The 139,602-nt window shown below is 39.8% G+C and overlaps 3 protein-coding genes and 1 pseudogene across 7 annotated transcripts; 3 read left to right on the top strand and 1 right to left on the bottom strand.

Moving 5' to 3' along the window:
• LOC135242658 (uncharacterized) overlaps positions 1-5,288 on the top strand; it is a 7,774-nt pseudogene extending 2,486 nt beyond the window's left edge.
• Positions 5,289-32,412: 27,124 nt separating this feature from the next.
• Positions 32,413-67,727, top strand: LOC135249144 (chitin synthase chs-2-like). 2 transcript variants are annotated; one of them, XM_064324454.1, is made up of 19 exons: positions 32,413-32,542; positions 36,016-36,151; positions 36,914-37,096; positions 37,897-38,945; positions 39,363-39,458; positions 39,589-39,753; positions 42,126-42,273; positions 43,019-43,084; positions 48,256-48,490; positions 48,931-49,131; positions 54,138-54,422; positions 54,961-55,140; positions 56,390-56,957; positions 58,414-58,517; positions 58,872-59,215; positions 62,710-62,820; positions 66,186-66,400; positions 66,735-66,804; positions 67,309-67,727. In XM_064324454.1, the coding sequence occupies exons 1-19, from the start codon at positions 32,496-32,498 to the stop codon at positions 67,384-67,386; spliced, it is 4,281 nt and encodes a 1,426-aa protein (XP_064180524.1). In that variant the 5' UTR covers positions 32,413-32,495; the 3' UTR covers positions 67,387-67,727. The 2 variants fall into 2 exon arrangements, with proteins under 2 accessions (XP_064180524.1, XP_064180523.1); XM_064324453.1 differs by having other exon boundaries at positions 58,411-58,517.
• Positions 67,728-68,582: 855 nt separating this feature from the next.
• Positions 68,583-78,239, bottom strand: LOC135249169 (mitochondrial pyruvate carrier 1-like). Of its 2 annotated transcripts, none has more exons than XM_064324519.1 (4): positions 77,269-77,329; positions 77,002-77,098; positions 75,914-76,046; positions 68,583-68,997 (listed from the first exon to the last, which is right to left on the bottom strand). In XM_064324519.1, the coding sequence occupies exons 1-4, from the start codon at positions 77,317-77,319 to the stop codon at positions 68,976-68,978; spliced, it is 303 nt and encodes a 100-aa protein (XP_064180589.1). In that variant the 5' UTR covers positions 77,320-77,329; the 3' UTR covers positions 68,583-68,975. The 2 variants fall into 2 exon arrangements, with proteins under 2 accessions (XP_064180589.1, XP_064180590.1); XM_064324520.1 differs by lacking the exon at positions 68,583-68,997 and adding an exon at positions 78,017-78,239 and having other exon boundaries at positions 75,910-76,046.
• A 10,113-nt stretch (positions 78,240-88,352) lies between these two features.
• zbtb45 (zinc finger and BTB domain containing 45) lies at positions 88,353-129,054 on the top strand. 3 transcript variants are annotated; one of them, XM_064321452.1, is made up of 6 exons: positions 88,356-88,521; positions 104,120-105,361; positions 111,248-111,379; positions 120,751-120,918; positions 124,513-124,780; positions 127,352-129,054. In XM_064321452.1, the coding sequence occupies exons 2-6, from the start codon at positions 104,375-104,377 to the stop codon at positions 127,702-127,704; spliced, it is 1,908 nt and encodes a 635-aa protein (XP_064177522.1). In that variant the 5' UTR covers positions 88,356-88,521; positions 104,120-104,374; the 3' UTR covers positions 127,705-129,054. The 3 variants fall into 3 exon arrangements, with proteins under 3 accessions (XP_064177523.1, XP_064177522.1, XP_064177521.1); XM_064321451.1 differs by having other exon boundaries at positions 88,356-88,684; XM_064321453.1 differs by lacking the exon at positions 111,248-111,379 and having other exon boundaries at positions 88,353-88,684.
• Positions 129,055-139,602: the final 10,548 nt, after the last annotated feature.

Genomic DNA, 139,602 nt, shown 5'->3' with positions numbered 1-139,602 from the left:
CACATCATTCACTAGCACCTGAAAAACAGCCGTCTTCCACTCATCTCCCTCACGTATATGCACTAAATTATAAGCATTACGGAGGAGTTTGGTGAAAACGGAGGCACCAAAACTGCTTTTGAACCCACCAGAGGGTTCAAAAGCAGAGTTCATGAGTGGCAGTGGGTAACGGTTCTTTATGGTGATGTTGTTCAACCCTCTATAATCAATGCAGAGTCTCAGCCCGCCATCTTTTTTCTCTACAAAAAAGAACCCAGCCCCAGCTGGCGATGTGGAGGGTCTAATAAAACCATTAACCAATGCCTCTTTGATGTATTCTTTCATAGCTGCGCTTTCAGGAGCTGATAATGAATACAGGGAACATCTAGGAGGTACTGTGCCAGGATACAAGTCAATGGCACAATCATACGGTCTGTGAGGTGGCAGGGTGGTAGCTCTTTGTTTACTAAACACCTCAGCAAGATCTGTGTAATCGGCCGGTACCTTAGACGGTAAGGGAAAATCGCACCCACCACACTAGTATTTTCCGAACTAGGGGGGAGAGTGAGGCATGGATTCAGATACTGTTTCTGGATCGGTGAACTCCCCTATGGACAAATCATCAAACGGAGGATCCCAGTCAAACAGTGAATCCCAAGCCAAACTCTCCTCCCTGTCCTCGGTTGGAGATGGTGCAATTTGGTTGGACGAAACCCCCACCTCTTCATCGTTGTGGGCTGAACTCATTTCGGTTCTCACACAATGAATGTTGGGAGTGGGTGAGGGTATTTACTGACAATGACAGATGCACTTGGGACCCCACTGAATGATCGTGTTTTTATTGTTGCCCCAGTAGTGGTTTATGTTTGATTAACCAAGAATGACCCAAGATGAGAGGGTAGGCTAGTGAATCAACCAGGAAGAGCCTGACTAGTTCAGAATGACTACCATAAGAAACACGCATGCAGACAAAATCAGTCATTTCCTTAACTAATCCGGTGCCCAACGGGCGACCGTCAAGAGCCATAATGTGGCGAGGCCGTGGCACAGGCATTTTAAGCTCTTTAGCCAAATTAGAATCCACGAAACAATCGACCGCTCCTGAATCCAAAAAAGCGTCAGTTTTAACTGATTGTTTATTCCACGACAATTAGACTGGTAAAAAGGTACAAAAGACTGATTTATTACGTCTCACTGGTGTCTTTCGTTCCACTAGCGAGACCCCGTTTCCCACAAGCTTAGGGCACTCAGCCTTAGAGTGTCCTTTCTGCCTGCAGTAACGACACCATGCTCCGCGCTGCTTAGGTTCATTCGCATCACGTAGGGAGGAGCTGTCAACCTGCATGGGTTCGTCCTTGCTCGGAGAGCCTCGTGAGGGAACGAGGGCTGCAGGCATACCCAGAAAATGGGAGACGTATGGCGTGGAACGGTTCTTTTTCTCATATCTCTCTCTCTCTCATTATTTTACTTGATTATCTATTCTAATGGCTGTTGTAACCAAGGCATCAAACGGTGCCGGTGGTTTGAGAGCAGCAAGTGCATCTCTCACTGAATCCGAAAGTGGTTTGGCAAATCAGACGCGACTGAACGGGAATCTAAAAGCTATCCACACATGGTGGAGTAACCACAAGGTCTCAAAAGACTAGAGGAAAGGGACAAGTAAACAAACAGAAAATTAAATACTCTTAAGGGAGAATATCCCAGGTATACTGGACTAAGAAGTCTACCCGTGAAAGGGTGATAAGAACTAAAGAACAAGGAGTATTCAAACTAGACAGAACAGAATAATACAGCCTACTCCTCTGGGCGGTAAGTCCTGCCGTGAAATACTAACGAAACTACCTAGTCAAATGGGCAAAACGAACAGAAAAAGGAGTATAATAAAGCTGTCTCATACAAAGAACTGAAAGTGTAAAGAAGGTGAAAACTAAATAAAACAGCCCTCGAAATGAGGATTGATAGGAAAAACACCCAAATTGTAGCACCGAGTAAGAGATTATTGTGCAATTATAGAAAATAATCCCAAATAATAGTCTCAGCCTTCAGTACAACAGAGATCTCTTCCAAAAATAGGAAGAAAGATTGTAACAGCACTGAAATGTTACAAACACACTCACAGAATACCGGCTTACGTGTAACCAAAGTTGACACAAAAGCACTGACTGCAGGCCAGCAATAGCTTAAATAGGAACTACCGCAGGTGATCCCAATTAGCCCAAACAGGGGAATTACAGCAGGTGAACCCAATTAGCTCAATTAGGGGAAAGAAGTGACAAGGATGCCCTCCAGTGGCCAAGGATAGCCACTACCACCCAGAACCATGACAATACAGACAGACAGCTGCTGCAGCCTATGTGCCTGCCATCAAATACAAGGGGACAGTGGGGAAAGTTGTAACATGCTCTCAATACTAAGACACTACATAAGCCCTGTCCGGACGGGATTAGTTTCACCAGGGGAGGTCAGGTAATGTTATTTTCACCAGGGTAATTCAGTAATTTTATTCACGTTCGTCACGCTGAATCAGCTGATGCTCAGCTGATTCATGTTCACCTATCACACTACATTCACATAACAGGGCAGTCTACTTAAACAGCCCCCTTCTACTCATTTGGCTGCTCTTCCTACATGCAGCTCAGCAGGTTGCGCTACAAATAGCTAATCCTTACCTGGCTTAAGTCTACAACGTCCATCGTTGACCAAGAAGAACATAGCTGGACAGAGGACACCACCACAGAAATGCACCCGCAGCCCGACGGTACGACCAGACACGTCCAGGATGAAAACTTCACCTCCGTTTGTAGGAGCTCTCGTCTGGCAAGTCAAAGCCCCTCTAACCGATGCGTGTCTAACTGGCCGGTGGATAAAATCCTGGAAGTCCTATTCCGACGTGGATTGCATCCTCCCCTTGGTGCCAGCCACAAAGGAAAGCCCCAGCTAAACGCAAAAACTGCGCCCGCGCCCCTGAGTTAACTGGCCACAGCCGCCGCCCCGCCAAAAGGGCTAGGACACAACTGCCGACCAATTTGAATAAGCAAAACGAAGACCCAGTCCTGGCTGCCCTGCACAACATTCAATCCTCCCTCTCCTAGATGGACGTTCAAATTAAAGTACTGGAAGCTTCCTCTTCTACCTTCGATCCCCACTCCGCTATCAACTTTCAAAAAAACAACAGACTCGACATCTCCCCGTGTGCCGTCAATGACGTCAGATACGCGCCCCCTCAATTCGTCACGGCACTGCGGAGCACGTTGGCAACTGCAGTTCTTGCGGCCCAGGCCAGGGTGCCCTTCATTCCCCCAGCAGCTGCCATATTTCCTCAGCTGCAAGCTTCCATTCTGGCAGGTAACGACATTAATTTAACTAAAATATTACTGTGCACAGAGCCTAGCGACAAATGCATAATAGACTGTGCGGACATTTCAGTGCTCCTCAAGGATAGTGACCCAAGGCTTACCAAAAGCCTGACTATGGCCGAATTTAATACAGCCTTCAGAGTGTACAGGGACACGTTATGCGAAATCAATCCCGAACGCAGGAAGGAACTGGATACTTATCTAGCTATTATTTCAGATTTAGCCATGTCGTACGAGGGGACTCTGTTTTATGAATATCATAAGTCCTTTTCCGCTAAAGTGGCAATGTACATCCAGCGTTTTAACCAGAGACTTGATTGGTCCGTGGTTGATTTGTCCTTAATCAGAAGGCATTTCACGGGGCATCACTCTCTCTCCTGCACGGTGTGTGGTTCATTTACCCACACTACCAGCTTCTGCCCCAAGGTGGTGTCCCCGCTCCAACCTGCTGGCCCTAACCTTAAACACGAGCCTAGCGGGGAAACCAAGGTGACGACCGCCCTTCATACGCCGCTGTGCTATAATTTCAACGAAGATTTCTGTGCATACCATAACTGTAAATATATACATGCTTGCAGCTACTGTGGAGACGGGTATCCCAAGTCCATGTGCCCCAGGCAAATTCGCCTTGTAACCAAGAAAAAACGTTAAAGGCATCTACGCCTGTTAATATCCCAGAGCTGGGGAAAGCTCTGAAGCAGCATCCCAACCGTTGTTTTGTCCATTATTTGATCGGTTTAATTCACGTTTTTTTTGCTGGTTTGTCTTTTCTCCCCAAAGTGTCCTGTGTTTGCCCTGATCTTCTGTCTGCTGTAAATGGACCGGAAATAGTAGACAAACTGCTCTCACGAGAGTCCGAGAAAGGTTACATGATTGGTCCATTCGATAGTTTGCCATTCCGCTTTTTCGTATAATTCCCATAGGCGTGGCCACAGGTAAACACTCCAGAAAAAAAAATTAATAATTGACTTGTCTGCCCCTTAGAACAACAACATCCCTTCTATTAATAGTCTCATTCCTCCGCGAAACATTTCACTATTTTATGATCACGCTATCGATTTTATCTCCTGGCTCGGTAAAGCCGACTTAACGGATGCTTTTAAAATCATACCTCTCCATCCTTCTCAGTGGCATTTATTCGGCGTAATACGGCGTCAAAAAATGTATTTTGCGGTTAGGCTCATCTTCGGTTATCGCAGCAGCCTGCATTATCGGAAGCACTTTGCTGGATACTCTTAAATAACTGTAAACTGCCTTTCGTTATACACCTACTAGACGATTTCCTAGTAGTAGATTTTCCCCATTCCCAGCCAGATCGCTGCATTACAGCATTAAAAGACACATTTGAGGAACTGGGCGTTCCTCTATCGGAAGAGAAAACTAAAGGCCCTTCAAAAGTTATCAAGTTTTTGGGCATTATCCTGGATAGTAACCTCATGCAGGCCTCCCTGCCATTGGAAAAACTGGTCCGCATTCGCAAAGCTATTAAATCTGTGGCGGACGCGGAATCTTTCAAAAAAGGAGGTGCTCTCATTATTGGGGCATTTTAATTTTGCAATGCGAATAATCCCTCAGGGACGTTCCTTTATATCCAGACTCCTCGACCTCTCAAAAACCGCTAATAACTTGCACGATCATATCACTCTGAACGCAGGTTGCAGATCCGACCTGTGATTTTGGTCAATGCTATGCGACAGTTGGAACGGCATCTCGTTCTTCTCTTCTCTAGAAATGTCAGCCACCCTTAAGTTTTTTACAGATGCAGCACTCTCCATTGGTTTTGGGGGATTCTACAATAATCAGTGGTTCGCAGATGTATGGCCCAAAGAGCTGCAATCGTTGACCTTAAATACCCACTCTACAGCACTGCTCGAATTATACCCCATCGTCATCGGCATGTATCCTTTGGGGAAGCCGCTGGCCAAGGAAACAAATTCTAGCTTATTGCGGTAATGAGGCAAAGGTAAAAATAATTAATAAAGGCCGTTCATTTGTTCCTTTTATTAACAGGCTAGTTTAGACGCCTCACTTGGATCTGTGTCACAAATAATTTCATGGTCCGCGCCGTCCATATACCCGGCCTCGATAATAGAATCGCTGACTTTTTGTCCCGGTTTAAATTCCAGGAATTCCGAATCCTGTGTCCAGATGCCGCAATTTCCAGCCTGCCTTGCCCAACCTTCGACCAAACGGTGCTAGACTAAATTCTGTCTTGCAGACATACTTGTTGTCTGCCTCCCAATACATGAGATCGGGACTGGCCAAATATGTATTAAAAATGTATGACTCTGCATGGTATTACTTCTCCTTCTGTGCCGCTTTTTCAGTAGCCATCTCGCCCATCAACACACCCTCGTCTGCGCCTTTATTTTGAATCGAGAAAAATGCAGCCTTCCTCCATTAAGACGCTCGTCGCTGGAATCCAATTCCATTTAAGATGTATGGATCCCTCGGCCGGGAGCCTGCTCGGGGATCCATCCGTTCGTCTGCTCTTCGATGGCCTGAAGAAGAGACGTCCCGAAAGGAAAGATAAACGTCTCCCCCTCACTATATCTTTAGTTCACAAACTGGTGTTGCACTTAAGACAAGGGTGTTTTAATCCTTACGTTGATTCACTTTTAGAGGTGGTATTTCTGACTGCCTTTTATGACTTTATTAGGTGTGGGGAATATACCACTTGTACTGAGATTTTCAATCCGTCCCTCAATCTCACATCCTCAAATTTATCCATGAGTTCACGGTATTTTATTATTCACCTCAAATGCTCCAAAACTGATAAAAATGCTAAAGGAACCCCCATCATTATTGCGCAAACTGGCACTGTTTTTTGTCCCTTCTCTTCCATGGCATGGTACCTGCAGTGGCACCCCCAAGTGAGCCCGGACGAGCCTCTCTTCACCACTGACAAAGGAAATGCTTTGACGAGATCTTTGTTTGCTGCCTACCTTCAATCCTGCGATCTCTCTCCAGAGCTATACACCGCCCACTCCTTCCGCAACGGGGCTGCGACGACAGCTGCTACACTCGCCCCGGTCTCCACATTGAAAGCCGTGGGGCATTGGTCTTCCGATTCTTACGAACGCTACATTCGACCGATGAAATAATTTCAATTCAAATAGCCATGAGCTCAGCTGTATAGAGCGTGGCGTTCTGTCTCCGTCTAATAAATGTCTGCAATTCTTGGCAACGAGTGAGGATTTACACTGATGCAGTTAGTAGTATATTTCCCCCGATTTAAATTTCGAGGGGAAATACCGACAAGCTTGTCGGTACACATAGCTTAATATTATATCACACATAGTATTTTCCCCTGGTTTGTTAATGAATAATTCACCTAATTATTGGCCTCAGGGGAAGGTCCAACATGCTAGTTGGTACACATAACTACTGATCCACGTAGCGCTAGACGGCCTCGAGCTGACTGGACAAGGGCTTCTTTCAGGTGGTCGTACACATAGTATCACATCAGCCGGAGACACCCATTAATAGCATGTTGGCATACGGTTGTTTGGGGTTTGGCTGTTGGCCTCCCGGCCGTATCCACGCGGGCTGCATGGTTGGCGGGAGAGCTCCCAGAACAGAGCCATACCGCCAAACATAACTGTATTGCCTTTATTGTTAATAAAGATCTTACTTTGATGACAGTGGTCCTGACAGAAATGGAGCATCGCGTTAGTTCTGGCAGGCCACGAGAGTCAAGCCGCTGCGGCTGAATCAGCTGATGCTCAGCTGAGTGATGTTCACCTATCACAGTACATTCACATAACAGGGCGGTCTACTTAAACAGCCCCTTTCTACTCATTCGGCTGTTCTTCCTGCATGCAGCTCTGCACGTTGCGCTATAAATACTCTCCACCACCCCAGCTCCATCCCTATGTGTTAAGAATTTGCTTTGCTGCTGGATCTGTTCTGTGTGTACCCCTCTAGGGGGGTTTGGCTGCTGGCCTCCCTGCCGTATCCATGCGGGTTGCGTGGTTGGCAGGAGAGCTCCCAGAACCGCCAAACATAACTGTATTGCCTTTATTGTTAATAAAGATCTTACTTTAATGACAGTGGTCCTGACAGAACCGTTATTTAGACAGGGAGGTCAATTGAGAGCAAGACCTCTATTTCAATGACATCCTGATACACAGAAAAAAAGAACTTAAATTAAGTCCAATAAAAAACTTAAATGATCCAGTGACACAAACAGTTGTAATCTCAATAACTCTTGTAGTTTGTTCCATTTATCTGGAGCCAAAATACTAAAAGATAATTTCCCAAGCTTATCCCTTCTATCACCGAGCGAAGACCATCCCACTTTCTGATAAAGTATGCAGTGATGAGTTTTGAAGCTATTCCTAGTTATTCCGACGACAGCCGTCAGAAGTGGTGACCTCTGTGACACTGGCTCTCTGCTGATCCCAGACATGAATACCTTTGTGCAAATGAGTGTGAGAGGATGACACAGCACCTGAAAACATTTTGTTTGGTGTTTGACTCAATTATTATGCAGGTACAGTGGGGTCACATTTTCTGATGACAGCTGTCAGAAATGGTGACCTCTGTGCTGCTGGCTCTCTGCTGATCCCAGACATGAATACTTCGGTGAAAATGAATGTGAAAGGATGACGCAGCACCTGAAAACATTTTGTTTGGTGTTTGACTGATTTATGTGAAGGTCCAGTGGGGTCACATATTCTGACGACTGCACATGGGTACCCAATGTGCTGGTTCATCAATCAGTGTTTATTTTTGTTTCCTTACAGTAAAATATGTAAAACTGTTATTTAATTAGTATATGCTAGTCTAGTTTACCAGTTAAAAAAACAAGTTAATGTAGGCCTATTCTAAAAGGGTTTTAAGATTAGGTAATGCAAATGTCACACTGTGCATGCAGGCACAAATAAACACATTTTTAGAAGCAGTTTATAGTTAATTTCATAAAATGTAGTAATAATAAAAATAAAACAGCTGTTTCTAAAACATTTTTTTAACTTAATTTATTTTATTTACTTTCTACTGGCAGATACCATGCCTGGGGTTGTTAATATGATCCACCAACGTTGCCTCTTTCTCCATAGGAAGCAATAACAACCAGCGATTACATGCACTGGACAGGGTACGATGGCAGTCCAATGTTTAGGAGTAGCTTACGCTGTCTATGTATACGCTCTTCTTCATGCCCGTTCTCGACAACACATGCAGAAAATGTGCAACAGCGGCCTCTGCGGTCACAGATTTCGGTGGGTCACAGATTTCGGTGTAACACCTGATCCCAGAGTTTCTGGCTTTCCCCTTACGACCAGTATTCTGATTCTAGCTTTCACCTCACGTCTAATGGCCTGAATCCACTCAGCTGTCAGGCTCGCATGTATGTCTTTTTGTATGTCTCCTCCCCTGGAGAGTTTAATTGTCTCTGAAGTGACACCTGAACACAAAGCTATTTATGGGGTGTCAGCGCCCAGCGTGGCCACAGATTACCATAAGTGTCATGGTTTCCTTTTTCAATTTTAAGTTTGAATGGCAATCTGTGACACTCCATTTAAATCATTAATTGAAAGTCTTAATGTCTATACAGAAATTATTGCTGAGGCCTGCCTGTTTAAATTTACAACTATTACCTGTTGTTAAATGCAGGAGAGAATTTCCATCTAGTAGCATTATTCAACAGCTGACCTCCTAACATGCTAATGTTTGGTCTCATTAGAAAGAGGCCACAACTATGAATCTTTTGATAATATTATCATGTTGGTTAGCCCTGCTTAGGACACTTATATTAATAAGGAAATTCTTAGCTTTCAGATATCCTTATCATAAATGAGCCTGAACCACTCCCCCCTTACAAATCTTAACTTGGCATTACCTAGTCAGTGCAAGCATCTTCAAGCCCTGCTGCTGAAGAGTCAGCCATTTAGGATGGCCGCAGGGATGTTTTGGGGTCTTGGAGAAATAGGTTATTTTTACTTTTTTTGTTCCTTGGTTGTGTGTATTTTGCTTGTTACCTTTTGTTCCTGTTATGCTGAAACTGAAGGAGGGTAATACTCTGGCAAGCTCCAAGGCTTGGTCTCTCTTTTCTGGTAATTTAAAATATGAAGAAAAACATGTTTTCAATGTACAAAAATGCTAAGTTACTCACACACACAAAGCACTGTCTATAAGTCATTCATGCAAGTTATTAAATCTAGACCTGCCTTTAAAAGTATCCATATCAAAATTACATCAATTTAAAAGAAACAATATTGGTTATCTTAGCTCACACAAATTAAACAAGCTGTATCCCAAAGCAATGTTACACAATGTTTTCTAAATCATTTCAAGTAACTTGGCCCTGCGTGTATAAGCATACAATAGATTAATGGGGCAAATATATCTCTACAAAAAAGTTTTTGTGTGGACGGGTGAAGTTGTTTGTGAATTATGTCTGTTGTGGTCAGAAGGTACAGAAATGAATGTTTTTAAGGGCTGAGAGTCTGTGGTCATTGTGGTTATTTTTGTACACTGTAAAAACTATGCTCTACTCAATTTCTTTGGTGAAACATTTTTACACTTCTAAATATTGAGTAAATTTTAAAGCTGTGAAATCATTAAATATACCTTGAATTGAGTAAATGTAAGTAATAAATTGAAGTAGATATGAATAACTACATTTAGTACCATGACATATAAAATTGAGTAGATATAATTAAAATTCTAAGTCAATGCAATAGTATCCTTAAGTCAAAACCACTAAAAAAATCAGTAGATATAATTGAAATGCTAGGTAGATGTAACTGAAAACGAGACTATTATTTAACAAAACAAATGTGCTACATTTACTAAATGATTTTAACTGAATTTAATTCATACTGGACTATCAATTATCAAAATAAATATGTTACATTTAGGCTACTTAATTTTTTTAAACTGTATTTACCCTTTACTCCAGGAGTACTTTACCTGAGGTCAATATATCTAATGAAACCAAATGATAACATGAAGCAATTGTACACACATTAACATTTTAATTAAACATTTATTCGTCAAATTTGACCAGTATAACACATTACATTAAAGTTACAATCTCAAAGATTTCCGTTTCGTTCTCTTTGGTGGTACCAATGGTGCAAAGCAGTAATTGCAGGTGTGTTTTTGGACCTCACTTCCCAGGGATCCAACCGGATCCAACCAGTGTCGCCTGTGTGACGTCAGTCAGTTGGCACCTGGGCCACGCCAACTATAACACTTACTATTTACTGAATAAAAAATGGTTGTTATAAAAGTAACGTTATGTTCATACTGATTCATTGTCTAACATTAGGCTAACTTAAGTGGTCTTTACACTGCCGAGCTGGGTTAAAATGCTGTAGCAGACCTGGGGTAGAATTAGTGATGATCAATTTCCACAGACGTTCTTTATCCACATTTTGCCCAGTATGAACATCTTTACACTGCAGAGAAGAATCCGCGGGATTCGCTGTGGCTTGTGCAATTATGCATCTCGTGCACAATAAACAGTCATTCTCGTGAATGATTGTTGTGTGATATTTTTGAAACAACTGCCTAGCAAAATGTTACCCCTGGTGTTTCTGGTTTTGCTAGCTAAACTGTTCGAGAATAAAGCTGAGCTGGGTGTTGAATTAGCAATCTGAACAAGAAGAATAAAACAAAAACAAAGGAGATTTCATCAAAAAAGGGCAAGGCTGAAGGAGCGTATGAGGAAGCGTAATAAAATAATAACAACGCTAATCCATACTGCTGTATTCTTTTATTTAGTTTTTTGACATCTTTACACAGAAATCAGACCCAGGTTAATGCTCTGTGTAAAGACGGCTTTATTCTGATCATTATATTGATGAACTTGATGGCGATGTAAATAACGGTAACGTTAAGGCCAATTCAGATCGATGATTCGCAATGAGACGAAACGGTTTTAGAAAGTTGCAGAGAGAATTGCAGCGGTGTGAACTGGTTAGCAGCAGAGCCGTTGCTTGCTCCTTTAGTTAGCTACACTGCAACGTTGCAACAAGGTAGAATTGCATTCGAGAGACGGTTGGTGAGGTCGGTACCGGTTGGTAGCGTTAGCTAGCGTTTTTTTCGAATTGTTAGTAGAGAGGACAATCGAAAAATTTATTTCTGGAAATTAACATAAGTATTGTGATTAAAATACCAGTTTAGCCTTAAATTAACGTATTGTGAACAGCGATCGTACATATATGGAATATTAATGTGATATATTGGCTGTTTTTGTGGCCTTTTAGCTCGCACTTTCCGAAAATTCCATCAATGATAAGATCGGGACTCCGACGGCACCGAAAACCGATAGATTTCACTGAACATTCGACTGTTTACATTTATGGGGTTCTGAACCAGTGACATCATAATAACTCTTACTGGTTGATTTTACGTGGTCATTTATGGCAGTTGGTTCTCTCAGAATTCTGACTGATAGCCAGGTCAGTATTTTCACTGGACACTTGATACATCCCGATTTATAACTTCAAAGTCCCAAGTCATTTGTGAATGGTTTAAATGGATTTTTAAAGTAGACACTTCATGCTACAAGCATGCTAAGGGATTTGAGTGTGCTGTGAAGTTTAGGTAGCAAACAACAAGGCTGAATCCTTCTGACGTAATTTACATAGCGACTATATGGTCAGATCGCCTAGTTTCACTCACTACGGGCAAGCGGAATCGATAAGGTTTCAGAAAATATATAACTTTTAAAGATTTAATTCAATCTTCTACTGAGACTTTTGCCGTTTATCGAGGGTGTGACAGAAAAGTTTGGTGCCGCTGACTATAATCGAATGTTTTTCACATTTACCATTCGATTGACCAAGTACCATTCAAAGTACATTTTTATGGGTTAGTACTTTCAGATTGTGCTAGCTACTTCACATTAACCTTGTACGGCGATCAATAAAGGCTAACAGCACAGTACCACTTAATTCTAGTAACTTCTATCACCACTGTAATGAACTAAATGAAGGTAACAAACGACCTTTTCTGTGAGAAATGTATTGTCAAGCTCACGCGCATACACTGCTGGCGACATTCTAAAGCTTTGTTTTGCTAAGTTAGCCTATTTTTAGCTGACATTAGATTGTGTTAATTACATTAGCTAGCTAGCTAATGCAACGTTACCTGATATGAGAGATGGGTACTGTGCGCAACGTTGTCTAAACTAATGTTGCCTTTCTTGACATGGTCCGGTAGCTAGCGTTAGCTGTGCAAATAGCTATGTAATTTAGTAACGTTACATCGTCATCAAATGTAATACGAAATCTACATCAACAAATAATATGACCTCTCATGTTACACAAAAACCTATTAGGGTTCCATAAGCCCCCTCCCCTCCCTTTATCTGTTATTGTAATGCCAACAGACACCAGAAAAAACAGTGCGCCGCTCACACACAAGTGAGTTGAAGACCGAGCCTGTTGCATTAACCCCACCTAGCCTCTCTGGCGGACCAACCACTGATGGGTGATGGAAAACGCGTCACTAACTATGCGCCGCTTGTGATTTTTCTCGGGAATGTCGCCACAGACACCCAGTTCTTTAATCATAAATTATAATAATAATAATAATATAAATTAATATAATAATAGGCTCAATCACCATTGTGTTACCTAATTCGGTGATAGATAGTGACTTAACAGACATTTATTTTAATGAAAATCTTCTAGATTATTACTTCAACCTGGTTTACTTTGCAAATGAATTATGTAAGCATGTCCATGCTATAAAAACAGTGAGCTGAATTGAACTCTGCATATTAGTAAGCAGTCTCTTAAATATGGGTGAAATGCACCAAGAACAATGGGCCCTTCAATCAATTTACATCACTACACAATAGCAAAAAATGCCAGTCAACAGAGGCTATTTGGCAAATAAAATATTTTTTATTATTTTTTGAAAAATCCAGTTTAAAGCTACTGGTGCTTCTGGGAGTCTGGGAAAACCTTTGTTGTCTTGGCGCCGGGCTTGAAAAGTGATGCAGAGCATGCTCTATTTCTGCTGGACATGTAAGATCACTCTTGCTCATTTTTCTGAAATTGCCTACCCCACCTTTAATGGAAATCTCAACTTGGATTATATAATAATAATAATAATAATAATAATAATAATAATAATAATAAAACTGTTAGGCATTTTATCTAGTTTAACTTTCAACCAGGTTCATTTTTGCCAATGAGCATGTGAAAATGTCCATGCTATGAGAGCAACGGACTGGACTGAACTCTGCATATGGCTGAAATGCACCAAGAACAGTGACACTTTACATTAAAGTTACACAACAGCAAACAATACCAGTCCAAAATGCAATTTTGTTATCAATGGAAATCTCAACTCTTATATAAGCATTAAAGGTATAGTTGTATGAAATACTTGCCAGTAGTGTAGTTGAAGCAAAGCTATCAGCTAAACTTTCAGACAGGTATACCTTGCCAATGACAAATTCCCATGTTATGAGAGCATCTTGCTGAACAGTAGTCGGAAACTACGTACACAGGTAATTTTTCAGTCTCTGAACCTTGTTTGAAAGGTTTCCAGAATCCAGCTCCAGCAGTACTTTTTGGAATACCTCAAAATTATATTGGAGATTCTTGGGCTCTCAGATCCAAGGCATAGGTTAGTCCCAACAGATAGCAGCAGGTTCTGCTAAGATCCCCAAGACTGCTGAGGACAGTGATGCCCTCAATCACAATCCCTACATCAGTAGGTTCATCGACTGGCCCATCATGGTTCCGCAGCAGGTAAATCTTCATCACCTCTTCTGCCAACTCCTCTTGTACAATGACAGGTGCATCAGCAGCATCCTGCAGACATTGTAAAGATAACTGGTTCAGCCTGCATGTTACAAGACAGGGACACAGCCACACAAAGGGCAATCCCTCACTGCTCACTCGCTATGCTCCTTTGCATGCTTGTGATCTTGTCTCCCAGTCATCCATGATTACAATAGTTAAAACTTCAAAACTAACACTGTTAAAAATCCTGAAAACTATTTATTGTACTAACCTCAAAGTCCTTGATCAAGGCACTTGCATCTTCTCCCAGATAGTCGATGAGACATCGGATGACGACGTCTCGTGTTCGTTGAATGGGGATTCCACTCTGCAGAACAGAAAGTCTTTCAACAACTAATAAAATGTATTACTCTGCACATTCAAGCAGAGTTTTGCTTTACTGTACCAACTTTAATGTCAAAACTGTTTCAATTGAATTAACATTAGAGAAATGAAACATTGGCAGTATAGAATGCTGGTTGTGGTGTGGGGATGGCTGGTTTAAGCAGCCACACCTGCCCTGGGTCAAGCTAATTAGACCTGGCCAATTGGATAATTGGTTAAGAATTAGATAATTGGCCAGGCTAATTGGACCCAGGAACAGGAGTGGCTGCACCTGTGCGTAGTGAGGTAATCACTGTGCACAGCTTAAATCTGCCATCCCCACCCACACAGGGGAGCCTTCTCTGTCATGACAGGGTTTTACATCTGCTCATTTGGCTGTACCATCTTGCCAAACCCTTGCAAATAAATGTGGACTGCTTGAACATCATCTCCCTGTGTCTCTGTGCTGGAGGGCTCCAAGAAAAGCCACTTCGGTGGCCTGTGGCAGGCGTGTTTGTCACACTGGTATTTGTGGAGGGATGCAAAGTAGACGCAAGAATAAAACAAAACATGGAAAAGTTGGCATATGGCGCAGAAGAACAGGAGGAAGCCAATGCAGATGGATGAATATAAATGGATGTGGTGGTGGGGTGTCTAAAAGATGTGAGAGATTTAAGGACAGAAAACCGACCTCTTCTTTGGCTCATGACCAACCTTTCCACAAAATCTTGTGCAAATCTGTGAATCTATTCAGGAGTTATGCGCCTTTTTCTTTTCAGGAGGCCACGCCCATTGCCACGCTCCCTCTTGGTCAATCGTCCTGAAAGTGACTGGCTGCTACAGGGTGGGACACTTTTTGTGGACCAACCAACCGACCAACAGACAGAGCTATAGAGCTGCCGGTCGCAGCTAAAAAGCAAGAACTGTTAAGGAAGGCAGGAGGACAGGAGGAATAATATGAGAAGTTTGCAAATAAGCAAGGAAGGAACAGGAGGGAAAGTCAAGGGGGATAAGGAGGAGTTGTCTGATTAGGATAAATGAATATCTAAAGTAATTAGTGATGGTAATTAACTTACACAAAGGAAAGAAATGTGAATGTGACAGGTAGAATTATGATTAAGGCAGTAAAGGAAGTAACTGAATAGGTGAGGGGTAAAATTTTAATACCTGAAGTAGAATACTCATTTGTGCCCGATGTCGCTCTCCTGCAGCACCCTTCTTCGCTTGGAACAGGGACAGCAGTTTGGGGGAATAGAAGTCCAACATTGACATGAATTTTGGCTCAAGATTCAGTGTGGTGACCCTCTGAAACTATGCACTGACCTGAAAGACAGAGAGATGAAGAGAAAAGAAAAAAATAACTGGTGACTCAATCTACTGTCATTATAATCCAGCAAAAACTGAAGTCCATATAGAGATGAATAGGATGCAAGACTGTTCCATATAGCTTTGAATAGTAAAACTGTGACACATGCAGGTTTTCTGTCTAACGTCTGTGTTGACCACTCTGCTACAAAAATCCCATTTACTCACTTGTGAGACATCAAACAAGGCAGGCCATCTGTCCTTGATGTCTTTGATGCTGATTTGTTGGTTGATGACTGTAGCAAGCCGAGTGCCACCGCTCGTTTAAGAGATGAGAGAGACGAGAGTTTATTTTTGGACGCGAATGCGTCTTTTTATTTTATAGCCGCCACGCGGCTTTCTATTCGGTATACACACACAATTCACTGCTGACTGTCCGTCAGCTCTTCCTCCGTCTCCAGTCCGTCCTCTTCTGTCTCTGTAGACCAGCTTTTAAGCGTCCAGGCTCACTGTCGAGGTAATCAGCACATTGTCCATCAATCAAACAATTAACCATCAGTGCTGATTAATAATCCCCAACAGCTGTGGCGCAGAGTTCCGAGAGCCCACTCTCTCTCTGCAGCCAACACAAAACCACGCCCACCCTACCACATACCCCCACCGCCCGACTTAGGCCGGGGAGCCATCCGGCCGATGACCGACCGCCCCCCCACCCCCTTCGGGGCGAGAGAGGAAGTCCGCCACCACCATCTGCGCCCCCGACCTATGAACCACCTTGAAATTAAAGGGCTGTAGAGCCAGATACCAACGGGTGATTCGCGGGTTGGTATCCTTCATGCGGTGGAGCCATTGGAGGGGAGCGTGGTCCGAACAGAGGGTGAATGGGCGACCCAGCAGGTAGTAGCGCAGGGACCCGACTGCCCACCGGATGGCGAGGCACTCCTTTTCTACCGTGCTGTACCTCGCCTCCCGCTGGGATAGTTTGTGGCTGAGGTACAGCACCGGGCGGTCAACTCCCTCCACCTGCTGGGTCAAAACAGCCCCCAGCCCTCTGTCTGATGCATCGGTCTGCAGGATAAAAGGAAGAGAGAAATTAGGGGTGAACAAGAGCGGCTCCCCGCAGAGGGCTTCCTTTACCCTCTCAAACACTCGCTGGCACGGCTCCGTCCACTGGACCGGATCTGAGGCACCTTTGCGAGTTAAATCAGTCAAGGGGCTGGTCAGCTGTGAAAACGCCGGAATAAACCGCCTATAGTAGCCGGCCAACCCCAAGAACCTCCTCACCTCTTTTTTCGTCTTGGGTCGTGGACAGGTCGCAATCGCCGCGATTTTATCCACCAGAGGTCGCACCTGTCCACTTCCCAAGTGGTACCCCAAATACCGTACCTCCGCTCGGCCAATCGCACACTTCTTTGGGTTAGCTGTGAGCCCCGCCTGCCTCAAGGACTCGAGCACCCCCCCCACATGCCGCATATGCTGTGCCCAGCTGCTACTGTGATAGGCAGCAGCATACGCAGCATGCGGATGCAGCAGCCGATCCATCAGGCGCTGGAAGGTGGCTGGGGCCCCGAACAACCCAAACGGAAGTGTTCGGAATTGGTACAAACCGTCCGGAGCGAAGAAAGCCGATTTCTCTTTGGACTTTGCAGACAAGGAAATCTGCCAATAGCCCTTAGTCAGATCCAGTGTCGAAAAAAAACGAGCCGTGCCCAGCCGATCCAGGAGTTCGTCGACCCTAGGCATAGGATAGGCATCAAAATGTGACACAGCATTTACTTTCCTATAGTCCACACAGAACCGAATAGAGCCATCTGGCTTACTATTCCAGGCACTGTGGGACTCCTCTATTACACCCAACTCCAGCATGGCCTTTATTTCTGCCTGCACCAATTTCTTTTTGTGCTCCGGCAGTCTATAGGGACGGGAACGTACCGTTACTCCCGGGGGGGTGTCGATATGGTGGTGTATGAGGTTCGTGCGTCCTGGTAGGGGAGAAAACACATCCGCAAACCGTTTTTGCAACAGGGCAAGGTCTGCTCTCTGACTTGGCGAGAGGTGGCTATCTGAAAGGGGTGGGGTCTAATTGAATTTGCTACCTCTGGCCCCAGCTCGTCCCTCTCCTGATCCACCGTGACCAGAGAAACAGCCACCACCTCTTTCCATGCTTTTAATAAATTGAGGTGATAAATCTGTTCCGCTCCCTCTCTATCAGCACGCTCCACCTCATAGTCAACCTCCCCAACTCGTCGTGTGACCACGAAGGGCCCTTGCCACTTGGCTAGTAATTTTGTACTGGAGGTTGGAAGTAATACCAGGACTTTATCTCCCGGCGAGAATTGTCGTAGTTTCGTCCCTCTATTGTAGTGCCTCTGCTGACGTTCCTGAGCCTCGAGCAAATTCTCCCGTGACAACTGACCCAGTGTATGGAGTTTTGCTCGCAGGTCCATGACGTATTGCACCTCATTTTTGCTGGGGCTTAGACCGTTCTCCCAGCTTTCTTTAACTAGGTCCAATATTCCCCGAGGTTTTCTACCGAATAATAGTTCAAAGGGAGAAAATCCCGTGGAGGCCTGGGGAACCTCCCGCACTGCAAATAATAGAGGGACTAACCATTTATCCCAATTTCGGCTATCGTTGTGAATGAACTTTCGAATCATGGACTTCAGAGTTCTATTAAACCGCTCCACAAGCCCATCTGTTTGGGGATGGTATACACTGGTTCTAATAGAGCGAACGCCCAGTAATCCGTATAGCTCATTTAGTGTACGTGACATAAACAAAGTGCCCTGGTCAGTCAGAATCTCTTTCGGGATTCCGACGCGGGAGATAATTTGAAACAGAGCTTGTGCAACACTCTTAGCTGAAATATTGCGCAACGGCACTGCTTCGGGATACCGGGTCGCATGATCCACCAAGACCAACACGAAACGGTATCCCTGGGTGCTTCGTTCAAATGGCCCGAAGGTCCATAGCAATTCTATCAAAGGGAACCTCTATTAAGGGTAGTGGGCGCAAAGGCGCTTTTGGGGTGGCCAGGGCGTTCACTAATTGACATTCGGGACAGGACGCACACCACCGACGTACGTCCGCCCAAATGCCCGGCCAGTAAAACCGAGCCATTATTCAGTGTAGTGACTAATCATACCCTAAGTGTCCCGCCATGGGGTTGTAATGAGCCGCCTGGAAAACCATTTCCCGGCGGTTTTTGGGTACCAACAACTGGGTTGTTTCTTCACCGGTCTGAGCGTCACGACACACTCGATACAACCTGTCCCTAATAATAGAAAAATAACGGTGCGAGAGTACTGCATCGGGGCGCACCTGCTGACCATCAATACGCATCACTTAGTCATAGGCAAAGCGTAAGGTGTCGTCCCGAGACTGCTCGAGTGGGAAATCCTCCGCGGGTTGGAATACAGGACCCCGGGGAGTCTCAACCGGAGGCTCGTCTGGGTCCCTCCCCACCCCAGCCGCGTCGGACGGCCCTGCGTCACCACCGTCAACAGCACACACGTCACACTTCCCTATCGGTCGTGATCGCACCCCCAGCATGTTTCTAGAAATCTCCCTAAACCTCGCCCAATCAGTACCCAAGATTAGGGGATGCGCAAGCCGGGAGCTAACCGCAGCCTTCACGATATGCGTTTTTCCCTGGTAACAAATTTCCACGGGTACTACCGGATACTTGTGCACATCTCCATGCACACACCGAATGGAAACCCAGGGTGCCTTTACCAATGCCTCGGTTCGAACCAGGTTTTGTTGGATCAGGGACTGCATAGCCCCCGAATCCAACAGCGCCCGGTGTTCACTCCCTTGCACCCTTACAGGGATGCAGTACGCTCCCTCCTGATCGGGAGCGGAAGTGGGCGGCCCGACCACCCGGACCACCTGCCCCACTTCCATAAGTGGACAATCGCGGCGCAGGTGACCCGGCTGTCCGCACCGCCAACACCCCAGTCCGAGCGTCTGAGGCGCCCTGTGCGAGCCGGAGCCCCCCGCCACTGAGCCTGGACCTGGAGAGGGAATCGGAAAAAAGGGGGGATTAGTTTGAGGGAAGGGAGAGGGCAGAGCCCTGGGGACAGAGGAGGGGCCAGTACGAGGAGGGGGTCTCCTCCTGGGCGCCGGTTCTGGCCGTGCTTGCTGCTGGGAGCTGGGTATAGCACTAGGTGGTCCTCCGCCAGGGTGACCGCCCCCTCTAGGTTGGTCGGGCGATGGCAGCGCACCCAATTGGCCGTTCCCTCCGGCAATCCTTCCAGGAACTGTTCCAGGATGACCTGCTCCACCACGCCCCCGGCGGACCGGATCTCCGGTTGCAGCCAACGCCGGGCCATGTGGGTTAGCCTTTGGGCGTATGCGAAGGGACGGTCATCCGCCACCAGGTTCGCCGTCCGGAACCGGCGCTGGTAATCCTCCGGGCTGCAGCCCAGTCGGTCCAGGATCGCCCTCTTCATGGTCTTGTAATCCGCCCGGGCTCCGGGCGGCAGTCCATGCGCCGCCTGTTGGGCTTCCCCAGTTAAGAGGGGCAGGAGGTGTACTACCCACTCCTCGTGGGGCCACTGGCACGCCTCCGCTGCCACCTCAAAACTCTCCACGAATGCCTGGATGTCATCGTCGGCGGTCATTTTGGGTAGGTGGATCCGGAGAGGGGATCGGGACGGCGGGTCCCGGGAGCTTGTTTCCCCGGCGGCAGCCAGCTGTCGCAGCGCCTGTGTCTGGAGGGAGGCTTGTGCACGCAGAACCTCCATCTGCTCTGCGTGTACGGCCGCCTGCCGCTCCTGCATTTGGGCCATCCCCTCCAGCATCCGCGCCAGCGCTACGAGAGGCTGCGCCGTCTCGCTCCGGTTTGGATCCATTTCTGACCTCCTCTCTCTCTCTCTCTCTCTCTCTCTTCCTGCCGTCCCCCCCGCACGGGCCACCACTGTAGCAAGCCGAGTGCCACCGCTCGTTTAAGAGATGAGAGAGACGAGAGTTTATTTTTGGACGCGAATGCGTCTTTTTATTTTACGGCCACCACGCGGCTTTCTATTCGGTATACACGGTATATTCGGTATTCCTCCGTCTCCAGTCCGTCCTCTTCTGTCTCTGTAGACCAGCTTTTAACTCTCTGGGGTCTAAGGGTAAAATGAGGCACACTGGTGATTGTGCGATGCTCTGACATTTGTGTAAATTTCATCAACTTTATATACAGTGATTCCAAAGTGTTTCATATCTTTGTTTTCAGCACAAACTCAGCTACAATAATATGGCAGCAGTAAGTAGGTCATAATCATGTGTGGATTGTAAACTGCTCTAAAAACACACAAACTGTAAACAGTAGTTTTGAACATGCACAGGAATGTTGTAATAAAACACTAAACAATTGTGACTAAGACTTTTGGTCACTGAAATGTGTTCATCAAGGTCTTGGGTATCAAAAGATGACAAAATATTTTAGCAAATCCAATGAGAAATATAAAATAAATTGCTAAAAGTTAGTGTTGTGACTACCTTTTTTCAACACCAGGTGAGAATGGGAGGGCAAATGGCCTTTCTCTAATGAATATGCATTGGGTAGGAATACCTGCCAGCTAAGTAGGCTATTCACACCTGGCCGCATGCCTCCCCACCACTAAGACAAAGACTCAGTGAGCCATTTAGAAGACAGAAACAAAGACAACTTTTGATTTTAGAACATTTATTGAAGTAAACTGCATGGAAGATGAGATGAGACTGGTGTACTCTTGCAACGTCTGCCTGGCCTCTTAGCTAGTGGTGAACTAGGCCGTGTTTCCTGATCAACATCTCTGCAAATATTATAAAAACAAAATTGTTAGGAAATGTGAAATCAAATCAAACTTTATTTATATAGCACATTTCCTTCAACAGGTGAAAATTAAATGTGCTTTACAAAAAAGGGACAAACCACTAACTAATGAAAACAAAATTTATGAAATGTGACATCATATACAAACAAAGAACCAAACAAACACAACCAGACGCAGAGAGGTAGCCTATAATTTTGAGAAGCAATGGTTAGAATCATTCGTAGTGTGGGAATTTACAAGCGCGCATATTAGTGAATATTCCTACAAACACACAGAGAATGTAATACAGTACACATTTACAAATAATGCAAGCTATCAATGAAAAAACATTAGCTTAACTAAATAAACACTGATATTCCAACTAAACTACACGCAACTCATCAATAACAATGCCTCAATCTGAACTAGGTTAGGTCTGTTTAGCTAAGTGGTTATTTTATTGCTATTTCCCGAACTTACTTAGAGTATACTAATATCGATTGTGCAAGGACATCAGTTTTAGAATCCTAGCCACGCCACTACACGCCAGGCATGAGCTATTTATTACGAATATGATCGAAAAACATACAGTCTACCTGATACTTCTAACACAACCAGACGCAGCGAGCCTAGCCTATAATTTTGAGATGCAATAGTTCGAATCGTTCGTAGTGTGGGAATTTACAAACGGGCACATTGCAGGATATTCCTACAAACACACAGCTACGTTGCAATACAGTACACATTTACCAATATGATCATAAGAAATATACTTACGCATGAAGTTGATCCTCAGCTGGATCAGTTCGCTGTTCGAAATGACACCGCTCTTCAACAGTGTCGGCTTCCGGACGGACCATTTTCCAAAATTAAACGAAATCACCTCAAAAGAAGTGAATTAGGCGACACTCTGTGACATTCTATCCCACTTTCGCAGACTTGGCATTTCTCACATGGATCTCGCATCGCCCCTCCTTTAGTCTCCTTCTATGGAGAGTAATTATAATGTTGTTAACATGTGAATGCGATTTGGGCGGACTTCCTGCTGAGCGAAATTCACATAGTAATGAGTAAAGTTTAGCGAAGCATACATGATCTAATTAATCAAATTTGGAACATTTAAAACAATTTATATTATTTGCCAGGGGCGCATTGGAAAGTCGCGATTCTAAGGTTTCTGTCAATGTTTTTGTTGCGTCTGTATGATAACAGCATGTGAAGTTAATCATTCAAATAAAAACAAAAGTTAATTTCATTTTGTCGAGCTCCGCCGGCGGAGCTCTCGACCCCAGAGGGTTAAGCGTCCAGGCTCACTGTCGAGGTAATCAGCACATTGTCCATCAATCAAACAATTAACCATCAGTGCTGATTAATAATCCCCAACAGCTGTGGCACAGAGTTCCGAGAGCCGCCCCGCCCACTCTCTCTCTGCAGCCAACGCAAAACCACGCCCACCCTACCACAATGACATCATGTCTTCTATGTGCAAAAGTTCTGCACATTAAGTCATTGATGGCTGTGCTGTCTTTCTTCTTTGATTCGGTGATTAGTTGGTGTCAGTCCAGCTCTTGTGGTTCCTTACTGTCTCCTGCAGGATAGTGTGGGAGAAACACCACTTCTCCTTTCCGTGCTTTCTTTATATTCTTTGCAGATGCCCTGTCATCAGGGCGCTTGTTCTTACGTGAGTTGCAGGTAACCTCAGGAAATCCAAGATTTCGGAGCTTCGACCTGTAATTTCCCATCTTGTAGTTAAGACTATCCTTCCATCCAATACAGCCATTACGACTGCCTGGTTCTGTTAGACATGGGTGCTTTTTGACTAAAGCCTCTGTCACCTCACCGATCTGAAGGCCTGTGGGGTAGGCTGTGTAGCTGTACATGTAGTCTGCTAATTTTTCCATGATTTCGGACTTGACCTGATTATTGTTCAGCACAGTACCATCTTTGACAAATTCTTCATTGGAATTCCTCAGTACTGCCTCTGTTGCCACAGAGAAAAGTGGAATAATAATTTCATCTGGCCATATTGTCGTATGAGGGCTTCCACGAGGGGATAGTATAAGTGTCTTGTGAAGACACTGATGAGCCATCCGTTTCGTAATCTGCCCTTGTATCAGTAGCAGAGCTTGAACTGTCATTCAAATTTCTTACATCTGTCTGGTTTTCAGTCTGAGTAGTCAATGTAAGCACTACTGACGGAATGATCACAACTTTGATTGTCCCCTTGTGTTTAATCTGGTTGGTAGAATGGAGTGTGAAGTAATCACCAAAGTCCTCATCCAAGTAATGCAGGGTAAAATCCTCAGTGAGTCCAAATGTCTCCTCCACAGTCTCATGTAACTGCTCCACAGTGCTGGGTATTCCTGAGGACAGTGTAAGCTTCTCACTCCGGTTTTCTATAATAACTTTCAAGGCAACCAAATCCATCTGGACAAAAATAGAAAAATCAACAACCTGAATGAAGGCAGGTGTTGGACATTTAAGAGTCTGAGTCTTTTCACCCAACACTGGCAAACAATGTGACGTTTCAATGTCACCATGTGTTTGCCTCCCACAAAATATGCTATCAAGGGATATGCGTCACCAAGTCCACTATGCTGTAGCAGGGTCATTTTACCAGAGAACACTTACAGTGTTAGAACAACACCATATTAAATAACAGACATAAAATCTTACATAACAGAAGACATGCTGAGTCTGAGGCATTACTTTTCTGTCTCTCTCTCGCTGGTCCTACTGAAGTGAACTGAGTCGAAGCTTGCTCTGTATCAACGAGCAGAATGCACAAGCGCACGTCACCTGACTCGGCTACCTTGGTTGCTACTGCCATCTAGCGAAGATTCAGACAAATTACACCTTTCATCCTCTCAATCAGTAATGTGGGAGACATTTCCCTGGCTTTTACATTTGACCTAAAGCATCTGAAAATTCTAATACTGAACCGTTTTTTTAAGTACCGAAAAAGTACCAAAGTTACGGTATACCGTACAACACTAACTATAATAAATGGATGACATTTACCTCCTCTGTTGTTTTGTTATCTTCGTTCAACTTCTCTCCCTTAGCGGTGTTGCTGCTGTGAAACAAATATTGAAAATATTTAACATGCTTGACAAAAAATTCAACTTTACTTGCTCTAGCTATCATCAAGTGTTCCCCCAAAAATATGACAACACATAAGTTTGGCAAGTAGGGCACTCTTAAAGGGCATATTGCAGTTTGGAGACCCCAGTGAATCAATGTGTAGGAAAATGGCATAGGAACTAGATTTTCATAAAAATATACTTATATGTACACTACAGTGACTTCTGGAGTCGTTTTTCTGAGAGAATTTTACTTCCGCATCTAAAAAACCGCCAAACCGGAAGTTACGTAACAAAAGGGAGAGCCTGTCAAGTTGAACAATAAAGAAGATTGGATTTCAATGGTAGTTTTGACACTGAAGAGGTTGTAAATGTTTATGCAAACACATATGACGGACCACAACCGTACAATTATGAGCCTGCTAGGCGTCCAAGAGATCAGGAGCAGACCAGGGTTAGAAGGAGTAATGGTCAGAGGAGAGATATTGAGTTGTGGTATGAGGAGAACCAGTCAATCCTCATTATCAAGCGAGCGAGCTAGCTAACATATTTGGTTCACTTTAGCAAGCTAGCTGGCTAGCAAGCCTTTATGAAGTGGCAGTGAGCACATAAGCAGCGTAGGATCTACATTTCCAGAGGACATCGCTCTATTCTCAAATAAATAACCAGCCAAAATAAAATGGTTATTGAATGCATCACACATTTGTTTTTTTTATCTGAGATAATGATATTAGCTACCATATGATGCTGTGTAAATAGCCAACGTGTGATTGTAAGCGAGTGTGTCATCTAGTCACGCGTCATCGTAGCAAGCTAACCAGACAGTAAAAACGCAGATAAAACACTTCTAACATGGATCATTTTAAGCCATGTTATCTAGCTTTGTCGCGATAACATGAGAGAAGGATTGCTGTTGGAGAAGTGAATCAACCAACAGTTAGCGCGGGTAACCTGCACGAAAGCGCATTGTAGTTTTTTTTCACGTATTTCATCCAGTCAATTTAATTTCATCTAACGTTACACTTGATTCACTCTTTACCTCCGCTAGATAACGTCTTACTCTTTGAGATCATGTAGTAGAAATAAAATAAGAAAATATAATTCATTTAACTTACTGAGAATATATAATAAGAAATAATGAGGCTGTGTCAATAGCTAATGCGTTATTGCGAGCAAGTGTGTCATCTAGTCACGCGTCAGAGCGCATTGTAGTTATTTTCACTGCCTAATTCTTATGGACAGGGAAGCTCGCTAGATAGTCTTACTCTTTGAGATCATGTAGTAGGAATAAAATAAGAAATATAATTAATGTACTGAGAATAGATACTAAGAAATAATAATAACAAATTAATAACAACAACAATAATAATAATATTCATAAAAATACATGTTTGAAACTGGAAAACTGATTTTTTTAAAATTAATTTTTTATAGATGGCTGGAAAAGAAAGGAGTAAAAGCAAGGTGTGGAGTTATTTTGATTTCACACACTTAAAGATGGTGTTAATATATATATTTAATTTAATATCATCTTTTACATTTTTTATCTAAAAAGTTCTTTGTGTGTTTATTTTTATTTGTTTGCTTATAAGTTAAATGTTCTTAAATATAGAAACTTTAATAAAATATAAGTTTTTCAAATTGATTTGAAAATGTTGCACTTTTTGACAAAATATTGGTCAAAACATCGGTAATCAGTGGGCTCGGACTCTCCAAAATCGGGATCGGCATCGGACCCAAAAATCTGGCATCGGTCGGGCTCTAGTTTTTTCCGTAGATAGAGACAGAGACAGTAAATCAATATCCGCTTGTCTCCCTCCAGAAAACGATGTCAGCTAGGTCTATCAGCAAACAAATGGCTTAGCTATGCACAAAAGTTCTCACTAATAATAATAATAGTATTTTCCAAGAAATTACGAAAAATCTTTGACAACGGTTTGTTAGGTGCAGCGTCTTTTTGCTACCACAGAGTAGCCTATGCGTAAGTGAATAAGATGATGAGAACAAATTTGGTTACGCTGACCTATAAAAAGCTATTCCAAAAGCAAAAATAGTCATGTTATACATCGTTAGAAAGCTTATACTCTCACCTACTGAATAAATTAATTGTCAATCAAGCCAGACCGTACTAAAAAGGGCGACAACGCTGTAATCAACACGTGTGGTATTAGGCACAGCTATTTTAAATTTTAGCTAATTTGGAAGGTACCCAGGCGTCACAAATGCGCGAATATTTCACAAATGGATTGTCCAAGACAATATATGACCACTCCGTTTCAAAAGCGGAGTGGTCATTTAACCGTTTTTAAATTGTTTATTTCGTTATTCAGTGAGCAAGGTTTTCACTGCTGTATTGGCTTATCTTAGGGCTATTGAGCTTGTAAGTCAAATTGCCTCCAGGGGGCGTCTGGTTCGTGACGTCACAGCCCAATGTTAAAATCCTATTAACTTTAAAAAAATCATTGATTGTAAAATATCTATAGCGATTAAAAATAAAAGATTTCTCACGTTTTTTTGGGACCGTCATTCTCTACCGTAGCATGTGCTTGGTTATGTTTATTTCAATCTCTGGAGGGAAACAAACGGATTTATGTAGACTTACGATGTGCTGGTGGTCCTGAACTACACTAAATCAATCAGTCGCACGGATACACGTCACAACCACGTGTGCTTGTAAGTCTACCCGCCAAGTGCGGTGCCTTGGCTGCCCCTAACTGCTGGTCTGGGATCAGATTTCCCTTCCCAGGTCCTAACTTTAACCATTAGTAGGAGAAGAAAATAACTGACTCTGGACCAGCAGATAGGGCCAACTGCACCCAACACCGGTGGCTAGCTAGCTATACCCACGACAATTGCGGTGTCACTGGTTAGCTTAATGCATTTTTTCAATGATCAGGACAATAATGTTAAGAAGGGAGAAAATCATTCCAAATCCAACCACGTAGAGCAGGTCATATACAGCCAGGGTAGATTAGCGGGTCTGTCAGCGCCAGCATGAAAGATATCGTTTATAAAGTTAGCTAATGTTAACGTTAGGAAGGGCTGGATCAGCAGGTAGCTAGCTAGCTGTCAAAGTCAGGTTTATTTGTCATTACAAACCATGTGATGTACAGTACACGATGTAACGAAACTTCGTTTCGCAAGGCTTCGGTGTAACATAGACATTCAGTCTGCTCACAGCACTTACAAAGGAATACACACATTGTGAAAATCAGAATCACAGTGCACTTAGACAAGACAGGTACAGTAGGCAAGAGATAGACAATTTCTAATAAATAGTTTTATTAAAACATAGTAAGTAGTAAATATATTGTCGGTAATTTATCGAAAACCATGCTGGCTAGCTATATTGTTGTGTTGTGATAAAAATATATATGACGTCATATTCCATTTGAAATTACGTCTTAAGTTAGTTAGGTTAGGTTGTACTCTTTTATACGGTCTATGGTTGTACTTTATAGATCCCTGAAAGGAAATCCTGTTGTCATCACGACCGTACAATTATGATGTGAAATAAACAATATAACTTAATAGTAACTGTGGCAAACACGCCGGCCACAGGCCACCGAAGTGGCTTTCCTAGGGGCCCTCCAGCACAGAGACACAGGGAGAAGATGTTCAAATAGTCCACATTTATTTACGAGGGTTTGACAAGATGGTACAGCCAAATGAGCAGATGTAATACACTGTCATGACAGAGAGGCTCCCTTGTGTGGGTGGGGATGGCAGAGTTAACCTGTGCGCAGTGATTACCTCACTACGCACAGGTGCAGCCACTCCTGTTCCTGGGTCCAATTAGCCTGGCCAATTGTCTAATTCTTAACCAATTATCCAACTGGCCAGGTCTAATTAGCTTGACCCAGGGCAGGTGTGGCTGCTTAAACCAGCCATCCCCACACCACATACCCCCAACGCCAAACTGAGGCCAGGGAGAATCCCTGGCCAAAGCCTACCCCCCCCAACAAAGCCAACAAAAAAAAAAAAAACACTCCACTAAAGAGTCAGGGTGGGTGGCCCCGGAACAGTCCAGTACATGCTGTGACCCTCCCCCGGACGACAAGGCAGCCCTTCTTCCTCCTCCCTCCCGGAGCACGGGAAGTCCTGGGCTGCTCTGCTGGCTGGTGGGGGCGTCACCGGGCTTGGGCTGTTCCAGGGGCTGTGGTGGGGTGGCTGGGCTGGTGGGCTGGCTTCCTTGTGGCGCTGGGGACCAGGAACCCTTGCAGGTGTGGTGGCCGCCAGTCGGCTCTGCTGGAAGGCTGGTGCAGGCTTTCCCCCTCACGGGCTCCGGGCAACCCAACCAGGCCAAAACAACGAACTAAAACAACCAACAGACAAGAAAGGAAGCAAAACGGCGCGGCCACCGCTTGTGCGCCGCCCGTAGCTGACTCGCCTTCCCGGCCAAGTCCAGCTCACGGCACGACCACCTCTCGTGCACCGCCCGTAGCTGACCTGCCTTCACGGCCAGGTCCAGCTCCCCAGCGTCCCAGCTGAGGATCGCTTCCTTCCCCTCCGTTGTCATCTCCCGCTCCCTGTTTCTGGCCTGGAGGATCCGCCCGAAGCCCTGTCGGGAACACCTCAGCTGCCCCTCCTCCAGTGTGCTTCCTGGCTGGCCCTCCTGTGCCTCTTTCCTGTGCCGGGGCAGCCCCACGTTGGGCGCCACTGTGACAAACACGCCTGCCACAGGCCACCGAAGTGGCTTTCCAAGGGCCCTCCAGCACAGAGACACAGGGAGAAGATGTTCAAATAGTCCACATTTATTTGCAAGGGTTTGGCAAGATGTTACTGCCAAGGAGCAGATGTTAAAACACTGTCATGACAGAGGCTCCCTTGTGTGGGTGGGGATGGCAGATTTAACCTGTGCGCACTGATTACCTCACTACGCACAGGTGCAGCCACCCCTGTTCCTGGGCCCAATTAGCCTGGCCAATTATCTAATTCATAACCAATTATCTAACTAGCCAGGTCTAATTAGCTTGACCCAGGGCAGGTGTGGCTGCTTAAACCAGCCATCCCCACACCACAGTAACAAATCTGTTATTTCCAGTCATTTTAAATTGAAATACGATATCAAAGTGACACTAGAAGTAGAAGGGCGCAAGCGTGTTCCAGCTGAGCCGTGGCGATATAAGCGTGTGTCATGAGCACAGTACCAGTATGTGTAGTTCCTAAGCGTACTAAACGTACACATCGTTGTGCCTTGTACTTCTCATGGGTCAATCGTGCTGCTGATATTATATTTCATGAGTCATATGTCATGAGTACCGCATACCAATAGCTAACTGGTTCCCGACTTGTAACTAAAAATATTGCTTATTGAAAATTGCCCCATTCATTTTCCCATTGACAAATTTGAAAACGAGGGGAGTGGCTTGGTGACGTTTACACTTACAAGCTCTATTGTCGGGTTTATCTTGTTGCTATGACGGAATACGATTTTTGAGTTGTGAAAGAAGAACCCAGGCACGAAAGCTAGCACCGTTCCTTTTCCTGTTAGGAAAATTGTGTAGGCTACTAGATGTCCTGACAGGCTGGAGTTTGTGCAATCTGCACAAACGCAATAATTTACCATGATGATACACGGTGAAATGCAATATAAAACTACTGAAAAAAGACCAACTTACTATATCACGACTGCTTAGACTCAATACTACTATACTGCACATTGGGCTAAGGCTAGCTAAGGCAGGCAGACTCCCTTTTGTTACGTAATATGACGCGATGTTGAAAAAAGCTTTGCTCAAAAAACGGCCACTATTTCCTCTGAATTTGTGCCGTTACATCTTTTAAAAATGATTGAATCCTGCATTAACTTTTCAAATGGTCATTTTCAGACAAGGTTAAGTATACATTTTGAAAAAAAGGTCACCCACCAAAGTGGCTAGTAAGAGTGACGCAGTTACAGGACACTGCCGAATTCTACCCGCATTTGGCGGACGTTAATTTCAAGCCCTGAAAACAAGAATACACCCAATTTTAGGTAGCTGTATTAACCGTGCGTTAGCTGACCAGTTTGGTGGTTGGAATAAATAGACAAAGTCACGATGATTCTAACATCAGGACTTGCCTATTGCAGAAAGTAGGCCTAGGCTAGTTAACCAGCCAACGTACGACAGCATGGCTGCGACAGTATTGAGAAAATTACACAATTTGTGTATGCATGAAGATAGGGTCAATATTTCATTAACTTTTGCTAGCTGGCTTACCAGGATTTGCAAGGAGTCTTCTAGACAGGTGGATCTTGCCACGGTGTTTCCGTGCTTGCTGCCACACTTTATGCAGATAGAGAGGCAGATTTCCCATGAGGCCTCTCTCTTTGCCCGCAATTGTTAATGGCTCCCACGTCATGATGTTTAGCGTAATTTACTCAATTTCTTAAATTGTTGTTAAAGATGAAGAATATGGATTTGGAATGAATAATAATTGTAGTTCTTGAAACTAATCAGTATAATTACTCCATTCTCAAATATTTTGACTGAAATTTACCTAAAATATCAAGGATATTTTAAAAATATTATTTGTTAGTCAAATGCTAATTTCTTTTCATGAAGTCAATTTAAAACAATATTAACTGTTGGAGTTTTAGGCAATTATTTTGGTATGTCCAACTCAAACAATCACGATGTTCAGAGACTTTATTAAGGTAGTATAGCTTTTTATTATTGTGATATTTACGAAGCCACTGAATAATTTTTTAGAGTGTAGGGAACTCTGAAATGTGCCAAACGCTCAATGCTATAGGTATGGGGCATGGGGTACAGATTTATTTTTTTTTTGTGCCCAGACACAAAATGTGAACTCTTTCAAAATGTGTAACAGTTACAATACAATTTAACAGGACAAACAACCCTCTGAACGCATACACAGATTTGACCATCACAAATAAATTCTTAACCTGTGAGAAACACTGCTGGAGTTATAAAGCCTTAAATAGAACACACTATAAATGGGTGAGGATCGCCCAGATTTGGCATCTGCATAAAGGGGTTAACTTTCTATCCATTCTGCCCGCCGCAAACCAGGCATCATGAACATTTCCTGGATAGTGTTGTATAGTCAGACCTTTGACTGGAACTAGATAAGTTAAAGATTCTTTTAAATGCATCAATAAAACAGTGCACAATGATGGTGACTCTATATCCACGGATGTTTATGGCAACAAAAAATGCATAGCCAATCATAAATTTGATTGTCTGTATTGTTTATCAGAGAAGATGAACATATAAACTGGTAGCTAAGAGACTGATGAAATCCCCCTATCCTATAAAGTCTCTTGGTTTTTCACTGAAAGTCTCATTCATCAAATTCAAGTGTTACATTTTTTTCTTCCCAAATGATTTGGAAAATGCATTTAAAGTCATAGCTGTCATTAGTCATCCATGTGGGATCCAATATTGGTAATATACCCTCATATAAGACATGCTTTAAAGGGACACACAAGTTTAGTGTAAAGCAGAACTCCTTCAAAGATACAGGGGGCTTTGACAAGCACACATATATATATGTATATATATATATATATATATATATATGTACATATATATATATATATATATATATATATATATATGCTAATTGTTTACAATTTGTTCACAATCCCCTTATCCTAATTTTTTTTATTTTTATCAAAAGGTGCATCAAGAAACTACAGAGTTTAGAACAGTGGGATTGCTGTCATTTTGAAAGAGTGACAAATTTGAAAATGGCTTCCTTGGTGATCTTTGAACAGTTTTGTAGGTTCCTCTGTTATTACATTCTTCCTCTGCATAGAGATGGACAGTAAAACCAGACTTTGAACATATTAAAAGGCAGAACTGCGCCCTCCCACCATCGGTGAATCAGAATGATGTGATGTTTCTGCAGTGTGTTAAGTCCATGGAATACAGTTGACCTCATACATCTTGGATAGACATGGAGGATCTGAAAAATAGAAGGAAAAAGAGGGAAGGAAGACACAGGTTAGTTGTGCCTGTTCTTTTCTGTGGCCATACATCAATACAATTTATGTTAGTTACAGTAATAAAATAAGTACAGAATGTGTGTATATATATATATATATATATATATATATATATATATATATACATTTATTTTAAGGGCAAACATTTAATACAAACGAAAAATTTACCAGACTATTTTCTTATTTAATTACAGTGATAAAATAAGTACAGAATATATATATATACTGTAATTAAATAAGAAAATTGTCTGGTAAATTTTTCCTTTGTGATAAATGCTTGACCTTAAAATAAAGATAAATTGTACATTAAAAGATAAACATATTAACAGTATTAAACTTCTTAATCTCAAAATCTTAAAAAACTCTAAATAGCTATAGGGTAATGTTATTGATTTTACAAAGTAATTATCTCATAAATTAATTTGCAAATAATATCATACAAATGAATTAAATTACATATTTCAATTATGAATGGTGATCACGACAATATGATGACTATTCTTCACTTTAACATCCATTAAATAACTGCACAACCTTTACTCTTGTACTTAAGTTTCTCAGTCACACACATATTTTACTCATTTACATCTAGCGATGATAATTTACTGGAATCATTTCTTCCTGGTTTTATATTAGCTGTAAATGGGTCTTTCAAGGTAATAAAATCTTATAAGTAACAATGTATACTGATGCGCATTAATGTGTCATAAACATGTTGGTATAAAGATAAGATTTAATTTAAAAATTTTGTCCCCGCAAATGGAAACCAAATGAACAGAATGAAGAGATGGCCCTGTGTTCTCCATAGTGATTAATATCTTTTAAAAAGACACGTTGTCAAAGTACAAACAGGCCAAGTTGCTCATGCATTCAAAGCACTGTTTATAAGTCATTATTTAAAACATACAAAATCAAGGCCAGCCATAAAATTATTGATATCAAAATGAGGGCACATTGGCTATATTACCTCACGCAAACCAGACAAGCTGTATTCCAAAGCAATGTTACCCAGCATTTCCTAAATTATTTAATGTAACTTGGCCCTGTGTTTTTTCATCTTACCAATGGAAGAGAATCTGGTCATTACAACTTTATGTCACATGGAAGTGTCAAATGCCAATCATTTATAGTGGAAATAATCTGAAATTCAGCTGTGTCAAAGGGTGTATGAATTCAGGCTATATGAAAAGCACGTCATGAATAAAAAAAAATCTTCTTCTTCTTCTTATTATTATTATTTTGTTTAGAAAATTGCATTCACAAATAAGATTTTTTATTATTTTGCATTATGTTATACTATTGTACTTATTTGACTGAACTTAATCTGGCCCACAAACATACAATACATTAATGGGGAAAACATGTCTGGATAGGTTTTTAAGATTTTATATTTATGTAATAGGCCAAAATATTTGCATCTGTATTTATTTATTCACCCCCTCAGGCTGTTAGGTAGGAGTTTGAAATCGCCTGTCAGAAGAAATCTGGGGGTTGGAGTTTCCAGAGCCGTTCCTGGGGGACACCCCCCCCCCCCCCCAATAGAAATTAATGCTCTACCATTTTGATCATATTTATAGGTAAAAAGGTGGCTTTTCAGGAAACATTTTCCCTTAATTTGTGGTATATATTTATGTATTTGGATGTAAAGGACTTAAAGTTGAAATATACGTATAATGCAATTGACCAAATATAGAGAACAAGCACAGGCACAGGCAGAAAGCATGCTGAAGTTGAAGTATATCATCGGGAACCTGTGCATGGGGAGACAAGGATTCGGAACCACCCACTTCCAGCAATAGGGGAAAGCAGACTCAAGGCAGAGGAGAGACATGATCCAAGCCGAGGTCCGACACCTGGAGGAGGAAGGGCGAAGGTCCAGGGCCGTGGAACTTGGATCACAAGGAGCCTGGACAAGTGGGTCCTGCCAAACGGAAGATCACATGGCCTGAACTTTGGAGACTGGAGCCCTTTTGCATCTCTTTCCTGCTCCGATCAGTGTACGACACTCTTCCAACACCAACAAACCTGCACAGGTGGGAAATGAGGGTGGACCCACTGTGCAAGTCGAGGGAGAGGCACGTTGGCGCACATACTGGCAGGGTGCAAGACTGCACCAGGGGAGATATAGATGCCATCATGACAAGGTCCTCAGAGCACTGGCTGACATCTTGGAGCAGGAGAGACGGAAAAAGCACCAGACCCACGTGAGATCTGCCCTATCCATCCAGTTCATCAGGGAGAGGGAGAAGCCACGCTCCTCCAAGAAGACCAGGAAGATCCTCCTGCAGGCGGCACAATCGTGGGAGATGAGGGTGGACCTGGGAAGAAAACTACACTTTCCCTAGGTCGTCCAAACATCCCTGAGGCCTGACATGGTCATATAATCTGAGGAGGCGAAGAGGATCATCCTGATTGAACTGACGGTCCCGTGGGAAGACGGCTGCGAAGAGGCCTCGGAGAGTACCAGGACCTGGTCCAACAATGCAGGGACAAAGGGTGGCAGGCCTGGCTATTTCCAGTTGAGGTTGGCTGCAGGGGTTTCCTGGCGCAGTCTGTGTGGAAGATGCTCACAGCTCTGGGAATAGCAGGAAGGGAGAGGAAGACAGCTGCTCACAGGTTGGGGGAGGCAGTGGAAAGAGCCTCTTGCTGGCTCTGGAACAGGCAGGAGGAGTTGACCTGGAAGCCAGGAGAAGTTGACCCGCCAACTGGAGGACATTGTCGTTCAGGGTCGAAACGTCTGAGGAAAGTTTGATGCCACCTGACGACATCTTCTCCTGGCCGAAAGCTACAGTCATAACAAAGTGAATGAAGGTGTTAGTATCTAGATGTATCTAATAGTAAATGCACTATCCAGTAGTATCAGACAGGAAGTTGAACTTTTGCTAGTTTTAAATTACAATTAAAATCTTGACTGAAATTTAGTAGTAATCTTAGTAAGAACTATTCAATACTTTCTGGGTATAAGTATTTTTTTGCTTACATGTTCTTGTATGTTGATGTGTTTTTATGGAATGTAATTGTTTGTTTTATTATTTGTCACATCATATGCTACATGGGTACCTTTTGCAATTCTGTTTTTTCCTTTTTGTTTACTTTTATGCCAGTGTGCACTGATGCACACTTAGCCTACTTTTTATTCTTATTGCAAATTTCTGCTTGTGCATGTTTTTAATAAATTTGCCTGCTCTTTACCTGCCAAGGGACTACAGCTACAGCTAATCATGAGGCAGTTACTAATGGTAATAATACTAAACTGCAACAGGCTGTCCCATTATTGGAAAATAAGGTACGATGGGGGTGGTGATGCTTAACCACACCCAAACCCATTTTATTGAATTGTTTGATGACAAATATAAAATTGTGGAGTACAGAGCCAAATCAAGAAAAGAAAGTTTGTCCCAAAATATACATATGTATTGCTCTCACATATATCAGTATAAGACATCAGTGTAATATTCCATGTTTGTGCAGGGACACATGGGACCCTTTTCGATTAAATCCTGCTGGTTCTGAAAAAGAAGAAAAGAGAAGATGCTTTGTTTTTGCTCAGCACCTGGTGGCAGTGATTGTGGGGCTGCTTGTCTTGACAAGTGCTGTCATCAGTAAGGTAATGTCCTCTGACCTAAAGATTGTTTTAGCCTTTAGCAAAAACATTTTATCAGTAAAGACAAATTCAATCACTTGTTTGGTGACGTGACGAAGTGTCTCATCCCAAGAATGCTTGAGGGTGAAGTCAGCCATTCAAGTCACGCTAGGTACAGGTGTGGCTACAGCATGGACCCTCCCCCAGGTCATCGTCATCTGTGACCACCTCACCTCCAACCACTGCAAAAGGACAATGAACACATCCCTGCTATCAAGCACCTTGCGCCAGACTCATCATTTCCTGAAGCCCCAGCCAATCATGTCCCAGAATTAGCAGAAGGAGGTTGTGGGCACTAACCATAGCCACCATACTGTCCCCCCCCCTCATTTGAAAACTCAATCCATGTAGTCAGATAATTATGAATGTCCCCATTCATTCACCGAATACCCACCTCTGTATTCCTAGCAATAGCCCCTGGTGGGACCTGGGGATGGGACAAATTTAGGATGGGGGGAAGTGATGAGAAAATGAAAATAGATTGTCCCAATTCCCTTTCACAGATTGAGCCCTGTCACACGATCATAATGACACTAATGTTAAAGTAAATATCACCTTGGTTATACAAGTGTGCTTGGAGAAATAAAGGACAGCAGCAAATTTAGTTTTGGGAAAAGATTTGCCCTGTGTCCTTTGAAAAATGTCTTTTTCAGTATTCCATAATCTCTTTATTCCCACATTCACCAGATGAACCTTTCAAAATTAAACATTTCTATGTACTTACAGGGTTCTCTGTTGGTTCTTTGCATGTTTGCAAGACCAAATTCAAAGACAAGCAAAGGCCATCCTTTCTACTTACTGATGCTGGTGTTCTGTCTGGTGGTGCCAAATGTCATGATGTTCCTCAAATCATTGTGGAAATGTGCATTCAAGAACTTTGTCACACCAAACATGAAAACTATGGGAATGGTGAGTTATTCAATTGAACTGGATAAAATCCTAAATACTGTGGCAACTAAATTTCAGTGAAAAATGTGGCATTTGTTGATTTTACTGTTGTTATTGAAGTGACAATGTAGCCACATTTGTTTCATGTAATGACATGAACAAGATTCATATTAAGTGATTGAATAGCATTAAAAACACCGGAAGTATGTGGACACCTGCCATCCAACATGTCATACAAAATTATGGGCAATAATATGGAGTTGGTCCACCCTTTGCTGCTATAACACCCTCCACTCTGCAGGGAAGGCTTTATACTAAATGTTGAAGAATGGGTGCAGGAATTTGCTTCCATTCAGCCCAGAAGAGAATTAGTGAGGTCATGCACTGATTGGGCAATTAGTCCTGGCTTGCAGCTGGCTTTCCAGAGGATTCCAAAAGGTGTTTTGCAGGCCAGTCAAGTTCTTCCACACCGAACTTGACAAAACCATTTCTATATGGTCATGCTGAAACAAGAATGTGCCATCACCAAACTGTTGCCAAAAGCTTGGAAGCACAGAATGGTCTAGAATGCATTAAGATTTTCCTTCACTGGAACTAAGGGGCCTAACCAAAACCATGAAAACAGCCCCAGATAAAGGGGTGTCCAGATAATTTTGGTCATGTAGTGTATGTTGCTTGCATCAGAGTTCCAGAATATAGGCATACTTATTGTACTACATATTGAAATTCTTGTAATATGAATGCATTAGTGTTTTTTGTTCTAAAAAAAAGCTAGGTTACAGTGACTTAATGTTTTATTTGTATTTTATTTTGTCTTACAGATCTGCTTGATTGAGGCACTGGTTTCTCTGGGAACGTCACTACTTGTGTTAATTTCCATGCCCCAGTTTGATTTTCTCACCAACCTCTTTCTCTCTGGTGGCATCTGCTTCCTTTCTTCCCTTTTACAGATCATCTTTCGTTTACAGAAAGAGAGTTGGAAAATCATCTTTCCCATTTGTTCTGTCATTCTAATAATATCTGGCTACAGCCTTTTAGCTGTAGACTTCTATGCTCGAGAATCCTCCTATGTTCCAAATGTAAACAAGGACTGCTATTTGTATGTTGCCATTGCCATCTTTGCATCTATTTTGGTTTCTTTTAATTGGTGGGAGAACCCTTTGCAAGCTAGTGGTCGTATTCAGGAGACACTTACAGAGTTGAATGGCTTTAGAGACTTTGTGTTTGTGATCACCAGCATTTTGCGGTTAGCTGTTATTTCCAGTGTATATACTTTATATTTCCAATTTTTTCAACCTGCTCCTGTGAAATGGACATATTTTTCTCATGTTCCTGAGGAGGTTCAGAATCTTGGGGTTGGGCTATTCTTCCTGCAGGCCTTTTCCTCTGTTGCATGCCACTGGTTTGGTGTAGTGGCTTGTAAGATCAATGCTATCAGATTTAGCTTCGCTTTCCCTATCTTTTTTTCTGGGCCCTCAGTTCTCATTATAGGTGTGGCATTGTTTATAACACAGTCTGGAGATCTAGATGGAATAGCCACAGCGAGTTTTACAAGCTTTTGCTCAAGTTTAGGAAACATTAAAAACCAGAACATGACAGCTGTGGTACTGTCCAAAATATCTGAGAGCTTTTGCATGACATTCCTGAACAGCCACTATAAAACCTGGCCTTTCACAATGCTGGTAATGGAAGGACTGTTCATGTGGCTTGCTCTCCTGTGTGCTACATATTACGTGTGGAATATCAAGGTCCAGAGGATAGAGCGAACCTCTCAGCTGTTTGTTCGCAGACTATACGAATCAGCCTTCATTGATCAATCCATGCTTCTGAATACGAAGATGAAGGTTAACCGAGTGAGAAACCAGGAATAGTAAGTTTCAGCTATAGTCCCACAGTAATTTCTAGTCTTACTCTATAGCTATCCAAGCTCTAAATCTTGATGGGTTGTACTTTTTTCATAGAAGTATTTGAAATGTATTAAATGTCATCTTCATACATTTTATAGTAAATACTAATTCACATCAAGTTGTATTATTAAAAATTAAATTAAATATATAATATATTTTAGAGCCACAGGTAAGTGAAAGAATGCATTGAGTCAAATGAAGTTGTACATTAAAATCAACTTCATCAAATAAATCAATCATCAATAAAAGTATAGATTAGGAATAATTGCGTCAACCTTTTGTGTCAATGTTTTTTACATATTACTCAAAATGAATGGCATAATGAATGCCATTCATTTTAATTGATGATACAGTGAAACACATTTTGTTTTGTCTTTTAGTCACAACGAGCTTGAAAACTGTGTCATTTACCTTTGTGCAACTATGTGGCATGAAACCTATGATGAAATGCTTAAGATACTGACATCGATGTTTAGGTATGTGGAATTCATGTCATAACATAAATAGATGGATATTTGTAAAATATAGATGAATTATTATTATTATTATTATTATTATTATTATTATTATTATTATTGTTGTTGTTGTTGTTGTTGTTGTTTTTAGGTTGGACCGATATAGAGGAGATCCAAAAAAAGAACATAAAGATAATTTTGACTTTGAGTGCCATATATTTGTGGATGACTCATTTAAGAAAGACAAAGACAGTGATTCCACATTGGTTAATGAGTATGTAAATGACCTTACTCATGTTATCATAGAAGTGTACAGGTAGGTAAATAAATTAACTTTTCTAACTATTTGTTTGAAATGAAGTGTGTTTACAAAAATATGTATGTAATATATTTCCATAGTTAGTTTTTATATATGCTTATCTTTGAAATTAATCATATGGCTGTGTGACTTGGTTACAAATACCTAGTGTGTTTGGTGTTTGGAAGTTTTTAGCATACTGCCAGCGTATGAATCAAGCAGCCAAAACCAGACTTCGTTTTTGAAGCTCACTTCCTGGTCTTGTTGAGAGACGTTGCTCACTAGCGCCACTGCGGTTGGCTCCAGTATAGGTGTTCCCATATCCGGTTTCCATGTAAGTCTTCGGTACAAATGTGGTCAAAATACAAAGTCAATAATTTTTTCTCACAAGAACAAATAGTCACAATATCTGTATTTTATTTGTCTTATGACTGTTATTGGGCCGATTTCATTATTTATTGTGTCATTTGGGCACTTATATATTTGTTGTGGACTAATGAGGTACAGTTTGCGTCACTTCCTGATTACTGCGGAGGACTAAGCTACAGTATGGGCTACAGTCTATGGTCATTGGGGTGGGAGGTGGCGCCTCTGGGCCTCGACATTGCGGCTCCGACTCATCGTCCATGGACCACAGTCCACCTGTGCGAAGTCAGAAAATGCAGGCATCCCATTTCGTAGTGATTTCATTATGGCGTGTGCTATTTACAGCTGCACTGATCGACCATAAAATAATCCTCCTCTGAAGTTTTTTCGGTAGCCAAGTCATTTTAATATTTCCTTTAGCCTACTTAACCAAATAATTTGTTGGCAGAAAGCATAATCAACTAACGCTTATTTGCTATATTTGATAGTCCAGTAGGCTATGCTAAAACAGTTCGCAACTTCAGCTACCAAGCCATTTGACTAGCAAGCTAGCTAGCTAACCCTAACCGGCAAATATTCAATCTGTCAAATGTGTTTGACGGCTTGTCAGTCGTGTACATTCCGTAAATGCTTCAGGGATGTGACAAAGCTACTATAATCCCGATTTTGGCATAAACTGCAGAATTTTCAGTTTCACAAAGCGAATTAAGAGTCTTAAGGTAACATACAACACACGATGAAATCACACACAAACAGAATTTAACTAAATTAACCATCATTGCAAGACTGGAATTTAGAAAGAAACATGTTTTTAGCATTTAAGAGACCGACAAGAGAATTTAAGCCAGTGGTTCTCAGAATCGGGCCTGGGGGCTCCTTGTATGTTGGCTTTTCTCCATTGGTTTTGATGATCTACAAGAAAAAACAAATAATTAGAAATTCATTTTTGTCTTCATGCACCAGGTGGAAAACTTGCTCTACAAAGTGCATTGTCATATTTGCACACCTGCAGATCAGTTATTAAAATACTTGGTAGATTTGTTAATCATTACTGACAGTGTTAATTTTTATTCGTTTAAAAGTGACTTGCGAACGATCGGTCAGCTAGCGTCACCCAGCGAGTGAACACCATAAACAGCGGTGGAGTAACAGTTATTGGCTCATTAACTGACTGTGGTGAAAACCTACGGTGATAACTTGCTTGGTTATCACCGTAGGTTTCAACAGCAGGTCTACCAGATAGTTATATGAAAATTAGCCTAGTCAAAAATCACCAGTACACATCTCTGATTGATTGACCATCAGTGTAGTCGATGTTCTTCCCCTGTGGTTCATATTGCTAATGCGTGAGCTAACCACGCTCACTGCCTACCTAGCTCACTGGCAAGCTGATATGCTAGCTAAGCATATTCGGTGATGGTTTGCTGAGAAACATAAATTGAAGATAACTGAATATAATTATATTATTAATGTCATACATGTAACGTGATTATATGACACAGTACAGCCATGGATGGAAATTAAACATTTGATAATTAAAACATAACGGCAGACAGTCAGCTTACCTCGTTCGTTCCGGGTGATGGACTTTTCCGCACCAGATTGTCAATCACACTGTGTAAAAATCACAGAACCTCTGAACTCTATGGTTTTGGCTCCAAATCAAAAACATGGCCGCGCCCACCATTGAGCTTCAAAACGTGTTTTCGAGACCCACGGAGAGTCAATGGGTAACGTCACAGTAGCTTTGTCCATATTTTTTTACAGTCCCTGGTATGAATACACAGAATACCAATTGTTTTCAGGCAGCTAAAGGTGGTAGCCATTGGTAGATGTACTGTAGGCAGCAAAGTCACTGAAATTCTTATTTGGATGGGTAGTATATGGAGAGGCAAAGAAAAAATCATTTATATTTCTTTTGGGTGAAATATCACATTTTTAGGGATATTTTATTTGGAAAAATGTACTGAGTTTAGTAATAATTTACATTTAACAAATATACTGAATGCTTTTTCATTTTGCAGGGTGTTTACAAACAAAGAACCTGATGATGTGTCAATCATTGAAACGCCATATGGAGGTCGATTACTGCTTGTGATGCCAGAAGGAAATATGTTGTACATTCATCTGAAAGATAAACAACTTATCCGAAACAAAAAGAGATGGTCACAGGTGGAAACATTTTTATTAGTCTATTCCCTATTGTTTCCTGCCTCTAGCCCAATGCATGCTGGGATAGGCTCCAGCACCCCCCGTGACCCTGCTCAGGATAAGCGGGTGTAGATAATGAATGGATGGATGGATATTCCCTATTGTTGTATTAATATTTTTTGTGAATAATAGGAGCTTTTTAAGTGGTGTACACGCTGGAGCATTATTGTGTGTTGTCTTTGTTGTCACTGAAATTGTTCTGATGTCTGTTCTTATATATGATCTAAATATCTGTGGAGTTTTGTACATTTTTTCTAGTATATCAGACTCAGTACACAAATAGGAAACACTGATCAATGGAATTGCACATGGTTGGTCATAATGCCAACCACAGAAAGGAGAGTTTCTGTTAACAGGTTATTCCCTGACACATAATCAATAGTGATGCCTATTGTCCATTTCTTGACCGGTACAATGGCTGCACAGGTGCGAGAACTCAGAAGAAGTGATGTAAAAAAAAAGTTGACTAAAAGTAAATGGTGATTGTTGGATGGATTTCAGAGGATTTCCTTGTCAGGGTTCCACTGAATTTGCAGATGATTTTGTAGTAAGCTATTGGGTTTTGCTTTTAGTTATCATTGGGCATTTATAATTGGGAATGAAAGAAACAAATAGGACCAAAGCATTTTAAGCATTTTATTGATCTCTGTCTTTTTAAAGGTCTTTTTCATTATGAACGTTTTCCAATATTTTTTCTGTGTTTCAGATCATGTATTTGTACTATTTGCTTGGCTGGAAAGGCTATATTGCCAAAAATCCTCAAAAAATAACAGTAAGTTTTTCTATTTTCATTTATTACAAAAATAACATTTCATGAAGGTCTGAATAAAAAGTAAGGGCAATGAATGCTTCATCTTTAATGTCATATTCATACCCAAAATGTTTCCAGTTTGTTTGTTTTTTTATTTTTTGGGGGGGAGGGTGGTGATCCTGATATTTTTAATTGGGTGGATTTGAAAAGTGGAAAGTCATAAAAACTAGAGAAGCTCTGATATCATACTTTTTGCTAATATCAATAGCCAGAAATCATTGGTTATATCATAGCCAATAACAGATGATTTATGACATTTATGTCTGAGAACACAGGATTACACGAATTAACGCTAACTACATTATTCTATTGGGACGTAATATGATTACAAGCAAATTAGCTGGCTAGTTCCGTACCAATGACCGAGGTTTAAAAACATTAAATTCATTATTAGTGTGTTTTTAAAAAAAGTGGACTCATTTCAGTAAGGGATGGTGCTGAATACAAATACCATATTTGGCAACTCAAATAATGCATTCTCCCCAAATGTTTTCTCCTCTCTAATTTGGCCAATATTATTCGGATTCTGATCTTTTTTCCCACCTCTTTGATGCGATTCGCTCAGAAGTCAGCAGCAAGTTTCTCAATGTGACAAGACAGGACAGATAGACAGGAAGTGAGAGTTTCCCTTACCAGAGCGCCACCATGGGGCTTTGGGGACTTTAAAATTAAAATTACTCTAATGCCATAAATGCTATATCCTCCTCCTTACAGTGGCGTTACTAGGGTTGGTGACACCCGGTGTGGTCGATCATTGGTGTCATCTGATATTGTCGATGGGGGCAGGGGGGGGAGCAAGGAATTGCGTGTTATGCATTCAAACGACAAAGCGCTTCTCGTCACATTCATACCGCTAATGAAATCAGCCAGCAGTAAACTGCATTGGAGAAATGAGCTGTTTCAACCCGTCGCTACACAAAACACTGCACACAAAATTTAATGCCAGTCATTTCGGTGTCACCCCCCTCTAATGGTGTCACCCAGTGCAGTTTGCACCCCCCGCACCCCCCTAGTGATGCCTCTGCCTCCTTACACGAGTTTCCAAAATATTTGGTCTCAAAATAACCGCGTTGCCAGATAATGGACAATAGGTGCTTTTACCCAGGTGTGAACGTGTAATTATCTACTCCTGTATGCTATTCAGCAACTGAATGATGGCGCTTTGATACAAATTTCCCAATGAATCGCTATTAAAATTAATTTTGCACATATTATCACACAAAATTAATTCACTGCAATTGTGTGATGAAGTTGATTAAGCCTTTAGAGTGGGGATGAATAATTGCGAATGCTGTAGTTATAGAAATGATAGGCTTGGAACTTGCTACTGATATATTTTCAGGTTTTCTCTCAAATTGAAATTTTGACTGAACAGAGCAGCCACGTGACAGCTGTGTGACAAATGTCATTGATCTGTGCGCAAGCAGTCCCAGCAAACCACCAAGCCTGCGAGAAATTATTTAATATTGCACTTTGTATTTCTTTTGGATTATGGGCTATTTCTATTTTGTGTTTTGTCATGCATATTTTAGCGCTTTTCTTAGTGTTCTTGTGATATGCCTCAATACATTTTCCCTTAGCCATTATAACGAAACCGTGATAATATGTTTTTGTAATCTTTATTAAATTAGATCAATGCTGGTGCAGAAATCATCAATGCTGTCATACTGGATATTTGTGATGCCACTGGACATCAGCATGATGGCAGTAGGTAGTAAAAAAATGTGACCTTTCGAGTGTTAAAACATTACAGACACAGGTTGTTGGCTAATGACACACCCAGCACTGGCTCACAGAAACATACCCTTTGCAAGTACAAGAATGTAAATGACGACGCCAGGTTGACGCACTGCAAAGGTTCAGCTTGGTTGTACATACTCCAGGTGCATACTTATGTCCATGTGTGAGGTAATAAACCCAAGTCCTGAAGGGCGCAATCCAGGACAGTTGTGAAAGACTAAGTGGAAAAAAGCACAAATCAAAGAATGGATTCACCCCTTTGTTACCTGCCATAATGGCGCTCGCTACAACGCTTGAAACTGCGGCTCACGCTTGCGTTGCGTTAAAAATGTCAGGTTTTACATTTTAAAACACAACTACAGGTGAAATCAACTTTATGTAAGCAAAGGAGATTGTCTTCACAACATGCAACTTGGTGAAGTTTGAGTAAGAATATAATAGCTGAAGATGTATTCCACCCAGGTAAGCTTTTTTAAAGTTTTTTCTTATCCAAGCTTATGCAAATCAAACATACAACTTCAACAAAGAGGGAAGAAAAAGCATTAACAAACAAACAAAAAAAACATGTTAGCCTTATATTCTGTAGTTTTTAAAAATTTCATTAGGAGTTCATAGCATACAATAGTTCATAATAAAAATGAGGAAATATTTTTTTAATTATAAAAGTATTTTTTTATCATGCAATTATGTATGGTCATTTTAATGTTTACCCATTCATGGATCAGTCCTACCAAAATCCAGAGGTTCATTCTGTTTGTATTTAAGTTTCATTAAAAAAATTCATGATCTCTAATTTAACCATCTGTGATTTTCCTAAAAAATCACTTTCCTTTGATATAAACTTTGGGTTTCTCTTTTCCCGTGGCAGGCTTTAAGTGAGTATATGAGCTCTATTTTCCTGAATCAATGTCGCACGGCACATGGATGCAGTCAATGGCTTGGCGTGTGGGCACACTGGGCGTGGCTATTGAATGTTTGTATTTTTGAGAACAGAGGCGAGGAGTGCACAGCACGAAGCATGCAGTGCAGGTGGAAAATGGGCTGGATTATGCTGAATATATTATTAGTGGGTGTGATAGAACTGGATTCATTCATTGTCAATCAAATGATCTCTTTTCCCTCTAAGTGCACTGCTAATTTCCATGTTCTAGCACTGCGAAGGAATATGAGGATAAGGATATACTAATCAGAAGTCTCTCCCACAATGTTCTTTTTCAGAAGATGCAGAGTTGTGCTGGCACTTATTTAGAAAATTGAGTTTGACAAACTTATTAACAAGAGAGATTCCTTTGAATTTGAATTTTCTCCAATCAGAATTAAAATAAAACATTGCCTAAAAAATGTAAGTTTTAATTTGACATTTCGCTAGCTAAATGGCTTTAACATGCTATGCTATAACTAAGAAACAATAACAATTGTATGTTGAAGTTTTATTAAAGGAGTAACATGGTGGTTGAACGTGACACTTCCCAGTTGTCTTTAGGCAACAACAAAACAAATGTGTATAATTTTTTTATTATTCAGTCATTTCAACGTACTTTAAAACGTATCTTTCTAAGCCTAAATTTCCCACTATAAAAGTTCACCCGAACCGTCTGGGCGTGGTAATGAGAACTGTCAGTTAACTATGATTGACAGACCGTGCCCCGTTACCATAGCTACCCCCATGATATGCGCTCTTTTAGGGAGACTGAATTTTCACAAGCTAGCTAGCTTAGTAGTATATCAAGTATCGATAGATAGCTATGCTAAGGACGTTGACTTGTATCCAATTATAATTTTTGCTATCTAGCTACCCAAGTTAAGATAAAAGCACAACTATAACGTCCTTATAAAAGCAAACTACCTAGCTAGCTAACGTTAGCTAGCTAGATAAATGAATATAACCAGAAATAATCTAATAGTCCTTAAAAGGCACTCTAATTTAAGTGAACCTAAAGTTAGTCAAATATTTGCATTGTCTTGCCTGTAAGCCAGCGGCGCAAACTATGGGTCTCGAGTTATCCATGGGTTTACGGGGCGTGGAAAGGGGAGTGGTTACTGTATTCGTGACGCACCAAGTTGACTCAACCCAACTTTCTCAACCGGTTGAAAATAGGACGAAAATTTAAAACGCATATTTCTACAAAAATACAGAACGGACATATTTAATACTTTACTCATTGTGTTTCTTCAATGCCTCTTGTGCAAATAGCACATAAAACCGAGAAAGTGTGAAAATCACCATGGTACTCCTTTAAGCAAAATAAAACCAGGAAAGATCATACAATGGTAGCGATCCTGGTCATAGCAATAAAATGAAAGAAACATTATCACACACAAGTACATCATTAATCCATAACAATGGCATGAGTTAACTGAACAGAGCAGAATTGGATGAGTTGTGGTTTTGTCATGTTTTAAATACAATTATTTTAATTATTTAAAATAATTGTATTTTAAATTATTAAAATCATAGTTTCCACCTGGTTTCCACCTCACATACAAGAATTAATTTCTTTTTTTTTTAAAGACAATTAACTATAAATGCAAAGTATGCCTTTTTCTGCTTCTGAGATTTATGTCAACATAGACAGCATATGATCCACAAAAACCATAGGCTTTTGATTAGACTATAATCATATTCACATTGCATGGGAAAGCCCTAAAATTAGCAATCCACCATACACTGGGCTACGATTTGTGCTGTACACCTGGTCTGAGCAGGTGGGCGGTGAGGTTGACAGTAGCAGAGTAGACCAACATGAAAATTGCAATGAGTTGAAATAAAATTGCAATGCACTGCTTTATCTTCACTGATACACCCCCAGCAGTGGCTGTCCACCCACTTGGCGAGTCAAAAAATTACCAAACGACTTAGGCAAGTCAAAATCCATGACAAAAATGCCACTTCACCCGTGCTGCAGCTCACAACACGGCAGGCGCCAGCCAGATGATAGAGCCCTACAAGTCAATGCCATTCTTCAGTCAAAAGGATGACTGTGAAGTGCAGTATGAAAGCATGTTTTTAAATGGCATTATACAAAAGCAAGGATTGATTGATGTACTGATGCGCCTCTCGGGATGTCACCCAGGAGCCCTGTATGTCTGCTCAAATTAAAGAAAGATTCTTTGTAAATCCTGTCCTCCCTGGCCCTACCCCTAACTCTAACCTGAACACCCTTACAACAATGGAAATTACTTAAAAGATGTTTTAATTCTTCATTTTATTGCTCCCTGCCATCTTTTTTTTTTGCCAAGAATCATTTTAGAAACATTTTTGGCCAATTTACAACAAGCAAAAAAGTATTAAAACAACACATCAGGACATAATTTACTAATTTCAGTTTACCGGACCTTTAACTATATTCATGTTTACTGTTTACTTGTATTGTCTGCACTGCCTTTTACAGAGGCAGAATGATCCATGTCGTGCAAGTCTTGTATCTCTGGATGGGGAAAGTTTCCTTTTGCCAACATATGGCAATGACAGCAAGAGAAGGCACATTTCTGATGACAACACATACATTTTGGCATTGGATGGGGATACTGATTTCCACCCAGCAGCATTGATCCTACTCGTTGACCGTCTTAGAATGTACGAGAATGTGGGGGCAGCATGTGGAAGAATCCATCCAACTGGAATGGGTAAGGCGGTGTGGTGTTCTGTAAGTGTGCTTCATACAAGACCACATTTCCAACTGTTTCAGTGGTATGGTATGCAAATTGACCTCTAATCCCTGGATCATACATGCAGTACCTCACCAGAACCCATTAACATCTTAATCCAAATGGCTAATCCAGCTGCATGATTCAATTTGTAAAATGAAATTTATGCATATGTATTTACTATGTATTAATATCTATAATAGTGTAACATCATCAATAGATTCATTACTAAAATTAGTTTTAAAGAACAGTTTTGTCAGAGTTGGAGGTTGTTGTTTAATAGCTGGCAAATCAATTGTGTTGCAGCTGTCATAGAATGAGATTTCCTCTGAATGAAATACAAATGTGAAAGTACTGATGTACCATTTTTCTCATTACTGTGTAAACTTGAGCGACGTGAGCTTTTTTTTTCATTCCAGGACCAATGGTGTGGTATCAGAAGTTTGAGTATGCTGTGGGGCATTGGCTCCAGAAAACAGCTGAGCATGTATTTGGGTCAGTGCTCTGCAGTCCTGGATGCTTCAGTCTGTTCAGAGGGTCAGCACTAATGGATGACAATGTGTTGAGAAGATATACTACAACTGCTGGCAAAGCATCGGAGTATGTTCAATATGATCAAGGTGAACTTTCATATATTTTAACAAGTCAAATGTACTTTAGATTTGACTGTATTACTAGAAGAACTGTGAACTGTGGGGGTGTAAATTCAAATAAATAATTATTGAGCTAATTATTGGAGAAAACATACTCACAAGGGACAGTAATCTCATTCATGTTGAATGAAGTTTACTTAACAAATCTGACATCTTCAGATTAACACATTGGCCATGTACACACTGCAGAAAAACACGGTCACTCCTCACTGAGGTGCTTAATCCTGTTAAGTTCACACACAGTTTGGTTGTAGAATATAGTGACAACCACCTTCTACAACTGCAGTCACTACCTGAAATATTCAGGTATTGACTACTGAATTTAACTTTGGTTGCTGATGGTCTGTGCAGTGTGTACCAGAACCACACCAAACAACTAGTTGTTATGAGTGATGTAAGGTGTATGGCAAGCTCTTCTTAACATTTAATAGCATGACCGGATTCAAATTACACATATCTGTGATTCAGTTGTGACTAGGCAAAAACGCTAATTTAAGATATTTGTAATTACATTTAGACTAGGAAGACTGAAGTCACTTTGGCCGATAAGTTGTATGGAACCTCCAATTAAAGATGTCTACTACAAGTTTTGATTATCTAAAATGTGAATTCCAGATATCTCCATTTAAATGATGACTAATCGTAACTCAAATTCGAGATATCTCCACAATAGTTCTGACTAGTCATAATAAGTGAAACTAAGATATTACTAGTCAAAATACAATTGCAGGTATCTTGAACTAAATATCTTCTGACTAAACTAAAGTGAAGATATCTTGAATTTGAGTTATTACTAGTCAAAAGTCCTTTTAAACACTTTCTCCCAAAGCATTTATAAAGGCAATTTTCACCTGGGTGTAATACTTTAAAATAAAGCCTTACAAATTTGTGCCAACACACAGCAGAGAGCTTATGACATTATTTGAAGGGTACATGTGTGCCATCAAGACTATGTATCAAAAATCTAGGAAATATGTGAAGAATTATTCATGGTATACATAAAATATATACTTATATACATAAAATGTAACTGTACTGTTTATTTCACAAAATTTGCATGAGCTAGCATCAAAATTATTCTAAAAAAATTACCCCCAACCTTTCCACCACTGCAAAAAAATATTGAGCAGATAACTAAAAGCAGTGAAATTTAGCAAGGGTTTTTCCATGATGTCCTAAAGCCTCCAAATTGCACATTTTGTATAATGTTTTGAACACATAATCTACACCACAAAAACAGATTCATCACTCAAAATCATATATTTTGAACAGATAAGAGGAGAAACATCTTTTAAGTGTCAATATCTTAGAAGAATTAACATTATGTTCAGTGCTGAAATACGTGGGTTAGCTGGCAGGAATGACAAGTGAAAATTAGTATTAATTTGGATTGAACTCACTTTGGTGTTTCTAAAGTTACTGCTGCGAACCTATTGCCAGGAAATTCGTCCATTTGAAGCTTTACAAAAGAGAGAGAGAGAGACGGTCTGTACCTCTGGCAGTGACAGTGACAATTGGAGCTTGCATCTGCAAGTGTGTTGTTCACATTCTGAACATGTTAATCAAAGGAAAATTATGTGATGTAAAATTGTAAACATCAACAAAATATATATCTGCGCTATTTGCACAAAAAGAACAACTAGCCAAACTTGTCAAGTCTTGCTGAAAAGCTGTTGGACAAGTGGCATACAGAATGTTGATGTGGAATAAGAAGAAATAATAGTGCGAACACTATCTCACTTTTTCAATGAACTTAAATGCCCTCCAGTGGGGCCATAACTTTGTCTAGAACCCCATCTTTGAGCAAAGCTCCATGTTATAAACATGAAAATGAAGCCACTAATTGAGATACACTTTTTCAAACTCTTCAAATACTTTTGTTGCAGTGGGTTGGGGACCACATAGAGACTAGTAAATAATTTACTGTTACTTCAATACTGTTATTTCCCGGTGTTAAGGGCAGAGATTTGTTGTGTTAATCAAACAGAATTCCGTTAAGAGAGTCGTCGTTTGGTGATGTGAGAGTCCTGCGACGGTTATGTTTTTTCCCTGTTCTGTGAAGATTAAAAATAAAAGGACATCGCATGTTCTTTGCAGTCAATAAAGTCTCACTGAGCTTTTATTTCCAACAACTCCTACATTGGTGACCTCATATCACTTTAGGACAATTCCAAAGACGTTAATCGAGATGGCAACAAACACAAGCCGTGCTTCCTCTTCAGAGAGCTGTTCATGCAGCAGCTACCACTGTAGGTAGTCTACTCTTCCATTACGAACTGGCCAGGGAGGCTGACAAATTCTTCTCTGCAAGCCATCAATGCAGCGCAGCCACGCAGGGCCCCACCCACACTAAGTTAACACTCCCTGCAGATGGCGTTGCCACAGGATGTCCCCAAAACCATGGTCAGCATGCCGTTTAGCCTTTTCGAATATCTTCCGCAAGCCATTCGGTCTCAAAAACACAGCTCAGGCTTTCCAACGCCTGATGGACACCGTGTTACGTGACATGCCATTTCTATTTGTCTACCTGGACGACATCATTATCGCCAGTGCCTCCAGGACAAAGTACATGTCTCACCTACGGGCCCTTTTTGAGCGCCTCAGTCAGCACAGCCTGATCGTAAATCTGGCCAAGTGCCAGTTTGGCCAGTCCTCCATCGATTTTCCTCAGGCGCCGCAAAGGACGGGATGGTACCACTGCCATCGAAAGTGGAAGCTGTGTGCAATTTTTCTCACCCCCTCACTGTGAAAAGCCTGCAGGTGTTTTTAGGCAGGGTAAACTTTTACCACCGGTTCGTTCCCCGGGCGGCTCAGCACATGTAACCCCTTTACGAGGCCCTCAAAGGCAAGCTCGCCAAGCACACAGTTGACTGGTCTGAGGAGGTGACCAAGGCTTTAGCGAACATGAAAAAAGTCCTGGCTACTTCAACCATGCTGGCTGCCCAATGTGCTTTGCTATGTCCAAAGTTTCCGAACCATGGTCAGCCCATCAGCATTCTTTCATCATGGGGTTCATGACAGACATCCAGCATGTCGCTAATAAGGACAACCTTGTCGCTGTCTCTCACAAGCCGTCATCAGCACCTTGTTATTGTCACGGGTTGGACTACCTTTTAACCACCAGAGGGTGCCAAAGGCTCTTTGTTGCTCTGGACACTGGTTAGCCTCCCTTGTTATGTTGACCCAGCCCTCTTGTTAACTTGCCCACCTGTACCTCATTGTCTGTCATGTGCCTTGTTTTCTCAGTGTATTTAAGCCCGGTCCTCTGTCTATGTCTTTTGCTAAGTCTTCCTGATTCCTTGGTGTTTCTCAAGCTCAAGCGCCTTTTTTTGACCCCGCTGAATAGTTTGCCTGATTCGACCTGGACTGTTATCGGTATCTCTTTTGGATTTTCCCTTGCTGGTGTGTTGGCTGTTTCACGGACTGATCTGTTGTGTTTGACTTTGGCTCTGTTTTTTGGATTACTTACTGGACTTGTTCAGTCTGCTTGTAACTTTTTCCCTGCTTAGGAGTGTTATCTTTGTCTAGTTCGAGTTTTTGAATTTTTGTGTTTTTTGGTTGTGGATTAAAGACCTACTGAACTCCTACTTGTGTTGCTCTGCACTTGAGTCACCTCCAGTCTCTGGTAGCGCAGTGGACTAGGTGTTTGTTGCCACACGGGGGACCAGGGTTCAAGCCCCCAGTCTGACAGTTATTGACTATGGCCGCATGCCAGTTGATCAGGCTTCTGACTTGGAGGTCCAAGTCTACCAGACGGTCATCACACGTCTTCAGTGTCGTGTTCGATGACACTGGCATCACACTCCTGTGCAACATCTCCACTGGGGAGACACGACCTGTCATGCCAGATGTGTGGAGATGGCAGGTTTTTGACACCATCCGCATCCTTTCCCACCCGGGCAGGAAGCCATCACAAATGTCTGCTATACAAAATACTGCTGTACTAAAGAGAGCATGAAGTAATGAGATAAATGAACTAAATGGATTCTTGTCAAATTGAGTTGAAAATAGCGCCCAACCTAGCTAACAGCGCTAGCTTGAATATGAGCAGAGGCATTTCGGATTACAGACACATACACATAGACAAAGGAGTATATTCCGAAAGTGAATGCAATGTAAGTACATTACATATAGACATTTAAAACTTAATTCTGAAGGATGTATTTGATTATCTGATATACTGTTCTGAAAGCTGAAGGGGTATACGATTTTCATGCAAAAATAAACAAGACCGGGTAACCGTATAAAGTACACAAAAAAAATAACATTTTATGATGGGGATTACTGTGTAATACCAGCTAGCTTTGACATAAGTGGCTGGGTAAGGTTAATCAAGAAGCATCTGCACTTTATCAGCCTGTGTTATTGTAGCTAGCTAGTTGGCTACTGTTTTAAAGGAGTTAAATAACTGACTTCCAAAATAAATATAAATGAGGTCGATAACTTCGTAATTCGACTGTAGTCTAATGTGAGCAAGTGCTTTCAGAAGCTGAAAATGACCTTAGTTGCTAGCTATTCTCAGTCTGTGGTGAAGTCCTTTAGCCAGCGTTTCAAGCAAAGTGCATTCAAAATTCACAGTGGAGATAGTAATGGGTGTAATTTATATCGTAGAGCAAAACATGAAACTCTCTTAGGCATATGTTAACCACAGTCCTTATTTTCGTCAAAAAACGAAATCCCTATGGGGAAAAAAGCATTGGAAATCTACCAAGGTAAGCCATGGCGGAAGAAACGTCCGGCTTGGCCTACACAAATGCGTCATCATTGTAACACTCTATTCCCCATGAAGCTGGCAACATTGTTGTAACTGAATAGTACTTTTTTGAATTAGAGTCTGGATGCATATATGTTTGTCAGTAGTTCAGTGCATTGGAAAATATATCTGTGACTTGATCAGGTTAGTATCATAATCTGAGTCCGCTACACCCATGGTGCCAGTGATATTGCTAACTTCTTACTCCTTATTGGATCAGGTGAAGACCGCTGGCTGTGCACCCTTCTCCTGCAGCAGGGCTGGAGAGTAGAGTACAACGCAGCCTCAGACGCGTATACCAACGCCCCACAGGAATTCAAAGAATTCTACAATCAGAGACGGCGCTGGGGCCCTTCCACCCTGGCCAACACTTTGGATCTTCTGCATAGTGGCAAAGAAACATCCAAGAGGAATTCTTCCATTTCCAATTTGTATATCCTCTATCAGATGTTCACTGTTGGCTCATCCATTCTGGGACCTGCTTCTGTTAGCTTGATGATAGCAGGTTAGTCACGTGACACATCCAATTGATCTTTTCTATGAGTGAGTATCAAGTTCCCATTGAACTTCCAAAGAGGCAAATGCATAGGTACCATGACACAATAGAGACACAGTTAGTGCATGCTTGTTAGTATTTGTAAAATTTATTTTTTTAAAGTGAATAAGTTAATAAGAACTGAGGTGGTCTGCTAAGGTCTTTTGCTAAAAATTCCAGTTGGTGAGAATTCCCCATAACATTCATACTTACGCAGTCTTCATGATAGATTAGAAAGGTCACAGATTTGTGTTTATTGCTAATCTGGTCTCACACCGTACTTGCACAAAGGTATTTTGCAACAAAACACCTAAATAGCGTGGACATTAAACATTAAAAAATCCCAACATAGGACAGCCAAACATTAGGTACCTTCTACTACCAGATATTGTAATACCTGATTGTGCTTGACTTTGCTCATCATTTAGACCCAGTTATCATTATTATAAAAGTAGCAAAATGCCCTTGTATTCTTTAAAATGGATTTTCGATGTATCTTTTCTTCTAGGTGCTTTCCAGTTTGTGTTTAAAATGGAAGGGACAATTGCCATCATTGTGTCTGTCATCCCACCTGTTCTCTATATACTTATCTGCTTTATCACCAAACCAAATTTCCAGATTACTGTCGCAGCCATTTTAAGTGTGCTTTATGCTTTCCTGATGACAGCCTCATTTTTTTCCATCATAGGTAAGCACTATTTTGTAATTCCTTTATCATATGGCTGTCCATAGGTGGACAGCCATATGACAAGTACAAGGGTCAGAAAGTAGAAGTCCTGCCTTGTGTTTCTTCCACCCATGCACTCACTTATAACTTAATATAACATATTGAAATTCACTAATTAGTTCTAGCTCCTGGCTGAAGAATTGTGCTAATTAGCAAATCCATGTGACTGGAACAAGATCCTTAGGAGTACTTTTACTTTCTGAACCTGGATTTTCCTTTGACTGTCTCTTTTAACAGATAAGCAAAAGGTAGGTTATTGAGTAATTCAGAGCAGATACGACTACTACTTTTATACTATCAAATGGAATTTGGACAATTTATGTGGGAAAATGTTGCTGGATCTTTGTAAATGAAAAATCTTTGTCTCTTAGTAATACAATTTGAATGGATTTGTGAAGAATGACTGCAGACATTTAACAGATTGCTGTTGTCACCTAACTAACCCACATACATTCATGACTTCTTTTGAGGAATTTGAGGTCACTGTCATCTCTGCACTAGCTACTTGATAAATAATTATCTGTCACTGTACATTAATTATCATAATGAATCACTGAATTACAAGTGAAGTACCTGAATATGTGGACTGACTTTGAAGTTAATGTATGCCAATATTTTAAAATGACACTTGCATGAGATTGTCATTTATGGTGTTCAGCGAATTGGGTGCAATGTTTCATGTTAATGTTGCAAGTGATCATTATGATGGAACAGAATAGTATAGAAGCCACTGGAGACATTCACTTTGTTTTTACTGACCCAGTATTTTCTAGTTGTGAAAAACTATAACCAATGAAAAAAAATATTGATTGGGAATAGTGTGGCTATGTTTTGCACATGTAGACACATGTTTTTGCACGTTTTTTTAAGTAGATTAACAGATTAAGATTAAGATTAAGGTCTCAAATCAGATAGTCAGGAATTTTAACCGGCCCTGTTCATAATTAATGAACGTGAACAGCAAAATACAAGGTTTTGTAAATCTCAAAGTTTTTGAATGTGTTTTGTATTTGTTAACCAAGAACTCTGCTTTGGGTCTGTGGTAGACAATTTATCTATAAACATACCGATTACTTAAGTAGGCTTCACATTAATTGCTTTAATACAACAAAGAAATACATGAAATGTGTAATGTTGGATTTATATATTTGTGTTCTAATTCCATAGAAATAGGTTTGTCAAAATCCATTGGCTTTTCTTGTGTTCCCAGGTGACATGGTCATACAACAGACCTTCATCACACCAACTGGCATCTTTTTGGTGTCAATGAGTATAATGTATCTTGTCACAGCAATACTTCACCCCCAAGAGTTCAGTCTGATTGTCTATGGCTTGATGTACTTTGTCTGTATTCCAAGTGGTTACCTCCTGCTTACGATCTACTCACTGGTCAACATGAACATTGTGTCATGGGGTACACGGGAATCAAACCATGAAAAAGCAGAGCAAAAGAATGTAGGGGTACTGTGTGACCGCAACTGCAAGCTGTGCTGCTGGGATGTTCATCTTGAGGTTACCCAGGAAACCGAGAACTTGGTCCTCCAGCAAATGCAAAATGCAGTCAGACCTAAATCAGACCAAAACATCACAGTGCCTGAAAACCAACCAAGCACAGAAGAAAACCGAAACAACTTACATCAAGAACTCACTTCAAACACAAAAAATCAGCAGAACATCCTTATGAAGGAGACTAGCTTCAAGCATAGACTGCCAGACACCAATGCCATCTCCAAAACTGAGAAGGAATCTATAACAAAGATGGAACAAGATGATGGAAGGTGAAATTCCCAAAATTTTATTTAGTATTTTAGAAAAGATGATTATTTTATTTTTTTCTACAATACACATCTGGATTATTAAAAACACTGATACAATCTCTAAGCCCTTCGGTAAAATGGAATAAACACAATCATGACTACATTCACACACTGTAATTATGCCCACCAGTTTGTCTCCGCTTGTTTTCTAGCATTGTACTTCAGTCCTCCACCGACTAGAGGTCACAACATTCTTTGTCAAGCCTCTTCTCAAACAATTATGCCATTTACACTGCCTCAATAATCCAAATTGATAAAAGCAATTGCCACTAATTAAGCTCAGATGATGATTGACAGTGATGTTTGCAAGTGATATTGACACGTTAAATTCAATGTGACAACTTCCATGGACGTGCGGCAGTATTTTGAAATGCTGTATAGGGCATAATAGGTTGTATTATAGTGTTGTGTTAATGTGGAAATGCCCACATAGCATATAAAAATGAGGGCAGTTATATAACATTTAACTCAAAACAGTTAAAAGAAAAATTTACAGAATCTCATGGCACACCACTCTCATGGCACAAAAAACCGTGAGCGACGTACTGACGTTGATGTGATTTGCCAACAGTAGGCGTAAATGTTCTTTTGGGGTTTTAATTAAGCGATATGCATTTTAATGACATTTATTTTGGCATTTGTTCATTTAAGTTTTTTTAATTCATTTGAACCTTAAAAAATTTTTTAAAGGATTTTTCACACGGCACACCTGAGTGCCGCGGCACACCGGTTGGGAAACGCTGAATTAACTAACCATGGTCTTCAGTCAAGACTTTAAATAGACTCAGGTGTCTTCGTGCTGGACTAAAACAAAAATCTTCAGCCTCGCCAGCCTTTTTTTTTTTAGATTTTTTTACTGCAGTGATACTCAATCCTGGTCCTGAAGAGCCACAAATCCGCTGGTTTTTGTTTTTTCCTTAAGACCAGCAACTGATTCAGACAAGAAACCAGGTGACCTGGGTTAATTGTGTGATCAACGGCTTTAACTAATCAATTGCTGTGCTATTGAATTTCTGCACAACAACAAAATCCAGCAGACTCTGCGGCTCTCCATGACCAGGGGCGAGGACCCCTGGGTCAAAGACATGCTCTTCATAGCATTTAAACTTCCATCTATGTTCACTTTCCTACCTGACTCTACTAATAAATTAATTGTTTCTATGAATGCCACAATTAGAAACTGAATTGTGCAATTAGCCACTTGATTGTTGCCGTTGGAAGTGCCTATGGGGACCCTTGGAGGATAACCATTGAAATACAACTTTAAATCCCTGCAGGTCACATGGTGGAGACAAACTGGTGGCCCTAACTATAATTAATATTAAATAAGGGGATGTAAACTTACTCTTAAGAGCACATTACAGTATGTTATTATAGTTTTAATTCAACAGATTATGTAAAATGTTTGTGTTAGCAGTCTGACTGATGACAGTGGCCGTAAAACACTTGATGATGAAGATGATGAGAGCAACACGTATGAAGAGGAAGATGAATACAAAGAAGTTATTTTGTGTCAGAGTGGTATGGTAACACTTTACAGTCTGAAATAAATGGCAAACCTTCTTACTGTGCATAAACTAGTATTCTGAGCAACAAAAAGAGAATTACTGCATTAATATTTCTTTTTAGAAAATGGTATGCGTATTCTAAGAAGACCCATTATTACTAGAACATTGTTCAAATAATAGTTGTTCAAATACTCTTGAAGGTGCAATGGGATCAATTGTTTTTAGTGCAAAATTCTAGACACACATCTATAGTCAGAGGCTCTATTCAAATTTTTTTTATGGTTTTCATAAATCAAATGTATTTCCATACCTGTACACTTAATTGTACATAATCAGATAAAGACAGGATTTTTCTCTTCCACAAAAGATTGGGTCCAGCCTGTTAAAATCGAATTCTTGAAGAAACTGACCTCGGCCAACCTGAAGAGGAACCTGCAGGAGCATATTCGATACACTTTGAGAAACAAGGACCAGGATGACCTGTGCGAGGAACTGGTGCTCATGTTAACTGACACAACCAATGCAGAGCTGAAGGACAGGGTGGGTCCAGAGGACGTGCTGTCCGAAAGCCAGCTGGAAGAGCTAGAGTGCAGCCTCAATGAGGCTGCCAGGAGAATTCTTAAAACCAACCGCATACAGAGACTGGAGAAGAGGGTGAAACATGCTATCAAAAAAACACTTACTGCACCTCAAGTCGACCAGCTCACAGAGGTACATGCTGGTGCAGCAAAATATTGTACTTCTTTCCTTTTATGTTTGTGGATCCAGTTGTTAATTATTTCTGAATTTAGGTTCACATTTCTCAGCTGGTTGTAGCATCATCTTTGTTTCATAAATATTGGGTTGTACAAAGATAAAAATAAAGGTCAGGCCATTTTATCTTGGGACTGTTTCTGTGGTGTGCCCACCCAAACTTCTTATTGCTGTAAGCCCATCCCTCAATATTTTAAGCTTTTCTAGTAAAGTACAGTCTGTGGTCAAAGGCTATTTTACAAAGTTTATAATGACTGGTCAATTATTAGTTTAAATGTCCTCACATTTTTAGTGTGATTCAGATTCTGAGAAGTATGCTCTGAAACAACTATTCAACAGTAGCTGGCTAGGCAATGAAAACTTTTTACTGGACCCCACCAGAAACTTTTTCAGTTGAAAGGGACAGGGAGCTTGCAAAAAAATTGAAAATGAGAAAGAATGCACACCAAACTCTCCCGTATTGCTTTGTGAGTTTAACCAGTCTATGTTCATAGCCTGAAAAGTCATTAAGTGTAAGGAAATTAAATATATTTATTAATTGTGATTATAAGCACATAAGTGACGGAGTGTAGCACAGTGGGTAAGGAACTGGTCTTGTAACCGAAAGGTCGCAGGTTCGATTCCTCGGTAGAACACTGCCGTTGTACCCTTGAGCAAGGTACTTAACCGAAATTGCTTAAGTATATATCCAGCTGTATAAATGGATACAATGTAAAAATGCTATTTAAAAGTTGTGTAAGTCGCTCTGGATAAGAGCATCTGCTAAATGCCTGTAATGTAATAAGCTAAATTAAGCTTTCTTTTGCATTTTGTTGATACACCCAGCCTACAGTATATTTTGACATGCTAGCTTGGTGTAAGATTAGTTTAAAATGAAGTATCCTGAAAATATTGTCTGCAGGCAACGTGGTCACCTTTAAATCAGTGATGCCCAGGGGTTAAATTGGGATTTGGGAGGTGGGTGGACCCTGAGATACGGTGGGAGGTGGGTGAAAAAAGGTACAAACCAATGAATGTCTCAGCTCAAAATAGTTGTATCTTTAATGCATTGTGCACATAATTGTAATTAAGGAAAACAATATTTTAAAAAGAATGTATACTATTGATGCAAGCTTTTACATAAAATATGTCAAGTTTATTGAGTGTCATTAATGCTGAATGAAATAATGAAAATAATCAGTCATCCTCCTCTTTTGTCCTCCCTTTCTTCCTCCTTTATCCATCTTTCTTAAACTGTCAAATTGAAACAAAATAAAAGCGGCGACTGGTGAGCTGAAAAAAAAACATTCCTTTAAACTAATAATTGATCTCAATCTGTTTTAATTAATTTTCAGTGATTAACAAGCATGCAAACGATCTGACTAATCAATTGGAAAGGGACACACAGCTTCTTCGCATTGTGTTAGGGAGATTAAATGATAAATGCGATTTAGAAAAATCAGTTTTAATCACTAAGCAGTGGTGGAACCTTCCCCTGATTTTCCTTGAGTGTCAATACAATTAATCCACAAAATAGGCTACCCAATACTATCATGTATAGCCAGCTCTCCCCAAATAGGCAGTTTTAGCAAGTAGCCTAGGCCTTATAGCCTACATTATTTTCATTTGCAGTATGAAATTGTACAAATTTTTAATCAACATTATTTGCGGATACATGCACTTCTTTCTCCGCACTCATATTCATGGCAAATATCTGCAATGCGTAGATTGTAAACAAAATTGAAGTGCAGGTTTTGTTCTTGCTGGTTATTCTGAAAGCTAACACGGTAGATAACAGACTGGTGTATCTTGTTTGTTAAGTGTAGACTAGGCTACTTGGTGATTAAAACTGATTTTTAACGGATAAATTGAATTTGATTTAATCCCCCTAACACAGTATGAAGACGTTGTGTGTTAGGCTACTTGCCATTTGATTAGTCCAATCGTTGGCACGCTTGATAAGAAAGGAAAATTACTAATGAAAACAAGTTGAGATCAATGATTAGTTTAAAGGAAAGTTTTGCACCCCACCAATTTTCAGCTCACCAGTCGCCGCTATAAAAACGTTATGTAGGCTATGTGGGAAATATTCAATCCTAGTTTAGCAGCTGAACAGCAACCTGCTGATTTTGCTCAAAGTTGCAGTGGGGGCTGTTTATTCATCTCTCTTTAAAACGTTGCATAGATGAAATTACATGTTAATGAAATTACCTACCGCGTCCGCTTCCAAACAGTCAACGATATTTTTCTTTCTGTGCCTGTCGACTGTTCCTCCTGAGTTTTTTTTCTTAGGATTTTTGATTGTTTGAGTGAGTAACTGGCTAGAGGGAACACATTGACTGAAGCATACGAAAAATGGACTGCATTGTCATAGTTTTTTGTAAAATAGCGGGTCAAAATTATTTATTTATTTACCAAAGGTGGGTGGATGCCGTCCACCCCCAATTTAACCATTGGTAAATGGTAAATGGACTGCATTTATATAGCGCTTTACAATTGATGCCTCTCGTTCGCCAGAGCAGTTAGGGATTAGATGTCTTGCTCAAGGACACTTCGACACGCCCAGGGCGGGGTTTGAACCGGCAACCCTCCGACTGCCAGACAATCGGTCTTACCTCCTGAGCTATGCCGCCCCTTGGTGATGCCAATAATCACATAGCTATCAAGTATGCATGCAACAGTTAAAATAATAAATGGCTTTGAAATTATTTTACTGATGTCATTTATGTATGTTGTTTGCATTATAGTGATAGTAACAAGTCGTGACTTTCAATTAACAATGGGAGATTTGAATTTAGCACAATGTGATGGATGGTGGCTAGTTAGTTACCCCATGTACCGCTGATACCAAATCACCCAAGGCTTACACACATGCTGCTATTCAACTCAAATCTTTCCTATAACCATGAAGGCTGATCATCTTTCGCATCGGTTAACTCCATCCCCTTAATTATTCACAGGTTCACGTTTTAGCCCATAAAAATTCTGTTGGAATTTATGCAGTGTGGCAGTTCAGCCTGTTGTCAAACCTGTGTACAGCTAGCGTTATCAACTGGAGTAAAATGTTTTTGGAATTTTTATTGTTTTGCTAAAGTTGTGCAAGTTTTGTGCAAGTGAATAAGAATCTTGTAACAGTTTTTGCAGCAAATCTTTCACCACCTCCAAACCATAACTTTCTAGCTACAGTGTTAACGGGGTGGAGCTGAGCGTTATACTTTTTACTTAAAGAAATAATTTTAAAGGTGTTCACAATAACAGTGAAGTAATTTTTTTACAATTTACTTTTTTCTTCAACCTTTTTCAAAACCTAATTTTTCTAGATGAATAGATCTGTATCCACATATATTGTTATAGCCTTGTTATGTCCACAATGTGCACAATAGATGATGCTGTGGGTATTTATACAGGTAAATGGAAATATTTGGGGATTATGTACTCCCTAACTATGAATGTGAATTACTTCCTTTTTCTAGGATGAAAATGACTTTTGGGAGAAACTGATAGAAAGATATCTTGCACCTATAGTGGAAGACAAAGCTAAAAAGGATGAAGTGACAAGAGAATTAAAATCTCTAAGGAACAAGGTAGGTGTCTTTATCCAGTCTGTTTAAAATGATCATGTTAGCTGAGAAAAAACATTGTTGTCCAAACCAAGACTGAAAATTCTAAATAATTAATGCAAGTAATGACACTGATTTGTCAAAAATATCAAAGCAATTACAAACCGTCAGCCTTACGCCGGGCACCCACCGCACGCGTCGCGTAAGGCTGAAGCCACACTATACGCGGCCCCGCCGCGCGGCGGCGCCGCCTCCATTCGTTTTGAATGAGAGGTGGCGGCCAGACCCCGCAATGCATGTTGGGATTGCCGGCGGCGCGGCGAGAGGCGGCGAGGCCGCGGGGGAGATGGCAAAAATTCAACTTTGACCCCCTCGCCGCGTCGCGGTAACCAATCTGATTTGATCTAAATTGTAAATTGTCCCTATTTTTTTCTAATTTTAGTTCCACATTCTATCGTTCCACAATGGAGGACCTAACTCCTAATTTCCGTATCGGGTTTCCCAACTTAATAAAATCTCCTACAGAGACATTGATAAGAGGAACGCAGCATGGAGAAAAGTCCCTGAAATTGTTGGTGGCTCTGCAACGTAGTTATCGCCGTTAGCTACTATCACTGTCCAGTCTGAATAAAAATTAAAAAAAAAAATCTTCCTAATGTATTAGTTGCAAGTTGTTCGTTTCTACCAGCCACCTAGCTAGCTAAACAGATATAACTTTGAAGGCATTATCTGGCTAATTAGCCAGACAATGTTTTTGTTGTTGGTTGTTACTCACTAGCTAGATATTAAACAGCCTAGCTAGGCAGCTGACTAAAAATTCAAATCTAGGTTACTGCAAAAATGATTTTTATTCAGACAGGACAATGAATATGAAACACGATATTAAACCCGGTCAACATTTAATGAACACAACTTCAGAGCCACACTATACGCGGCGACGGCCGCCTGTCGCCCCGCTGCGTCCCCACAGTCAGCTGTTTGTGGGCGTGTCACCTATTTTTGATAGACAGTTGTGTTCATTAAATGTTGACCGGGTTTAATATCGTGTTTCATATTCATTGTCCTGTCTGAATAAAAATCATTTTTGCAGTAACCCAGATCTGAAAGATGTTAGGCAGCTGCCTAGCTAGGCTGTTTAATGTCTAGCTAGTGAGTAACAACCAACAACAAAAACATTGTCTGGCTAATTAGCCAGATAATGCCTTCAAAGTTATATCTGTTTAGCTAGCTAGGTGGCTGGTAGAAACGAACAACTAGCAACTAATACATTAGGAAGATTTTTTTAGTTTGTTATTGTTTGTTGTTACTCACTATAGCTAGACATTAGACAGCCTAGCTAGGCAGCTTATTAACATTTTTCAGAGCTAGGTTACTGCAAAATGATTTTTATTCAGACTGGACAGTGATAGTAGCTAACGGCGATAACTACATTGCAGAGCCACCGACAATTCCAGAGACTTTTCTCCACGCTGCGTTCCTCTTATCAATGTCTCTGTAGGAGATTTTATTAAGTCGTGAAACCCGATACGGAAATTACGAGTTAGGTCCTCCATTGTGGAACGATAGAATGTGGAACTAAAATGAGACAATAGGGACAATTTACTTGATGGATCATTAGATCAAATCAGATTGGTTACCGCGACGCGGTGAGGGGGTCAAAGTTGAATTTTTGCCATCTCCCCCGCGGCCTCGCCGCCTCTCGCCGTGCCGCCGGCAATCCCAACATGCCTTGCGGGGTTGGCCGCCACCTCTCATTCAAAATGAATAGAGACGGCGCCGCCGCGCGGCGAGGCCGCGTATAGTGTGGCTTCACCGTAAGCGTTGCGTAAGCAGCACGGCGAAGCAGCATGGGGCGGCGGGTAGCATGTCTCCACTGGTTCCGTTTGTGTCGCGCTAAGACTTGCTTAAAGCTCTATATTCCTAGTAGCTCTCGCAGTCTGCAGTGGGATTACGTCGTGTATTTCACGTTTGTTCAGGACTGTTGATTATGGGTAAGTGAATACCTGGTGAGAGACCTTTATCAGTCTGCTAATTTGGTAATATTTTTTAACACATGTAAATACGTGAGAAAGTAAACGCTTTAAAGAATTACCATAAGCTTAAATCGCAACGTAGCCTGCATAATAATCAATCTCAAACTGTATTAATTTATTTGCTTGGTTAAGAAGCGTGCCAATTTCACGAAGAATATGTAATGATCATAATAATAATAAATAATCCGTAATCAACCATTGGGAATTCCCGTGTCGTCTTGTCATTCACGTCAAAACGTGTATAGGATCAGATTTAGTAAAATCAGCTAATCATCAAAAAGATAGCGTAACAGTTTAATCTTGAAGGGATATGAACACCAAAACGCCATGAACACCGTAAGCTTTGAAGTACAAGTGCAATAAAGGCTTGCTTACAACTTCATTTATAAAATAGGTGCATTTTCATCGGCAAGACCACTAAATAATCAGATTTTTTAAAGCTCTGTGGATTATCTGATTTTTATTAACAAGCCCTTTTTGAAAGCACGGCGAACGAAGACATCGGAGAAGTCAAATAGACTGAGCAACGGTTGGTTAAAAACTACCTTCCAACACTCGAGCTAACAAACCGCTGCTCGGTGCATTCACTTCTACATCATTCAATAGGCTACGTCTTTCTGTGGTGTATTTTCAAATTTACCCCACCCCCTCCGCAAAATAAGATAGCAAAACTAAGTTTGGCTTTTCCCCAGGTTCCAGTTTTTTTTTTTTTTTCTTCTGCAAGGACAATACAAAAACGAAAAGGCTTGTATTTTTTAGCTGCTTATAAAATATCTGGTGTTTATCTGGTTTTATCTTGTTCTTCACTACTGCAAGAGGGAACTAGGGACACACCCCCAGTAATATAAGAATGAAATATAAATCAGAACATGTATACCTAGCATTTTAGAGCATATTTCTGTGTATAAACAGGCCATCGTGACGCGCGACAAGCCGAAAAAATAGAACAGAAGTGAAAAACTACGCTTCAGTTCGCTTGTGTCGCGCAAGCTTCGCAGCCGGTTCGCGACATGTTCGCATCTGGTGGAGACGATGTCGCCCGCTGCCGTTGTAATAACAGTACTTCAACTACGCTTCAGTTACGCGCGTAATACGCGGTCGATACGCGTGCGGTGGGTGTCCGGCTGAGGGTTGAATTCAATGCACAAGCATTTCTGCACTCTCTCAAATTGGAGGATGCAGCAGTGATCAGGAAAATATTTTTTGGGACAGGCAAATATGATAATTCCCATTGGCAGAAAAATACAAAAATATGACTTCAGTAAAAAATAAACCTCTGTATTTTGTTGGTCATTTATTGTTTCATGTATATATACATGCAAAACAGGATTCTCATGGCTTCAATTTGTCTTGCAGGCAACATTTCTATACTTCATTTTGAATGTCTTGTGGGTTGTGGCAACCTTTTTCCTCCAAGCAATTGGAGATACAATCAGCCTCAAGCTTCCTAAGTATTTCCCAAATGGCACGAAAGCCAATGAGACGATGAACGTGGAGCCTTTAAGCTTGATGTTTCTCCTGTCGTTTGCGTTACTACTCATTGTCCAGTTTTTAGCTATGCTTTACCACAGGTATTGTTCAACACAGTGAACACTGCACATGACTTTATCTGCTGTTTTCACGAAAAAGTGTTTTTTCGACATCGAGAATGAATTATTCCTATAGTAAGAATTAGATGTTTAAGGACATTCCACTTGGGTGTGTTATTGGTATATTCAGCTTTAGATTTTCCCCTTTCAATAGAATACATTCAATACTCCAATTTGATAAAACGTAATTCAATACAGTTCAAATTTGTCAATGAGAACACTAAAGCTTTAACTAAATAACTCACATTGTTCTCAACATTGTCCTGAGCGACCAAAATCATGTTTTTTAAAATATTTTTATAATGCTTCTCAACAGAATTTACACTCTGATCCATGTAGTGTCCTACAGAAGCACAGAGAAAGACTATAAGGGTGACAGTGATAAAGTAGGTGATTTTTTTCCCTTCATGAACACAGCATTTTAACACTGCGTGTTGTGATGAATGTAATCAATTTTGTAGAATCTACCCACCTGGAGAATTTTCAGTATGCACAAGGTTTCATAACATTACAATGGTCATTTTTCATCAGGCTATTCACCGTTGATGTTATTGTACTGTTGTAAAACAGGGCTTTATTTCAGTCACTGTGTTTCTGCATGTCAAACTTGCATGCATTTTGGTACACAGAACCAGATTGTCATGGATTAAATATAAAATCTAATCCCTGATTATTAGTTTTTTTCCCAATTACTCAAGGGTCAGTTGAGTTATCATAGCCCAATTTAGTTCATATGGCATTAGATTCATTAATGATTTTATCTTTTCTTTTTTTATTACCTCAGTTTTTAATATGGTTGTAGCTGTTAGCTATTATGTCTAATACAGGAAGTACACCTGCTTTCCTTTTATTAGTGTTGATCCAATTTGCATGTCTTTTTTGTTGTACAGGAAGACGATGATGGCCTGGAACTAGGAGAACGCATTGAAAAAGGTCTTGCGATTACCAACGATGACCTGTTAGATTAGTGAAGTTCTTACATGATGTTACTAACAAGTGTAAAAAGTGGCTGTCATTGTACACTTCACAGTAGAATGTCTGAGGTGATTTCATAAGGAATAGAGGCAGTGTAGTTCAGGGCTGTTAATGTTTAAAGTGACAAAATAGATATTTTAAGAAAATGGCCCCATTATTGACTGCCATCATTACCATTGCCTTATTTTTAAATAGGTTTTTCTCATTTTCTTGCTACAAAACAAATGTAATCAATCGTCAAACCCACAGTAATCACCCTCTCCTTAAGACATTGTATTTCAATCCCCATGTTGGTTTCTGTTCTCCTTTTCAGTGACCAACCTGCTTTAGTCCACTTAAATCTTTTTAGCCTCTTAAATCACTTTGTGATGTAACTTGTTTCAATTTAAAGCTCATATTTTTGCATTAGTAATATTACAAAATGCAACTCCTATAAAAGAAGTTTTCACTGGTCAAGTATTTATAAGAAATCTGTGATTCCATGGTCTTCTAAAATACCATTTTTACATTTTATCATGCTTTATAATTAGCTACAGTATAACTCGGTTATGTTAGCATTCTGTAAAAATTGTTAGGGAGAAAGCAGAAACTGTTTAATTTTTAACATTTTAACTGGAGGTTATCCATTTCAACCACAATAATATTAGATTATTGCAATACATAGCATTCTAAATGACATTGCACCAAAGAATAGTGTTCTTTTTTCAACCAGTTTTTGAGAGCTACAGGAAATTTCAGAGCTGACTCAATCATACAACACTTTGATGTGAAGCATCTTGACTTAAGGTAATCAGATGAGGTAATGTTTTGAACTTGAAACTTGTTCAAAACATTGAGCTTGAAAACGGTATTGCTCATTCCTTTCCAAAATGTTTCTTTCATTCAAAAATATCTTATTAATATTGTCCATGTAATGTTTTTTTAATTGCACTGAAGAAGTTCTCTTCACATAATGGTTCAAAAATACTTTAACTATCATTTAACGGTTTGTAATTGTCAAATAAGTATTTTTGTAAAGAAATGTGACCAGTCTCAGTTTGTTTTTTTTACCAGAATAAATATTTTAAACACCAACTGACTGTTGTCTATACATTGTACAAGCTCATTTTACTTGCATTTCCCAGACAAAAAACTGTACCATTTTCAATCATTGTTAAATTGTTAATTTGTCAAATAACAGTTTAACACAAACGGCTTGATCCATTTATATCAACCCCATTAAAAACAGGAACTTTTCAGCAATTACAGCAGCCTTTTCTTTGAACAGTGCATGGTGGGAATGCTTTTAGTACATTCTATAAATGACCTGTAACAGCATGGAAACACTGCTCATGGAAAAAGCCCAATTTGACAGGGCACATCTTGGATTCATTTCAAAAACCAAAAACATCAGACTGAATAAAACACAATTGGCATGTTTCCCTTATTGTTCACGCATGCAATGGATCTCACAACCAGCTAAATAACTAAATACCCAGAATCAAGCATGTTTAAACAGAGAATGCTTCGTAGGTGTGGGAGAGAGCTGGGATCAAAGGTGCGCACACAAGGGGTTCTCTGAAGAATTTCAGTATCCACGTAGTTATGCTTGCTTTTTTTCCATTCTGAAAAACACACAAACGCTCAGCGTTATTCAATCAATCAAATCAATCAAACTTTATTTATAAAGCACATTTCCGACAGCGGGTGCAACTCAATGTGCTGTACATAAAAAAAACAGGGTGATTGAAGGATATATTTAAAAAAAACACTTACCTAAGGACATGTACATAATTGTATGCAAGGAATAACCACAACAAGCTGTACTTTTTTATTTGCATGCCTAGGGTGCCAATAAAGAATTTGTTTGGAAGTGCCATTCCCACCCCAGAAATGTGAAGATTAGAAAAGTAGCAATGACGTTACAGGCATTTAGCAGACGCTCTTATCCAGAGCGACTTATATTGTATCCGCTTATACAGCTGGATAGATACTGGAGCAATGCAGGTTAAGTACCTCGCTCAAGGGTACAACAGCAGTGTCCTACCGGGGAATCGAACCTGTGACCTTCAGGTTACAAGGCCAACATCTTACCCATTATACTACACTGCCGCTCTGACGAACAAGATCAATGAAGAACAAGATTTTAAAAAGAAGATCCAAGGTGAGTCGGTAACATTTTCTCGTATTTGCATTAATCAACTAAACATGCTAAAAAACCAATCCGAGTACCATAAATTAACATTAGCTATATTAGTTACCACAAAGTTGTCTAATGTCGTCTTTCATTAACCATCCAAGCTGGGGGGAAGAATACTGTGTACTGATACAAACAAGACTTTGTAAGACATAAAAATCATGAATGGAAAGAAAAACCAAACAGATAACCATCTGATGTGTGAGCAAGGTTTACATATTTATTTGTTAATTATCTTATATGTGAGGACTTGTCATGCATTTAAGATTTTGAGCAATGAAGCAAAGTCCGTGTTGGTTGGATAGCAACGCCTTGTGTCATCAAATATAAAACTTGCCAATGATTTTCATACCCCCATCAACTTCATTATAATGCAGGTTATAAGTCCATAAATCATACACTGCCTAATTACTTTTATTTTATAGAACCCTAAAAAACACATGCTTTCATCAGCTGTCTGACAGCAATAGGTAATAATAGCAAAAGGTATTAAAGAAACTGATCTCAAACTGATTTCAAGTCTATTTTTTTTATGAGGAAAGGTAATGCTCAAACCGGCTGTGAGCAGGTGCAGCCAGAAAATTTATAAAGAACTAACCAATGAACAGGCAAAACTCTTGCTCTCTGTTAAAATTTTTTAATTTTATTTACTCCATCTTCATAAAACCATTGAGGTGTGGCCCTCCATTGTTCTTAAGAATGTGTAAAAGTTTAGAAAGAACAGGCTATATATATATATATATATATATATATATATATATATATGTATCAATAAGTTGAATCAGCAGGGAAGGCCAAGCTGAATCCTGGCCTCAACAAATATAAAACAACTAATCAACTATATAATGCATGCTCAAATCCACCACCATATTGGAATGGAATCTGGCAAGTTAGGCCGTTGCATGCCCCATACCTATACAGCACCAAGAGTTTGGCACATTTCATGGTTTCCTACACAAATAAAAATAATGACCACAGACTCATTAACCTATGCCTTCTGATCTCATGTAAACAGACAAAATTCACACACAACTTCACATGTCCAAACAAGAAAGCCTCAAAAACTTGGGTTATTTTGCATTTTTTCTTTTTCCTGCTGATTATCCTGAATGCTCAGTACCATTATCAATAATTCTCCCCATTGAACATTTAGCTACATCTGCCAATGACAACATCCCATCTTGAAATTAGCCATTTGCAGGGCACTTGATACACATGCAAGAGGATATTGGAAAAACTTTCTGGTCGTGATCTTGCTTGCTAACTAATATTTCCAAAACAAATTTGAAATGTTGCTTTGCTTTTACAGCTGTATAATCATTTTGGGAAGCTCATTTATATTTCATTCAAATGCATTCTCTGTCTTTTCACATGCAAACCCCACACAATATTCTTTCATGAAAAAAAAGGTAGATAAGGTTTCCGTCAATTTAACTACCCCTCCATCTCCCATTTTGTAAAATGACTGGATAGACTTCCAATTATTTATGCTAGTATTTACCAAAAAAAAAAAACCTTAGCAAGAAAACAGTTTTACATATTATGCATACATATTGTAGCTAAAAGTTCATTATGGTGGACCTTTTTTGCATCCAGGTTCATTTCATTCCAAGGAATATGCTGAAAAAATTCATTGTGAATTAGATTACGGGCAGACCTGGGTCAAATACAAATACCTATTTGTATTTGAAAATGTATGTAAATACATATTTGAAGTATTTACAAACAGATTTACACATGAAATACAGTTCTTTGTACAATCTTTGTGAGTGGCCCTCGATGTGATGTCAGCAAGCTATAATACTGATGGCACTCCAGGGGAACTACTAGAGGCTAGGGTTTGAATTTGGATTATGGGCAAGGGTAGCCTACGTTGACAATTTTAAACAACCCATGTGCAGCACATAACAGACAGTAGCCTAAATGCCCATGACTTTGCAATGGGGGGGATGGCAAACTAAGACATCTTGATAAGCTACTTTCCAGTTTATTTGTACCCATGCAATATTTTTAAAGTTAGTGGCCTTTTACTGTATTTCCTCTTTTTTCTGTTGTCAGAGCATTCAACAGCCATATGCACAGTTCCATCTTTTACATTTTACACCATTAGACACTGATAAAATAGAATTCAGCCGTGAATATTCACTATGAATTAACAATGGAAACTGGTACAATTGGACTGGGGCCATCAGCAGTCATCTGACGTGTCCTCATCTAAATGCTGTCTTCTAATTAGACAAAATGCCCAACTTTCAGAGCTGATAGGTTCTCGCATAACCAGTGCTTTTGAAGTCTTTCAACAGCTTGGTGCAATTGCACGTTGCACCACTGGCCTTATGTTTTGAAAGTATTTTCAAATAATTCCATTAAATCAAACACTTTTTATTTGAAAATGCAGTATTTTAAATGTATTTTAAGACATATTTGAAAGTAATTGCAAATGCTCCTTAAATGTATTTTCTAATATATTTTGTCATTTAAATACTCAGTATGTGTAAATGCTGTATTTCAAATAATTTCTAAAAAAGTATTTAAAAGTAATGAAAATACCTTATGTATTTGACCCAGGTCTGATTATGGGTATTGGAGTTAAGGAGTTACATAAAAGGGGCGACCGCCACCTTGTGTCCAACTGAGGTAATATTTGGTGTGGAGCATTGTAGAAGGAACTACCAACCAGAGATACTGTTAAGCAATCAAAAACAATTGATGTTTATGGGAAATGTGATATGCCATGCCCACATTCATAAATTCTAACCAAACTTGACATTTAGACTGATGGAGGGCCCAGGACCATGTGTACTGAATGTTATAAATTATATGGAGCTGTTATTAATAAACACATTTTTAAGACTTATGGTGCCCCCTGTGGTCAAATTTACAAATACTTTGGTAGGGATGCTCAGAGGCCTCTCGTAAACATCTGTCAAGTTTTGTGAAAATTGAATGAATAGCCAATGACTTGACTATTTATGTGATCCCAGGTGACCAGGAATTTCCATTCTCCGTGAAGCTCATAAACTCCAGTGGTTACTCAAGGTATTGCAGTTTAGTAAGCCTCCGGTGCCAAAAAGAAATTTTCCCCATTCAAAACTACAAATTTTCCCCAAACCAAATTAAATTGTTTTGGACAGAACTTTTGAGCTCCAAAGTTTCTTCAGATTGTACTAATTATTCTCCAGGCACCATTTTCTTCTGAGTCCCAGAAAAGAAGATACCAGATTTAATTCATTCCAATTTGGTCCGCACGGTTTTACGTGACAGTGTACGTAACTGTTTAAATGAGCACACCCGCACATGAATGAGTATGGTGCTGTTATTAACTCATCGATGCACAAAAAGGTTGAACTGAGAGATGCCAGGACAGAATTGATGTATCAGAATATGCAAAGTATTAAACCATTACCAAGGATTACAAGAATCCACCGCCATAATTATATTGTTTGATTATATTGTCATTTTTATATGTTAGTACTAACACTAATAGTACTAATAATAATGTTACCTGCCATCGTTTTCTGGGTGAAAAAAGTGTTCACCCAGCTTAGATAGCCATGAAAACATTAACTTTACACTTTTGACAAGACAGTAGGCAATAGAAAAATTCTTCTTTAAAAAAAGAAAGCTAGAGGAAGAGGAGGGAGAAACTGCACCACAGATAGGTTGCCATAACATTACTGTTAACAGTTACGGTTAACAGTTAGGCCTACTTACTTTAATTGAAATTGATTAAAATTATTGTTTAGAAATTAGGGTATTTTGGATATCAGGCACCAACAACTTTAAACCCTTAACTTTTTGTTTAGAATTTTTATGTTCATTCTCGCTGTCGCCTGAACAATGCGAAAAGGGGCAAACAGATTTCATTTTCATCTGGAGACAACGCCAAAGTAAAAATAAATAAAGTGCCCGAAATACAAAACGTGAACTCTGTCTGCGCATCAAAGTTTATTAACCACTTAATAGTTACAATACAATTTGTACAAACAACCCCCCCACCCCGAACACACACACGGAATAGACCGCCGCCACAAATAAATTCTCAACCTGTGGAAACACTGCATCTCCATACTTATGATCCCCACTGTATAGATTACTGTAAAGGTTACAAGCCTGTAACAAGTATCATACGCCGAAACCCAGGCTTGTCCTGGTGTTCGGTTTAACTGGTGGCATACGGTGCACAAGCCTATGCAGGTGTAGTTATCGCAATACTGTCAATACTAGTATTTTATCATTACAATTTATTTAAGACTGCTGTCATTATTATTGCATCTCTGCATGTTTTGAATGGAATTATGATGCTTCCGTATGGTTGGATGCTTGTTTGCTGCAATCCCTTGGCCTTGGATCTTTTGCCCTTAGGTGGGTTGACATCATAGATGTCAATGTAGAGCGGGCAGCACATACAGTTGAGGCCAAAAGTTTACATACACCTAGGCTAAAGACATTCAAACTAAACTTTTCACAACTCTGCACATTTCATGTTACCATACATGTCCAGTGGGAAGTCAATTAGGGTATCTACTTTATTTCCATAAGAGGTCATTTCAATAATAGCTAAGAGACAAATTTATTTCAGCTATTATGTACTATATCAGATTTTCAGTGTGTCAAGTTCACATACACTGTGTTAGTGTTTGGTGGCATTGCCTTTTAATTGCTTAACTTGAATCAAACACTTGGGGTAGTGTCAGATTTGCGGGCCTCAGTCAGATTTGCGGGCCTCCTTCCATCCTGATGTCTGTGTGGTCCCAAGATTTTTATATTTGCATACAATTGTTTGTATAGATGCTTGTGGTACCTTCAGTTGTTTGGTAATTGCTCCTAAGGAGGAACCGGACTTGTGGAGGTCCACAATTTTTTTCTGAGGTCTTGGCTGAGTTTCTTGGCCCATGGTATCAAGGGCAAAAAGGCAGTGGCTTTAAAGGTTGGCCCTTAAACACAACCACAAGTGCCAATTAACTCCCAATTAACTCCTAATTATGACAATTAGCCAATCAGAAGATTCTCAACAGTCATTACATCAATTACTGGAATCTTCCAGACTGTTTAAAGAAACAGTCAACTTGGTGTATGTAAACTTTTGACCCACTGGAATTCAGATATAGTGAATTAAAGCTGAAATAAATCTGTCTCTAACTGATTTTTTAAAAATTACCTCTGATGTGAACAAAGTAGATGCCATAATTGATTTGCCAAAAGAAATGTATGGTAACATGAAATGTGGGGAGTTGTGAAAAACTGAGTTTGAATATCTTTAGACTAGGTGTATGTAAACTTTTGGCCTCAACTATATTTTTCATTGAACAGTGTTTTCATTGATCTTTTCAAAATCATTTCACATGGCACTCTTTTGCAAGCTGGCCATCTTTTCAACTGACGGCAAGTAAAATGAATGACAACAAGCCCCACCCACCCCCTCTATTACCCATTTAGAGCAGTAGCATAGGCAACATTTTGTGTTGTTTTATTTTGAAAAGTTTCAGAATTAAAGAGAGAAAAAAACAAACAGTTGACATGTATGCTCCCGACTGACAATCGACTAATCTACAAACCCCTAGTCTACACGGAGCTTGCCACACCCTCACTACACCTTTGGCTTGGCAATATATTAACCAATGCAATAAGCAGAACTATTCCATTAACTTTTTAAATGAGTTACTCGAAGGGGAAACTAACTAAATTTATTTTCCATCTATGAACTGCATACCACTGACCTTAAAATCGGAAACTCCTGCAATGAACTTAAAAGACCACACAATTTTTCTCCAACTAAGATATACCAAAAAAAGATTTTTAGGCTGATGTATCCACAATTCATATTTTGTATTTAGGAGTTCTATGTGTCCAAATTAATTACTAAACAAAATTGAGGTATTACTTTATTTTCTGACATACTATACGATACACAAAATATTGCCCTCAAAGACAGGCCATTTAAGTGGATCCTTATATCAAACACCACAAATAATACCAAATGTAAACTGTACAAGGATGAACTTCAGATTTGTGCATATAAATGTTCAAGTGAATAATTATGTAGAGAATCTGAAAGCCTAATTACAAAAACATTATAAATTCTGATTTCTAATGGAATAATCTCCCAAAAATCAAATCCATTTAGTGTTCCCTGTAGTCAACTGTTTTTCAGATGAGGAGAGCAGAGGAAAATCCCACAATGTTACAGCCTTGTGGGATTTTCCTCTGCTCTCCTCCTCTATATTAGCTAGGATAAAGCTAGCCCTTGCGTAACTCTGCCCCAGCGTTTCCAAATGTATTTTACGAGTTGAAGATGCTACTACATATACTTTGCTCTCCCATCACCCAAAACAGAAACTTACTTGTAATTAATCAGTCTTCCTCCTTGTACGAGTTGAGCACATTCATTAGTTATATGGCAGGCGAAGAGAAGCCAGTTCCTTGGCTGAACTTTATAAGCAAACCTCATGAATAGGAGTGAGTAGCAGGTGAGAGCTGGAAAAATCCACAAAGAAACATAATTACATTTATTTGTAACAGAGATGTCATAAAATATTTATATTTTGAATACTGATAGGCTTGTCGATAGAGACATTTTTGTGTATTATAATTACAGTACAACCTCAATTCTTGGTGTTCCTAGTTTTCTTTTCATTTCATTTTTGTAATGCAATACAATGGGCAATCACCCAGAAGCAAGGTAACAACCCCTCCTCCTCCACCCCATTTTAGTTGTCAGTTTAACAGAATTTGATATATATAATGCCAGAGCCTAATTACACTATAAATCTTGTTTTTTGACCTGTACAGTAGTAGCCTATAATGGGCAGTGGGCCTAACGCAAGTTAAATTTTTAATTCAATCTCATTCTAGTGTTTTTTATTTCCTTTCCCTGCTCCGATTATATTTATTTGAGTAAATATGTGGTTGAATGCATGTTTGTTTGACATCATGCATGTTCTTTTCTATGCATGAGTAAGCATTGGCTAAATCAGCAAAAACAAACTGAGTGCTTGCAGGGCAAAATCGGCCAAATGCCCGATTTATATTAATTAAACATTTGGATTACATGAGATTGTGTTGGCATTCTTCTTATGACTTTGAGCATCATTATTATTATTATAGGCTATTCAACATGTGTATAAGCTGGTCTACAGCTCATTTGAATTTTTCATTTGAAATATATTTATAATTTATAATATATAATTTCCCCCAATGATTGATGCTTGAAAAAGGCATTGATGTCAAGCCTAATTTGGAAGCAACAATCAACAGCAAAACCCAGGAAATTAACATTCTGAATGACAGGTCAAACTTACACAAAGAAATTAACCAAGAAAAAACAAACAGTGGAAACGATTTAAAGAATTTAACTAGTTCAACTGACAAGTCAACATTTCAGGAATGTCAGTCACATTTAAGTTTAGGCACTGGTTAAATGATCTCTCACCAAAGGTCATTCTCCCACTTATTATTTCTGGGCTTTTTTTCATGTCACTGATAGCAGCAATGGGAAGGCCCCAGTTAGCCACAGGTCCCCAGAAATGCTGGAATTCACAAGGAAAACAAACAAACATTGGCATGAGATTTACAGGTGAACAACAAAAATAAATATTCTGCCATGCATTGTTGTTTCTGACTTGGCAAAAATATATTTTTTAATTATGGCAAACATATTTTTTTTAAATTATGCCAAATTAACTGTTCATTGCCTCACCGTGCTGTACCAAAGGTTTTGCCAACAGCAACATAGGTTTGGTCCACCCATAGAGACAACCAAAAGAGGGAAAAGTTAATAAGAAGTTTAACATACAGGCAGTTTAAACAGTTGTTAGACAATTGCATGTGTGGTAATGTTTAAAACGATCAGAACTCCAGTATCAAAAAACAACTTGGACATAAAGCAGAAAAATACTATTTGGACAATGCCCAGTGCATTTTCATACATGCACAGCCAAACATACTACTTTTTATACATCAGAATGCAGAATAGGAATGCAGAGACAACAATATATACATCTAGCTAAATTGCATCTGTTTAACTAAAAAGGTCCAAGGTATGGATATAGACTAGGGCAGACCTTACTAAATATGAAGACTGTAGCTTGTACTTTGTGCCTACAATCTTAGTGATTTGATTATCTGACGTTTCGTTCGTGAGCTATTGAAGCCAAAAGGCCGAATACCCCAACATAAAAATACCTAACTTTACCGCAGTGCTGCAGCCAGTTAATGCGCCCTTCAGACAGACTATTAAGTTAAAGATAGCAAGAGAGCTTCGTCGAAAGTAAGCTTGTGACCTTGTAATGAACCTTTTCACCCAGTAAACAATAATTCGCAAACGTAGCTTACAGTTAGCTATTGTGGCAGCTAGGCCAGCTTGAACTGTTCAGCTACCTGTCCAACCGGCTACTGTGGCTACTTAAATACCTTCCAAGAACGAACTCGCAAGTTAGCATGTTACCTCATCAAATAGTCTCTGAATTCCTTGCTTCGAAGATGGTCCACAGCTTTACGAGCCAAAACGCCTGCCATTGTGCAAGTTGCAACGTTACTTTGGGAAATGAGAATAAAGTTAAAGGGTATTTCCTTCGTATACTTCGCTAAGGTCGACAAGACAGCTGACAGACCTTCACCGTCCTGTCTTTTTGTGTTCTTCGTCCTCAGTGGGTTACCTGACTGTAACGGAAAGTAACGTGCATACCGCCACCTATTGACTTGGAGTGGGATGAGAAAATCTCCTCCATCTGCGATGCCAACATAGCATTGGTTTCCCTGATGACTGCCATTCCAATTGAGTTTGTAAGTCAAATTGCCTTCAGGGGGCGTCTGGTTCGTGACGTCACAGCCCAATGTTAAAATTCTATTGACTTTTAAAAAAATCATTGATTGTAAAATATCTATAGCGATTAAAAATAAAAGATTTCTCACGTTTTTTGGGACCGTCATTCTCCGTAGCATGTGCTTGGTTATATTTATTTCAATCTCTGGAGGGGAAAAAACGGATTTATGTCGATTTACGATGTGCTGGTGGTCCTGAACTACACTAAATCAATCAGTCGCACGGATACACGTCACAACCACGTGTGCTTGTAAGTCCACCTGCCAAGTGCGGTGCCTTGGCTGCCCCTAACTGCTGGTCTGGGACAGAGACAGTAAAAAATATGGACAAAGCTACTGTGACGTCACCCATTGCCTCTCCGTGGGTCTGTAAAACACGTTTTGAAGCTCAATGGCGGGCGCGGCCATGTTCTCGATTTGGAGCCAAAACCATAGAGTTAAGCGGTCTTGTGATTTTCACAATGTGATTGACAGTCCGGTGCGGAAAAGCCCATCAACCTGAACGAACGATTGCAGAACGAACTTGAGGCTAGCTGACTGTCTGCCGTTATGTTTTAAAATATATGATCAAATGTTTACGGAGTTTAATTTCCATCCGTGACTGTACTGTGTCATGTAATCACGTTATATGTATGACATTAATAATACAATTGTGTTCAGTTATCTTCAATTTATGTTTCTCGGCAAAACGAATATGCTTAGCTAGCATATCAGCTTGCCAGTGAGCTAGGTAAGCTATCCGTAGTTAGCTCACGCATTAGCAATATGAACTACAGGGGTTAGAACATCGACTGCACTGATGGTCAATCAATCAGAGATGTGTAGACTACTGGTGATTTGACTAGGCTAACTCTGGTAGACCTGATGTTAACCAAGCAAGTTATCGTCGTAGGTTTTCGCCACAGTCTGTGAATGAGCCATTAACTGCTACTACTCCATCGCCGTTTGTGGTGTTTACTTGCTGGGTGACGCTAGCTGACCGATCGTTCGCAAGTCACTTTTTACCGAATAAAAATTAACACTGTCAGCGGTGATTAACAAGGCGTGTAAATATGACAACGCACTTTGAAGAGCAAGTTTTCCACCTGTTGCATAAAGACAAAAATAATGTACATTGAATTTCTAATTATTATTATTTTCTTGCTAGCTTCTAGCTTTGTCACATTCGTGCAGCATAGCCCAGGTAGACATTTACGGAATGTACACGACTGACAAGCCGTCAAACACGTTTGACAGATGGAATATTTGCCGGTTAGGGTTAGCTAGCTAGTCAAATGGCTTGGTAGCCGAAGTTGCGAACTGTTTTAGCATAGGCTACTGGACTACCACATATAGCAAATAAGCGTTATCTGATTAAGCTTTCTGCCAACTAATTATTTGGTTAAGTGGGCTAAAGGAAATAGTAAAAATGACTCGGCTACCGCAAAACTTCAGAGGAGGATTATTTTATGCTCGCCTAGTGCAGCTGTAAATAGCACACGCTATAATGAAACCACTACAAAATGGGATGCCTGCATTTTCTGACTTCGCACAGGTGGACCGTGGTCGGAGCCGCAATGTCAAGGCCAAGAGACGTCACCTCCCACCCCAGTGACCACAGATTGTAGCCCCTACTGTAGCTCAGTCCTCTGCAGTAATCCGGAAGTGACGCAAGCTGTACCTCATTGGTCCACAACAAATATTGGCACTCTGCCCAAATGACGCAATAAATCATGAAATCGACCCATGGACAGTCATAAGACGAATAAAATACACCTATTATGACTATTTGTTCTTGTGAGAAAAAATTATTGACTTTGATCGCATTTGTACCGTAGACTTACATGGAAACCGGATATGAAAACACCTATACTGGAGCCATCCGTAGTGGCGCTAGTGAGCAACCAGGAACTACAACACCAGGAAATGAGCTTCAAAAACGAAGTCTGGTTTTGGCCGCTTGGTCTGGGATCAGAAATCTGATCCCAGACCAGCAGTTTAGGGGCAACTTCACCCTGGAGCCTAGGCACCGCACTTGGCGGGTAGACTTACAAGCACACGTGGTTGTGACGTGTATCCGTGCGACTTTGATTTTAGTGTAGTTCAGGACCACCAACACATCGTAAATCGACAAAAATCCGTTATTTTTCCCTCCAGAGATTGAAATAAATAGAACCAAGCGCATGCTACGGAGAATGACGGTCCCAAAAAAACGTGAGAAATCTTTTATTTTTAATCGCTATAGATATTTTACAATCAATGATTTTCAAAAAGGCAATAGGATTTTAACGTTGGGCTGCGACGTCACGAACCAGACGCCCCCTGGAGGCAATTTGACTTACAAACTCAATTGGAATGGCAGTCATCAGGGAAACCAATGCTATGTTGGCATCGCATACGTCACAGACATCAACAGCAATCAGTACAGTGGTGTCAAACTCGTTGCCATGGAGAGCCGTGTGTATGCAGGTTTTCATTCCAGCCTCAGATCTTGATTATATAATTAGTTAAATTATTTGCTGAATTAGGGATGCAGGTTTGTGCACAATGGTGACCCGACGTCTATGGTGACCCGCATTGTCTAAATAAAAATTTTCTTATATTCTGTGCTTCAATGCAGTTAAACGCATATGGCTGAATGAGTAATTGGACTCAATTAAGGCAGCATTAATTGGTTGGATTTAAAACCTGCATACACACGGCCCTCCATGGCAACGAGTTTGACACCACTGAATCAGTAGGTCGTGGTCCGTCTGTACCACAGTCTATGGCAGGGGTGGGAAATTCCAGTCCTGGAGGGCCGATGTGTTTGCAGGTTTTTGTTTCCACCAATTACTCTGGCTAAATGAGCTAATTGGCTATACACACCAGCACTGGTTCACTTGTAGATTAGATCACAGTAAAACATCTCATATACAGACACAAGAACAGTCTTCAGCTGTCATCCATGCACTTATCAAGAAATTTAGCTAAAATGCCAGATAGTGTAAATATGATTAAGGCATGGAAACCAGAAACAGATACCGCCTTCATTGCCCACCCCTGGTCTATGGTCTGTACTTGTTTGGGCGTAATTGGGAGTAATCGTTTTTACTACATCAGTTGGTAAATTTTTTCCCTTTGTGTGACATTACTGAACACCTCACATTGTCCAGCTTACACATAAATAGTATCTTTGGTTTGTGAAACAAGTTTGTATATGTTGTTTTAAGAAGCATTGCCATACTTTAGTCTTTAGGTCAGTAGTCTCCAACCCTGGTCCTGGAGAGAGGGTCTGCTGATTTTTGTTTTCACCTTAAAATCATTCACCCAATTGAGACCCAAGACACCAGGTGAGTTGAGTTAACTGTGTAATCAACTGCTCTAATTGATTCATGAAGTGCAGGCCCTGTAGCACTCCAGGACCAGGGTTGGAGACCACTACTTTATGTTATTAACAGCTGTATCAAGCTGAAGTCATATGGACACATTTTTGTTGTTTTGGCTCTGTACTCCAGCATATTGTATTTGAAATAAAATAATGAATATGAGGTTGAAGTACAGACTGTCAGCTTGAATTTGGGTATTAGCATGCATATCAGGCAATCCATGTAGGAATTACATCCCTTTTTATACATAGTCCCACCGCAGAAAGTGGCTATTGAGTGTGTGTTTAAATGAAACAAAAGTTTTTAAGTGGCCTAGTCAAAGTCCTGATTTGAACCCAACAGACGTGCTGTGCCAGGATCTGAAACGATCAGTTCATTAATGAAAATATACCAATTTTCCAGTTTACACTACCATTTTAACCAGCTTTGATCAGCTTTGTCCCACTAGAGACCAGCTTTGACCAGCCATAGACCAGCTATTATCAGCTAGAAGTGTCAAAAACACAGCTTAAACCATTTTAAACCAGCTGGAATTTTCAGCAGGGTGGTGGTGGTCAGGGATTGTGTGGTCAGACGAAACCTCTCCTGTTCTTGCATCAGCTTCCTCAAAATATAGCGCTACCAGATTATAAACACATCTGCAGAGGCCATCTTGAAGAAAATTGCCCAAAATCAGGGTTTGACATAGTAGTACACAAGTATACATGAACAACAAAAAGATTAACATGCACATCTTAATTTTATGTCATAACGGTGCCAATGCCTACCTATTGTAGGTACACATTCCATAAGGACATAAAATTGGCATGCATTATAATTTTTTTGCTGTTAATGCGTACTTATGTACCACTTTTTTCCACCGCTGCCCATAATCCCATGTTACAGGAGGGGTCTGAGACTGAGATCTCATTAATCCTTAAGTGAAAGAGAGCCCTCTCTCTCAAGTCCATTTACAATGTGAATACAAAAAAGACTGAGTTCATTTGGAGCTGGTTCATTTTCTGGTTCAATTTAAAAGCACTGAGTTTGGTTCATGTTAAAAGAACAATATGTGAAAATGCCCTTAATAACACAGGAAGTTAGGAAATAATATTTATATTTTAGATTCAAATGACATGAACTACACACTTTGGTACAGTAGGTGGCAGGATGCTCCTTTAACATTGGTGTGCAATCTGCCAAAATCTTAAAGAAGAAGAAGAAGAACGCCATCGTGGGTGTGTTATTGCAAAACCTCCAAGACCTGCCTACAGCATGCTGAGTAACCTCCACCAGGAGGCCCTGCACGATGTATATACATATTTAACCAGATAGGTGAATCATGCTTTCAGCTAACCCTGTGCTGTGAGCTAACCAATGAACTGAGCTAACCTAAGCTTGTGAAGTCCTGGAAGTAAGCCTGTACTGCGCATGCGGAGGGCAAAACATTTGAGCACCCATTAAAGTGAATTGGGAATATCAGAATTCTAAAGGCAAAATAAACATCACCAATGCTATTTTGAACCTCGATAAACAACTGTTACATTTCAAATTAAAAGCAGATTGCACAATTTATAATATATAATAAAATCCACATTTTAATAAATATTTTCCCAAGACTTCTGGACCAAAATAACCATTTTTTTCACAGACTGCTGCACATAATGAAATGTATGATCGCAAAAATGGACCAGTAAGGCTTTCTGTGGTTTTTAAATGGTTTTCTACATTGAATTCTTTTGCCCTCAAGCACGTGCAGTAGAGCCTGCTTCCTGTTGCTCCCTCGGCTTCACCTTAGGCTTCACCACCTGGCCCACTGAGTTCATTGGCCTGGCCCATAAAGGCTGTTTCCCATTACTTCCTAGGCTTCACCGCCTGGCCCCTGCTACTCTCTCCTGTTCCTAAGAACGCACCATGGTTCTTATGTACGCTGTATGATAAGGCTCTATGACCTGCACCCTGGGTTCCAGAAGCACGTGACCTCTACACCAGGAAACAAAAATCACATGACCTCAACTACTTAGGAAACAAGGTCATTTTTTTTAAAGAGAAGGAATCAGCGGCTAACCACTTTGACTAGCTTGTGTCATTTTTAAAATGAACAACTGCTTTTTTTTGTTTTTATTAAAAAGTAAATGAGTAAGATGTTGCCTCTTGTACGCCCGTCATTTATGATTGTATATCAGTTTGAATTAACGGTGGATAATTATTTGGTTACAAATTACCACTTACATTGACAACCTTAGTGCACCTTACTAGGCCAATAATAGCAGGGAGTAATGCAGATGTTATGGGATTTAATGTATTTATATTATTTTTCAGTTGCATTCACGCTTATTGAATGTACCCCCTCTTATTGTCTAAAGGCACATAACACATGACCAAAGGCCATTTTGTTCATTCAAACTTTGAGTCATAACTGTGGACACTTCCCAGATATAGTTGTACGCAAACTATATCCCAGATATAGTTGTACACAAAGAATCGTAATTCCTCAGTAAAGTATAAAGCAGTAAGACAAATTTGCTTAGGCTAAATAAAGTGAGGCAAAAACCAGTTATGCTAATTCATTATTTTTCATTGAAGTGTCAAAAAAATAAATACACAATCGAGACAATCAATTGTTTGATTTTATAATAAGCTTTTAATGGTAAAACTCAATTCCTCTGGCCATTGCAAATTCTGCCTCTGAGAGCAGCTGACACTCTCATTCCTTTCCAGGATCCTGATGATGACCTTTAAAACAGAAAAAAAAGATAATTTTCCCCCTTTACACATCAATTACTGTTTATCATGTAACCAATACCAATTAGAAATAACTCAGCATTCACATCTGACCTCTGTAAGTATCATATCAAAGAGGAAGTTCCATGTTCACCCTTGATCTGAATAGACAGAAAAGTCTCTGTCAGAGGACGCAGATGAATACTGACTAGAGAAACCTGAATCAAAACTGGAACCCCCTTTCCCCTGTTCACTTGCTGAGGGAAGATGGGCGGTGTCCATGTTTGGACCCATGGTCCTCCCTGCTGTATGTTGGGGATGTGTGTGCAGCAAAAGGTGGAAGAGATGATGGACCATTGTCAAATGGTGCTTCCCGTGCATCACTGTTAGGTGGTTTTGGATGCGTCCTCATGTTGACTTGGTTATGCGTTAGGCCCAGGTCAGGGTGCAAAGCGTTCCCATGTGTTTGGCTATGAATTTTCCTTTGCTGAAATGAGGTGAGTGGGGATGGGATTGAAACGGGTGACAGCAAACGTGCAAAGTGGGTCAGCGGTAGCGCAGGGCATTCACTTTTTAGCCTAAACAGTTCCTCTCTGTAAGAGCAAAGCTTTCTTTCAGCTGCTTGCAAATCTTCTAGATACTGCATAGCTTTCTTGCTAACCAAAAGGAGCTCCTTAAAGATACTGCTATTTTGCTGTTTAAGGTTTCTAATCTCTCCGTTTAATTCCTCATTGCTAAGGAGAGCAAGACTTGCTTTCCTGGAGAATTTCAACAGCAAGCAGGAGAGCAATGGGCCAAGTGACTTCAAACAATTTAGAAAACATTGGGTAGTATTGCTTTGGAATACAGCTTCTTTAATTTCGGTGAGGCAAGATAGCCTATATTGTTTGTAGTACAGTAACTTAGCATCATTTTGATATCAATACTTTTAATGGCAGGCCTAGATTTTGCCTAGACAGTGCCTTGTATGTGTGAGTAACTTGGCATTTTTGTACGTTGAAAACATGTTTTTATGAGATATCATTTATTTTTGCAAAGTGTTCATTATGAGAAAGTGAGAACAGGAATGCATATAAATGTAGACTATGAGAAGTATGTGTGCATATACATACATGCAAACATGCATACAGCGTAGGCAGTCCCGGATGTAGACTGGTTTGATTGGGAGGCAGAGCGAGATTTTGGGGGTGGCAAGCAGTGTTGCCAATTTAGTGATTTAGCGACTTTTTGACCTTCCCTAGCAACTAAAAATCTAATCTAGAGACTAGCAACAAATTTGGTGACTTCTCGCATTGGCAACCTCCATTCTCGTTATCGAGCAACAGCAAAAATCACCTTTCACCAATTTGTGAATGACCTCGTGTCTCCCTTTCCTAGTGCTCTAGCGTTGCCCGCGTTTATAAAAGCAATGATTGACCTATGTGGAATCAGCTGCAGTAATTACATGGAAGTAGATGTTCTACAGATCTAACAGATACTGCACAGCTCGGCCAACGTCATTGGAGGGTAGACAGACACAAAACCTATGCTATGCCTATCGCTGTGCGTGGCTTAACATGCTTTTTTTAAATATGCGAATGACTACGTGGTGATGTCATACATATGCAAATTAACGTATGACATCATCTAGAGACTTCTAGCAACTTTTAGAAGAGGCCTTAGCTATTTTCCATAGAAAATAGTTGGCAACACTGGTGGCAAGTTGAGGACATGATTTGTGATGTGCTGTGGAACGGACCTGGGTGTAAAAATGCAAAGTAACCCTTTAGGAAACGGTTGTGGATTATGGCTATCCTTGTGTGAATTTGTACAGTCTGATCAACGTGTACCGTTTAGCACTTTTGCTCTGCTATATATGTAAAACAATGGCTGTGACAAAGGGTGGCGTAAGTATAAAAGACGGTTGCACCATCAGAAAAGCAATGAAAGAAATGTCCCCAGTGTGTACTCACTGAGGCCATCCAATGAGCCTTCATTGACAAAATTATCAGGAACCTTGTAGAATTTGAGCTCCCAACTTGTGTACCCTTCTATCCTGCTCCGTTTTCTGTTATTTTGTGGAGATGCACTTTTAATGTTTCTAAGGTTTGTAAGGCATTTTGATATGCTTAGCTGTAGGTAGGACTCCTCTTCGCTGTTTTGCTTAGCTAGATCACTGACCTTGCGTGAGAATTCAAGAAGGAGAACAGGAACATTTGGCAGTGAAGAATAGCAGCACAGACATATTTTCCAGCAACCTTTGCATATCAGAAAATAACAGTAGTACGAAAGAAATGAGGACAAATTATGAAATTGAGTAGCTGAAACAATGTGTTTTTAGTAGAATGGGCATGTAGGTGAAGTTTGACAATCACAGACTATAATGCAAAGAAAATATAGTAACGGAATTACTTATTATTATTATTTTGTTGTTGAAGTAACATATGTGTGAAATCATGTGGGAAAACTGTTGTGCATTTGTACTTTTCTCACGTTCACTACTAGTAATTATAATTATGAATGTGTCATGATTTTAAATGGAAGGTATTAATGGGTGTTGCAGACATTACGTATGTAGTAACTGTTCATATGTGGGTAGATAGAGAGCAGGGCGAGGTATCATGAATGTAGAAACGTGGCGTTTCCTGATAAGAACTTGTTCTACAGTAGCCAAGTGAAGAAATATAGTTAGTAGAAACTCCATAGTGGTCAGCTGGTGTAACTTCTAAAGAAAATCAATAAATGTGTCATCATGAAATGCATATGGCTGCCCGTGAGTGACTTTTGATGAATATAAGCATTTAAGATTGTGATATTATGATAAGTGCAAAAGTATTAGTTGAAAAGTCATAGAGAATTATTAGTTAACAAATATAAGTGTTAGAAAATGTCAGTGTCAGATATGGAAAGATCTGCCTGGGGGTGCGGCAGGATTCAATCATCCAACCTTACACTTTCCAGTCATTGACTTTTAGCAGTGCACCACCGTCGCATAGCTGCTCCAGATGTGAATTTTCTTGATCAAATGTGTCTGTGGTTTTAAAGAAGAACACAAGCCAGTAAGCACAGCTGAGCTCCAGTTTTATTCATATGGCCTGGCTATATTGTAGCCGGTTAACTGAATGTGTAGATAGTATGTCATAATGTAGTCTATACGTTCAGTGAAAGACGGGGTAGATGTGGTGCAAAAGCAACAGTTGAGAAGTAATAGAGAATTAACAGTGACCTAATGAGCATGAGTAAGAAATGAAAAGTTTGTTTCAGGTGGGGATTTGAGCCTGTGACTATGACATTTACCACTGAACCACAAACAGGCTCTGCTGAGACTGGAAATTTTCTTGGGTAAAAGGATATGTCCATTTTGCGTGTGTATGTGACATTTTTGATTGGCTGGTGTAGGTGAAAGATTGGCTGGTGTCAGTAAAATGTCCAATGGGGAGACATTCTTTGTGGGCTAGGAACATTTTTGGCAGGAAAAAGAAGAAAGAGAAAACGCAAAATCCCCTTTGTTTTGGCCTTTATTGTGTCGACATGTAAAGTTGTTTATGAATTCTGTCTATTGAAATGGGGTCAGAATCTACATAAATTAATGTTTTTAAGAGCTGAAAGTCTGTGGCTGTTGCGGTTATTTCTGTGGGGAACCCTGAAAAGTACCAAACTCTTGGTGCTGTATAGGTATGGGGCATGCTCTGCCAAGGCGTAACTTGGCTGGATGTCATACCTGCCATCCCAATATTCTGTCGTATAATATAGTATAATTTGGCCTTGGTGAAGTCGTATTGAACGGAAATTTGCTTTTGGCTCCAAAGGCTGCAATACCTCTGGTAACCACTGAAGTTTACGAGCCTACGCGGAATGTCAATCCCTGCCTGATCCTGACTCAGTAATCTTTTGGCTATGCCTGCCATGTCCCGGATATGCACTCGTTGCCGCAGCACTTATAGGAAATTGCGTCCATTTTGGTTGCAAAAAAGGCTCAACATTCAATTCCTTCTTCATGTGAAAAGAGCCAAAATGGGTTCTGACGGATATCGGTTTCGCACGTTCTATTAACGAAGCAGTCATTTCTTGCAGACACCAATATGCTCGACGAACAGCCAGTGAGTGAACTTGCTATTTTGTGACACTGAATAAAACATTGATTTCAATCATACGACATTTTAATCCTTCGTGTCTAGTTATCTCGCCACGTTTTGTATCGCTTCTTTGTTTTATACGACTATTTTAAGGTTTGTTCTACCCTACTACCTGAAGCAGACAACGGTAAGCAAGAAGTCTTGCTAGCTTTCTGTGTTCCTTTAAAAAGAGCCAACTCACCATGCAAGTTAACTGGAAACGTTAGAATTGGAATTTGGTGTTATTTTGGCAAGTTGTGTTGAAAATAAAACATAGTTAAATGTATATGAGTTAATATTGCATCGTTTACCTAAATACAAATATTTCGTGGCGCAGGCGATTGTTGAATTGCCAGGACAAATGGGTTTCGTGATTGCGTGCCTACGTGAGCATGGATTTATTACACGATGTGTCGTGTTTCCTCTTCAACATAATAAAAAAAGTGGGAAAAGTATTCCGGTTGTGTAAAGTCATCCTTATATTTCAAAATTATTATGTTTGTGCAAACGAGCTACGCAGGGCTCGCACTGTCACTAATAGCGTTTATCAGTAAAACAAGGGATGCGTACAGATACCGTTTTATTACCTAACCGATGGTACACTGAAATGGGCATGCACTGATGATCTATAGGCTGCATGAAAACATGCGCATTCAACGCTGTTTAACGGTGTCCAACTGAGCTAACATTTTGGTTGCATGATACAAATGTGAGAGGACTTCTCATTTCAAGCCAGTAAGCCTGCATGTAATAGCCTACATTTTCTTGTAATTGCCTTTTCTGTTTTTATATTTTTATTATAAAAAATAAATCTATGTATCAATATATACTACATACACTAACTGGCTACTTTATTAGGTATATCTAGGGCCTCATAAAACCCGTTTTATTTCCCCACGTTTTAGTATTTTATTGTTATATTTTTTCTGAATTCGTTTTGTTATGTTGTATAATGTTATCAAATTATATATTTTTACTTATTTGACCTGCAGTAACTGTGTGCCTGATATGTAAACATGACAAGAGTAACTAAAAAAAAAAAAAATTTAAACACTATTTTAATAGACGTGCGTAACAGTGCTTCACATTGTTTAAAAAAAAGTGCTTTCCGGATTTAATAAATTCATTTTTTAAGTAACAAACAAAAACAAAATTAAAATGTACAGTTGCAACATAAGTTAGAAAACTTAGCTAAAAATCCCTGATTTGAAATTCAACAAGTGAAGCTGGGGAGTTTTGTTTTGTGGTATCTGCAATCAGTTCATCCTCTACTGACAGTTTAACTGATTTAATTGTGAAGTAGCCACATGACGGTACTGTGGAGATACATTTTTGTTTAAGGAACAGATTTCCCAAATGTACCCTGAAAGGTACAATAATGTTCTTTGGGCACTAATTTAGTACCGTTTACAAGAAAACAAGCACGAATCCGCAATAGCTGCGACTGCACACGTCCATGCATCCATGTGTGCATGCATCCACGCACACACCCTCACACAAACACGTGGCCTCTTCTTTGGCTCATGACCAACCCTTTCTACAAAATCTTGTGCAAATCTGTGAATCCATTCGGGATTATGCAACTTCTTGTGATAGGCCACACCCATCGCCACGCCCCCTCTTGGTCAATTGGCCTGAAAGTTACTCAGCTCTACCTTCGGTCATGACCAACCTCCATGCCAAATTTCAGCCTCCTGGGGCGAAAAATATGGCCGCTACGGGGTGGGACACTTTTGTGAACCGACCGACCAACCGACCGACAGACAGAGCTATAGAGCTGCGGTCGCAGCTAAAAAGGTACTAATGAATTATTAAACTCATGGCTAGGGGTACAATTCTATGTACCAATAGGGTACCACCCCAGTGACAAGCATTGTACCTATTTAGGCACCTTTTTGTACCTTTTTTTCTGAGAGTGTGGTAGTTTGGTTATGCTTCCCAACATTGGCTATTGGAAATAAATGGGTGAATAGACTACGATTTGATAACTATTAATAATACTGTAATAAAATAAGAATTTTATATAAGTAGTTGTACATATAATTGAACATAATAAAAAACAGTCGTTGTAAACCTTCCTATCATAATGTTGAGAATGTGGTTGTCAGTAGTTTCGTGATCTACGACTGAGAATTTCTGGCCTTGGACTAGTATAGACTGCCTGCATATAGGCCTCAAAAGATCCAGGGTAGATGAAGCTCTCTGAGGCTTTTATAGAACCCTGCAAATTTTGTGAAACAAAGATGCTTGCAAATGTTGTGAAACAAAGACGCTTGCACATTTTGGCAGCAAAATAATGTCAGAAAGCAAGGCTATGCAAAGCAACTAAAGTTCAGTGATTGGGCAGGTTATCTAAGTAAGCTTACACCTACCAACTGGCAAAAATCTTCCAGATCCCAATGGTATAACATGCATATAACATGCATGGAAACCTAGCATGTAAACATATACAGCCATAAATGTCTGACATTTTCTGTATTTAACTCTGTGAGACCCAGACATTGATGTAATTGAAAAAAATATTCTTGTTGTAGGAGGCATAGAGCGTACATAGGAACTGGAGAGGCTAGGAGGGGCCCAGTGGTAAAACCTAGGAAGTAACAGGAAACAGCCTCTACTGCTCATTTTGAGGGCAAACGAGCTTGCCCATTGAATTTAATGTAGAAAACCAATGTTTAACTACAAAAGAAAGCCTCAGCGGTCAATTTTTTGTGATCATAAAAGTCATTAGTGTAGCAGTTTGTGAAACAATGGTCGTTTTGGTCCAGAAGTTTTGGGGAAATATTTACAATTTACATTTCATATGAAACATAAAGATGGTTAATCAAGTTTCGGCATACCATTGTGGAAGTTTTATTTAGCCTTTAAAAGTCTGATATTCCCCATTCATTTTAATTGCACCTCGATTTTTTTCCCTCAGCGTGCGCAGTACAGACTTACTTCTGGGACTTCACAAGCTAAGGTTAGCTGAAGGTGTGCTAGCCTGTCTAGTTAAATATGCATGTCTATGGTAGGAGGCCTCTGATGACGAATATGTTGAAAAATGAACATTTTTATGTTTTGTGCAAATTTCTGAACATGTTGTAAAAATGCAGTGTTGGGCTTGAGTGATAGCAGAACTCGTCATTATGCTTCCCAATAGGAATACTCAAAGGCACAGTTGTGCTAGTTTTAAAACTCAGATTTATAGTTCAGATATGATGATAACATAAACACATATTAAACTGTGTCTTATTTTATTCTTTAACTCCGCAAATAATCATATTGTATGTTATCATATGTGTCTATGTGTCCCTATTCGGTGTCCCTATTCTTGTGATCAGTATAGCAGAGGCAGACAACATATTAGTAGCTATTGTTTGTATATGCATTACTGCAGTGTTTGTCCTCATTCTTTTCACTGGGCAGTGTCCAGCCTGCTGCTGGATTTTCTTGCATGCATGTGTGCACCAATCTACACATGTGACCCTATTGTTTTCAACATAGAATGGTGACACAATCATAAGGTATTCATTAGAGTACATGGGGAATTTTGGTCTATTAGGCTGTTCTTGATTGGGGGGGATAGGGGGAAGGGAGGGGGGGGTCTAGTGCCTGGTCACCCAATAACTGAACACATTAGTAATACAATCATAAGATATTGACTGGAACTTATAAATGGAGAGGTAGTACTGTCATTCCTGTATTTTGAACGGGGGTGGTGGTGTGGGCGGAGGGGGCATATGCCACCGTCAAACTGCTGAACACAGTGAAGACACACGCATAAAATACACTACAACTTGTCGGACATGTAATTCACCATTTGGCCTTTCTCAGCCATAGGAAGCTTCAAAGCGCACAACCAGCATATCCTGGAGATAAGGCAGACCAGGAACTGGGGGGGTGGCCATTGGAGGTGTGGATGTGTGTGTCAGTGTAGGTCTGCACGTGCGTGTCAGAGGAGGTGTGTTAGTGTGTGTCTGCATAAAATATGCAGCTTTTTTTTAGTTAGCGGTCATTTTGGGCAACTTGGGGAGGATAAGTTTTTGACATGTAGTCGGAAGTGGGCATCTGAGTCCTGCATCAAGGTCTGGTGTTCTACATTTCATCTCTGGTTTTTGGAATACTCTGCTGTCTTTTGGATTTTGAATTACTTTGGGACAAATAAACTGTGGTTTGATATCTTCTTTCATTCATTTCTTGTGTGACTACCCACGTACTGTATGTAACCTTTGTGAATTGTTTTATGGTAATTAAACCTCATCATTAGATTAGACTAGAACAAAGCGCCCTTTGGGCGCTGCAACCTTTTTCCTTCAGACTTCCTTCAGAACTCTGGAGATTCGCTACCTTGCGCCAATCTCTTGCGTTTGGCATCACGACTTGCCGACTGATTTGCGCTTATTTTTAGGCATGATGCAAACGTTCTTCAGAAAAACGCTTTCTTTAATGGATCCTCTGCTGCATTTTCAGTTCTAAACCATCTCTGGTGTAACTGTTACCGTTGGTACGGTGGAAAGTAGTTCCGGGTGACAGTTCCGGATTCCAAAATAAAATGTAAAACTGCCAAGTATTTATTTAACTGAAATGATGAAAAACACCATATGCAAAGGCCGGCCCCCTGAACCTTTTTTTGGGGCAAGTTTGGAGGGATTGAAGGAATGTGGATTGGAGGAATGGTGGGACACACAAAGACACACACACAAACCGCCCTCCAATTACTGCTCTCCAATTATAGTAGTAGGATGTGAATATTTGTTGTAACTTAATACATTTCTTAATTTTAATTTAGTTGTGAGTTGTAAATTTTGATAAAGGTTGATCCAACAGTTTGCTCTGCCTATCAACAAATTTGGCAATTTCACAAATTATTGATATCTTTGATAATAATTACCAAATTAAATCAAAGAAATTTGTTTTACATGTTGGATAAAAGAGGTGTTTTAACTGTCGATACGCTTGTGTTTGGTATTTTGAGTGCCGTACGTCAAACAAGGCTGTTAACAGTTAAAATTGCTGTGTACAGAAAAATAAACATATTTCAATTAATCCTCACCTTGCTGACATTAATGGAGGTTCCAACCGAGGTAGGCTTCAAGCAGACTGTGGTAAACTACATCAATTGTACAATCTCTTTTGAAATTAAGCCTCAAAATTAAGTTACGACCTGACATGGACCAGTTGCAAAGGAGAGAAATGAGGGAAGTGCCAGCCTCTGCTGCTGATCCCAAATCTAAAGGGGAGATTTAGGCTCAGTGCGTAGTTTGTATTTTCTCCTAAGAGGCCTCTTTGGGTCTGAGTGAAACATACCTTTGGCATAGAGAATCATTGTTCCTGTTATCAATATAGATAGACTTTTCTGCATTCCTCACAGGTTTATTTGAGTTAGCAGATAGCAAACAGCTGCAATGAAGTTCCAGACGTAAAAGTTCAGGTACTTAATTGGCAAAATCATTTCCTGTAAAACTGTACAGAAATGACAAAAATCTAGTTTGTTACTAACTTACATTGTTTTTTTTCTGTACATCTACTAGAAATGGTGCCGAATAACACTTTAATAATATGCTATTTTCTAATGTTTTCTCCTCCTGAATATTATTTGGATTCTGATCTTTTTTCACCACCTTTTTGATGGGATTTGCTCCAAAGTCAGTACCAAGTTTTTCAATTAAACACACACAAACACACACACACACACACACAGATTACACCTACAGAGAAACAGCGAGTGAGAGTTTCCCTTAACACTAGAGACCAGAGTGACGCCATTGGGCTTTGGGGACTTCAAAATTTAAATTACTCTGATGCCATTAACGCTATATCATCCTTCTATGACTTTCCTAAATATTTGGGCTTAAAATGACTGCATTTTTAAAATGAAAAAATTGACTCAGTAAAGATATACAGGCAGTTTGTGCCATTTTCTTCACAACCCCCCACCAGGCAATAGACAACAGGTGCTTTTACCCAGGTGCGAACATGTTTCTGTTTATTCTGGCAAGCTATTCAGCGCCGTGATACAAATTTCCAAATCAAGCTTTATAAAAACTAATTTCACACACATAATCACACAAAATTCATTCACTGAAATCGTGTAATGAAGCTGATCAAGTCTTTAGGGTGGGGATGAATAATTGTGGACGCTGTAGTCAGTGTTTCCCACAGGTTTAGAATCTATTTGGCACGGTCAACTCCCTATGTGTGTTTAGGGGGAGGGGGTGTTGTACCCCCAGAGTTCACGTTACTGGCAACTATGCTGTTCTGAAAATCCTCACCTGTACCAGCTTCAGGCAGTGGTACACTTGAGCCCTCAGCCTCTCTCTGTCACTACACACCCTTTCTCTCTGTCTCCTCACTCACAGCTGGGCCTGCTGCTTCTCTCAGCATCCTCACTTGCTGCTTTTCCCTAATCACAAACACAAGAACAACCACACTAATTGTACTGAATATCATCTATAATTGAAAATATTGCTATATTAAATTTGCAACATATTAAAGCCCCTATTGTTGTGCAGATTTCTTTTTTTACTGCCCCTGTCCACCGATGAAAATTAATTCTGTACAGCACCTTTCGCACTATATATAACCACACAAAAATTCTAAGCATAATGTTTGGTGCCTGATAATATGCTTCAATTCCTAGACACCACAATGGTTTTCATCAGTTTGAATTAAAATAGAAGCTAGCTGACTGTTAACGTTAGCTCTGTTACTATAACAGTAATGTTATGGTAACCTACCTGTGGTGCAGTTTCTCCCTCCTACTCTAGCCTTCTTTTTTAAAGAGGAATTTTTCTACACTCAGCTCTGCCAATAGCAAAAAGTTAAATATTTTTATTAGCTAACTCCCCCTATCTAACCTAACGTTAACTGTTGACTTTTGCAGTCTTACTTTGCAGTCATGCTTTGGGCAGAGGACACTTTCTTTTGAAGAAACGATGCAAAACAATGGCAAAATTTTACTAATTTTGAAAAAACTTGGTACCTGGCACAGATATGGGTGCACAACTGTCCTCCAAATTATGTTCGCGTTCATGCTCCACATGGGGCTGCTACGAGCTACAAGAGGGAGGGGGGCAGCCTGTGCATTGAAAATATAGTGTGTTCCTTAGAATAAACAACTAAATGCTGAGAAATCTTTTTGGGCGGGAGGAACACTGCTGTAGTTATAGATATGATGACTTTGTGGAGATAATGCCACTAACATATTTTCAGGTTTTCATTGAAAATGAGACTTTGAATAAACTAAATAGCGTAACTACATCACAACTGTGTAAAATGTATAGATGTGGTCCCAGCAAACCAGCAAAGCTGTGTGTTGTCTGTGGAATTGATAAGAGTAGGCTATGTAAAAGCGCACTCCAAGGAGAGGGGAGGGAGAAGGGTACTGAATTTGTTATGATGGAAGATATGACTTAAAAATATTGCACTTTGTATTTCTTTAACTACTTTTTCCATTTTGTGTTTCATCATGCACATTTTAGCACTTTCTCAGTGTTCCTGTAATATGCCTTGATACATTTCCCTATCATATGTAACAAAACCACTATAACTTAGAAATACAATCATTGAAATTGATTGAGTTGTGACCTTTATTTAAAGAAAATTGTTTAGCAATAAATGGCTTCGTAATCTTTATGAAACTAGGATACGCCTGATGCGGCTGGACATTAGCGTGGCGGTAGTAGGTAGTGAAAAACGTGGCCTTTCTAGAGTTAAAACAATACAGACACAGGTTGTCGACTAATGACACATCCAGCACTGGCTTCCATGGTTCTACAATATCTGACCTGTCCCCAACAAGTTTTTCTTCCAAGCAGCTTTTCAGTATAGCAGATTTTGTTTCCCCCCATTGCTCTAGACTGCTCCCAGCTCTTGTGCAGGAGCTTGTCTTCACAAAATACAACGTGGGGAAGTTCGAGTAAGAGCATAATAGCAGAAGATGTATTCCATCCAGGGAAGGTTTTTGCTTTTTTCAGGGCTCCAGACTAACTTTTTACATTGGTTGCACTGGTGCGCCTAACTTTTCATTTAGGTGCACCAGCACATAATTTAGGTGCACCCAAAATGTTTCACCGCGCCTTTTGGCGTGGCAATAATGCATTTTAAGCGTTACTTTTTTTGTCAGTTCCCATACACATTGGTAATTTCATAACACATTATGTAAATGATTGTAAACAGGAATGAAGGCGCTAAAGGTTATAGGAATAAAGGTGTGCAGCACAAATAAGGAATTGAAATAACCTCAATTGTTTAAAAAATAAACTTAAAAAGTGCTGATGGTTACAGTGCTTGACCAACTCAAATTAATAAATCAAACTGAAATAACTCAAACAAAAGTGTGCGCTGCTCCCGGAGGAGTACAGGGCGCGTTTTCACACATACATACGCGGCTCGGCTCTGACGTCATCCGAATCTGCATGTACGCATAAATTTTCCACCCGCCACCCACCCGAACAAATTATTTTTTCCGATTTAGAGACCCACACCGATCACACATTACTGTTATTTCTCATTATTTTGCAGCATACCCAGCACTTGACTCGTCATGGTTAAGTATTCAAATCGCTCCCACACTGAACTTTTCTGCCCTTACTTTTTTTTGTTTTTAATTCTCCTTTTTTAATTTTCTCTCGGATCTTTTTTGCCTCCATTGCTGCTTAAGACAAGTGGACGCCGCAATTGGCGCAAGGAGAGTCTAGTCTGCTAATTCGTGCCTGACGAAAAATGAAGCTTAAAATATGTTCACATTTTAGAGAATGTAATTAATATTTTCCTCACTAATGATGTATTATTTCACCCATCCGCTATTAATCAGAATGTTAATTTTTATGACTCGGCCCGCCCGATCTGCAGATTAACCGCGGTGTCCGCGGATATAACTGCGATCCGCGCATCACTAATACACACCTTATTTTTTTCCCTACCCGAATTCAGCAAATAATAATATCAGGGTCAGAGCCAATTATAGGCACAGTAGGGGTGGGTCTTTGCAGAATGCGGGCGGGGAAAATAAATGACGCTACACACATACACACACAGAGACAGACCTGCTAAATGTCAGGCGCACCGGTGCGACCAATGAAAATGTTTAGTCGCACTTGACAGATTTTGGGTTGCATGTGCGACCAAAATGGTCGCACTCTGGAGCCTTGTTTTTTTTCTTTAATTTACACAAGCTAATGCAAATCATACAGAACAAGTATTACAAACAAAAAACAACAAAACATGTTAGCCTTACATTCTGTGGTTTTTTTATTTCATTTTGAGTTCATAGCAAACAATATAAAGATATTGAAGATTTTTTTTTTAATTATAAAATCGTTTTTTTAGTTTATAATTGATTTGTACAGCTTCTGTGAGCTTCAGTGTTAAACTCAACCCATTTCCGGTTTACACCATGCCCACTTCCGTTTTTATTTGAATACAAATATAAATCGTTTCGTTGGATGAACTACAAATAGTGGCATCTCCCTCCACTCCTAATATGTAGGGCACCATATTTCCCGTTTTGTGAAAATCTCAGACAGAATCTGAGTTAAAAGGCGAAATTTGCTCATAAATCGGAATGTCACAGAATTGTGAGATCTTTGTGTAAATTTTATGAATTGCGTTTAGTGCTGTTGAGCATCGGGGATACTGTTTGCGTATGTCTCGTGTCTTTGTTTACTTATGGGTTGGATCGTTTGGGAGGAGTTCAGTGGGGAGGTGGGGTGGCGGGCGCTCCTAACCACAGCCATACAATCCTGAATTGTTTTCAATAGGGATTTTATGCCTGATTTGAAACGTGTTATTATAGTTATTTACATTACTTTAAATAAATGTTTGCAGGATACAGTGCCTTCGGAAAGTATTCAGACCCCTTCACTTTTTCCCCATTTTTGTACGTTACAGTCTTATTCAAAAATGTATTAAATTAATTTTTATTCTATCAATCTACACACAAAACCCCATAATGACAAAGCGAAAACAGGTTTTTAGAATTTTTTGCAAATTTATTAAAAATAAAAACTGAAATATCTCGTTTACATAAGTATTGAGACCCTTAAAGTCCCTGTGCAGCCTCCCTTTTCTTACATTTAAATTGTTCTTTTAGTTACTAAATTACAATATATATTTGTATTTTTTCTACTTATTAGACTTTGGAGAGATAAAAAAACCTGCTTTGATGTAAAACCTGAATTTCTTAATATAGCAGACTCTATATTAACCTCTTAAGGCACAAGCCAAATTTTGCCAATCCTTGCCCATTTAGGGGGTACCCTATTTAAAGCTTTATAACTCCAGACGTGAACACCACAGAGACTTGAAAAATGGCTTAAATGAAGCAAGACATTTGTACAATTTACAATACTAACACAGATTAGTTTATATTCATAATTTTGGAAGAAATAAAGTGCCACAAATGCAATTGTTTTGACAAAAAATCCAAAATAAATTTGCACTTTTTAAGTTCGCAATGAAATACTGCGAGATTGAATATATGCAGGAGGTTAAACTATACATGTGCTAGGTCAAAAACTTCTTGACCACAAGTTCATAAAATCTAAGGGTGGATATGTAGAACTACTATAGATGTATGAAGCAAAAACTAAGCAGTGTACCCAGCATCTCCAAATCTATCCAAAATGTCTAAATTATGCATTGCTGTAAATCATAACATATCCATGTATTTCACTACAAATCAACTGTTTTGACTCAAGAAAATCACTGTTGCATAATTTTCAAATGGGAATTACAAGCTTTCAGTCAGTACAGTGGTCTAAAATAGCTAGGTGTCCAGAAACATATCCAAAATCTCTCATAACATAAAATGTTTTTTGTCCATTATAAAGCATATAAATGAGCCCCTTATGAGGGTTTAAGATGAAACATTGCTATCAGATTAAAAAAATAATGCAAAAACATTGTCACACAATGCGGTACAGTACCTAAATGTGTAATAATTAACTCGTGTGTATTTCTATACTCTGTACTCTCGTATGTTTTATTGTATGGGGATGAGACAACATGAAAACAATTTTCACCCGTCCACCACGTTTTGGCAATGTTCCAGCTCTGACGTCATCACTGTTGCATGCTTCACAAAAACTTACACTTCCGTCTAACGCTTACATTACAGTGTGAAATATTTACATTATATAACACCACTAACCTATTTAAAAATACTCAATTTCAAAAGAACGTATATAACCGAATATTTTGAACGATAATACTTACATAGCAATGGTGAAATCTCCTCTATGTTCAGTAGATAGAGACAGAGAGACAGTATCAATTATATTGTTCTATTCGCTTCTGTTTTGCTCCAGAAAACGATGTCAGCTAGGTCTATCAGCAAACATATGGCTTAGCTATGTTCAGAAGTCCTCAATAATAATAGTATTTTCCAAGAAATTACGAAATATCCTTGAACATGTTTCGTTAGGTGCATCGTATTTGTCTGCTAACAGAGTGTGATTGCGTAAGTGAATGCTATGCTAAGAATATTTTCTGTTACGCTGACCTATAAAACGCTATTCCGAAAGCAGAATTAGACATGTTATACATCGTTAGAAAGCTTATACTCTCGCCTACCAAGTAAATGAATTGTAAATCTAGTCAGACTGTACTAGAAAGGGCGACGACGCCGTAAACAACAGGTGTGGTGTTACGCACAGCTATTTTGGAAGATACCCAGGCGTCACAGATGCGCCTATATTTCCCAAACGGATTGTCCAAGACAATATATGACCACGCAGTCTCAAAATGGACATCTCTACACGTAAAACCAACAGTAAGGTTTTATATTTATTCAATATTTAGTCCCAGATATTGACTGTAGAATGACATGGTATCATTTTATAAAAACTTTTTCTCGTTTATTTCGTTATTCAGTGAGCAGCGTTTTCACTGCTGTATAGGCATATCTTAGGGCTATTGTCGGGTTTATCTTGTTGCTATGACGGAATACGATTTTTTAGTGGTGAAAGAATATTTTTATGAATGCCAAGATAGACAATATTGTCCATTATGTCAAGGGTGGGGGGTGTTTTTTAGATGAGACTGCAGGGAGGGGGTGTGTGTTAAATGAACGACGGGAGCGACAATGGTGGGGCTGCGAAACTCCGTTTTCGGCATAGTTGTCATGTATCGTCTACTAATGAAACGGAAACAACGCGTTTCTGTTTTCATCTCACACTTTGGTTGCAGTAGCACCGAATGTTTGAGTTTAGTAATTTAGGCACGCGGGCGTGCCCACCACTAGGGGCTGTGCGCTAAGAGGTTAAGGACTGGCTGGGCATGTCAGTTCTGTCCTAATTATTTATGCATTCACTTTTGATTGACAGCCCAGACCGCTCACTCCCACTGACCTGGATCAGCGCTCATTCCACGTAACGTCAGTTGTTAGCTAACGTTAGCTAGTTATCATACGACCGTAATAATGGATAACGAGTACAGCAATAACAGCATTAGAAATATTGAGCCGTATATGTATGAGCCCATCGCTTACAGACTACAATATAGGACCCTAACGTTATAGGATAACCTAAGTTAGCACAAAACATTATCGATTGGTTTTTTTGCGGCAGTAACGTTATAACAGTCTGTAGAATAAAGTAACGTTACACTTGCCAGCTGACGTTAGCTATATTTACACAAGATAAGTACAGCTCATTCCTACATTAGCAAAATTATCGATAGCCAGACAGCAAGTAAATTGGGGAGATGAGGTTAACGGTAACATAGTTTGTAGATTTGATTAATAGCAGAACGTCATCTAGCCCGAACGGATGCTTACCGGAACCGGTCCGTTCAACTGACTTTGAACTTGGGAGCGCACACTACATAAATATTCATACTGGGTGAGTGTTTTGGCCACCACACGTTGGTCAATGCAAATTAGAAACATTCGCGACGTCACAAATTTGGTCTCAAAACCACCAATTACTCCGCCGCCAGGCAGCAATGTCGATATTGTATAGTTTTTAGGAAAAAAAATCAAATTCATTACATGCATGTATGAAATACTTTTTAAATCAATGTGTAAGTAACCTTATAGTCTTTGGTCACAATATAAGCATTTTAAAATCATGATTTTGACTGTACAGGGTCTATTATGATACTATGATACTCAAAATTCAATTGATTGGACATGATTTGGAAAGAACCCGATGGCCACTCTGACAGAACTCCAGAGTTCCTCGGTGGAGATGGGAGAACGTTCCAGAAGGACAACCATTTCTGCAGCACTCCACCAATCAGGCTAATTATGGTCGAGTGGCCAGACGGAAGCCACTCCTCAGTAAAAGGCACATGACAGCCGGCTTGTAGTTTGCCAAAAGGCACCTAAAGGACTCTCAGACTATGATAAACAAGACTCTCTGGTCTGATGAAACCAAGATTAAACTCTTTCGCCACAATGCTAAGCATCACGTCTGGAGGAAGCCGGGCACCACTCATCACCTGGCCAATGCCATCCCTATGGTACAGCAGGGTGGTGACAGCATCATGCTGTGGGGACGTTTTTCAGTGGCAGGAACTGGGTGGACTAGTCAGGATTGAGGGAAAGATGAACTGAAAAAAGTACAGAGAGATCCTTGATGAAAACCTGCGGCAGAGCGCTCCAGGACCTCAGGCTGGGTGAAGGTTCAACGAACCTAAGCACACAGACAAGACAACGCAGGAGTGCCTTCAGGTCTGTGAATGTCCTTGAGTGGCCCAGCCAGAGCCCGGACTTCAACCCGATCGAAGATCTCTGGAGAGACCTGAAAATAGCTGTGCAGCAACGCTCACCATCCAACCTGACACAGTTTGAGAGGATCTGCTGAGAAGAATGGGAGAAATACCCCAAATACAAGTGTGTCAAGCGTGTAGCGTCATACCCAAGAAGACTCGAGGCTGTAATTGCTTCCGAAGTTGACTCAACAGTAAAGGGTCTGAATACTTATGTAAATGTGATATTTCAGTTTTTTATTTTTAATAAATTATCAAAAAATTCTAAAAACCTGTTTTCATTTTGTCATTATGGGGTATTGTGTGTAGATTGATGAGAATAAAAATGAATTTAATCAATTTTAGAATAAGGCTGTAACGTAACAAAATGTGGAAAAAGTGAAGGGGTCTGAATACTTTCCGAAGTCACTGTAGGTCCCTCTGTGATAATTCATGGTTAATTCAACTATTTTTATCCACTGTGCAATCACTGGTGGTGGTGGGGTTGAAGGAGGGCAAGGGGGGAACAACCTTACCCAAAAGCAGAAAATATACTATAACTCATGCAGTCATGCTCAGGCATATGCAAATGATATCCCAATGCAGGAACAAAACAGAATTCTATTTGTGAAATAATTTATAAAAGACTTCTCACAATTCCATGGCACTCCATGTTTATGTGTAAATTCTGCTTTTTAACCTAATAATAATAATTATTATACATTTTATTTACCAGGTTCCTTTCTGAACACTCAAGGTCACCTTACATGGTATTAAACCTACATTCCATACAGTCCAGGTTGACTCATAAGCATCATGCAGTGCCAGCAGGGTTTTTCACCCACACATTCATGCTGCAAACCTCCCATTCTGTTGTATTGAGATCTGGAGACTGTAAGCCAATGAAGTAAACTGAAGTCACTTTCATGACCATAGCCATGAAGGGATGCACGTGATCAGCAACAATGTGGTTAAACGTAGGCATAATATGGAAGTAAAATGAGGCTTAGTTGGTATTAAGGGGCCTAATGTGTACCAAGAAAACATTCCCAACAGCATTACACCACCAGCAGCAGCCTGCACCATTGACACAAGGCAGGAAGGATCCATGAATACATGTGGTTTTTTATGCCAAATTCTTACCCTACCATCTGCATGTCGTAGCAGAAATCGCGATTCGTCAGACCTGGCAACTTTTTTCCAGTGTTCAGTTGTCCAGTTTTGGTGATCACATGCCCACTGTAGTCTCATCTTCCTGTCCTAAGCTGACAGGAGTGTAACCCGGCATAGCTTTCTGCTGCTGTCGCCCAACGGCTTCAAGGTGACATGTTGTGCGTTCAGAGATGACCGTCTGCACATCATTGCTGTAAAACGGCTGTTATTTGAGCATTTGTGGCCTTTCTGTTGGCTTGAACTAGTCTGGCCTCTCTCCTTTGACTTTGCTCATTAAGAAGTTGTTTTTGGCCATAGAACTGATGTTCACTAGATGTTGTTTTCTTTACTGCACCAATCTCTGTACACTATGTAGTGTGTAAAAATCCCAGGAGAGTAGCTGTTTCTGAGATGCTGGAACCAACATGTCTGGCACCAACAATCATACCACGGTCAAAGTTTCACACATCCTGCCTATTCTATTGTTTGGTCAAACAAAAAATGAAAGCTTTTCACCATGTCTGCATGCCTTATATATTGAGTCTGAGCTACAGGTTTCGCTGTTTGGAGGAATTTGTGTGAACATGCAGGAACACCTTATAAAGTGGCCAATGAGTGTATAATTGGTGTCATTGTGGTGCAGACATAAATGCATAAATGTTATATAGGTACTGAATGTTAATTTGATGTGAATGTGTGAATATTGAAATTCAAATCAGTTTACCTCCAAATTTCTCTTTCCCTGTCTTACCTATAGGGCTGAAAGAAAGCTTGAAACAAACAGAAGAGTGGAAAGACCACATTATTGACAACTCTATATCTGACAGAACCGAGCACCCCATTTTGTAACCACACTGATGTCTGGGTGTTGACTCAAGCAAAGTGTTTAGGAGGCTGAGGTGCACAAAAAAGATACTTAATCAGCAAGCGCCACAGATACAAGGGAATCCTGGACAGACACCCTGTGCAGTGACTAGACCCCTCCTGCACACTTTTACCCCAGACTGAAGCCATGTCATCTGGTACTGAGACAGTGCACTATATCCATCTGCACAACTCCAGCCAGTCTGTCCTTGAGGCCTTGCGCTCCCAGCGCCAAGAAGGCCTCTTCTGCGATGTGACTGTGCGCATCCATGATTCCTCACTGCGGGCTCATGCCTGTGTTCTGGCAGCTGGTAGCCCTTTTTTTCAGGACAAACTACTGCTGGGCCACTCTGAGATTTCTGTGCCACCTCTGGTGCCAGCCGAAACAGTCAAGCAACTGGTAGACTTTATGTATAGCGGGTCATTAGTGGTGCTGCAGTCCCAGGCTCTCTGCATCTTGACTGCTGCCAGCATCTTACAAATAAAGACTGTCATTGATGAGTGCACCCAGATAATTTCTCAAAAGAGGGGGAGTGGTGTTACTGGTGCTGGGGGTATTCTGCCTAAACAGGAGGAGAGGGGGGGCAAAGGTAGGGAGAGGGGTGGTGGAGGGAGTGGTGGTTTCCAGGCCTTTCATAATTTTGGAGTAGGTGACTGTGGTTCAGGTAACATGAACACAAGCATAAACAACAATGTCAGTGGGAGTGAGAATGACACAGGCAACCTGGAACAGTCTAGCCCAGTAGGATTGATCCCACTTGGAGGAATGGGACCCAGCTCTGTGTGTACATCTGGTGGTTTGAATTCAGGGATTGGATCGGTTTTATTAAAGCCAGGCATTAGTTGCACCCAAGATGTGAGGTACAAGTTACGAGATCTGCTAGCACAGACTGCCAATAGTAGCACCAGTCAGCGGGACAGTGGGAATGTCAGTGTCTGCTGTAACACAAGTGTTACCAGAGAGGAAACCGCTTGTGGGAACCTGACTGACCTAAGTGTTGCCAACTGTGAACCTATCCCGGGAATGGAAAGATACAGTGAGGAGGAGATGGATGGAAGAGAAAGGGAGCGTGATGGAGATAAGGAACGTGGAGGAGGACACAGCAGAAAACAGAGACAGCCACTCAGGTTACAGGTAAGAGAGATAAACTGAGTAAATCCCTGCAAGTCATTTTGGATACAAGTTGCTGAAAAATACTTAATTTTGCTCTGTACTCCACAATTGTAGATTTGTAATTGGATAATTTACAAATAGTTAAAGTGCACATTCTTGCTTTTAGTTTCAGGCTATATTTGTATGCTTTGGTTCCACCATGTAGCACTTTTTATACATAGAGTCCCATTTCAGGGCACCCTAATGTCATATTAATGTTATGCAAATGAAAGCAGTCACATTTAGTACTTTGTTGCATATTCTTTACATGCAATGACTGGTTGAAGTCTGTGGTATACCAGGTACTGAGTATCTTTTCTGGTCGTGCTCTTTCAGGCCTGTACTGCATCTTCAGCTTCTGCTTGTTTTGGGTGCTAGTTACTTTAAGTTTTTTCTTTAGAATATAAAATGCATGTTCATTTGGATTCAAATCAGGTGAATGACAGCCAGTCAAGATTTTCCAGTTTTTGGCTTTGAAAAACTCATTCGTCACTTTAGCAGTATGTTTGGCATCATTGTCTTTCTGTAGGATGAAGCACCGTACAGTGTATTTTCAGACATTTGCTTGAACTTGAGCCAATAAGATGGCAATTGTCATGGAAAAAATTATAATCCAAACTGTCCAGGATAATATATTTTGAGTTCAGAGAGAATTCATAAAACATCAGTATCCGTGGTGAGGTAACCAACTGTAAGAAACCCCTCTGCAAACCACACAGTGGAAGTATCTGAGTGGCAAAGAAACATGTGCAATCTCACCTGGTGCTAGTGGAACGGGATTTGACTTGTTGGCACAATCCCCTAGTGGCTATGACGCCGGCATCCTGAGATTGGTTAGCTCATACTTTCAGTGCTCCTGCAACCAAACTATGAGTTGAGAACACAAACTCTGTGTTCTAGCTTTATTAGTAGACGATTCAGGATGGAGTTTCTAAGCACCACAATTGTCGCACTGGTCATCCATTTACCAAGCACACCCTCCGTGCACTCTCATCTGCAACTACAACCCCCATGCATGCCACACTGGACAATAGTGTCTGTCTGGGCATTCATGAAAATATTCACCAATAAAAATTTGTGTTCCCTCATAGCAACAACATATACCCAACAATAGCCCTAAGATATGGCAATACAGCAGTTAAAACGCTGCTCACTGAATAACAAAATAAACAAGACAAATTTTTCTAAAACTAGTGCAAAACGCCATTGCGGCACCTAGGTAAATACAGACAAACACTATTTGTCTCGTTAGCATCTATAAAAGCCCTGCAAATTCTTGGTAAATATGGCCCTTAATTTCCCCTCATGCCAGCCTTTCAGAACCGTTGTTAACCCTTTTTCCCCACTTAAAACCCAGGGCTTTTTGGAAGAATCTCCTTGAATAAACCCATTATCTTCTAAGTTACAGTCCCCTCCAAAAGTATTGGAACAGCAAGGCCAATTCCTTTGTTTTTGCAATACACTGAATACATTTGGGGTTGAGATAAAAAGATGAACATGAGACAAGAGTTCAGAATTTCAGCTTTTATTTCCTGGTATTTACACCTAGATGTGTTAAACTACTTAGAACATAGCACCTTTGGTATCAGACCACCCAATTTTTAGGTGAGCAAAATTATTGGAACATGTGACCGACAGGTGTTTCTTGTTGCCCAGATGTGTCCTGTTAGATTGATTGGTTAAACAATAAATAGTTCTGAATGTCTACTCTTGGTTTTAGCCTTGGGTTTTGCCTTTGAAAACTGCATTTGTGTTATAAAAGATAAACTAACATGCGCAGGTTACGTTAGGCGATAAAGCTGTGCTTAAAAATGTTTTGCCGTTCGAAGTGGTGATTTTGGGAGATGCAGACAGATAAAGGCGTTGCGCAGTTAGCGCGTACAGATCGCCTACTTTAGTTAACCTAGTTTGAGCGTACGGATGCTATCCTGCACGCATGAGTAGGAGCTAAGCTACAACCGCCGATACAGATGTATGAACACACGGAGGACAACAAATAACATTACAGAGGTGAGGACATGCCATAGCTAGCTAGCTATATAGTAACGAGGGCAAAACAGAGCTTTAGAATGTTGCCAGCAGTGTATGCGCGTGCGCTCGACACATTTCTCATAGAAAGGGTAGTTTGTAGCCTTTTTTTAGTTCATTACAATGGTGGTAGAAGTGACAACAAGTAAGTGGTGCTGTGCTGTTAGCCTTTATTGATCGCCGTACTAGGTTAATGTAAAGTACCTAGCACAATCTGACAGCACTGGCCCATAAAATTGTACTGTGAATGGTACTTGCTCAATCGAACGGTAAATGTGAAAAACATTCGATTATAGTCAGCGGCACAAAAATTTTCTGTCACACCCTCAATAAACGGCAAAAGTCCCAGTAGAAGATTGAATTACTTTTAAAGTTATATATTTTCTGAAATGGTATCGATTCCGCTTGGCCGCAGTGAGTGAAACTAGGCGATCTGAGCGTATAGTTTCTGTAAATCACGTCAAAAGGATTCAGCCATGTTGTTTGTCACCTAAACTTCACAGCACAGTCATTGCTATTATCATTATTGTAGCATGAAGTGTCTATTTTAAAAATCTATTTAAACCATTCACAAATGACCTGGGACTTTGAAGTTATAACACAGGATGTATCAAGTCTCCAGTGAAAATATTGACCTGGCTATCAGTCAGAATTCTGAGAGAACCAACTGCCATACAGTATGAGCGCATAAAATCAACCAAAAAATATAGTTCACCAAGTTGCGCCGTGGGTCTGGACGGTTTCGTGCTTGTTTCAACTGTACCCCAGGATGTATACAACACCAGGGTATAAGTTTGGAGTGTGATACGTAGATGATCGAGTTGGTGGATTTTACAGTGAACTTGAAAAGAAGGGACTAGAACTTGTGAAACCCAAGTGGGGTGTTTTATTTACAAAGTGCCTCCCAACACACAAACTTATAGACACAAAACAACAACATCAGCACATCAGTTACACCTGACTCAGGCCCACCTTCTGCCAGCCAGCCCACTGACAGCGAATGACCTGTTTAAATACTTTGTACAGATGTACATTAGCCAGACAATACCATTTCCACACAAAAATCCAGTTATCTTACAGAAGAAATAACAGTACATTTTACTCAAAGAAATCACCATACATACATTATCAGTTACAACTCTATATATAATTATCACATATCTAATTAGATACCAGAAAATATTACCAAATGCACATTATGCAATTAACATTGCAAATTGTCCTTTTCCTGGTCCTTCGCTTCAAATAAAGTTGCACAGAATTGTGATAGTCGGTTTACATCATTCCAGTTTGAACATGGGACAGCCAGACCAAGCATGGTTAGCAGCAACTCCCAACATTGTGTTGACTGAACATGGCATATTAAAATAAATCTAATTAATGTTACAAACCAGAATGATATGTTTAAGTTATTTGCAGTGCATTACCAATGGTGAACAGATGTACAATAGCAAATATCTTGTAGTTGTTGACAAACTGGCAAACATAAATGGTTCGCACTACATTTATGAAAGTGGCATACTTGCACCAAACAACCATTACCATGGCTGGTTTACACAGTTAAAAACACGTTTGTTTAAAAAATAGTGTGTCCTAGCGGGAACAGAGGGATTGTTCCATTACAGAGTGGATTCAGTAAAGCAGTAAAATTTGACATGCGTTTTCCCAAGGTGGGCCCAAATCTCCCAAAAATCTTTCCAAATGGCACCAAAACTCTCCAAATTGGAATATGGTGTACATCTTTTTTCCCCCAGCCATATTCCACCTCCAGAAGCTAATTCCATTGAGGGTGGTACTCCCTGGATCTCCCACAAAACAAATATTCATTATTTACACATTCTCTCTTTTTCACTAAACCCTGTATTTCAATCAAATGCTGTCCTTTTGGAGAGCTTCTATGTACGAAATGCATTTATAATGGTTAGTTAGACACAAACTAAATTAATTTAGAAACAATCAAACCGCTTGGTTTTACCTTGCTGAGTGATTTGATCTGTGATCCTGCTGAGTGATCTGATCTGAGTAAGCTGCCATAATTTTGTAAATCAGTCAGACTTGTACACAGTGAACCTGATCACAACAGAGTAAGAGCTCAATGATTCACAATAATCTTGTGCCCTTTATCACTACTAACCCTTTTTGATGATAAGCAAACAAATCTTTGATAAACAATTGATAAAGCGTGTGCTAAGCTTCCATTTATGCGCTATGCGAAAACGTGAAGTGAAAGTAAGTCGGTACACAGTAGTACAGCGAAGCCATAGTTTCAGCTAGAAGAAAGCCGTAAGCTATGTTCGAAAGCTACGAAATGAGCTTAAAGAACACGACACTGTATGGTTACTGTAACGTATACAAGGTTTCCAAGCAGGAGCAAAAGTCATGACGGGTACATCTTAGAGGGGGTCAATTTTTTCAGGTAGTAGCTTGCTTTTAGGTCATTTATTTGGCACTGGAACATCAAATTCAGATAATTTTTTTCACTGTTTGTAAGGTAAGAAGTTGTTTGTTTTTTTTTGTTTTTAAAGAAAAGCTGTTCTTTTCGTGCTTGAAATTCTATTTATATACTGCCAGCAAGGTGAGGATTAATTGAAATATGTTTTAACCATTAACACCCTCGTTTGACGCCCGGTACTCTGAATACCGAACACATGTGCATCATCAGTTAAAACACCCCACTTATCTAACATGTAAAATATATTTATTTGATTTAATTTGGTAATTATCAATAAAATGCCGAATTTGTTGATAGGCAGAGCAAACTTGTTGGATAAACCTTTTATCAAAATGTACAAATCCGAACCAGATGAAAATTAAGAATTTTTTTTAAGTTACAACAAATATCTAATCTAAAGACAAGGTTCCACTACCTTAGGTAACAGACATCAGCAGCCACACAAGAAATTAATGAAAGCAGATACCAAACCTTGTCTAATCTGAAGAAGAAGTTCAACTATCTTAGGTTAGAGACATACCAAACCACAGCTTTTGTCCCAAAGTTAATCCAAGGATGTGCAAAGACAAAAATTCAGAAACCAAAAGAGTTGAATATTCCAAACGAACCGGAGATGAAATGTAGAACACCAGACCTAGATGCAGGACTCAGATGCCCACTTCTAAATGTTACAAACTTCTTTTCAAGTTGCCTAAAAACTGACTGACTAAAAGAAAGCCACATATATAATGTTGTCAATAAAAGGAGGTGGCAGGGGCATGGACACACACACAGACACACATTCACACCTCAGATGGCTAACCCCTGAATCCTGCCCTGTCTTATCTCCAGGCTATGCTGGCCAGGCGCCTTGAAACTTCCAATGGCTGAGCTAAATGGTGAATTACATGTCTGACAATACATAAAAGCGTTTGTGTTCAAATGCTCATGAAAATGCTTTCAGCTAAATGGAAATAATGCAGAATGCATGGGGACATTTGCTTGCCTGTGTTCAAAGAGCAGAGGGGGCTTTCAAACAATATAAATACCATAAATGTAGTACTAGTGGTTATTTGACTTGTTGCGGACAGTTATTGGATTATAAAATGGCATAATCATCAACCAGGGATGTCAATTTCAGTCCTACTTCTGGGAAGGGGACTGCCTTCTGTTATTTCTTTTGCTATCTCTAGTGGTTTTTTGCATCAAAGTGCAACGAGTCTAAGCTTTACATTGATGTAGGTGTTACAGCAGTGCACCTTGAATTAGTGACTGATAAAAGCAATAATTTAAGAGAATGCTATTTTTGACCTGCAAGGAAATCATTAGGTTACAGCACGATAGAATAGTGCATGCAAATTTCAATATGCAATACAACTTATGCAAAATTACTTTCTCTCTTTTCTCAGGTTCTTGGGGGCGAGCAAGTTGTGGTGAAAGATGAAGGAGGGGAGGAGACACAGGGAGGGGTTTTTGAATTGGAGAAAAGAAGTGAGGGAGAGCAAGAGAACACACAGGAATCCATGGAAACATACAGTCAGGTATTGTTGTTGATTTTATTTTTCTTTTGGGGTATATCAGGTAATGCAACTAACAGAAGGTGCTTTGTATAGGATGGAAAACTGCATGAAATAACTGCAGTTTTCTCTTGTTCTGCTAATTTTTATAAGGTAAATGGAAATTAGGTGGGCAACCTAAGATCCGTTTAATGTTTTCCAATTTAGCAGCGCAGCTGATGCTTTTCCTGTGTCGACTTTCGGTCTTGAGATATCACAAGGATATCATGTTTCAATTTTCAAGATAATCGGCACTTTTAATTTTTGTACTTTTGCAGTTGTTTTTCTCTTAGCTATCTTGGCAGCTTTTAAATTGAAAATAAAAATGAGCTTTTATTAGCTGCGACCACTCTGTCTGTTGGTAGGGTTGGTCGGTTCGTCCACAAAAGTGTCCCACCCCTTAGCGGCCACAGTTTTTGTCCCAGGAGGCTGAAATTTGTGGAAAGGTTGGTCATGAGCCAAAGAAGAGGTCACGTGTTTGTGTGAGGGTGTGTGCGTGGATGCATGCACACATGGATTCATGCATGTGTGCCGTCGCAGCTATTGCGGATTTGCGCTTGTTATACTCTTATTTACATCTTAACATCTTATTTGCAAGATAAAAGGAATTGTCATCAAACTAATTTGTTTTATTTTTTTTATGACAGTTGAAATACAGATGCACCTAATGTTTGCTCCAATCCACCTCCAGTCCTACCCTCACCGACTGAATGCAAGAACAGATAATCATGAGGAAAATTGCACCATTGTAACAATACATTTTTGCAATCTGTAGCAGTCCAAAATTTGTAAGATTTTGTTGACCATGTTGATTTAATCCTTGAAAAATCTTTGAATTAAGTCTCTAGTAATAACCACCAGTATTTTGTTCGCCAATACAACAAATCCAGTTCAACAATCTCAAGAATAGTTATATCTATTCATTAGGACCTCAAGGAACAATTATATTTCAGACTATTCAGAAAAAAATAGAAACAAGATAGTTGTTACAACATTAATTTCTTCCTACATATCCTTTCCAGATGCCGGTTTGATTGGGCTGAAATTATGTAGAATGCTGGCAAGAACTAGAAATGATCATGAACCTCTCCATGGTTCTTTCAAAATCTGGCAGAGCCTTAAGCCGCGTTTCCACCGCAGGAACTATACCCCGGAACTAGGAACCTTTTGAGGAACTCAGTGCGTTTCCACCGCAGTTAGTTCCTGGGGCTTTATTTTACCCCCCAAAAGGTTCCTGCTCGGGGGGTAGTACTTTCCGAAAGTACAGGAACCTTTTGGGTGGAGCTTGCAGCGCTGAACATTTCTGATTGGTCGAGTACTCGCAGCATTTGTGTTGTATTTATTTTCCGCCATTACCCGCCATGTTTGAAAATATGCAGCGGCAAACCAATTTATTTTCATAATAACTTCAAATCAAACTTGTATGTTATGCGGCGCAGTAGCCTACTTTTGGTTATAGTCTGCCAACGTCTTGGAATTATAACGTGTGCTCTTCTGCTCTTTTCTTGATTTAGTATTCGTTTTATAAAATGCTAAGCATTCGTGCTGGGACAGCATATTACGTACTAAAACATTCAAACGGATTAATTCGGTTGCTGAATATTTTCTTCCGGATTTTCTTTGTTAGCCCGTTGTAATTGACTCAAAACGTTTGATACAGATGTGAGGTATGCGGTAGTTCTGCGTAATTAACATTGGTGATACAGTACAAGCATACTGGAAATCACCTTCCGCACTTTTTGTCCGGGTAAAATAACAGGTTAATTCTAGTAATCTTCCCTTTAGCTTTTTCAGATTGCCGTAATTTTACTCAATTTTACTGCCATTTTTCAATTCCACGAAAAGACCAGGAAGACTATGGACTAATTTATGCTGCATGGTTCGCATCTGGAGGGCACACTTCGCTGCTCGGCTAGCAGTAACTTCGAAGGAAAGCAAACGGTGGCTGTACCACTACTAATTTACATTTTCACGCAAGTCCGAGTTTTCGTTCTATTCTTGTCATTTTGCGATTAGCCTATATGGAATTGACGACGAGAAAGTAATCAAACAGCAAATTGTTTACAACGTGTGCATGTTTTCTGCTGTTGTTGCCAGTTATACATATAAATGTGAATGCATTCTGTCGCTTCGGATGTCAAGACATGAAAGCGAATGTTTGCATAAAAACATAATGAATGTGTTTGAGAGGATATATGAAAATCAATAAATACAAAAGTAACCATATATAGTCATTGTTGGTAACCTGTTGTATATAAGTGGAATAAACCCCTCCGGGCAGTCCCGGTTATTAGAAAATAATGTAGGCTACTTCGGTGGTAGTATGGGATTACAGAAGCGACAACGTCGCTTTTTCATACGTCAGTGGGCTAATTTGCCTAATCTTCACGGTACTTTAGACCCCGGTGGAAACGCAGACAACCATTGGCTGAAGGAACCTTTTAGTTCCTGGTAAAGTAGTTCCTGGGACTGAAAGTTCCGGGTAATTTTGGTGGAAACGCGGCTTTACACTGTGGCTACGCAATCTATACTCTGAATATTGTCATGTGAAGAACAATTGTAAACTGGTAAAAAATTGTAGAGTAGAGTGGTCTACCTCATCTGCTACAGCAGCTAAACTCAGAGTAGTCTGCTGTAGCAGTCAGAGGACTTTGCAATAGGCAGAGACCCACAATTGCAATTGAGCTAACAACGTTGGGATAAAAACTGACGAAAAATCTTTGAATTAAAATGTTTGTAAACAACTGTATACATTGTGTCTTCAGAAAGTTTTCATCCTCCATTGATTATTTCAGTTATTTCAGTATATTAAAGCAGTTGCTTTACATTACTGCCATTTAGCAGACACTTTCATCCAGAGTGATTTACAAAAACAGGAAAAGTGCATAAACTGTGGTTAAAGGATAGATTATGTATTTTTTCAGATAATATTGGATAATCATGAATTGTGCAGACCAAAGTTTGACTGATTGCTGAATAATTGATGTTTTATGCCTTTTTGTTATATCCTCAGACACAACTCCCATAGGAATATATTGGGGTAAAATTTTGGAGCCTTAAAAAACCATGATAAACATATCTTTCAAAAACCGAAAGCTCACAGTATATTCATATTGGAAATAATTTTGAAAAGGAGCAATGTTCTATTTCAGTTTAAACTATTTTTTCCCTCAAACCAAGCACTACCTCCCAGAAAACTGTAAACTTCCACAGTCTGGGCAATACTTACCAATGTGGGTGTGCTTCATCATCACTAATAAAATAAACAGAGTACAAACATGTTAAGAGTTGTAGCAAGTGGTTCACAAGTGTGCTGTTCCTAATTCAATGACATTCAATTCAAATTTTATTTTTATAGCGCGTTTTACAGAGAACTGTCACAAAGATGGTTTACAGAGGAGCAAGGCAAGAGATAGAGCAAAAAGAGAAACACCAGGCCTGAACCCCCACATAGTAAGTACATAGCCTACAGTGGTTTAGGGTTTCAGTTGGCGCTGCCGCTGCAAGAGATCTTCCCGGCAGAAGAAAATTTGCGTATATATTTTTTTGTTTTTCCACAGGAACTACTTGTTGTTCACACAACCACCACCAGGTGGCAAATGTGAGCACTCAAATCCATATCTGACAGTTAACACTTCGACCGAGTCAACGAATGAACGAATAAACCAGAATATTAAGCTGCAGTGAAATTACTGCTGCTCTTATGGAAAAGGAGAGGAAAATACATTTTAGAGATAAGCTGTAAATAGAGAGATGGTATAACATTTTTGTGTTTATTTGAGTTAAATGTATGCCTATAAACGGTCATTCATAAACTTCTTGGTCAGACTGTGAAACGTAACAATAGTCAGTTTTGAGCACAGTCTATAGGCTAATGTCATCCATGGTAGTTTCACATAGGATATAGGGGAGAGTCGGTATAAATGTAATGCATCGTAAATGTAATACAGTAAATAACTTTTTGTACACTGTTGCTAAAGTCACCATTTGAGGATTGTATAGGCTATGGGAAATCCAGTTCAGAATCAGAATCGTATTTTATTGCCAAGTAGGTTTACACATACGAGGAATTTGTTTTGGTCAACACACCGAGGCAGCCATCTGCGGCGCCATCTTATTAGATGAGAAATGAGAGAACAGGAGGAAGGAGGAGGAAAAAAACAGTCCTTTCAATGAAACGAGAGGGCACTCGTTTCATTGAAACAAAGAAAAACCTCAGCACATAGCAACATAAAAACATTACAAACATTACAAACATTACAACAGAACTCAAAGACTTGCACATGTGGTAGGGGGTAGGGTGTCGGGGAGGGGAAGTGTCGCAGCACAGACACTGGGGGGAGCGTGCAGCCGCTCAGGCGCATCGCATCAACCCTCAGCAGACTGCACTGTAACGGGGGAGGGAGGGGGGGTGGGAGCCAAGAAGGCGTTGAGTAGGAGGTGGTGTGTGTGTTATCTTTGTGTGCATGTGTGTGTAAGTCCATGGACTTCATCTCCAGTTCTATACCAAATGATTAACCTCTTAGCGCAAAGCCCCTAGTGGTCAACACGCCAGTGTGCCGAGATTGCTGAACTCAGACATTCAGTGCTACTGCAACCAAAGTATGAGTTAAAAACAGAAATAGTTTGTTTTAGTTTCATTAGTAGACGATACACGACAACTATGCTGAATACGGAGTTTCGCAGCGCCACCATTGTCGCTCTGGTCGTTCAATGGTAGGGTTGCATATTTATTCAATATTTAGTCCCAGATATTGACTGTAGAATGACATGGTATCATTTTTAAAAACTTTTTCTCGTTTATTTCCTTATTCAGTGAGCAGCTTTTTCACTGCTGTATAGGCATATCTTAGGCTATTGTCGTGTTTATCTTGTTGCTATGACGGAATACGATTTTTTAGTGGCGAAAGAATATTTTTATGAATGCCAAGATAGACAATATTGTCCATTATGTCAAGGGTGGGTGGTGTTTTCTAGATGAGACTGCAGGGAGGGGGTGCGTGTTAAATGAACGACCAGAGCGACAAGTGTTGGTGGGGTAAAAAGGTCATGAGACTGTCTCATGACAATCTCCAGATTGGGGTGCAATTGTCTTTTCTGCTGTGTTTACAGCCTTCAGATTTTTATGACCCCAATCCTGGAATTTGGCTAGAACAGCCAAAATTTCACCTTACACTATGATGCACATACAAATTTTTGGTGGTGAAAGAATATTTTTATGAACTCCCAGATAGATGCTGTTGTCCAGTGTTTCATGTTTGGGGGGTATTAGGCCTAGTTGCAGATGAGATTGTAGGGAGAGGGTGCTTGTAAAATGGACAAACTACCAGACAAATTACCAGATGGCACTTAGAAACTCTGTATTTGGCATTGTTGTCTTGTATCATCTGCTAATTAAGCTAGAACACAGAGTTTGTTGTTTCCATTCATAATTTGGTTACAGGAGCACTGAATGTGTCAGTTGGGCAATGTCAGCGCACAGGCTTCCTGGCCACTAGAGGGCTTGCACAAAGGTGTTAATGAGACTATTTGGGAACTCATGTATGTGAACTAATGATCCTGAGCGATATAGTCACAGGTGATGCCTAAAACTGCACTGGGTAAAATAAGTTGATGGGGAAGATCTAAGGAAGATTACTCTCGACATCTTCAACAATGTTGCTCCACAGATCATCAATAAAATTGAACATGTTCTAGATGTTGTGCACTGTTGTGCATTGGAAAGTGCAGGCAAGATGGCTCACAAATTTAAATTGTGGCCAGTGGTGAAGACAGGGAGAGAGGAAGGAAAGAGGCCTTGATTAGGGGTCCACATAGCCTACATACATCGAGGTTCATTTTATAATCTGTAAGAATGTTACATGACTGATTAAATAAGTGGTATACAATTATGATTGGCACTTGCCCATTGGACATTTCTTGTCATGTTCATATGTATTTGGCTGTATATTTTGCTTTTTTAAATGGATTTGATTTTAGCTTTTTAAGTATGATTTCTTTGAATGTTAGGGATGAGATGTTAGAGATGTACAGTGCCTTATTATTACTAAATTATAAAATGCCATTTTCATTGTATGTAATGTGTTGTTGCGCTTCATGGACATCAAACAAAAAATCTGTTTGATAATCTCACTGGGAAAATTAAATAACTTCAAAATAGACATTTTGATGCACGCTGAATAATCACAGGTGACTTCACGTGATGATTATATACGTAGTTAGGTGCCTTCCTAGATTGAATTATAACTCGCTAAGCAGTAACATGATTTATTTTATAGGGAATTATCGGTGATTGATGCATGGTGTTTTTACAGTGCTAATATGAAAGAATTTACCTGGGCTAATAAGTACATGACTGTAAAATCCAGAATATACCTTTACCTCATTTCCCCTAATTTATCCCATCAGTTTGCTCCTTTAACTGATCATGAAGTAAATTTATTAGGTCTACAAGGGAGGGGATTTTATGGAGCATGGGGATACCGGAAATTTAATATCTCTCCTTTAAAAAAAAATATATATAATCAGTTTACCCAGTAAGATGTTTGTCCAGACTGACGATCGTATGATAAATAAATTGTAATTACTTAAATTTAAGTTGAGAAAATTAGCCATTGCTCATAGTAAAGTGGTAAAGTTGAAAAAGAACTCAACAGAAACAGTTAATGAATAAACTTGATGCTGTGTTGCAAAAGAAATCACTCGCTGTGGAAGAAGAGTCAAATGTAAAATACCAATTGGATTTGGAACAAATGTGTAATATAAAAAATGTGAAAAAATCACTCTCTTCCATAATTGGTTACAGCCATACTTGTCTGTCCCGATTCATTTATCTGGCCCAGTCTTTGTGAGTGGTTCAACTTGTACTGATGTGAATAAGGCTCTTTAGACTTTATTTTGAAAAATAAACCCAGGAAGGAGAGCCCTGTTCCTCCCATGCCCATCCCTTTGTGCAGCCTGGAGCTCCAGATCCATCACCCAGCTCCTCTAAACTTCACTATACTGAACTATGCCATTTGGTCTTCTATTATTCCTGTTAGCGTTAACCTCAGCTGTTACCTGCCTAATCCATTATATTTGCTGTGATAGATCCGTTTTTTGTAGCATTCCTGCCACATTCCATTCTACTGCTAATTTACACCAGGCTGGCCAGTGGAGGATCGTCTTCCCCTCTATAGCCGGGTTCCTCTCGAAATTTCTTCCCATTGGGGAGTTTTTTCTCACCACTGTTTGAGGGTTTTCTCCCTACTGGGAATTCTTACCTTATGTACTTGCTATTTGAGGGCTCAGGTCTGGTCTTTGTTTGCGCTTTTTGCTCTGTTACTTGCCTTGCTACTCTATAAAGCATCTTCGTGACAGTTCTCTGTAAAAAGCGTCATACAAATAAAAGTGAATTGAATTGAAAAACCCCACAAGCTAAAGATGTCGATTATTTCAAATAAGAGGTCTGGATTTTTGTTGATGTTAACAAAATATTTTAATCAATTGGATAAAGAGGCAATTGACTAACACAGACTCCCGTTGGTTTGCTGTCCCCAATATGTTTTTAAATATTTGAATTTTTATTGACCCTTTCTGTATCACCCCCTTTTTTAAACACAAGCCTGAAAATGACATAATCAAACCAAAATAAAATGGTTACTATTTTTGAATCCTTTTGACTACAGGCATAATCCTGGTCTTTTCTGAAAGGTAACCAGTGTGTAACATTTTCAGCATATGTACTTATGTTTTGATTACACAGATGAAACAGTATGTATCCTTTCATGCCTAACAAACTATACTGTTAAAAATTTCAATTTTAATTTCATTGTCAAAAAACAAGTGTCACTATAATATTTCATTGCTGGCAGTATACTGGGCAGAATTTACAACATATAAATTCTATACTAAAGTCTATACTGAGGGATTGCTCTGCAAGTACTCATCAGAGAAGCTTGTAGGTGGGCTAATTTTGTTTCAGAGAGTCTATCAGAGCTGGAGGTAATAACATTCATATGTACACAATACTTTTGGCGTGTATGTAATGGCAAAAAGGACAATAATGATAATTGCTCAGAAGAATGCTTCTGTGAGTTAGCACATTTTTTGCACTGAAAAATTACTTTCATAAACCTGCACTGTCCCACGCAAACTCCTTGTTTTTAAAATAGAGCTGATTTTTTTTCTACTTTTCTGCTCTCTTCATACATCTTTTGAGCTTATGGTTGATGTGACCTGTGTTACAATGTGGTGCAGATTTGAGATTGATTTTGTTCTCTCGGTGTCACTTTGCAGCTTATTGTTGCACGTTATATTTGCAAAAAAATAAATAAATTAAAAAAATTCCAGAATATTTCCAGAAGAATCCTCCACAACAGAATGTTTCTAACTTTTGGTATTTAGTTATACTTTTAAATGTTTTTTGATAATTATTTTAAAATAGCAGAGAAAGGCTACTGTTTCATGTTGCAGGGGGTAAGAGCTCATTTACCAGGATGCCATAAAATAGTTAGCTTTATTGTTATCTACTTTTGCATGTTAGATGTAAGTCTGTTATACTTAATTATGATCATGTATCCCAACGATAAGAGGGTTAATGACACCAACAAAACAAATCGGGATTGTCTGCTAAGTTTTTATGTTTTTTTTTTTTTGTTAGCGCAAAGCTGCACCCACTTTGATTTCATACAAATACAGTGTCAATAAAGTATGTTGTAATAAGTTGTTAGGCTATTTTGGCTCCCATCTCATCGCATAGGTGCTCAATTGAATGAAGATGGTTTCGCTACGATTTATACGACAGTATAGCTGCAGTTTTGAAGCTAATGGAGTACAATTAGAAAAGACTTTGATAAAATCTAATTATCCTGGATTGTTTAAGTGAAGTATATCAAAGAGGTCCCAGCTGTAACTGCAAGCCCTTCTCAGGTCTGCAACCTCTCCCCTGAAGTGCGCACTGTCAGCTGCTTCTTCTTTCACTCTGCAGTCCACCAGCTGTGCTGCACAATCATTGCATTACAGGATTACATTTAATTCCCAGCAGACGCAGACTTTTTAAAATAATGTCATCATCATACGCCTACCATATTTTTCACTCGGCCCATTGTTGCAACATCCTCGTCAGTTTTTGAGAAACTGCAAACTTGAACGTGCATCCTCCAAAACGTGCTTATCCAGCCTTCGTGGAGTGCGTTACTATGAGCAGTGCTTTAGTAGGGTATGTTAGCTGATGGCTAACATGATTCATGAAATATGTCAAGATTTATGCACCATATAGGTGCATAACTATTTTTTTTCATTCTCACTTTATAAATGTCTGCCTACTTCAGGGATGCTGTGTTTTTGCAGATGCCTCTGTTTTTATTCTTTGGCAGGAGGGGGTGTTCTATGATGAGGGTGCGGTGTATTCTGAAAGTTTTTGGTCACAGACAGCAACAGAGTCTGAGTACCCGCCATCCTCTGAGCCTGTGACATTTAACACCAGAGGAAGAGTAAGCAAGCCAATGTCTCCACAACCCTCCACGCAATCAATCAACAACCAGGTTAGTATTTTTTATTGTCTGTGACTTGAAAATACAATCGTTTCTTAAGATCAGCTCTAGTATCGCCAATGTATGTAGGAGGAAATCTCTTTATATTATGTTTCCAGTTGAGTGGACACATTGGGCCTCATTCACAAAATTTTTCTAAAAAAGATTTGATTGTTAACTGTGCTGACAAACATTTCTATGAAGATTTTGGCATTTATCTTTTTTAAATTATCTGAATATGTTTTGGTAAGATCTATGTGTGTTTGGAAACGCATGTACAGACATGTGCAGACAAAATCAAAGGTCTGCGCATGTTTCATGAATCCCACCTTGGTTTTTTGTAGGAACTTTTATTAGGAACAAAAGTAAGAATGAGGCCCATTGCATCTTCCAAAAGGTTGTGTTTGTAGAATCATGGTTAATTACATGTCAGATTTTATTCTTCAATCTACTGGACAAGTAACGTAATACATCTCTTTCTGCATCTTGGTCAATGAGTAACTATGTTTACTGGCAGATGTTCACATACAACAAAATTATAATTGTTACAGCACAAATGTTTTTTTTTTACACATCTGCATTTTAGTAATTATTCACAGAAAGCCTTGTGATATTAGAATCCAAGCTGTGCAGTTCTCATAATACATGCTTCTTGGGTGTGAACATATCATAGTTTATTCCTGTATATTCCCATATACATATTAAGCTTGACACACACACACACACACACGGGTGACAAATTAAAGGGAAAACCTGAATAAATGAGTGAAGAAACATGACAAATGCAGATGCTTCCATACAGGTGTACTACATGATACAATTAAGCAGTTAACATCCTAGCATGCTCTGTGGCCTGTATAAAAATGCTGAGCAGACCCAGTTAACCTCTATTTTGGATCAAAATGGCAAGAGGAAAATATCTAAGTGACTTTGAAAGAGGGTTCTTTATGGGACACAGATGGCAGGTGCTTCAGTCACAAAGACGGCTCAACTGGCTAGAGTTTCAATAGGAACAGTGACTGAAGTTACATCTGCATTTAGATCTATGGGAAAGACATCAGTAAATAGGGTCCGAAATTGTGGTCAAAAGCGCACATTCGATGACCTTGATGCATAATCAGAGTGTGTCAGCAAGAACAGTCCATTGACAACTACATTGAGAGGGATATTATAAGTGGGGTTACAGTGCATAAACCCCTCATTACAAAGATGAATGCTCATTTGAGTTCAGTGGTGCAAAAACCATAGGCACTGTTCTACAGAGATGTGGAAAAAAGTGGTATGGTTGGATGAGTCATCCTTCACTGTATTCTCGACAAGTGGGTGAGTAAATGTGTGGCGTACACCAAGAGGCCTCAATGCTTGTCCCCCACAGTGAGTGGCTCTGTGGGGGGCATTTTTGGTTTGGGTCCACTTGTCCTCAATTATTGTTATTATTGTTTGAGGCAAGTCACTGCAAATCAATACAAAGTTATTCTGAGTGATCACCTTCATCCTATGATGAAAAATGTTGATCCTGATGGGAGTGGGCTCTTCCAGGATGACAATGCCTCCATCCACAGGGCATGATAGGTCATTGAATGGTTTGATGAGAATGAAAATGATGTGAATCATATGCTATTGCCTTCACAGTCACCAAAACTCAACCTAATTGAACACCTATGGGAGATTTTGGACCGACGTGTTAGACTGCACTCTCTACCACCATCATCAAAACACCTACAGTTGAGGCCAAAAGTTTACATACACCTAAACTAAAGATATTCAAACTCAGTTTTTCACAACCCTGCACATTTCATGTTACCATAAATTTCTTTTGGCAAGTCAATTAGTCTACTTTGTTCACATCAGAGGTAATTTTAAAACAATTGATTAGCGACAGATTTATTTATTCAGCTTTAATTCACTATATCCAAATTCCAGTGGGTCAATAGTTTACATGCACCAAGGTCACTGTCTCTTTAAACAGTCTGGACAATTCCAGAAATTGATGTAATGACTTTTTAGAAGCTTCTGATTGGCTAATTGTCATAATTAGGAGTTAATTGGCACCTGTGGCTGTATTTAAGGGGCTACCTTTCAAGCCACTGCCTTTTTGCCCTTGATACCATGGGAAAATCCAAGCAACTCAGCCACTACCTCAAAATAAATTGTGGACCTCCACAAGTCTGGTTCCTCCTTAGGAGCAATTACCAAACAACTGAAGGTACCACGGGCATCTGTACAAACAACTGTATGCAAATATAAAAATCTTGGGACCACACAGACACTGCATCATTCAGGAAGGAGGCACAAATGAACTCCCAGGGCTGAACGAACTTTGGTCCGAAAGGTTCAACTGAACCCCAAGACAACAACAAAGGAACTGGTGAAGGATTTGGAGGCATCAGGTACCAAAGTATCTACATTCACCATTAAGAGAATCCTACATCGCCATGGCCTGAAAGGCTGTCACACAAGGAAGAAGCCCCTACTTCAAGACCGGCATAAAATAGCCAGAATGAAGTTTGCAGGTGATCACCAAGACGAATACCTAGGAGGAGTGTTCTCTGGTCAGATGAAACAAAAATTGAACTGTTTGGCCATAATGATCAGTGCTATGTGCTATGTAAAAAGGATGAGGCTTTTAATCCGAAGAACACCATCCCAGCTGTGAAGCATGGGGGTGGCAGCATCATGTTGTGGTGGTGTTTTGCTGGAAAAGGGACTGGTGCACTTCAGAAAATAGATCTGAAGCATCATGAGGAAGGAGGATTATCTATAAATACTGAAGCAACACCTCAAGACATCAGCTAGGAAGTTAAAACTTGGTCGCAACTCGGTCTTCCTGCAGGAAAATGATCCTAAGCATACCTCCAAAGTTGTAACGAAATGGCTTAAAGACAAAGCTCACAAAGCCCTGACCTGAATCCCATAGAAAGTTTGTGGACTGAAACTGCAAAATCGTGTCCGACCAAGGAGGCTCACAAATCTGACTGAGATACACCAGTTCTGTTAGGAGGAATGGGCAAAAATTCCAGCTAAGTATTGTGAGTAGCTTGTGGAAGGCTATCCCAAGCGTTTGGAATCAAGTTAAACAATTAAAAGGCAATACCACCAAATACTAACAAAGTGTATGTAAACTTTTGACCCACTGAAAATCTTATATAGTACATAGAAGCTGAAATAAATTTGTCTCTTAGCTATTATTTTGAAAATACTTCTTATGGAAATAAAGTAGATACCCTAATTTATTTAACATGAAATGTGTGCAGTTGTGAAAAATTGAGTTTGAAGGTCTTTAGCCTAGGTGTATGTAAATTTATGGCCTCAACTGTAATGAGGGAATATCTTTTGGAAGAATGGTGTTCCATCCCTCCAGTAGAGTTCCAGAGACTATCTGGTAGCTTGTGGTGGCCCAACACATTACCGACAAGACAATTTATGTTGGTTTTTCCTTTAATTTGTCACCTGCCTGTATGTTCAATCTTAAAATTAGGTTTACTAGAAAAATTTAATTGTGCATGACGGTGTGCATTTCTGTTCACAAATGTTTTGGATTAAGTCAACAGGTTCTTGTGTTGTTTTGGAAAGATGGTAAAATATCATGGTTTTAAATTTTTACAGCTGCTGTTTCAGTATCCAGTCAGCCAGTCTCAGTCAACACCATATTTTGTCAGTGGGCCCATGGTGATTGACAGCATGGGGAGAGCAGAGCCCAACCAACAGGTTCCACCTCCAGCACCAATGACTCCTGCCCCTCCTACAACCTCTTCCTGTGCAGCAGGCCCTTCCCCCTCCTCCCAGGGATCTGAGACATCCTTTGACTGCACTCATTGTGGGAAGAGTCTACGGTCCAGGAAGAATTACAGCAAGCACATGTTCATACACTCTGGTAGGCAGTCCACTTGTTTTTAAAGTTTTTTTATTTACGCATTATAAGTATTGACCAGGACTGCCAACTGTGGCCAGGGCTCCTAAAGTTGGCACCAGCATTATTCAGGGATGTTTCAACTGGCCAGGAGAGCAGCATCTCATTGCTCACTAGCAACCTCTGCTGGTCAGTCAGTGTATGTATTTGTGTGTTTCGATTAAATTAGAGCTTGATTGCCCTCAAAAGGAGATTTTTTCTCAGTCTTGTCAAGAACAGAAACTGATAGGAACACGGGTCTGTACATTACATGCACACATTGACATGATAATGTGTAGTATGCCTGCACATCCCCATACATTCAGCCTTGGGGGAGCATGAGGGCAATTTGTAAATAGGAAGTCCTATCCCATCAACCACAAAGAATACATCTCCTCATTGGACATTTAGGTACATCAGCCAATAAAAACATTGGATACACATACAAAAAGGACATAAGTGCACACATTTAAAACAACGAAACTGCGCAACCCTGATGTGTATTTCCCTTGTTCTCTGGATAGCATGTTTGTCTATGGAACTTTTGGATGAGTGACAGACACGGGTCATATCCCCCCATGGACTCAAGCAAACCTCTAACTCATAATAATAATAACTTTAATTATATAACACCTTTCAAGCATAGAGCACAAAGTGCTTTCCAAAGCAGATACAAATAAGGTTTAAAAATGACAACATGGGGGTACAATAAAAGCGGCATAAAAGGGAAGAACAAACACCAAATAAAACAGCAATATAGAACATAGATGAAAAAGGAAAATATTAAAACACAATAAAACAAAAAATAACTAAGCATATTAAAAGTAAAACATAATAAAACCAAATAAAACGAAATGATAAAACAGTAGTGTTAAGACCCAACAATTAAAAGGAGAAGTACAGCAACTAGCTATCAGTCATTACAGAAGGCAGTTTTGTAAAAAGGTTTTTAGGCTAGTTTTAAAAGCTGAGACTGTATCAGCAGACCTAATATTGTATGAAAGTCTTTTCCAGAGCCTATGGACCATTACGACAAAGGCTGGAATACCACTTGATTTCAATCTAGACTGTGGAACAGGCAAAAGCCCAAGGCTGGCAGATCTGAGAGGCCTCTTGCGACAACAAGGAGTTAAAAGTTCACAAATATAATTAGGCACTAAACAATGTAAGGCCTTGTAAGTAATTAATAAAATGTTAAAATTGATTCTAAAAGCAGAGAAACCAGAATTGTAATAGTATGGGTTTTTGTTATAACCCAGCACGAAGACACCTCATTCTTCTTAAGGTCTTGATTGAAGATCATGATTAGTTAAGTATTTTAATTGTTTGTTTTTTTTAAATTAAGTTTTTTGTGCAAGTTAAATGTGATACAGCTGCTCTTATTCTTAATTTCATAATTTCCTGTACATTTAAAAACACTGTAGCATGTCCATGGTAGTAAGTAATGGAACTGAACACGAGTGTCACTGTCAATCATCGTCTGTGCTTAATTAGTGGAAATTACTTTATAAACTTAAATTATTGAGGTGGTGCAAGCGGGATAATTTCTTGAGACGGCTTGACAAAAAGACTATCATGACCTCTAGCTGGCAGACCATGCAAAATAACAATGGGAGACATACTCGTAAGGTTGTCATACTTATAGGACACCTTGTACTGAATGGCAAACTATCAACTAAAGCTGAACTTCTCTAAAACTGAAGTGGTATACTTCCCTTCCCAGCTTAGTCTCCACCCCTTCTTGACCTTTAACTATCCTCTTCATCTGCTAGGAATCTGAGTGGTACCAGAAAAAAAATATTGTCCATCTCTGAAAACATCATGAATGTATGTTGGGTGTGCAGATTCTTCCTGTATAACATCTGGAGGGATGTCAACCAGCTCTTGTCCAGGTCATTTCTCATCTGAGCTACTGCTGCTCCCTCCTCATTGGTATCCCTGCCTCTGCCATCAGACCCCTGCAGCATCCAGAATGCTTTATTCAGAACACTGCTTCTTGCCTGACCTACAACCTCCCCAGGCTCAGGCATGCCACTCCCCCTCTCAACTCCCTCCCTTGGCTACTGATATTCACATCAAATCCAAACCTTGGTACTAGCCTCAATATCAGGCAGCTCTGTTATACCATCAAAAGTTCATCAACCCTACACACCAAACAGACCACTTCACTCTGCCCAAGAATGCCTTTAATTGCCAGTCACCCCTCTTTACCAATTCTGGCTCCCTGGTGGTAGAAAGAGTCAAGACAGAAGAAACCCTACTCATTGCAGATTTCCTTCTTGGATAGAGTAGCTGTGTGAAGGTTCTGTGCAGTGGTGGCTACTTTTGTTTACAGTTCTAATTGTTGACTAATTGTTGACTGTTACACTTATAAATTGATTTTCTGTGCCTTCTTAGTTATATCACACTTTTGTATTCCTGAAACTAATATTTGTGTTAAGAAGTTTCAGGAATACATAGATGTTCTTTTTGTTAGTCATTCAGGATAAAAGCATCTGCTAAGTGATTGAACTGTAATGCAATAGCAATCAAAACGGACTTATCTTTGTCTCACAGGTCAGAAACCCCACCAGTGCAGCATTTGCTGGCGCTCTTTTTCCCTGAGAGACTACCTCCTGAAGCACATGGTGGTGCACACAGGAGTGCGGGCCTTCCAGTGTTCAGTGTGTGGTAAACGCTTCACCCAAAAAAGCTCACTCAATGTTCACATGCGCACCCACCGGGCCGAGCGCACCTTCTCCTGTGCCGTGTGCCACCGAGCTTTCACCCACCGCACCTTGCTGGAGCGTCACGCCCTGCAGCATACCAACATCCTGCCCCCCAAGCCTGGCCAAACTTCTTCCGGATCCACCACAATGGGCACCGGCCTCACCACTGCAAACATATCTAGCAATGGTGGCACTACTTAGATTTTGATGCGTTTAGAAGAGCAGGATGAGAGATATGCGAATAAGATAAGAAAGTCGATTAATTGTATTCGACTTTTAATCGAAAATTCACAGGAGCATGCACACATCAGACTTTTACCAGAAATGCTAACTAAAAACACTGGACTACAAGAAGGTCATGCCTCTTTTATTAAATTGAGGAGGGAAAATTGAACAAAAAATTATTTCCTCCAGCACTGAATGTGACTGAGATTTTATCCAATACTGAATTACAATCCATACAGCTACATTGTTGGGTACATTATTGTTCTAATATGTCCTGTTTACACACATCTCCTAATTATTAGATACTTCAGACATTTCTGAAGGACAGATGCTTTTAAAATATACAGAAAATCATGTAAATGACGGAGACAGACGTGAGGAGCAAAGGATGAGGAGGGAATGACTGCCGGCAGAGGAGAGAATAAGAAAAGGTAAAGGTTATTCATGAGATTTGATTTATATGCAAAATTTAGTACATTAGTCTTTAATATAAAACCCAAAGAAACATGGAATCTAGCACTGGTTCCAACAGAAGATGATCAATGTAAAAGGTAATTTAGTACATACAGTAAGAATAAGGACCAAGTGTAGTTCATGTAGTGGGACTGACGTAACATTAACTGGTTAAAATCATATATTTGTCCATATGTACATAGTAGTACAAATGTGTTCTAGGACCACTGTGTCATAATGTTACAAGAAAGCTTAATGCTTATAATTTTAAAGCATGAATTTAATTGTCTGTGTTGTACTTTACATTGTTGGTCATTTTTGTGAAATGCAGGGTACTATCCGCTTGCACCAGTTCTTTTTGTTACTTTCTCCTGACCATTATTCTTTGTTACATAACATTTCTTGGTCTAGACATTTTCAGATCTTGAAAATAAGCTTTTAATATACTCTGAAGTATCCTTAAATTTGTAAGATGTGTGCCAACACTATTACTTTTTTGTTATGTATAGCACTGAAACTAATAGGTCTTGCTTTTGAAACCTATTTTGCTTTTTTCCCCTTATTAGTAAAAAGTTAAAGGGTTAAAAAATGTTTTTTTTGGGGGGTTTTTTTTTTTAAATCTGAAAATGCTTTTATTCTCCCTTACTTTTAATATGGTAATAATTTAGCTGTTTTCCTGAGTGTTTGTGCAGGGCTGCCTAATGGTGGGTATATGGAGATTGTCAAGATATGGCCAGTACACGCTGCATGGGTGAAGGGTTAGAAAAGAGTGGGAAAAAATTCTTCATGTTTCACTGTCACTTTTTGAATCCTACAAAGAAAACACCACTATTTATTTTGTTTGTGATTAAAGTGTGCATTGAAGGTCTATAATTTCCCTTTGATATTTGCTCTGCGTAATCAGTGGAAACAATGTTGGCTTGACCCCCAAATGTGAACTGTACTTTTATATTTTGCCAAGGAAATGTCACTTCTTTCACCAGTTTTGATGAAACGTATATGCAAATGATCAGCAATGAAACAATCAAATTCTCCATTTACAAATAATACTGTGCATGAATCGAGTCCAGTACTGTATCTAAATACTGGTAATCCTTAGATTTTTATCATTCTCGAATATATTTCTTCCATTTTATAACCTTTCATGACATAATCCACAAAAAGTGAACTTCAAGTGAAAAGCAATTTATATAGCTGGTTGATATGCTGATGTGTTTTGATCAACATTGTAATAGGGGACTGCATAAATATTTCCATATAACCTATCCTCTTTCATGCATTACCATGCTAAGAATCTGGGAAATTATGCAAAATGTGTATTTTTATATTTGTTGCACTAATATAAAATAGTTAAAGTATGCATAAAAATATGCAGTATGTCAGTCACTTGACTTACTTCTATTCTTCAGAACAAACTGATTTGCAGACCTACATCTTTGAAGCATTTTAAACCACTTACAGGGCACTTTCTTGAAATTTAAAAAGTGTATGTGTTACTTATTGCAGTCTAGCATTACGTTATCCATGAAAGGTCCCTTTATAGTTTTACAAAATCTATCAAATTCACATGCAAATTTGATTGCAGTCTATTACAGTATGTGCAAAACCTGAATTAATGGTAATTATTTGGTCATGGATAACATAACATAATGACAAGAACAGGCCATTCAGCCCGGTATTGCTTGCCAAATGTAATCAATTTTCGTCAAACTGTTTGGGAGTTATTAGCATTTTTGATAAGCCCTACTCAATTGTATTTTTTGGAGTATCAACTGAGTATCAACTTGAATGGAATTTGAGGAAAAAATAATTTTGACGATAGACCGGTGATAAAGTTATAACCCTAAAAATGTCTCTTTCTTTTTTCCTATAGCACCAGCATCAGGCCAATCTGGGTAGTCTTTCTTATATGAGAATTGGATGGGAATGTGAACCTGCCTGCCAAATTTTGTTGATCATTGATGTACTGTTTTTTTCTGTGCAAACACTTCTAGGGGATATAAAAATATAGCTGCAAGCTGCAGTGTGCAGGGTCCAAGCACATGCAGCCAGTATTATGCCACTTAACAAGTGGTGTATCGGTGCCAAGATCACACAGTGGCCATAGGAAGGTACCATGTGTAAAGAGTGAGAGATTTTACCTGAGTCTGAGGTGGGATTTGACCCAGTCGGCTAAAGGTGAATTTGCCCCCAACCAAGGGCAATGCTGTTATTTTTGCATTTGAGGGTGGCGTGAGAGTGTTCTCACAGTAATTTGCTATGAGACCTTTGCTTTTCCATACCTCACTATACTTCACTAGTGAACTAGCTGAACCATTTCGAAAATGGCGGCCAATCCAAGAGGTCAGCAGCAAACAAGGTACAGACCTGTGTCCCACATGAAGAAATTAATTAACAACAGTGATTTTTCATGGATTAAAAAAAGTATTGTGCTCTACAGCACCGCCATGTGATTCTGTACTTTTTGAGCTTGGCTCTAGATGTGAATGCCAATATAGATACCAAAATTAATCAATTTCTGTTATCAACTGTTTGTTAGTTGTTAGCATTTTTTAGATAAGCCACACCCACATTGATATTCATTAGCTCTTTATTTGTCCGTATGTTAATGGATCAAAATTATGTTTTTTTCTGGATCTTGGTCTACAAAGGCTGTGCTTCAATTTTAATGCAAATTTGTCCATTTTTGTAGAAGCTTTTGAAGTGTTTTTCAAAAAATGCTAATTGTGCAAATCCAGTATGGAGAACCTGAAGGTTTACTGAGGCATATTTGTTCTCCAATCAGAGACATGTATGCAGATAGAAAGCTCATGACAAAGTGAGAAATAAGCTTACTGAAATGCACAACAAAACGTATACGTTACTATAGTGCCACTTTTCAACCAATTCTCACCAGGTTTTGAATGCTAGTGCATACTTACCAGTACCAAATTTTAAAAAGATTGGATCTCCTTAAGACCATCCAATGAGTGCTGAATTTTTATTGGCTGTTGATGGCCATGTTTGTTGAAGGTTCATGTAGCATCTGTCTGTCATCAATGTGGCCAATATACTGCATAAAAAAAGTTATTTGGCGATTTTGGTCAAATTTTTTTTTTTACATTTTTCTCAGCAATAGCACCACCCAATGTACCTGCTTCCTTGGTTTGACATGTCAAAGACATGCATGTATTTTTGTGACAATCTGACTTTGCATTCAAAAGTTAATAGCATTTTGGTGAAAAGCCATGTCCACAAAGATGTCCACTGGCTGTTTATTGATCCATATTTTAAAATATCAAAATTCTGGATTGATTTCGATGAAGCTTGGTATAAGTTGGTACTTTGTACCAAATTTTGTGTAAATCAGTCCATTTTTGTAGGTGGAGAAGCATTTTAAAAAGTAGGCAGACTTTGTGGGTCCCTGAGGCACATTTATTTGCTATTAGCCAGGGAAACTGAGAAACAAGAATTTTGATAATAGGTCAAATGATTCAGAAGTTACAGCCCAAAAATATATGAAAAATTCACTTTCTTTCTGTAGGGCTAGCATCAGGCCAATCTTGGTAAGTTTTCATACCCGAGAAGAGGGTGGGAATGGGACCCTACCTACCACATTTGGTTGCTCTATGATGTACAGTTTTGGCTACACTGTACTTTTACAGCAGAAAAATAATAAACATGATAAAAAACAATAGGGTTCCAGCACCTGTGGTGTTTAGACCCCTAATAATACAAATCCAAAGAAAAACAATAGGGTTCCAGCACCTGCAATGCTCGGACCAATAATATTATTAGATTTAACAAATGACCTGAAGGATATCTTGGATAGGCTATTTGACTCGGATTCTAATGTTTAGACAACCTAAAAACTGACACAGTCTTCATAAAATAATTTATTAAACAAACATACAAAACACAGAGCATACACAGACTAATCTAACCGGAAGAAGTCTGGAGAAGTTACCACGCTAACTATGGTAAGGTTGGAGTATTTCTGTGTGTGTGCATGTGCGTGCGAATGTGTAGTGTGTTGTGGGCAAATAGAAGGAAGTGTGATGGGTTGCACCTGAACCAGGGGGGTACTGCTGCACTGGTCCAGTGTATGCTTAGGATAGCACAGGATTATTTAAACTAGGGACTTGGGGGACAGGGAGATTGAGTGTGAAAAGGGTAGGAAGGTGCAGATAATATTGTGAACAGCAAAGAAATCTTTTTAAGCCAGCATTTTAGTAAGGGTGGCTTTGCTGGCAGGGGGTCAGAGAATGCAAGAGGATGTGTAGAAGTAATAATCTGAAATGTTTAAATGCTAGAAGTATTAAAAAAATATTTTAACATGAGGCTGCTTTGAATAGTGAGGGCTATGACAGTTGGGATTACAGAGACATGACTTGGGGTGAAGAATGGGGATGAATATAATATAGAGGGGTACAAACCCATTAGGAGGGATAGATCCAGTAAGAGAGGTCAGGGTGTAGTTCTCTACATATAAGAAAATGTGCAGAAAATTTCAGAAATTGACCAGCTCATTCTTGGTGAGGATGTTTGGATTAAGTTCATTGAGGAACATGAAAAGGGCCTTACAGTAGGAGTGTGTTACCGGCTGCCAGCTTCAGACAGTAGTGTTAACTCAACGCTATTTGGAAAAATAAAACAAGCTTTTCAGGATGGTCAGATTATTATTATGGGTGCCTTCAATTACCCTGCCATTAACTGGGAATTCATGACAGGACAAAGAAGAATTTTTTGATATTATAAAATGACCTTTTTTGGCACAGTATGTCAATCAGCCTACAAGAGGGAAATCAGTTCTGGATCAGGTGCTATGTAATGATCCAGACAGAATTTGTGGCATAGAGGTAACTGAGCCACTTGGGAATAGCATTCATTCTGCTGTTAGTTTTGATGTATTCTGAAAAATTAACATGGTATCTTTTGCGGCCAGAATTTTTAATTTTAGGGAAACCAATTTTAAGATGCAAGCTCATTTAAGTAATATTGACTGGGTGCAACTTCTTGACTGTGCAAGACTGAATGAAAAGTGGGACAGGTTCAAAAGGTTTATTCTTGAGTTATTCCAAAGGTAAGGCAAAGTAAGTTGAAGAAGCAGTCTTCCCAGTGGATGAACAATGCCATATAAAAATGATAGCACTGAGCATAATAAGGCTGAATATTGTCATGTGTGCATAGGTTAATGAACTACAGGAGGAAGATAAGACTGAAGTAAATTGCAAAAGATGCAAAAAGTAATCATGAATGTCCCTTTCAATATTGTAGTAGGAAAGGGAAAGTGAAGGAGGATGCCAGGAGCACAGAAATTAAGGAGGAATATTGCTTTATAAGAATAAAGATATTGCTGATGCCTTAACTTCTTGAGCACTGTGGTGATTTTGACCATTGACCATTTTTTCTACCTCAGTCTTTTTCTAGATTAAACAGGTGTACACAATAGATAACCCCTATTGCAACCGATCATTTTTTTCACAAGACATGTCCCTATTTAGGCCTGGATATGATATGGATAAGTTGGTAGGCCCTATATCAGGAGAAAAAATGTGTCCACTTTTTCTTTCAGGCATATCATCTAACATTGCAAGAATAGGTTGTATGGAGTAACAACATTAGCCATGTCAATAGGACATACCATTGCTTTATAGTGTATAAAAATATCAGCAGAGTACCTAGCGTAAATATGGTCTGAAAACCGAAATGGTCAAATAAAAGTACATTTTATTTTGATGACACTGGAACCATTTCAAACAATAAATAACTATTTTTTTTAACAATAATAGATTATAAAATAAAAAGTATTCTATATAACTATGAGATAAAACACAAATAAAGCCCTTTATAAATAACTATGCATACTACTAACTACTAATTATAGATATTTTTTACTATGGACTGAATGATTAGTCTACAAGCTGCTGAACCAGGTGAAAAGCAGCCTAACAGTTTTACATGCATTACAGCTTTGCAATGCCTAAGCTGAATGAAGACAGCAGGAATTACAAGAAGTATTTCAGAGTGGATTCAGAACCTACTATAGGGTAGAACACAAAGAGTAGTAGTAGGAGTGATATTATCTGAGTAGAAAACTGTTGGAAGTGGAGTACCACAAGGATCAGTAGTAGGACTACTGCTCTTCCTCATTTATATCAATGACCTTGACAGGGACATGGAAAGTACATTAGTCAAATTTGCAGATGATACAAAACTGGGAGGCCCAGCTAATAGTTTGGAATCTACTAAAGTAATCCAAGAAGATTAAAACAAAATCCAGAAGTGGGCAGAAACCTGGCAAATGCTATTCAATATAGCTAAATGTTAAAAGTTGTACATGTGGGAAATAAAAACATCAGGCAGGATTACTTTGTGGGAGGAACAAAATTGGAATGTGCTTAATTTGAAGAAGACTTGGGAGTAATGGTTGATCAAAGCCTTTCAGGTTCTAGGCACTGTGATGCAGCAGTTAAAAAAAGGCTAATGGGATGCTGGGGTATATTGCCAAAAGTACTGAGTATAAATTCAAGGACGTTCTGATTTTACACAATACATTTGTTAAACAACACTTTGAGTATTTTGTGCAGTTCTTTACATTAAATTACAGGCATTTAGCAGAAGCTCTTATCCAGAATGACTTATCCAACACAACTTCTTATGTTCTGAGGACTGTACTACAGAAAAGATATAGGTGCAGGAAAAGGTTCAAAGAAAAGCAACTAAATTGATTCCTGGTATGAAAGACAATAGGTATGAGGAAAGACTTAAGATACTTGATCTCTTCAAGTTTAGTAAAATTAGATTTAGGGATGATTTGATTGATTAATAAAGGGGATTAACAAAGTGAACTACAAGAGATTCTTCAGGTTGAGTTCTGTTTATACTCATCTTGTTCAATACATTTATTACACCACACTTGGAGCATTGCGTGCAGTTCTGGGGACCATTCTACAAGAAAGATATAGAGGCGCTGAAAAAGGTTTAAAGAAGAGTAACCGAATTGATTCCTAGTATGAAATATAACCGTTATGAGGAAAGACGCTCTGTCTCTTCAAGCTTAGTAAAAGGAGACTTGATTTGGTGATTTGATTGTTCATCCCACCTTTAAAATTTTTGAATTTAAAAGCCTCAAAGTGAAGAGATTCTACAGGTTGAGTTCTGTTAGTAGAATGAAGGGACATTAGGAAATTAGCAATAAGTATATTCTGTACAGACATCAGGAAGGACTTTTTCATGCAGAGAGAAATCAATGTGTGAATAGGCGGCCAGGTCACGTGGTAGAGGTAGAAACTGGGGGGATTTTCAAGACCAGGCTTGATATATTGTTAGAAGCTATCTAGTCTGTAGGTAATCAGAACACTAGGTACAGTTTAGTCAGGAAACTGGTGAGCATTGTTGGGCTGAATGGCCTATTCTTATTATTATTATTATTATTATTATTATTATTAATAATTACATTTATATAGCACTTTTCCAAATGCTCAAAGTGCTTTACAGTGAAGGGGAACTCACCTCACCCACCACCAATGTGTAGCACCCACCTGGGTGATGCACGGCAGCCAATTTGCGCCAGAACGCTCAGCACACATTATCGAAGGTGGAGAGGGAGAGAACATTTATTTAGCCAATTAAATCTGGAGATGATTTTTAGTGGCAAGTTTGCGAGAGCCAGATCTGGGATTTTGCCAGGACACCGGGGAACCCCCTACTCTTAGCGATAAGTGTCATGGGATCTTTACTGACCACAGAGAGTCAGGACCTCGGTTTAACGTCTCATCCGAAAGACGGCATCTCCTACAGCACAGTGTCCCCGTCACTGCACTGGGGCATTGGGGTTTTATTTGTACCAGAGGGAAGATTGCCCCCTGCTGGCCCACCACACCACTTCCAGCAGCAACTCAGTATTCCCTGGTGGTCTCCCATCCAAGTACTAACCGAGCCCACACCTGCTTAGCTTCAGCCATTTGGCAGGAGCAGAGTGTATGGAGGTATGGCTGCTCATCGTTATGTTAACAAATACTAATTGAAATTTACTGTACGCTGATATGTACTAGATGAATGTCAAATTTAATCTGGAGTGATCATAAATATTAACATTTGTGAACTGCTGTCCCATCCCCATGCAACAAAAGATTATATACTGTAGCGTACAGAAAAACATTCAAGAGTGAATGATTATATATTTAGGTATGTGTACCGTAGTGTATCATAATTTTTTTGCATTATTTTTCAATGTGATATCAATGTTTCATCTTAAACATCATAAGGGGTGAATGTACACTCACCGGCCACTTCAGTAGGTGACAGAAGTGGCACCCGGGTTGGTCTTCTGCTGCTGTAGCCCATCTGCTTCAAGATTTGACGTGGTGTGCATTCAGAGATGCTCTTCTGCATACCTTGGTTGTAACGAGTGGTTATTTGAGTTACTGTTGCCTTTCTATCAGCTCAAACCAGTCTGGCCATTCTCCTCTGACCTCTGCCATCAACAAGGCATTTTCACCCAGAGAACTGCCGCTCACTGGATATTTTCTCTTTTTCGGACCATTTTCTGGAAACCCTAGAGATGGTTGTGCGTGAAAATCCCAGTAGATCAGCAGTTTCTGAAATACTCAAACCAGCCCGTCTAACACCAACAACCATGCCACGTTCAAAGTCACTTAAATCACCTTTCTTCCCCATTCTGATTCTTGGTTTGAACTTCAGCAGATTGTCTTGACCATGTATACATGCCTAAATGCATTGAGTTGCTGCCAAGTGATTGGCTGATTAGATATTTGCGTTAACGGGTGCAGTTTGCAGTTGAACAGGTGGACCTAATGAAGTGGCCAGTGAGTATATATGCTTTGTAATGGGAAAAAGCATTTTATTAATTTTTGGAGAGATTTTGGATAGGTTTTTGGAGTGCTAGATATCTTAGACCCCTATACTGATGAAAAGAAATTCCTACTTGAAAATGATACAAAAGTCAGTTTCATGAATCAAGACAGTTGATTTGTAGTGAAATGTATGATTATGATTTACAGCAATGCATCATTTAGACATCTTAGATTGATTTGGAGACGCTAAAGCAGAGGTGGGCAATGAGGGCCATATCTGTTTCTGGTCTTCATGCCAACTTCTGCCCTTAATTATTTAATTAGCCCTAATATTTACGCCATCTGACATGTCACCTACATTTCTTGATAAGTAATAAATGAAATGTATTACTGTGATCTAATCTACAAGTGAACCAGTGTTGGGGTATGCAGCCAATTAGCTCATTTAGTCAGAGTAATTGGTGGAAACAAAAACCTGCATACACACTGGCCCTCCAGGACCAGAATTGCCCACCCCTGCGGAAAAGGCTGTTTTATACTTCTGCGGAGTACACGTAAAAATGGGTCTGCGTAGGGGTTGTGCGGAATGTGCGGCATGTGCGAAGGTTGCAGACCACATTCGCGTCGGTGTTGCGTACCCCCCCAATAATTTAAGTGCGTAGTTAGCAACCAGTGCGCACATACGCTGCACAGAAGATGATTGGTTGACTGCTGATATGAGGTCACTCTGGCAGACGGCTTTGGCTAACAGGTTATAACAGTTGATTCACCAAACCGATAGCCAACGTTAAATATGCGGCTTAAAGCGCTTTTATCAGGCGAATGTCTTCGTTGCAACAAGTTACATCTAGCTGAGCATTTTTGTGGTCACTGGTACAGTATTTAGTAGGTTTGGAAATATGAATGAAGGTTGTCATGTATTATATTGTTTTATCTGTCTGGTTAGCTCTGACCTGCAGTATTCTGGCTACCTGGATATGTAATACAGCCAACTTTACTTTGTTTTTAAGGCATAAGCAAATTGCTTTCTTTAGAACAATAACGATCAGTAACAAAATTTAATTACGCAGCCTGTGCAACATGCCGCACAAGTATAAATGATCTGCCCGTCCATGAGTGCTGCAGACCACACAAATTACACAAACTATGCAGACTACGCAGAAGTATAAAACAGTCTTTAGGGACACCATGGTATACTGTTTATTTTTTTATTTGTACTTTCTTAAATCTTTAGTAGTTCTGCATATCACCATCAGATTTTGCACCCTTGTAGTCAAGGAGCTAATGATCCAGGATTTCTCGCTAAAAGTATGATGGCTAAAATGGCTTCATTTTAGCCATTTTCGAGTCTTTGTGATATATTAAATAGAACACTACACAATAAGGCCATGGTTTGGCCAGATTTGGGATCTGCGTGAAGGGGTTAATCAGTTGCCTACTTTTATCTCTGAAAGCTTGTCAAATTAACTACTCCATGGCATACATGTTACAGCCAGGAAACCTGACCAGCAAGAGAGTTGAAATACTCTCTGAAAGTCTCCCGCGTGTGTAAAAACTTAAACAAATGTGCAATTTCCTCACAGGTTTGTAGGATCTCTCACTCTTGTCAGCGACAGAAGTTTAATTTGTCCTGATGTCTTCCTTTTCTGGTTGCAGGTAACTGCAGGTAGCCTTGATCATGCTGCCAACTGGATTAGGACTGGTTTGCATTTGTCTCTGATATACTCTTTATCGGTAGTTGCAAATTCCAAATCTATTCTCCACTATGCAACATGCCCTTGACAATCAGTAGTTGAATGTGCGCTTGTCTTCAGGCAGTGTTTTCCCAGTATAGGGCCAGAGGAGGTAAATTTTCCCTGGCTGCACAACAGTGCCACTTTTAAAGGGATTTTATGTTTCCACTGTGCCAAAGTCTATTCAAAAAAGTCACCATTTGCTAGCAAGTCAGACTCTGCCTTTGTGAATGTAGGCTTTAGAAACTGGAAAAAGGCTGTTGAGAAGTGTTCGGCTCATGCAAAAAGTCACTCGCACTTCCATGCAAAGACAGTTTATGCTCAACAAGGGAACACTGTAGCTTCACAACTCTCCTCAGTTGCAGCCAGACAACAGGAGGAAGCAAGGCATGCATTGCTTAAGATTGTAGGCTCCATCAAGTATTTAGCCCAACAAGGTGCAGCTTTAACAGGTCATGTTGAGAGAGGGGAAACCTGTCCCAACTTCTTAAAGACAAGCTAGAAGATGACACAGCCTTTCAAAAGTGGTTGGAGACACACAAGCAAGATTACACCAGTCCTCTCATACAGAACGAAATACTAAGCTTAATGAGCAATGACATCATCAGAGGAATAGCTGATACCAATCGATGTCATCCAGTCACTCAGTTTGCCTTAATTGTTCATGGGACACAAAATATCTCAGACAAAGAACAAGAGTCAGTATGTCTTCGATATGTCGATCATGACTTAATTCCTCATGAGGAATTCATTGGATTGTATTCAGTGACAGTAACTACAGGAGAGTGTCTTGCAAACATGGTATTAGATGTACTTCGTAGATTAAATTTGCCACTATCTGCATTACGCGGTCAGACATATGATGGCACTGCCAATATGTCTGGCAAGTA

Source organism: Anguilla rostrata, chromosome 2 (assembly GCF_018555375.3).
Source record: "Anguilla rostrata isolate EN2019 chromosome 2, ASM1855537v3, whole genome shotgun sequence".
Taxonomy (NCBI): Eukaryota; Metazoa; Chordata; class Actinopteri; order Anguilliformes; family Anguillidae; genus Anguilla; species Anguilla rostrata.
Note: the sequence above shows the minus strand (reverse complement) of the source record. Positions and strands in the feature narration are given on the sequence as shown.

What these genes read in the sequence shown, in the direction of transcription:
- LOC135249169 (XM_064324519.1), bottom strand. Translation starts at nt 77,319, where the DNA reads ATGGGTGGACCAAACCTATGTTGCTGTTGGCAAAACCTTTGGTACAGC. An exon ending in AAAACCTTTGGTACAGCACG is followed by an intron (nt 77,099 to 77,268) that starts GTGAGGCAATGA and finishes TGTGAATTCCAG; the next exon opens with CATTTCTGGGGACCTGTGGC. An exon ending in AAGTGGGAGAATGACCTTTG is followed by an intron (nt 76,047 to 77,001) that starts GTGAGAGATCAT and finishes GGATTTTTCCAG; the next exon opens with CTCTCACCTGCTACTCACTC.
- zbtb45 (XM_064321452.1), top strand. Translation starts at nt 104,375, where the DNA reads ATGTCATCTGGTACTGAGACAGTGCACTATATCCATCTGCACAACTCC. An exon ending in GACAGCCACTCAGGTTACAG is followed by an intron (nt 105,362 to 111,247) that starts GTAAGAGAGATA and finishes CTCTTTTCTCAG; the next exon opens with GTTCTTGGGGGCGAGCAAGT. An exon ending in CCATGGAAACATACAGTCAG is followed by an intron (nt 111,380 to 120,750) that starts GTATTGTTGTTG and finishes ATTCTTTGGCAG; the next exon opens with GAGGGGGTGTTCTATGATGA.
- LOC135249144 (XM_064324453.1), top strand. Translation starts at nt 32,496, where the DNA reads ATGGAGGATCTGAAAAATAGAAGGAAAAAGAGGGAAGGAAGACACAG. An exon ending in CTCATTTTTTTCCATCATAG is followed by an intron (nt 55,141 to 56,389) that starts GTAAGCACTATT and finishes TTGTGTTCCCAG; the next exon opens with GTGACATGGTCATACAACAG. An exon ending in AGTTATTTTGTGTCAGAGTG is followed by an intron (nt 58,518 to 58,871) that starts GTATGGTAACAC and finishes CTTCCACAAAAG; the next exon opens with ATTGGGTCCAGCCTGTTAAA.